Raw genomic sequence first — 144,179 nt, 5'->3', positions numbered from 1 at the left:
CAGACGCATTAGGAGTAAAGTGTGCAACAAGAGATGGCAAATTTTTGCATGTTTCTCCTATTGAAATTGACAGTGCTAACAAAAACTGTAAGTAAGAATTGAAAATACAGTGAAGATGCACAGTCAAAGTTGAGAACGAAGGACAAGAGTAAAAATTTAATTCATATTTTAAGGGTGCATACAATAGTTTTGTCTGCACTCGTAACTCCATTAGTGACTCATGTGCTCGCAACTCCAACCATTGCTTCCATGTTAGCAAGTCCACTCGCAATTCTCGCTTTTGAATTCCTTCTCTTCGGGGCTATGATGGAGATATGATATGTAGAAGTAAGAGAACATGGCAAAAATACCAGCTAGTAAAGGTTGAAGACTCTTGATGATGATCATGATGGATATTGCAAAATTTGATAATGTAGGCCTTGAAAATGGTTCTTCTTGCTTCGTGGAGAGTAATACTTCTCTCTCTCACCTTGGCAAAAGCAAGGTAAGAGCAAGAGTAGATCTTTCTCTAGTATAGAGCAGAGCGAGAGAATAAGTATGGTCTTTTTCCCTCTAGTCAACGGAGTAGAGTCCCCTCCTTCTCGATTAGCGTCTCTTCCTCATCAATGATTGCCTTCTTTTTTTCTTCCCCTTGCTAATTATCCCCATGCCCTCAATTTATAGTTTTGTAGGGGGTGCTGATCAAGGAACATTAAATCTTGCTTTCTTGTTTTTTTTTTTGGAGGGGGGGGAGGAAGTTATTATCCTTCTCAATTTGCAACACGATAGTGAGGAAGATGCTAACGTCCATGATGATGGGGATGCTGAGGTCCGCAATGATGAGGACATTGTTGATTTCGTCAACGTTCGTCAAGCTGTTATTTTATACCTTATAATTGATCTTTTTTTTCTGATGAAAAAAAGCTTACATAATTTATATGCTTTGTTTCGTTTTAAGTATTAAGATATATACTCAAAGGTATATAATTAACACATTCATTGTCCTTTTTTTGTAGGGGGAGAGGCGAACTGTGAAATGAGAATATAATTTTTCTTGGAGGTCAAAACATCACAGATTCTTAAGGACATTTTACTCTATTGTTTGGTAGCCACTTGAATAATTGATGAATATAATACCAAAAGAAATTCAAATAGGAATATAAGATAATTTCAAAGGTTTTCAACCATCTTGAAAAGTTTCTATTTGTATCCTCTTTTCTCCTTTCACCTTGCAACTCTTCCATAGTAGTAAACCTTCCATCAACACTTTCTTCCTTGACTTTCCTTTTCATAGGTAACTTTTTAATTATTATTTTATTATTAAATTTTTTTAATGTTATTTGATCTATTTTAATGCTCTCTTTGTGTTAGAGGTTTGCCTCACTTCAAAAGTATTTTAAAATATTATTTCTTATGTTATTGGTATTAAAGGTTTGTCTCATGCCAACTTTTCCAAATTTTCAATCTTATGTTTTATTTTTTAATAATTCTATTGTGCTAGAGGTCTACCCTATATTTTAAAAATGCTTTTTGTCTTCCGTTTTGTATGTGTTAGGGACTTGCAAGCCTCACACTTTAAAACATGAATATTATAATTAATCACTTGTATTGCGTTGGCGGCTTGTATTTACACTCATAGCACAAGCAAACAACTTTCTTGTATTCACTCTTGCTAGTGTTCGAGGCTTGCCCTGCTACTCCAATAGTAAGTCTAAGAAATAAAACATTCATTCTTACTTGTGCAAGAGGCTTTTCTTGCACTCTAAATTGTGTGATACTTATATTTGTGTTGTATTAGAGGCTTGCACTCACACTCACAATACAAGAAAAATATTTACATTGATTTCTTATTGTTAATGTTTGAGACTTGTACTTACACATTAATTATAGATGTTAGTAATAAAATATTTATTTATTAAAATATCTCGTCACACTATAGGATGAACTTAATTTGTTTGAGACTTATACTTATGTTGTGTTAGAGGCCAATATTCACACTCATAATACCAGTGTATACTTTTCTAGGTATTTCTGAGAGTAATAAAAATTTATTATTGTGTGCATTAACTTTTCAAAAAAAAAAATTCTATTTATTTTAACTTAATATCAAAATATAAAATTTCTTTATAGTTGTTTAGTTTTTGTTCATTAAATTTTACTTTCATTGTCTAGAAAATGGCAAGTGGTAAGATTAAGATCTCCAAGAGCCACATAAAATGCTTGAGTGAAATGGTATGTTAGTGCTTATATCAATCCAATGAGCATTAGCTTCGCGCAATCTTAGTGACAAGGGTGCATATGATTAGTTTACTATTGATTCGGTGGTATATGCATTCAAATTTATTTACGAGACTTTCTATTTAAGCATTTTGACACAAGATTTTGTATATCCAAGCTATTATATTGGAAATTACATGAATCATGGGTCCAGATTTGTAACTAGTGCATTGACTTTTATGGATGAACAAAAGAAAATCACAGTCATCAAAAGAATCACAATGCAAATGCGCACGAGTGATGAAGCCAAGCAGTGACAACACAATATAACTAGGTGCACAAGAGAGCACACTAAAGCCCTAGGGATATCACTACAAGAGAATGAATCTATAGCGATAACCTATAGCGATGATTTATATTAGAGTTACTATTAGTGTTGTTATATCTTTGTTGATGCTATATAGCAATGCTAATAGTGACCCTATACCGTGGAAAGAAAAGAGCTGAAATAGTCATAGAAATACCATGACTATTTTGATGAGAGATGTTAGCTATATATAGTTAGCTATATATAGTCTATCTATATATAGCGCCCCAGGTCCCCTCTATATATTCCTATCATGTGTGTTTAGTTGACACACTTCTGGGGTTCCACTTCCGGTGTCTCATATCTCTCTTCTCTCCTCTCTTCCTCTCGTCTCTCGTCTTCCTCGTAGTTTCCAACATGGTATCAGAGCGAGGTTCTACAACATCACAAAGCTTTCCAACATGCTCGACAATGTGCATCCCTTCCTCCAACATGAACTCGACCCTACCTGCCACACCAATGACGACATGAATGCAGAACCTGATCATCCGACGGAGGCATACTGCGAAACTTGCTTTTCGGAGATTACTAGAGAGCTTTCTCTATGCCAGTGGCTCTGCGCCACAGCGGCCGCTTGAGTGCAGAGGGCCCTTCCTGCTGCCAGTGGGCCGCATATTATGTGCTACTACGCCATCGATCCCCCGCGAGTGATAAGGAGGTTCAGGTCCCTAGAGTCTGTGAGGTTGAAGGGGAAGCCCCGTGCCGCCATCTTCATGCTCTCGTCGACCATGCACTCACTTATCCCTGCGAACTCGGGAGGCTATGCCAAGCCATGGGTCTCTGAGATGTGGCATGGGTCTCTGAGATGGCCCTGAATTGGCCATGCCTCAAGGCAATCCGCCTGCACCACATGATCATTTCGGACGAGGACCTGCTCCAGTTGGCCAAGGAACATGGTCATATGCTTCACAGTCTTGAGCTTGACAAGTGCTTGGGCTTCTCGACAATCGGCCCTGAATGCTGGTATGGATGAAAAAAAACCCTTGGGGGCTCAAGGGAAAAACTCACAGCTCTATATAGGCCTACCGTTATATTAATATTCAAAATATAAAATTACAATGTTGAACTTACAAGAGCCTATTCATAGGCATCAAAGGAGGTACATCACTCGTGAATTACAACATCAACGGAGAAGGAAGTACATCACTCCTGAATTACAACAGTCTATTCAGAGGCATCAAAAGAGCTTTATCACTCCTAAATATAAAAATGTAAAATAAGGATAAGCGACATCACTGCAAAAGATAAAATCTCCAAGAAATTCCTTCAACTGAACTGGGGATGTAAGCAGTATATCTGTCACATCAAAACTTAAAGAAAAAACGTTACAGTGACATTAGAACAACACAAGGTCTATAGAGACGGTTCGTGATGCCGCTCTATAGACAACATAACACATGTGGGGCCTGTTAGCTATATATAGTTAGCTATATATAGTCTGTCTATATATAGCGCCCCAGGTTCCCTTTATATATTCCTATCATGTGTGCTCAGTTGACACACTTTTGGGGTTCCACTTCCGGTGTCTCATATCTCTCTTCTCTCCTCTCTTCCTCTCGTCTCTCGTCTTCCTCGCAGTTTCCAACGAGAGAGAGAGAGAGAGAGAGAGAGAGAGAGAGAGAGAGAGAGAGAGAGAGAGAGAGAGAGAGAGCTCTTAAAAGAAGGCCAAGGGGAGCACCAAGGAAATTGCAAAGAGAAAGGAGAAGCAAAATATCATGTAGAAGAGCTTCAAGGTAGTAAATGTTGGTCTTCAAGCCTTGAGGTAAGCCCTTTTCCCCTTCTCTCCCTCTTTTCTATGTGCATTGTTGTTTATGTGGAGGGAGTAAGAGAGGAAGCAAGAAAGAGATGAAGGGTGAGACTTTGTTTTATATATTATTGTTTATGTGTGTTGGGGCTGGGATTCCACCATATGTTTGCTATTTTATACCTTAGTACTAGTATACATGTAGAACCAACGTATGTGAAGTGACATCAAATGTCATATGAAGTTTTTACCTGATATTCAAGCACCTTCCTAACGTTTAGGAAATTGTATCTTTTGAGATCCTACGTGATGAGGAATGGGATATTCTTCAGGACAGCGCTAGATTTTGGTCACTTATATCTGGTTCTATTACTGTGTATTTGTATCCTGAATATTTATGATGTCTATTTCAAGTTATCTAATCAGAGTGGTCATGATGACATAGATTTGTGTGATAGTTTCCAAGATAATAGTTCTACGTTGATGAATGTAATATGTACTTTGTGTTTGCATAATGTTCCTAAAGAATAAATGTATGAAATGGTTGTAAATCATGTCAGGGAGTTTTTTGTAGTAACATAGTTGTTTGACGCAGTTTGATGTTTCCTGTAGTTTTTGTTATGGTCTTGATAGTCCATAATAATGTGGAGAGGGGGAGAGAGGTGCAAAGAGAAAAAGAAGAGGGAAGAGAGGGATGGAAAGAGAGAGACTAAGGAAGAGAGATAGAAAGAGAGGGAGGGGAAGGGAGAGATGGAATGAGGGAGAGAGGAAAGATTAAGAGAGAGGGTAAAAGGAGAGAAATAGGGATGGTGAGAGATAGATAGATAGAGAGAGAGAGAGAGAGAGAGAGAGAGAGAGAGAGAGGTAAGAGAGGGAGAGTAAGAGACAAGATTAAGAGGGAGATTAAGAGATGGTAAAAGAGGAAGAGTAATAGAGGGAGACTAAGAGGGAGGGAAACAAAGGGTGATTAAGAGAGGGTAAGTGAGAGAAAGGGAGATGGAAAAAGAGAGGAAAATTAAGATGGATACTAAGAGAGGGTAAAAGAGGGAGATTAAGAGAGATATTAAGAGGGAGAAAAAGAGAAAGGAAGAGAGGAAAGGAGAAAAATAGATGGAGAGAGATAAAAAGAGGGAGAGAGAGAGAGAGAGAGAGAGAGAGAGGGGAGAATAAGAGAGGGAGAGAGAGTAAAAGGGGAAAAGATTAAGATAGAGATTAAGAAAGAAGGAAAGAGGAAGGGACAAATGGAAAGAGGGAGATTAGGAGGGAGGAAGAGAGATGATATGACCCCATGGCTGGTTGGTACTCTCCTCTCTCTTTGAGATTTTGGGGAGGGTGGTTTTAGTACTTGATGCAAGGATAAAAATGTAGTGTCTCTCTTCCATCAATTTATTGGATTCTTATTGTCTATATCGACTACATTTAGAGTCAATTTCACTCCTATGATGATTGGATTTGCTCAATCATCTGTGGTTGGCACTCTTATAGGTGCCACTTTATAGGTACATTTAATGTATAGAAATCTCTGACTTATGCTTAGGAGTGTACTCTTAGGTGGGAGAGTATGCACCTCACTAGGCTATGAGTACTTGGTGGAGACATCCACTATTGTTGTGTATATAAATGAAGAGAGGAAGAAACTCATAGCACATATGCATGAGTTTTACTAGTAGATATTTTGATACAATGTATTGGATATTTAAAAAAAATTAATAGAGGCTAGTAAGGACCATGATATAATGTCATTACATGAGTTATTATTAGGTCACTTTCCCTCCATAATAATAGCAACAGGAGCAATAGGTAATGAGAGAATGATTAGAGATGGAAGTTGTGCATCACCTTGGGAGTGGAAACCATGTGATCTATCTAGAGGATTTTGTAACTTTTTTCTTTACTATGATGTTGTTTTAAATTTCTATGTGGCTCATAGTACTAGTATCATTCTAGCAATATTGATTTATCTATTTTTTTTTGTATCATTTTATGTCACAAATTGCAATCCAAGCGGCCTTGAAACAAGATATGAAAAAAGACATGGTTTGGACTAGAAGCTCTATACGCAAGGTGGTTCTGTATGTCATGTCTCTTGTGATAGTGTAGCAAACTTTTAGAACTTAAAATGCATTTTCTAATTTGGATTGATGTTTGGTTATGTTGTAGAGTATTTTCCATGATCTATTCCATCAAGATGAGCTTTTGGATGTCAACTAGCTCTACAAGCTTGGATTCTTGGAGCACCCTTATCTTTTTTGGCATGATGCTCCATTCACACTTCTTATGAGTGATTGTAAACAACTTTGTTTTATAAAAATTATTTAAATTTATTTATGTGATTCATATTAAGTGATATTTATAGATACTTTTCTCCATTCTTGTTCTATCCTATCACTCATTGCAATGTTAGTCATGTTATCATTGTACTTTTCTGAAAATTCAATCAATTGATTACTTATTTTTGGTAATATGTTTATAATCTATGGAATGCATTTCTCAGCTCATGTGGCTAGAAGGATGATATGGTTGCTTGCATGAAAACCTATCACTCTTTTTTCTTTTTTGCCTCTCACTATTGTCATGGAATTGTATGTTTAAAATTTAAAATTCTATGGTATTCTCATTTATATTTGATTTCATGTGTCTAAGGTAGCATTAAGTCATGACTAGGGAAAACTGTCTTAGTATTTTAGGAGTTGGAAATATTGCTTATTTTATGCCATCATTAGCATCTATAGTAGAAGCAAGGGTATCAAGGTAATAAAATTGATAATCTCCAAATTAAGTAGTACAATGAAAAAGAGAGTAAAAACATGAAGAAAGAAAGATATACACTTGTGTATCCTTTCGTGTCTTTGGAATAGCATGAGTTGGGCTATTTTGGGGAGTTTTAGAGAGAGTTTTATTGTTGTATAGGGCTGAACTTTAGAAAGCTCAAGATACATTTTTTATTACCTTATTAGGGATGCCTTCTTGCCTAAAAATCTTGCTCGGAATAGGTAAGAAAATAGATAAATTTGAAGCTTTTGATATGTACTATTATAGGCATTTTATATAATGGTTTTTACTTCCACAAGAGAGCATTCTTCATAGGTCTTTGTAAGAGAAAATAGGCTTAAGTACATCCAATTGTCCACATAGCATTCCAAGTTTTTTGTTAGTGTATAAAGTATAGTTTTTCATTGTATTACTATAGCGAAGAGTTTCAGATTACATAGAATGATCAAGAAATTCTCTTGACAGAGTTATGTCTAAGCCATTATCTCAGGTATAGAATTTGCACTTTCAAAAGAGTGGTTACAATGTATAAAGTCTATCGAAGAGAAATACACATTTTATTATGGGTGCTTTTGTTTCTTCTATCTATCTTATTTGTTTCCTTTGAAAACCAATGGTTAGTGGCCTGACATAACACCTACCCTCACTCTCCCCTTGTTCCCAAAACATTTGGTGAACCTAACATGAGAATCCATGCCCACATTCAACAAGATGCAAGATGATATGAATGTAAATGATGATGTTGTCGGGAAGAGATTTTGTAAACTTCTTGAGGACCTATGGGATGTTGAAATAGGAAGAGGCCATGACTAATGCTTTGGAAAATGTCATCTCAATAGTGCATAAATTTGATGGTAGAAATATTATTAGGTTCCTTCGTCTTTGTGTAGAAACCTTGCGATGGCCAAAGTTTTGGCAAATGATATGCCATGGTGTTTTTACAAGGTTGTGGCCCAAGAACCAAGGACATGAAGTCAATGAAATCTAAGAAAATAATGGCTACACATGGGTTGCATTCAAAAAGTTCTTTGAAAGAAAAATACTATCTTGAAGATTCTAACTAGGTGACTAAAAGAACTTATCTAGATTGGATTTCCAAGTATGAAAAGGGGTAGCTTCACATTTATACAAAATTTTTCATAAAGACTATGAATAATTAAGCATTGTAGAGTAATTGACTTTGAAAATGGATAAGATTCTTCTTTTCTTGTAGGATGTGGATCGATTGCTAATTTAGATAAAATTGAAAAACCTTCTTGATGATGATACAATAATGGATTAGAGATTTATTACACTTATGTACAGAAAGTAGTGTCCGAGATTGTGACATGTGTCCAAGATAGCAAGGAGGCAAAGGACAAAATAGTTCATTGTACCATGAGCTTTGGATGTCCTTGCATGGCTAGAGACTTTCCCTAAACCACAGTCTCTTGCACCCACTTTAGCACCAACAAAGTATGAATTCATGGATGAGCTTATAAAGAATATGAGAGATCTTTAGATCAAAAATTGCTAAATTTGGAAGATCGTAGGAGAGCTACTACTTTCCAAACCTCATCTAGGAGTGAATTTGTTTGCAGATGTATGTGGTGTGACAATGCTAAGCATGATTGAATGGACTATGGTGCCTACAAATATGCTATGAGGAGTATTTTGATCTTTCGGAAGCAATGAAATTTTTGGTGAGCGTGACAATGATACCTATTACCATGAACTTTGGTAAGGGTGGCATGAAGGAGATTTTGGAGGATATGTCTACACAAACAACCTATGCGACTGTAGATGATGAAGCTTATGGATTGAGGAAAAGTTGGAATGCATGAAGATAGAGCTTTGAGCCTATGTCTTGCAAATTGCAGATAAGGGCATGGTTTCTTAGATAGAGTTATCCTTGTGTAGGTTGGACAATTAGATTGCAGATTGGATGGGATTCTCTTGTAGATACATACTACATTTATGCTTATCTAGCCAAAACTTAGAATAGAGAGGTGATTTTTGAAAAGAAAAGAAAGTGAGATGATGGGAACCTTGGAACTTTCAAGAGAACTTGCACCCTCTTGCTACCCCCATCTAGAGAAATAGCCATGATATACACTAGTCTCGGATATAAAGTCAGCAATATATTTGAAGAAATCACAAAAAGGACTTTGAATAGGAAGGTCGAGTTCACCCTAGGTGAGATCCTTGGAATTGAAAAGTGAGAGTCTCATGAAGAAATCATCGATGTCATAGAAGGGAAGAGGTAGTTTGTGTGTGAGTCCACTTAGGCCATGATTCATAGTAAAGAGGCGTCTATCAAGCAAGTTATTTAGAGAGTGACTGTAATGATGCGATTATTGATAGTGTTGCAAGCTATAAGAAGAAAGTGAGAGATGTATAGCTTTTATAGTACCCTTTTAAGGATGAACACCACTTTTTTGTGTATGATTCTTATTTATATCCTATTTTTTGGGATAGCCTTGCCTTACTCATGCATGGATGAAAACCAAAGTCATGGATGATGGATCTCCCTATGTGTGGGTCATGAGTAAATAGGGGAAGAGGGATGTACAATTCCTGATAGTGTGCAAACTATAAACAAAACAAAGACACACCATGAGATTATCATTTACCCTTGAAAGAGTCAAATTTTCATTAAGTACGATTGTTAAGTGGGGCTACAATGGTATAGTAGGGGAAAAGCTCTCGCTTCTAGGAATTAGTTCTTTTTATTGTTGATTTATTAGTATATTTGTAGAAAGTACCATGAGCTATCATAGAGTGACTGAGATGCTCATAGATGCTAGGTAATATATTTGCAAGAAAGAAAAAGAGTTGAAAATTTTATAGGATAATGAGAGCATTGCAAGATAGTATGATGGTCTTTGATGTTTAGATATAGCGTTGTAGAAATATCTACTATGTTGAAATCAAAGAAAGAAGATTCTAATCTTGTTCAAGTGCATTCCTTGGCTATCTATTATGTCATTGATGATTTTACACAACAAAAAGAGTTATGTTTTAAAGAGAGGTCTCAAGCTAGAGTTGAGAAGAAGTCTAAAATACTCAATAAGAGAATAAAACCTATTGCAGGTCCACTGCCTCTAGACAATGATGAGTAGATAAAGAGGGTTGCAAGGGAGCCAAACTTGAGGAACCTAGAGAGTATTGTACTCAAGTTTTCATGAATCACCGAAATGCTTAAAGATTGAAAATGGAAAGAATCAAAAATATTGGTTTTGAGGAGGTGATTGTAAGATATGGTAGGGCATTTTCTTTCCACCCACATGGCACCCATGGTTATCTTTAGATACCTCATATTTCTTGGAATCTTCAACTTATGGCACTTCCCAAAGCCCATCTACCAAAGCTCGTTTCTTGACTGAATGAGAAGATCGGAATGGGGATACTTGAGCCTTCTTCTACATCTTATTTAAACACATGGCTTACAATGCCCAAAAAGAACGAATCTCTAAGGTTTATTAGAATGCCTAAATACAATGCCTAACTAAACCTTATGTTGTCATTAGTATTAGAGGTCATGAGATTTCTTGTTGCATGTGTCCTCTATATGATTTCAATTCCACACTTGGATCCTATTATAGATGAGCTATATTGGTTGCTTAAGAAATGGAAAAAATCATTTACAATAGAGGACATACTAATGCTATGAGAAAGCTTAAGCAATTGTTGGGGGCTGCACCAACACTCAGGAAAGCAAACTTTGCATGGTAGACAAATAGTGATTATAGTGGTTGGTGCGCAGATCGGATGTTGTATGCTCGCGTAGTGAATGCCAGAAGGTCCCTAAGAACAAAAGAACTCTACTTTTTGCACAAAACCCAAGGTAAAAGCATGCGCGACATGAACAAGAGACCAATTGGGTGCAATCTCCCCCCATGCCTTGTGTGAGCGCTCCACAAAGCATGTATTTTATGTATTAATCATCTTCAAGCTCAAATAATAGCCCAAATTACAAAATAGCACGCTTTTGGATTTTGAGTTTGCTTTAGCACAAAATAGAAATAAAGCTAATGGGCGGGTGCCCAAAGAGTCAGGCATTCCCAATACAATGTCCAAATACAAATATCATAATCGTGCGCCCATGCGCATACAAAATAATAAATAAATATCCAATGCCTCAATAAATAGGCGCGACAAAATATAGGTGCCATGCCTAAGGTATGCACCCATCAAAATATAAGTGATAACTCGAATACACGCTATCCTCCAATGCTTTCCTTCGCCACTGCTACTATCTCTACACATCAACTGAAGCATTCACAATCGTTAGTAAAATAATACAATTAAACCAACAAAAGTGAATATCTAGCAGTCTTCAGCTACATAAATAAATCAACTGGTTAGAAATCAATCCTAACCTTAATTTATTACGAGTGCGCACTCTAAACTCATAAACGTTTATTAATTTAATATGTATTTTGTGGAATCACCCGCTATGGAATCACCCATGTACATACTAAATTAATGAAACGCCCGAAAAGAATAGGCATCCCCATCAACTTCTCGCACAAAGAATCCACTTTGTGTACAAGCCTCGGTCAACAAAGTTTACGGAATCCATCGTAAAACCTCACGGAATCCACGGTGACACGGAATCCACCGTGAAATATGCCTCTTGGCATCATACCCCCGGGGTGGGATAGCAATTGTCCTCAATTGCTATTAGCTCAATGTGGAGCTAAGAGAGTGGGGAAAGCATTTCAGTCTCTAGCTTGCATCCATTGGGCTTCCTCTACAGGATGGTTTTTAAACTTGACTAAATATCTAGAATATCTTCGGCCAATTCTAGTGGTCATAAAGTCAGTATCTAGAATAGCTTCAGGTTCTAGTATTTCAGTCTCTTCATCTAACAAAGGTGGGTTTTCATAAACAAGTGTACATGTATTTGGCCTCTAAAGGGTCATAATAAACTAATGTGAAATGTGTTGTGAATTTTCCAGTGAGGTGGTAATTCTAACTTGAATGTATTGTCATTGATTTTATGAATGATCTTAAATGGTCCACAGAATCTAGGTGCTAATTTTACAACTGGATGTTTATCTACACTTTGTAATCTACGTTTTTCTATTCTCAACCAAACATATTCTTCAACTTTGAAATTCATTGCTTGTCTTTTCTTATTGGCTTGTTTGGTATATGATTGCTGGGCTTTGGCAATCATGTCTTTAACCTCATCAAAAATAGTAGCGTGCATATTAGCAATATCATCAGTACTTTGAATTCTATTTGATAAAGATGCAATAGGTATAGACAATCTATAACTATAAATCACTTCAAACTGTGCTTTCTTTATAGATATGTGTGGTGTATTGTTATATGCAAACTGTAGTAAATGCAAATGTATGTCCCATGTCTGTGGTTTAGAAATAGTGTAAGCATGTAAAAGATCTAAAATAGTACTGTTAAGTGGCTTGTGTTTGTCCATTAGTTTCAGGATGAAATGCATATGAGAAATCAATCTTTGTTCCTAGGTTAGCAAACAAAGTAATCCAAAAGTTGTTACAAAATCTAGAATCACGATCAGAAATAATAACTTTTGGTAATCCATGATTAGTGAAAATAGTTTTCAAAAATAATTGTGCTGCCTGAGATGCTGTTAAAGTTTTCTAACATGGAATGAAATATGCTTGTTTACTAAACCTATCAACTACAGTCCAAATCATGTCATGATAAGCTTTAGTATTAGGTAAACAAGTAATAAAATCCATAGAAATCTGTTCCCATGGTCTTGATGGAATAGATAAAGGCATAAGTAATCCATACTGTTTACCATGATGTCCCTTAACTCTTTGACAAATCAGACATTGAGAAACAAAGTTAGATACATCAGTGTCCATATGTGGCCAATAAAAATCTTCAGTCAATGTACGCAAAGTAGATATGATACCTCTATGACCTTGATATGGAGGACAATGAATCTCATTCAAAACAAAAGATCTGAATGGAAATGTAACACATAATCTCTTTTCATAAAACATGAATCCATCATTATAAGACAGTGAATCAATAGGAATCCAGTTATTTCCAACTAATTTATTCCAATCAGCATGAAAAGTAATGTCCTGATGATAAGTATCTTTCATAGGAGTTAAAGAATCAAATGATATAACATAGATATTATGAATGGTGGGTCTTCTACTTAATGCATCGGCCACTACATTTTCTTTACCTGGTTGATATTGAATAATGGGATGAAAACTCTGAATGAAAGCTGCCCATTTGATATGTCGGTCAGATATTTGAGGTTGACTAAGTAAATGTCTAATACTTTGTTGATCAGTCTTAATCATAAACTCAGAACCCATTAAGTAATGTTTCCATTGTCTTAAAGCTTGTACCACAGCTAATAATTCTTTATCATATGTGGAATATTTAAGTTCGGAGGGTTTCAGTTTACAACTAGAATAGGCTACGGGATAATTATCTTGCATAAGTACGGCTCCTATTTCAGATTCGCTAGCATCAGTAACTACTAAAAAGAATGGTCTATTAAAATCAGGTAGTTGTAATACAGGAGCATGGGTTAATGCATGTTTCAATAAATCAAAGGATTTCTGTTGATTATCAGACCAATGATAAACAATACCTTTCTTTAAAAGTTTAGTCAAAGGCAAAGCAAGTAATGAAAAATTTCACACAAATTTCTTGTAAAAACTAGCAAGACCTAGAAAATAACGTAACTCATGCAAATTTTTAGGTATAGGCCAGTTCAATATTGCTTCTATCTTCTTAGGGTCAACCTTAATACCATCTGATGACACAATATGACCTAAATATTCAATTTCTGTTTGAAAGAACTCACTCTTTTCCGGATTAGCATACAATTCATTATCTTTCAACAACTTGAAAACCAAGGACAGATGTTCATAATGTTCTTTTTCATTTTTACTAAAGACCAAGATATCATCAAAGAATACAATAACACAATGCTGATATTTCAAAAATATATGATTCATCATTCTACTAAATGTAGCAGGTGCATTAGTCAATCCAAAAGGCATCACTAAAAATTCATAATGACCAAATTGTGTTCTAAATGCAGTCTTGAATATGTCAGATTTATCTAATCTCACCTGATGATAACCAGATTTAAGATCTATTTTACTAAATATAGTAGAACCTTGTAGTTTATCCATAAGATCATCGACTCTAGGAATTGGATATCTATTCTTTACAGTAATTTTATTTAGGGCACGATAATTAATGCACATATGATAAGTATTATTCTTTTTCTTTACCAACAAAACAGGTGCACCAAATGGAGAACTACTAGGTCTAATCAATCCTCTATTTAGTAATTCCTCAACTTGATTTTGAATTTCTTTTTGCTCTATCTGGTTATGCCTATATGGTGCTTTACAAGGTGGTTGTGTACCAGGAATTAAATCTATTTTGTGGTCTTCAGGACGTGAAGGAGGTAAGCCAGGTGATAGATCTTCTGCAAAACAGTCTTTAAATTGTGCAAGAAATTCTTTATGCCTAGGGTGCATATGTTTTTCTTTAGCTTGCAGTTCATTCACCCAAATTAGATAAGATTTACTTCTTTTGCGTAATGCACGTTCAGCTTGAGTATGAGAAAGCATTGGAAAAGCATTAGATGCATGCATACCATACAATGTAATATGTTTTCCTTGAAAATGAATATTAATTGAATGCGTGGAATAATCTATATCAGGATTATGCTGATGTCGCCAAGGCATACCTATAATAATATCACTGGACTGTAATGGTACAACTAGAAAATTCCTTCTTTCAGTGTATTCACCAATTTGAATTTCTAAATCATGCACCTCTTGTGTTCCATTATACCTTGTGCCTAAGAATGCTGCTTTAATACGAATGCATAGGAACAGTTTGTAATTTCAATTCTTCCACTAACTTTGCAAAAATAAAATCATGTGTACTACCATCATCATGCAAAATGATCTTTTCTTGTCCATGCACTAAACATTTCATTGTCAACAAAGAATGTGGAGTTGGCATACTTGATAAAGTATCCGAAGGAGTAGTAATGTTGTCTTCATCTTTCGTAAAGTCAGGCATTTCTTCATGTTCTTCATCTTCCATTGCTCCAAGATAGTTGATATGGACAAGTGGCTTCTTCGATTGGCAATTGGCTGCTAGATGTCCAGGTTGATGGCATTTGTAACACACTATAGGTTTGGCTTTAGATACATTGTTTGCAATGGCAGGAAGTCTAGGAATATTAGGATTTGACTGTGAAGTTGGCTTAGGGTTTTGATTGGTATTTGATGGCAAAGTAGGTGGTTTTGTCCAAGATTTACGAAAAGATGATGAAGGAAATCAACCTTGATTGAATCTTCTAAAATTTGAATTAAATTGCTTAGTTCCATAGTTACCATTTGCTTGAAATTGTTGTGGACGCTTGTCTCTTCCTCGAAGCTTGTCTTCAGTGTCATGAGCTAAAGAAATTGCATCTTCAAGAGTTGCAGGCTTGAACATATTGGCTTCAACATAGTAATTCCCAAGTAATCCAGACATATACTTGCGCTTGTGAGTCGCTTCAAGTACATCTTCAAGCATGCGTAACTAGAGTAATGCATTCCAAAAGCGTTCGGTGTACTGAGGAATAGGCTTACGATCTCTTTGCTGAAGAAGATCCCATTGTTTTATGGCTTTTTCATGGAATTGTGGAGGAAGTAAATTTTGCATAAACTTCTTCTTCAAACTCTCCCAGGTAGTGGGACAATCTATGCTCTTACAAACCACGGTCCACCAAAGAGATGCTCTATCCACTAAATGATTAGTGACACACTTGATTTTATCTTTTTCAGCATATGTTTCCTCATGAAAGTAATCATCAAACTGAGTGATGAATGCAAGAACAGTTTTTCCATCTCAAGTGCCATTGAAAGTATGGAATTTGAAATTTCTTTTACTTATCTTTGTTTCTTTGCGGATGGATTGAGCTTCGAGAGTCGCATCGATGGTACGTTGGATAAGATCTTCAGATTGTGGTTCCTCTTTGTCGGTAGTCGATCTTTGTAAATTGGCCAATTGAACTTGCAATGCTTGCCGGGCTCGTCGTTCTTCGTCCAACTGCAATCATCCATATTTTGTTCCCTCATCCTGCAAAACTTCAAAAGACCTCACACTCTCAAAATCCAATTAGCGGGATGAGCGTAGCTCAAGATCGGGTTTACAAGGCTTATATATTTGTGTGTGGCTTTCACAATCTACGTCTTTGGCAATTACGGGATTTGAAATCTTTGAAAAATCTGTGTTTTGACCTTCTGCGTGTGCTGAAATTGGTTCAGCAAGTCTGCATATGCGAATAGAACCTTCCAGGGAACAACTTTGCAGTTCGGTGCTTCTGCGCAGGAACAGTCATTATAGGAGTTTTGAACACAAGTCAGTTTTGACTTCAGGTTACTTGCCAGACTTACAGAGTAAGTAAATTTTGACTTGCAGAATCTGAACTTGTAGACTCTGTAGATTTGTGTGACTTTGACTTATAGAATTAAGCTTGAAGCTTAAACAGATCACCACGTCGAATTTTAGGGGAGGGCCCGTTTTTGCTCCACGAAAATCACGGAAAGGCCGCCCTGCTGCCGTTGATTGAAAATTTTGAAGCTTTTAAGCTTCTTTAGGCTTTATAAGATTTATATTAAGCTTTTAAGCTTATGATTTTTGAAACTTATCTCTGTGTATTGATGACTTGGAGAAGAGGATGTAGGAGTGGTCCTCCGCCGTTACAGGTCGGTCCTTCGCGATCAGAGGCTGTAAACAGAGGTTCTTGACCGCCAGGAATCCACCCATATCGACCGTTCGTGATGAGACTGACCGTAGAGCTCGATTGTTCCAGGAGCTCCGCCTTTGCAGAAGATAGGTAGCCATTGGAAGCTCTCGATCTCAGCTTCGCTCTGATACCATTGGTGCGCAGATCGGATGCTGTATGCTCGCGTAGTGAATGCCGTAAGGTCCCCAAGAACAAATGAACTCTACTTTTTGCACAAAACTCAAGGTAAAAAGCATGCACGACATGAACAAGAGACCAATTGGGTGCAATCTCCCCCCATGCCTTGTGTGAGCGCTCCGCAAAGCATGTATTTTATGTATTAATCATCTTCAAGCTCAAATAATAGCCCAAATTACAAAATAGCACGCTTTTGGATTTTGAGTTTGCTTTAGCACAAAATAGAAATAAAGCTAATGGGCGGGTGCCCAAAGAGTCAGGCATTCCCAATACAATGTCCAAATACAAATATCATAATCGTGCGCCCATGTGCATACAAAATAATAAATAAATATCCAACGCCTCAATAAATAGGCGCGACAAAATATAGGCGCCATGCCTAAGGTATGCGCCCATCAAAATATAAGTGATAACTCGAATACACACTATCCTCCAATGCTTTCCTCCGCCACTGCTACTATCTCTACACATCAACTGAAGCATTCACAATCGTTAGTAAAATAATACAATTAAACCGACAAAAGTGAATACCTAGCAGTCTTCAGCTACATAAATAAATCAACTTGTTAGAAATCAATCCTAACCTAAATTTATTACGAGTGCGCACTCTAAACTCATAAACGTTTATTAATTTAATATGTATTTTGCGAAATCACCTGCTATGGAATCACCCATGTACACACTAAATTAATGAAACGCCCAAAAAGAATAGGCGTCCCTATCAACTTCTCGCACAAAGAATCCACTTTGTGTATGAGCCCCGGTCAACAAAGTTTACGGAATCCACCGTTGCATGGAATCCACCATGAAATATGCCTCCTGGCATTAGTGGTGGATACCAACCCCATTGGGATTAGATGAGCCATGGGGCAAGATGATGCAAAAGAGACATGTATGTAGTGAGATTTGGAGCCAAAGTCTTGAATGATAGACAAATGCATTATTCGTAAATCAAAAGAGAGCTATGGGGTGTAGTGTGAGTGCCCTAAAGTGTGATAAAGAGCATTTTATTGGAACTCCTAATAGTGTAGGGAAAGATTGTTTGCCCCTGCTTGGTATCATCACTAGTTGTTCTACATGTAACATTGCTATGCTTAGATGGATAGCCAACATAAAATCTATGAACCCTAGATTTACGCATGTTACGAGAAAAGAAATCCCAATTGGGAATATACTATCAAGAGCAAGATATGAGGAGGAGGAGATCTTGCTTGGAGATGATGATGAGACTAAAATTTTAGGCATAGCTATAAACAGTGTATGTTATATATCATCAATGGAAGCTTTGAAGAACATTGTATGTAGATGAATGGCTGCAAATTGGACTATACTTGAGCATGTTGAGTAGAAGGGATGATTCAACTAATGTAGGGTTCAAGAGAATTAGACAAAAGATGTATGGATACTTTTTGAAGGATGAGCTATTATGGAAATACCCAAAGAAGAGAGCTGGGATACCATTGAGAGCAGTCTCTGATGGATGTCCTAAAAAACATGTGATGAATGACATCTATGAAAGCTTGTGGGCAGGTTATGGAGGAGTGTGGGCAACCTTTGAGAAGATAAAGGAATCCTACTAGTGGAAGGGGATGTTAGAGATGTTTGTCAGTTTGTTGAGACATCCAAAGATTATGGTGTATTCTTCAGTCACGTACAAAGATGAGTTGCATTCTACCTATCCATTGTGTATTCATTAGAAGTATGTGATTGACTTGGTGACTATGGTGATTGGCTTATGGCAACCAAGGTACATTGTTTTGTCAAGAGAAGACTTAACCAATCAAGTGAAAGGTAGAGCATTGAGGACAAAGACTAGTGGTGTTGTATGTAAGTTCCTTATTGAAGAGGTGTGTTGCAGGTATGGGTGTGTAGACAAAGTGACTCTTCTCATAAAGGTGACTAGATGTTGATGAAGTAAAGGGAGTTTTTCTCTAGGTTTGGCATCAAGTTAGCCTCGATATTAGCCTATAATCCAGAGGAAAATGGAAAGAAATAAAGAGGACATCCTCTTATAATCAAGGATTTGGCTAAGGCTTGCATTTATTAAAAACTCTTTCTTCAGCCATTATGATGTAGAATCAATAGATGCAGTTATCTATGCAGCAGCAGCAGCAGTCACATCAACAACAATTGGATCAACAATGAATGTTGCATCAAGAACAAGAGTATACACGTGGTGCAACCAAGGGGATCGAGGTTGTGGTAAGTGAATGAAAATTATTTGATGGCCGGAATGTTTTGGTCTATCTTAAAGCCTTTAAAAGCCAGATGCACTTCTTCAGAGTTCCTACCAACTAGAGCAACGATTTCCTACGGCTTGTCATACTTGCTTTGCAGGTTAGAGTGATCGATTTGTTTGTGCAAGACTAAAATTGGAATGTTTTCAAGAAGGGACTCAAAGATGAATATTTTCAAGAGGATTATGGTATTGCTACGTGGAAGATGTTTAGAGAATGGGTCTATCAGCCCAACAAAGGACTTCTTACTTCTAAGTTGTTGCAGGAGTTTGAAGAGTGATACAACCAATTGGATGCACTTGAGCAAAGAGTGCTAAACTCAGAGAAAGTGGAGTTATTCTTGCAGGCAGCTAATCCTGCACTTCAAGACAAGTTGGCAGAGCTTCTTGAAGATCATACAGAGCCAATGGGATTGAAGATGGATTGGCAAGATGTTGTTGATGTGATTTTCACATTGACAAATATGTGGAGATGGAAGGCTCACTTGCAAAACGACATACAAACACCTCTAGCGATGTCTTCTCCTTCCTTGACTTCAACTACTTCTCCTATTGTTCCTTCCACTTCTTCTCCTATTTCTCATCCTATGTCTATGCCTACTTCTATGCCCATGCCTATGTCTATTCTTGCTGTAGTTGTCAGACCATCCGCCAAACCAATTGTCGAAGACATGGTTTAGGAAATTTCAAAGAACTTGAAAGATCTTCAAATTAAGATGACCAAGAGAGAGCAACATCCGCTTAACCTAGCTCCAATTTCTGCCCCAACCTCTTCTACTCCTCTAAATTCTTCCAGAAATAACTGTGTTCACTATTGCATGTGGTGCGATAGTCTAGACCATGAGCGGAAGTGATATCAGGAGGCATATTCCACAGTGGATTCTATGAGGTTTTTTGGTGGATTACGTAAAACTATAGGCATATTCTACAGTGGATTTTGTGAGGTTTTATGATGGAATTCGTAAAACTGTATATATTTGCCGGGGCTCGTACACAAGGTGGATTCCTTGTGCAAGAAGTTGATGGAAACTTTAAATATTTAAAGTAATGGAAGTTTATGATTTTAGATTGCACTTGTATTAAATTAAAGTTAGGACAAAGTTTCAACCTATTTAATTATTTTGTAGTTGAAGACTACTAGGTATTCACTTTTGTGGGTTTTATCTTATTATTTTCTAATTGTGAATGCTTCAGTTGATGTATAGAGCAGGCAACAGTGGCATTGGGAAGCATTGGGCAATGGCGTGTATTTAGATTATCTAGAAGAAATTATCATTTTTCATGGATGCGTGTTTTATCACTTAAGACGTGGCATCAATACTTATTTAGACGTGCTTATTTATTAAAGCGCTTGATAAACATTTATTATTTTATATGCGCATAGGGGCTCGATTTAAATATTTCATTATTGGGCATTGTATTTGGGCACAACCCAACTTTTTGGATGCCCAAACACTTTATTCTTTATTTGGGCAAAAGCAAACACAAAAAGCTAAAGCATGCTAATTGTAAATTAGCCTATTTTTTAGCTTGGAGATTAATAAATTTATAAATATATGCCTTGTGGAGCGGTCACACAAGGCGTGGGGGAAGATTGTATTCAATTTGTCTTTTTCTCTCGTGTTGTGCAAACCTTTTTTATTGCTTTATGAGCTTTTGTAGAGTTCTTTGTTCTTGGGGACCTTCCGGTGTTCACTACGCATACATATAGCATCCCATTTGAACACCATATTGGGGAATATGGGAATTTCCCATAAGTTTGGGACACATGGTCAAATATTTGGATTTGACATAACTTGAACACTATAACTCCAAATTGAGCACTCTATAGCTCAATAGATTCCATTTTTCAAGCTCTTTCCAATGATAGGTCATATCGTATGGTTTTGAGAAACTTATGGGCATGTTATCCGGGTGCCACCTTTTTAGTATTCAAAAAATGAGAATTGGGAGATTCCCAAACTCACTAATATTGTGTTTTTGCGCACTAGGAAACGATTGTCAAGACTTTGAAGAGGGGAAAAGATTGAAGTGGGTGGTCTGGAAGGACAAGATGATATGTTTCGGAGATACTGAGAAACTGATTAAACCAAATTTTGGTAAAGGAGGTATGAAGAGATTATTGGAGGAATCTCTTTTGTGCTCTTCTTATGTCATGCTAGAAGTGGCAAAAGAAGCTGTTGCCTATGGTCTTCAATTGGAGCAATTGTCGAAGGACAAATCTCCTTTATAGTCCTATGCACTGCATGCAGAAAAGAAAGGTAAAGCTTCATCATCTGAACTTTCCACCATAGGAGATGCAATCAAAAAAGGGACTAGATGGAATGATCATGTCAATGTATTTTCTATTTATGCTTACATTGAGAAATCTCAAGTATTTGAACTGCTTGTTGAAGAAAATCAGAAAATAGATAATGATCAACCTGAAGGATTGAAGAGAGCAACTAGGAAGAGTGATCCAGTCCTTCATCCTTCCTCTTCAAGACCAGAGCAGTGTATGGCTAACATACAGAAGCCAAAAGTACAAGAAGATCATAAGGCCCCAAAGACAAAGGATAGGAAGCTAAAAAAGCAACCCGGACTGAAGCTGCTATCTGACATCGAGACAACCACGGACCTGAAAAATGTAGTTGAGGAACAAATTATTAATTGCAAATTTGAATTTACTCTTAGAGAAGTCTTGGGGATTTCCAAAATAGAATTTTATGATGTTATCATCCACATTATAAAAAGAAAACGACAAGTTATTGAAGAGCCAATGTAGGATATGATCCATCAAGAGGCTTTTACTATTGCCAAGGCTATTCTCTATGGGTTGCAAATTGAAGAGATGGATTCTGATGAGGAGACTATTGAGGAGTCTATAGATGGAGCTTTATGTATGCAAACCAAGAAGTCTCTTTATCCTTTACTTCAGCTTGTATAGTATAATGAGAACAAAGATGTGCCTAGATTGCTGCCTCAAAGTCATTTTTCTCGTGGTCACTAGGCTCATGTGAGTACAAAGACTGTAATCAAGCTTGGTGAGACTAAGACTCCTTGTGTTGCTCTTTTGGATCATGCCACAGAGATTAATGTCATAGTACAAGCTTTATATAAAACTTGTAGATGACCAGTTGATGTGGATCATGGTTGGCGCATGCGTGCAGCCAACAACACTGTAGGAGATTTGTATGATGCTTGTCCAAAATTGAAGATTTCTATTGGAGATGTGGTTGAGTCTTATAATTTCTTTGTGCAAAACTCTTGTTCTTATCCTATTATTTTGGGGTAGCCATTTATTGCTGAGTCTGGGATGGAGACTAAGGTTCTGGATGATGGTCCTATGCACGAATCTGAAATCTAAAGTAAGAATGGAAAGAGAGATGTCTAGTTCATGACTATTTGTATCAACCATTAAAGAAATAAGGATTCTTTGAGGCATTCCCCTCTTCCAATAGGAGAGCTAGGTACCATTGTTTTGCGAGACGATAGTGGTATGAGTCAGGGAAAACTCTCGCATCGTGGCAACAATAGTTTTTTCTCATGGGTTTATGGTGTATCCACTGAAAGTACTTTGTGTTTTCAGCATATTTCTAATATTTCTATGGCTGCCAGGTAGTATGTAAAAAGAAAAGAAAAATATTTTATGCTTGCAGGTGTTTTGCAAGAAGAAGACTGGATAGATGGTCTCTATGATGGCCTTTCATGCTCAGATACCATGGAAGAACTTTCGGTATTGCAAAATGCTAACAATCAAGAGTTGTCATATGTCTTACAGGTCCATTCTCTGGTGATGTATTGTTGAATTGTTGATTTCATGCTTCAAAAGAATTTGGGTGTTGAGGATTCTCAGCAAAAATTATTCTCTACTAATATATTTTAGCAAAAAGAGTTGGATGTTGTTGTTTATACTCATCAATTTTTTTGTTCACCAAGGTATTTTTCAACGAGGGTTGAAATTTGCAGATTGTAGCAATGAAGCCAAAGTTCAGAAAAAATATACGACAGTTGACAAGAAGATTAGACCAGTTATGCGACCACTATCTTTGGACAGAGATGAGATGGTTAGAAGAGCTGCTTTGCAACCTCCTTTACAAGATCTTGTAGATATCGGACATAAGTTTTCAATTGAGACATTAAAAGAGATGAAGATTGGGACCGAAGATTTTCTGCTTCTTCCTGAAGAGGTAAGATGTTCTCAAGAGATGTTATGCAGACACGAAAAATAATTTTCTTTCTTTCCACATGATATTGGATGCGTTGATCCTAGGGTTGTGACACTTATGGTTATTTTTACCACTCCACATGTCCCTTGGAATCTGCGGGGCCTATTCTTGTGCCAAGGGCTCACTTGCCCAAATTGATAGAGCTTTTAAATGAGCAGATGAGGATGGGGATTGTAGAGCCATCTTCGGCTCCATATTCCAAAAAATGGTTCACAATTCCTAAGAAGAATGGGACACTCAGACTCATACAGGATCTACAGCCAATAAACAAGGTCACTATTCAAAATGTTGGTGTAGGACTTATTGTTGATGAGTTTGCTAAATCTTTTGCTGGACGTGCTATCTATTCACTCGACAATATTTATTTCTGATATGATTCGTTCCAGATTGGCATTGAGAGCAGAGATATGACTATGATGAAGACACCTTTAGGCTTTGTTTGAATGCGTAGGCTTCCATAAGGAGCTACTATTTCGGTTGCCCATATAATGAATGGGATGGACAAGGTTCTACAAGATTTTATTCCTAAGCTTACTATGCCCTTCATTGATGACTTACCTATCAAGGGTTTCTTAGAGAAGGAGAGGGATGATTCTTTAGACAACCATAGATGCAAGTTCTTTGTGGCTTCACATATTAGAGATGTTGAGAGAATTATTTGCAGACTAGAGGAAATGATTTTAACCTTGTTAGGGTTTAAGTCTATTTTTGGAGCCAGAGAAGTTTTGATTGTTGGACATATGTAAGGATATTATGGTAGAAAGCCTTCCCTTGCAAAGGTTGTTGCCATAGAGAAGATTGTGGAGACTTGCTCTTCTACTTCAAAGGTTCGCAGGTTTCTTGGAGCTTCTGTGTTTTATCTTATTTGGATTCCTCGTTTTGCTAATATTGCAAATGATCTTTACTGGCTCTTGAGAAAAGGGCAACGTTTTTCTTGGGAGATAAAAGATACTAAAGCCATGCAAAAGCTAAAGAAATTATTGAGAGCTGCTTCGACTCTTCTAAAGGCACATTATGAGTGTGGGAGACCTATTGTTCTTACTGTTGATACTAGTCCTATCCGCATTGGATAGACTGTTGGCCAAGATGATGCAGATGGAAATAGGTATGCTATTCAATTTGGGAAGATAGTCCTAAACAAGTGGCAACATAGGTATTCACAGGTCATGAGAGAGCTCTTGGGAGTTGTCAGGGTTCTCAAGAATGACAGGGTGTACTCCATTGGTGCTTCTGTGGTACGAGACTAATTGCTTGCCTCTTCTAGGTATGATTACAAGTTTTCCCACTCCACATATTACCATTCTTAGGTGCATTGCGTACATAAAATCCTTGAATCCTGAGTTCAGGCACATAGCAAGTAAAGACAACCTAGCAACGGATATGCTTTCACGAGCAAGGTATGATGATATGGATTTTTCTTGCATTGATGATGATGATGATGATGGGGATGATCTTTCAGCCATGCATGCTGATCATATTTGTCATGTGTCTTCTTTGGAAAGATTTGATGAGTCTTTGTATATAGGAGAGTATTTACAGATTGGTCGTTATTTCAGTACTATCTCTGAACAAGATGGATGGTCTGATATAGACTTCAAGAAGATCAAGAGGAACACTTATGGTTTCTTCTTGCAAAGTGGGCTACTTTGGAAGCATCCACAAAATTGAGGAGGAAGGACAGCCATTGAGAGTTGTTTGTAATAGAGCTTTACAGGTGCAGATCATGAAAAAATTCCATGAAAGTTTTTGGGCTAGGCATCGAGCTGTTTGGGCAACCTATGAGAAGATCAAAGAGCACTATTGGTGGAGAAGCATGTACAAAGATATCTCAGAGTTTTTTGAGACATGCCTTGATTGTCAGTTGTTCTCTTCAATGAGGCATAGAGATGAGCTTCATCCTACCTACCCGCTATGTATTCATTACAAGTGGGTTCTTGATTTGCTTACTATGCCTGTTGGTTTATGGCAGATGCACTATATTGTTTAATGCAACATGTCCATGACAATTCTACATATTCCTTGGAAAAAGTTGATGGTATGGCCTTGTGGATTCCGATTCTAGGGAAGACAATCAAACTATTCAAGAGAAGAGATGATGTAGCCTATGTAGTCAAGGAGTTGGATGATGCGATTTATGATGGACTTGAGCCAGGAGATGAAAAAGATGAAGATGAGGACATTGCAGATGCTTTAATAGAACATGAAGATATTTCATTCACATTGCATTGACCTTCGAGCTTGGTGGTGAAGAGGATGGGTAGTTGTGGCCTATCCGGAGGATGTGTAGGTTTGGAGGAGGCAGATGTTGTGACATTGCACATCTATCACTACAAATTTGAGGGCAAAGTTTTCCACAAAGAAATTGAACACATTAGTTGGCATCATTAGACATTTATTTTCCGTTGTGTGTATCTTTTGTATTTCTATTTGCATGACGCATGAGTGCCCATAGTTAGGCAAGGCACACTTGCTCGTCAAGCACAAATCAAGTTTTCCGTTGTGTGTATCTTTTCTATTTCTATTTGCATGACGCATGAGTGCCCATAGTTAGGCAAGGCACACTTGCTCGTCAAGCACAAATCAAGTGACCTGTAAAAGGATGTGCAACATAGAATCAATGCAGATCTTGAGCAAAGAATCCACAACTTTGGACCCAACAAATATGATGAGAAGCCTTCCCAAGGGTTTTGGATGAAGCATTCCAAGATGTAACTCTTCTTTGATATGCACTACAATATCCTTGGTTGTTGGTATTCCTACTGAGGGTATTAGCCAAGTTTCAGGACTTGGAGAGAGAAAATAAGAAAATCAAAGTGTAAGTACTGCGTTTCAGTGAAAGAAAGACTGTATGGATCTATAATCTTTTAGTGGGAGATGTTGTAGTTTTGTCAGCTAGTGATCAAATCCTTGTCGATTGCAAACTTGTATCTGGGAGCTCTTTGACAAATTTTCAGTCAAGTTTGGTAAGGTGGTTGTGACTGCTATTGGCATGAGAATAGAGTGGGGAAAATTGATATCCAAGCTCAGTGAAGATGAAAATCTGGAGGCATGGTTACAAGTTCAGTTCAATGTGGTTGCAACTACCACAGGGAAAATTGGAATAGATTTTTTTCTTCTTACTTTTATAGTCCTTTTAGTACGATTTTTTATAGCAAGGTTCCAATGTAGATATGCGTATTTTTTGGAGATTATGAAATACTTTGCAATTGTAGTTATAATCCTGGTGATTGTGGTTCCGGAGGGCTCCCTCTTTTTTGGTAACTAATAGCCTTTCTTATGCCATGAAGCACATGATGAATGACAAAGCTCTTATTCGTAATCTAGTAGCTTGCGAGACCGTTGTCACAGTGCGTAGGGTTGAAGGTCACCAAAGGGGTTTGGCAAGAGAAGAATGTATGGGGGTTCAAGAGCTTTTACTCCGGGATGGTAGAGATAAGAGAAGGGTTGAAGGTTTCAAGCCAAGTTCTTGAAATTAAGAGACAACACGGTGAAGGTAGATTTAGGGAGAGGAGTAGATGGAAGAGAAGGGGTTCGAAGAGATTGAAGATGTAGAATAATACTCCCAAAAAGAATTAGAAAATATAGAAGAATACTAACAGAGATGAAGCCTGCCAATTTCTTTCAACATCAAGAGAAATTATAACTCTAATAGACAAAAACGTGTACAAAATAATACCTTCTTCTATATTGCTTATATCGTCAATCTGATGCCTCCATTAGCTCCGAAAGCGGGGTTAAATAGAAGGACTCTTGACCAAAATTCAGCCAGATCACTCCTTCATCTCCCACTTCGAAGTGCTATTTACTGCCTAAAAACAGCGATCGCATGTCGCGTGATTTTGTCAATCTCTCTTTTTACATAAAATCCTCTCAAATTGGCTGAAAGCTACATGACTTTTTTTATATCATCCTAATCTAGAGGTTTTCTATAGTTTTATGGATTTTTTACAAGAGATAATATCTAGAATATTGAAAGTTGGCTAAAAACTTGTCCAAAAAAATCTAATATTTTGAACCATGGACACTAACACTAATGCCTAAAGTTCTTTTACATAGTGTGCGCATAGCAGAACGACATCCACCCCCTCCTAACCTACACATCCTCTGGCATGTGCCAAAGTCTTATGGATTTGCAGTGTTAGAAGAACTATCTTATGCCATGTCAATGTCTTCATCTTCTGCCTCTTCTTCTTTCTCTTTGTCTTAATGCTCTTGAATTATATTCAAGTCTTCTAGCTCATATGTTGAACTTTCTCTTCATTTGAAGAGCTTGATTATTTTTCTAGCTATGGGTATCTTCATCCTTGTTTCATCCAATTCAACCAATGAATATGTGGCATTGTCACGAACGACCTTTACCACATATGGGCCAAACCAGCGCTTTACCATCTTCCTAGAAGTAGTGTATTGATTGTTTAGGATGTTGTCATAGACAAGCACCCAATCATTTTCTTGAATTGCTCTTGGCTGAAGTCGATATCGCTTATCAAATCTTCTTTTTTTCTTTAGTCTTGTTGTCTTTAGCTTCTCAATAGCTGCTTGAACATCTTCAGGCCTTCTTTCTAGCTGCCATATGCGCAAAGTTAGCGATTCTTCTCTACTGATGCCTTTCTCCCAAGGTAGAAGACTCCATGTGAGAATAAATTATTTAATTGGCATAATTGGTTGTTGTCCATGCATAAGTTTAGCTGACTGTGGGAGCTTTCGCTCAACCGCCAAGACCCACGGACCGCTTATTGTTTCAAGCGTTCCAAGTGAACTCTAATGGCTACCTCTCACATAGCCGATGCATCCTCGATCCTACGAGTGGAGTGAGCTTACCTTGCTCTGCTGATATGAGTTGCCTCCTCTCTTCCACACTTCGGTAGCTCCATGATCCTAGATGCTAGCTCAAGCATCCTCAAGCCTCCTCCTTCTCCAAGCTTCAACCGCCATAGCCGTGCGCACAAAAGAAGGAAAGAGAAGAGAGAGAAGAGAAGATGGTGAAGAGCTTCACCCCCTTGATCCCTCACTTCCACTCACTCCCTCCCTCACTCTCACAATCACTCCCTCTCTCAAGAGCACACACAAGCAAGGAGAGGAGAAGAAGAGAAGAGCTCTTGTTGGGCACACACCAAAGAATGAGCTTCCATTCAGTTTTTGAACTTTATATATAAAAACCCTAAAAATCCATGGGCACCCATCCTTTTTTACATGACCGGCCATTGTGGCAAGGTCCCTTTTTTAAATTTCCTCTTTTTGCTTCATGCCCTAGGCCTATATTCGATTATTCTTTTACAAGTGGCACAGGAGGGAGCCTGGCACTCTTTTACCAGAGTTTTTGGAGTTTTTGAGGCTCATTTTATTTAAAACTACGCTTTTCGCCCTGGCTTAGCTTTGGAGCCTGCTTGCGTGTCCTTGCTCCTTTTCCATCTTCTTTCTGATTTTTCATTCGTCCTTCCACCTTCTCGGCTTGGGGTTAACATTACCCCCTCCGAGACGGGTGCCACTCCCATGGCACTCTTCTCAACTGTTGGTGTTTTGAGAGGCACTTGGCAGAGCACTCATGTGAGGGCACGGCAGCATGTAGACTCGAGTGCTCGTGGAAGTGTGGTTGTAAGGTTGGTTGGAGAAGTAATGGATGTTGACAGGGGCCTCCGAAGTCAGTGGGTGGACACGCTAGTGGTGCTTGGAAGAATAGGGGGTGGTGCTCCACCTAAGGAGGGGGATGTATATCTTAGTGTGCAGTGCGAGTGGCTCAAGGTGACAGGTCTAATCATAGGTGAGTGGCATCCCTAGGTATGTCCTGCCCTTGATGGGCCCTAAGCGTGAAGTGGGGGAGTGGAGCCGGCCGACCGAAGCCACCAGGCACACCTAACTTGAGGACCCCTAGGTGCGGTAATTCTGCTTTATGTGGTGCTGAGTGAAAGGGCTAAGGGGTTAGGAGTGAAGCCGGCCGACCGAAGCCACCGGGAATGCCTAACTTGAGGACCCCTAGGTGCGGTGATTGTGCTTTATGTGGTATTGAGTGATTGTGGAAGTGCGCGGCTTTTTTTTTTTTTTTGCTATACTAGGAGAATGACAACCTATACCTAAGCATCCTGGTCTGATTGAGGTGGAGAAGGGGGTCGGATGGACTTGCTCAAAAATTGACGACTTTGCATGTACCCTTTGAGGTTCATGTAGATGTGGAGAGAGGTGATGGAGAGAAAGGGATGGTTGCACTTAGTAAACTGACTGTGGTTCATATCTTCCAGGAGAGCTAAGCAAAAGGAGGGAAGAAGGCTAGCTCTCATCATTAGGCGTGCCATGGCACAACTATCAATAGCATTGCGGTTAAAAAAGAGGGGAGGCAAGCCATGCTCTTGTGGTGTCGGGTCTTGCTTCAATAATATATTAAGAAGCCTAAGGTAATTACATGTAGTTATAAAGGCAAGATCTGGACAAGAGGAGAAGTCTGCGAGAAAGCGCGTCATGGAATCACTTAGGCTTCCTAAGTAAAAAAGGAGGGCATGCTCGAAGGAGGCGGTGTTGGAGTTGTAGATGATGGGGAAGTCATGCCGCCCATGGAGAGTGGCAACAAAATCCACACCTACCCTACGAGGATATGCCATGAATGTGGGGTCGTTCCTCTTGTAGGGTAGGGTGTTGCAAAACGCCATCCAGGCAAGCATGCTAATATCAAACACTCGCCTCCTCCAAAGGGGTTGGCAGTTATAGCTTTGCACAATGTGTGGTATTTCCAACACCTTGTCTTGCCAAAACTCTGCTTCCTATGTGCCCCACAGAGTGGGGGTCTTCGCTCTTTCTTCCAGCCATTTTTGGCCCAGTCGGCCGCCAGTCGCGATCACCTCCTCCATTACCTTAATTGGTAGGACCATTCTCATGCTATTAGGCATGAGGAAGCTGAAGGTGAAAGGGTCCTTTTTGTTTTCTTGCCATTCCCAAATCACCAGCTCCGCGTTGAATCCCATTGGGAGGTCATTGGGGCACGGTGGGAGGGGTGTGGACGGCCGCACGACTGGTTTGGCTCTTAACTGCCTCCTGGTTTCTTCAGCTAATTTCCTCTATCGCTCCCTGAGCGCAGTTTGTCTGTCCAAGGGCGGGTTGCGATCTATTGCTATTCCCGATCATGCGGCGAGGGGGGTTGTGGGATTATTTCTTCCTTGATTCTCCTTATGACAAATTCAATGTTAGCCTCCTCCCCCTGCTGGTCGTCTAGTTGCGCTCCTTCCTCAAAGCCGAGTGCGCCCAACTCCTGGGCGGTTAGGCCGGCCAATAGTAGGTACTCTCGTTGTTCTTCTAAGCCCAGCCTAACCTCCGCAAGTTGGGGTGGCATCTGTAGCCCCGCATGAAGGGCCCTGTGTGCGATGCTCAGTTTCTTCTGCACCACCTCCAATGACTCCCTTTCTTCTGGCCGGGTCGTGTCCAATAACGTGTTGAGGAAGGCCTGTTGTTGGGCACTAAAGGCTGTCTGGACGGCGGCTACTTTACTTTCTGACAAGTTTTTTTCTTTTCCACCAAAGTGAGGCACTACGCTAGTGCCTTCACCCGTTTCTCGTTCTGCACGGCCCATTCCTTGGCCCTTTTTTTCATTCCTTCCATGCTCTCCCCCTACTTCTGTGCTAGGGTTACGAGCTTCTGCTCTTGGTCCATGAGTTCTTTGCTCATATTCTTGTGCTCTTTCCTTCCGAGGTACAGTTGATCGGTCATAGACTTGATCTCTTTTCGCTGTTGCTCCCTCTCTTGTCTTCTCTCCTCTTCTTTGGCATTTAGTTCCTCCATCATTTTCTCAATGTTGGCAGTTTTTGCCTCCAGTTCCCCATGTTGCATTAGGAGGAGCTTATATTCCCGCTACATCTGCACCAGTTCGTGATTTTCCTCCTCAAGCTGTTGCTTGTAGCTTTCTTCCATGTCTTCCTTTGCTTTCAATTCTTGCTTGAAGTCAAAAACTTGTCGTTGTTGCATGGCTATTATGCGGGTTTTCTCCAACTACTAACCCTTTTCTTGCCACCAACTTAGCCACCGCCATTCTCTTTTCCTCCTTCGCCCTCTCCAATTGGGAGAGTAACTCGGCGACATATTTGTCATAACTAGCTGGTAGCATCATTGTTGCGTGGGTGGGGGTGGTCGAGACCTCCACACGTGGACGCTTCTGGTCCTACCTCGACTCAGCATCTGTGGCTGGCCTCTTTTGTCCCGTGGCCGTGGTTTCTGTGCTCTTCCCTTGGGCCATTTCTTTACTGATGAAGTATTACATCCATGCCACAAAATTGGAAACTTCCATGCCGGTGGGGATGCTAAGGGTGAGCAAAGTGGGTTCAGTGGAGGGTGCTATGAGGGTGGGGATAGGATGGAGGGGTGCTTTGCCTTTGCCTTCCAGGACTACAAGAGGCGGACTTCTGGTACCTACGCGCTAGAGCTAGGCTCTTCTTCCTTTAGCTGGCTCTAGGCTCGTGGATCATCAGCCCAAGGCCCGGGCAACAAGCCTAAGTCCAAGCGGTCATAGCTCAGAGCCAGCTCTTTGAAGGTGGCATCGAGCCATCTAATGCAATCAACCACATCATCCCTTGTATTTGCGGCTAGGTCTAAGGCCAATGTCAAAAATGACTTTTGCTTGTAGGAGGGTTTAAGACATGCTGGTGGTTGAGGTTTGATGGCACTAGAGCCTTTGACCGTGGATAGTTGTGGTTGCGGGTGTGCCTTAGGTAGCGGTTGGGCTTCCGGCTTAGGGCTAGGGGAGTAGCAACTACTTGTGATGGAATGCTACCTTCAAACTGGATCATTGTTGTCGGATGGACTCCAGTGGGTGATGTGTCATGCGATGGTGTATGTCGTTTGGGCCGGTAGGCTTGTTCGAGTCTCTCGGGCATATGTGTAGATGGGCTTGATGGATGTGGTCCTGGGGAGCACTTCGGCTCATGGTTTTGAGGTTTGATGGGGCTGGGGGTGATCAGGCTCGGGGGTAGTATACAAGTGGCGGTCTTGGCTCAATGGGTTTTAGGGGATATACAACTAGGTGTTTCCCTCATAGTATCCTTGGGCGTGCATGAGAGCCTTGGAGACCCACCTACGCCGGATCATGCCCTAATTTTTGTAAGTGCACCTTGGTATCCTAGGTTTGGAGCTATGGGTCCTATGAGGTCATGTGTGATGACTCCTAGGCGGCGGTTGTGGCTGTTTAGGCCTCCATTCGAAACTATGCTGTTGAGCCTTAGCTTTTGTCCTAGGCGGAGGTTGTGGCTGTTTAGGCCTCCATTGGAAACTATGCTATTGAGCCTTAGCTTTTGTCACCACGAGTAGTGGTTCTTGAGTGGTGGTGGGGTCAGCTTGGGCACTACCCTTCTACTTAGATTCGGGCTAATAGTTCTATCGGTGCTCGTGCAGACTGTTCCATCACGCCACCCTTGCTGAAAGATGTATCAATGTAGATGTTGCCTATGGCGAGGTGAACACATTGCGACTCATAATCGACATGTCAAAAAGTTTGGTTCTTGAAGGTTTGCCCTAGCAGCATCTCCGTGCCTGCGTCCTTGGTGTTTGGCACCACGTAAGAGATCATTGGTACAGTTTTAGTCTCGATAGAAACGGCGGCCCTGCACTTGCCGAGGAGTGCATAGGAGCGGTTCCCATATGGATTTAACCTAGCATTAGTGGGTTTTAGTGGTGGTTTGCCAAGTTGGGTCCAATGATTGTGAGTTAGGACATTGAAGTTCACTCCCTCGTCAATTAAGGCATTGAAGATGCAAGTCCGCTTGGTAGTGACCGTGATGTGCAAGTATACAGGTTCCACAATTTCCTCATCCGCGTCATCGATTTCAGTGATGGTGGCTACACGGATGTTGATTGGTGGTTCCAACATTGGTGGTTCATGCAAAGGATGCACGGGGGGATAGTATTTCTTGACACGCTGCCATTGAATAAGCCAATTCCTTTGCCAGCTAGAGTTTCGAGCTTGACGTTGCCCATTCGGCTAATTGCATGAACCTTGAAAGGTCCAAGACCCCACAACTTTATTTTTTCCTTATGCCCCTTGACTGAGTATAGGAGCACTAGGTCACCTTGTTCAAAGTTGCATTGCTTGAGATGCTTGTCAAACCAGTCTTGCGTCGTGCCTTCTCGCATATGAGTGCATGAGTGGCTAGAAGATGGGTCTCCAAGAGGCATTTGAGTTCTACTAGGCATTGCATCCATGCTTCCTTTCCTTCTCATCGCTCCTAAAGCGCAATTCGTAGGCTAGGCACGAAGATTTCTATGGGGAGAATTGCTTTGGTTCCGTAGGTCAGCCTAAAGGGGGTCTGTCTGACAGCCATTTTGTAAGCTGTGCGATAAGCCCACAAGGCCGCCATCAGCTTGTTATTCCAGTCACTACGTGAGGCCGAGACTACCTTGGTTAGGACATTGACAAGAATCTTATTTGTGGATTCCGCCTGGCCGTTCGCTTGAGGGTAATATGGAGAGGATTTTTGATGGATAATTAGGAAGGTGGATAGGAGATGAGTTATCACTTCATTGATGAAGTGTGTACTCTCGTCACTGACTAGTTTGATGGGGCATCCAAATCGTGAGATCACCTGTTCCCATAAGAACTTGGCAATCGTTCAAGCACCATTTTTTCGGGTTGCTCTCGCCTCTGGCCACTTTGTTAGGTAGTCTATGGCCACAATGATGTATTTGGCCTGCGAATACTATGCAACAGGTTTGATGGGTCCCATGAAGTCGATCTCCAATTTTTTGAAGGGTTGTCATGCAATGAGTGGGGTCAACTCCATCTGATCCTTGTGAATTGGGACCTTTGTTGTCTGCTGACATTCCTCACAATGCTTAACAAATTGTGCGGCATCACGAAACAACGTTGGCCACCATAGTTGAGATTGCAAGACCTTGCAGGCCGTTGTGTCTCCGCAAAAGTGTCCATCAACAATCCTGCTGTGTGCCACCAAGAGCACGTCGTGCATCTCATGTTCGCACAGGCATCTGCGCACCAATCCATCTTGGCCTAAGCGATATAGTTGGCCTGCTATCAACTGGTAGGGCTCAATTTTGAGAATAAGTCGCCTCAGTCTTGCCTTCTCTATTGGTTGTTCAGGGAGTCTGTGCTCAAGCAGTTGGACTATGTCATCCGCCTAGTATGGTGTTAAATCGGCCTTGAATAATTCCCTCCCATTGGCGAGGTTAAAGAGGTGGGCGTCTGGAAATTCATCCGCAATGCCTTCTCTAGCAGATTCCCCTGTGGGGATGCGTGACATATGATCAGCCATGTAGTGTTGTTTCCCCTTCCGTACAACCACAGAGAAGTCAAACTCCAAAAGCAGAAGGAGCCACTGAGCTATGCCTCGTGTAGCGCAAGGTTTGTTCACTAGGTATAGCAAGGATTGATGGTCTATAAAGAAGGTAAAGGGCGTAGCCAATAGATAATGCCAGAACTTCTTTACAGCAAACACCATGGCCAAGCCCTCTTTTTCAATTGTTAAGTAATTCATTTCTGTCTCCGTCAGCTATTGGCTGGCAAAGCTCACTAGATAATCTAGGTTGTGCTCGCCAGGTTGGCACAACACTACCTCCACAATGATTTTAGAAGCATCGATATGCACGTGGAAGGTTATGGTCCAATCCGGGACTCATAGAGAATTGGTGCTGTGGTTAGAGCCTTCTTCAACTCTTCATATCCGCATTGGCAGGCTTCAGTCCATTTGAAGACAATCACCGGTTTGTAAAAAGGTCTTGCTATCAATGTGTAATTCAACACAAACCGTTGATAGTATCCCATATGGCCTAAGAAGCATTGAACTCCCTTGTAGTTGGTTGGGGGTGGAAAGTCGACAATAGCCCTGACCTTCGAGAAGTCAATGGCAATGTCGTTCTTCGACACCACATGGCCGAGGATGCATCAATGTTTCACCCAAAACTGGCATTTAAAGGGGTTCAGGGAGAGAGGATATAGGCGATACCGATCAAGGACTGCTGGAGTTTGTTCAAGTGTTCCATCCAGGTCGAGTGAATGCAAAGGTCATTGACAAAGACTTCTAACTCCTTGCAAAGCATGTATTTAAATATGGTGCACATGAGACGTTGGAAGGTGGCAGGGGAATTAGTCAACCCGAAAGGCATGACTATGTACGCAAAGATGCCCCACTCGCGGTGGCAAAGGCAGTCTTATGCATGTTGGTAGGATGCACTTGCATCTAGTTGTATCTTGAGAAGCCGTCTAGGAAACTGTAGGACTCCTTGCCTGCCATTCTTTCAAGCATGTGCTCGGTGTATGGCAATGGATAGTTATCCCTTTTGGTAGCAGCGTTCACCTTTTTATAATTGAAGCACACTCTAATTTTTTAGTTTTTCTTCATCACAATGACTATGGGTGATACCCAGTCCGTGTGCTCAATTTCGTAAATGAACCCTGCTTTCATCAGCTTATCAATTTCTTCCTTGACATCATGAGCGTGCTTAGGATTCATTAGGTATGGTCACTGCTTCACAGGCGCCGCGTCTGGTGTCATGGGTATGTTATGAGTCACCACACTCGGATCTACCTCTTTAAGCTCTTCCAAGGACCATGCGAATACGTCCACATAGTCTCACAAGAGGGCGACCAGACATGCCTCCTCGTCCTCAGCCACGTCATCGGCAATGAAGACTGGTCGGGGTGTCTCCCCTTCCCAGGCTAAGTTTACCTCTTTGACCCTAGCTGGTCCCTCAATTGGTTCGCTCGTTTGCCCTTGCCGTTTGGCACCCATCAAGATCACTACCCTATCGCCTTTCTTGAATTTCATAAATCGTTTTGGAAGGTCCCGTGGTTTTTGTTGCTCATCTATTTGGGTGTCCCTGGGTTGGTTTGCCCTTTCTTTCTTCAATCGTTTGTGCCTCAGGTGGACAGGTAAGTCCAGGGTTGTGCGTCGGCAGCCTAGGTATTCTGGGTTGCTATCCGAGCTCACTTCTAACTCAGAGTCAAACTCGCCGTCTTTGCTAGAAGAGGGGGTCTCCCCTGGTGGTCGAAGTTCAGATGGTGATTCTGCTCTAAGCACTTGTGTTGCCCTTGGTTGAGCTAGGCCTGCTTGCTCAAGGTCTATGGCTGCTACGTGTTCTAACCAGGCACAGTCACAATTCATGTGCATGAGTCCTCGCTTTGTCTTGTAGGCACTCCTTTTTTGCGGCTTGGAATCTACCCGTATTTGTTCTATTTCATGTCCCTCCATGTCGTACTCTACCGAATCCACCTCACCCTCACTTTCATCCTTGAAGGGTTGGCAATCTTCGTACTCGTCGTCAGAGTCCTCTGCACTAGCCGGTTCGTCATCCCGTAGGACTTGGTACTTCTCTTGTCGCTGATCTGGGACTAAGGCCCAGTTGTACATAAGGTTCAGGTCATGCACTTTGGTCCATTGCCACTCGGATTCGCCTAACAGGTCCTGGAGAGGTGTGAGGTTTGCTGCTGAGTTTTCTGTCAGCTTGTTTGTTAAGTATTCTAGGGCCTCCCAGAGTTCTTTCTTGTTGCTTGGCACTTGGAAGGGGACGGGCTTAAGATGGGTTCCTTCCATCATGTACACTAGTGTAGTGGGTGTGTCGTCGGTCGTGCCCATCATCTTGATGGGTTGCTCATGCGCTTCTTGGTCGGAGAATGGCAGGTGGATTGTAGCAAGGTGATGCATCCAATCCCGCTCGTCTTCTAGACATGGGATATACTTGGTCAAGGGCCCATAAGACTTCTTGACTTGATTGTCGCCCTTGAGCATCGAGGAGATGGCATCCAAGTTGACTGGTGAGGTTTTCCAAGTGTCTATCTCCACCATCACAACTTCCGTCCTGTTGCCTAAGAATATCAAGTCGTTACCCCAATCTTCAATAACTCTGGCATTGCGCATCCAGGGCCGGCCTAACAGGACATCGTACTCCACCCCCTTCATGACTATTAAGTGGACTGAGAACTGGACATCTACGATTTTTACTGGCCAGTTTCTAAGTACCTCGAATGGTGTCACCCTCATGCCATTTTCTAACGTGACGTTAAATCGAGCGGTCTCAATAGGTGGGTTTCCCCAAGTTTGCAGTACCGCATGGCTTAGCACACTAACCCCAGCTCCCGTGTCTATGATCCCCTTTCTTGTTGTGTCTCCTAAGGCTAGGACTGGGAACACTGCGTGCATGTCGATGCCTTCCCAAAAAGCATTAATGTGCAAGGATTTTGGCACAAAGTGTGGCTTAGACTCGGTATTTGTGTTTCTGCATCCTGATCCCGCAGATCTGACGCTTGTTCTCGTAACTCCTCGACCCACTGCTTGAGGTTTCGCCATAGGGTGGGGTGCTTCTTAAGCGGGTCTCCTAGGCTTAACGTCACTCAGGTGGTCACTAGCATGGTGAGGAGGTTGTTGCTTTCTCATCTCTCTCCTGTGCCAAATTGTCTTCGCCATTGGCCGTGACTAATTTGTGGGCCTTCAGCATCAAGGCTTACCCTAAGGGGTGTTGTCTGAGGTGTGGTTACCCTTCCTGACTTCGGTTGAGGGGGTGAGTCTACCATGGTCATGTTGATGAGATCCTCACTCCCGTCCTCTAGGATGGGCTCAACGTCTCTTAAGTGCACTTGTGCCTCTTTTACCCTCTCCCTCACCTTCTCTATGGCCTTGAGTTGGCTCTTTGGATGCGGGTACTCCCCTACCTTGGCACTCCCCTTTTCAGCCATCTTGGGGGCTGAAGTTTTCGTCTCTATGTCCTCGACTTTCTTTCCAACATGTAGAGTTGTAGCACTCTCAGCTTTCAGTGCGATCTTAGCCTCCAGCCTCCTCTTCCTTCCCCTGCGGCTCTTTTTTCCCGTCGAGGCTGCATCAAGGTTGCTAGGCCCTGGTAGTGATATGCCGGCCTGCTTTGTCTGGGCACGGGTCATGACCCACAATTTGATGGGTGTGGCCTCCCCATCAAGGTTCTTGACACTGAACAGCCCCAATGGGACAAATGGTACTTTGGTTCAATTTGTAGAAGGTTTCCGCTTTGGGCAATCGATGAAGAGATGGGTGATTCCACACTCTACATAGCTTAGGTCAGCTTTGTCTCTGTTCTACTACTCCCTCTTGGGGCAATGCGATGATACATGGCCTAGGTGTCCACAGGTCCAACAGATGATTGGATCCTATGTTTGCCCCCCTAGGCCTCTACCTCGTCCTCTTCCTAACGCCATCACTAGTACTAGTCGATAGTCCATGAGGACGGTGTTACACTCTTTGTCGTGAGAGACATAAGGGTATAAATAAGTCTCTTTCTCATTTGGCTCTTCCACGTAATGGACTAGAGCGTCACTTGGTGGATGGGTCACATAAGGACCGGGTAGCCTAGGTATACCTGTAGGGTTTATGTCCATCCTGGGGACAGTCGACTTCATGTCATTAGGCATAGGAAGGGTCAATGGGGCTCCCCTTCCAAAAAGTGGTTGTGTTCTGTTTGCTAGGTAAGGCTGACCATATGATTGGGAGTATCGAAGTCTCCTGCGCAATCTGCAGTGCATAGCGTCATGACCAAACCTGTCGTAGTTAGCACAAGGTCTCGATCGAGGGTCTTGACACTTGGCTGGCAAATGATTTCTGCCACAATACACACATTGGATGTGTGGCCATATTGGTTGTCTCCACAGGTCTTGCAGCTTGACTATCTCCATCTTGACGTCATCCAAGTCGTGGTTTGTCTCGGTAGCCTTCCCCTTATCTTGCGATGATGGTGCGGGTCGCTCACCAGAGGTTGGTGCTCTTTCCAAAACTCGCGAGCTGGTTTCTTCTGAATTGGAGTTCTTGGAGCTCCTCAAAGTCTGGCGGTCTTCTCTTCGTCGATCGCCCTTCTCACATCCGTAATTGCAAACTTGGGCTATGCCAAGCGAAGGGCAACATGGAGTGATTGTTTAAATCTACAATGACTTGCTATGCGGAGTGAGGTTATTTCACAAAGGAGATGGCATTATCTCTATGCATGAAAAGCAACAAGCCGAGGCTCGCTGGTCCCTCTTTGTTTGTGGAGGCTTCTACTCTTCATCTCCTCCTTTCCCCATGATAACGTGCCCTTCTCCTCTTTCATCCAATCTGCAACTTCTTTGACACTTTTGAGGCATAATTATATATGTTTCTTTTATTCCAGTTTTCTTGAGAGGAATCAAATTCAGATGTAGAGCAAAGTTTTTTTTGAAGGATACTATCTGAGGCCTTTGAGGCCTCTTTGCAATCTTCGCATGTATAATTCTAAAGGTGACTAGCTATTCATGCTATCAAGATGTCCTATCTCATGTCTTGACTACAAGTGAAGGGTGGAAAAACTGGAAGAAGGTGGTAAAGGATGAGGAGTGGGACTGACTCTATGGAGTTGCAATGGACCTATCACAAATTTTTCTATCTCATATTCCAAGTTGGTGACAATGATAGCCTTATCTCTGAAGAAGGTGTTCTAAGAAATATTGTGATGGTATCAAATTTTCTTCAAGGAAAAGGCTTTCTCATTCTAAATACTTGGAATTTTCATATCATCAATATACTTCAATTTACCTCTCTTTCATGCTTAAACCATGGCAAAATTACATTCTCTTGTAAGCAAGAATCCTTTTATATCTTTGAGAAAGATTCATGAAAATTATTCTTGAATACATCGAAACAATAATTTGGTGATCTAGATTTTGTGAAAGTTGGAAATTCTTGTTTCCAGTTTCACCTTATCAGGTCCTCACCTATATTCAAACAAATGTGAATTCTAGCTTTTCTTTTATTTCAAATATTCATAATCTTTTAATCCTTTCTTGCTAACCATCCCTGCGACTGAGCAAATTTTACGAGTCCCCGCACATATTAGTCCGTGCGATAGCGAAACTCAAAGTTATCATATCTCTTTCCTTGCTTTTTATTTCCTAACGAAATTTTACAACCTCATTGTTGCTTGCCCTATCCGTAACCTTGTGAAATTTCATTTTCTCTACACAAACATAGAGTGAGTTTCACATGTTTTATGAGAGTAGAGCTTGTTCTACCCTAAGATTTTCTTCACAAAACTTTACAGGTATATTGTTCTCTTCCATGGATATTCTATGGTAAAGTTTCATCTCGTTTGGACAAAACCTGTGTAAGTTATGTGCATTCTGTGACATGTATTTTCTTTTGTTTTTGTACTCTAGGAGTCTCTTATAGTCAAGAAAAATGATCTTTTGAACACTCAACTTCTTCTTCAACATCTTGCGATTTCTTTGTAAACAGAGTTACAAGTATGTTGTCTTGTTTTTTTGTTGCTATAGTTAAATTTTATCTCCTTTGAACAAAATTTATGCAAGCTATATGCATACTCAGCTTTCCTTTGTTTATTTACTCCAAGAGTCTCCGAGGGTTGAGAACAATGATTTTTAAAAAACTCAACTTCTTCAAAATCTTTGGCCTTCTTTACAAAGAGAGCCATAGCTATATTGTCACTTTTTTTTGCTACTACATGGTTAAGTTTCAACTCATTTGGACAAAGCGTACGTAAGTTATATGCATGCTTTGACCCGAGATTTCTTTTGTTTTTGTACTCTAGGAATTTGTAAGTGAAGGAACAATGGTCTTGTTATAAGTCAACTTCTTGTTCAACATCTCTGGCCTTCTTTGTGAAAAGGATTGCAAGTACAATATTTTGTTAAATCACTCCATTTAAATTTCATTTTATTTGGAGAGAACATTTGCAAATTATACACATGCTAATAGGTAATTTTTTTATTTGGTTATTATAGATGTCTTCACGGAGGAAAAACATGAATAACATACTTGCAGTAGAGGTCTTCAATACGAAAGATAGTGGCTCTAATTGGATTTGTGATAAGTACTATAAGTTGGATTGGATTTTGATGCACCCAAATACTCGAGAGAGTTTCAAGGTCACGCATAAGGATGTTGCAGACCCTAGCAAACATCGGAAAGGTAGATTTTTAGAGTTTATAAAAGTGTTTAATGGAATAAGTACAATAACAGAAGCGTTGATCCAACATGTTTATACGGACAAACAAATCTCTGTACACGACAAGAACTACATTGCAAATTATAAACAAAATAGTAAGTTTTTAAATTTTATCATTAATTATTCTTTTGTATTAGAGTTGTTTTTAAAGATCTTTGCAATGTTCTAATTCAATCTTGTTTTTTTGACAGCTCTATATCCATGAACTTTTCATGAATGGCAGAATGTGGAATGTTTGAGCGGCAAGATACATGTTTGGCATGAAGACATAGGTTCTTTGATCTATGATAATAACTCTACAAGTCAACTTGCAACTCAAAATATATATTTTTAAAATTCATTGTATGTAGTAGAAAGCCTGAGATTGTAGCATGTGCCATTGCCGCCACTATCTACTGGTGAGTGGTTGATTGGTAGCATGGAGTTGTCAAGAGCATGTATAACCAAGATAAAATTTGACATCAATAATGCTATGGAACCCACCACAAGCTCCAAATATGTGCATCTTAGTTGGTTTATTCCATTCTCATTGTTTGCACATTTTTTTGGTTCATCTGATGTTCTAAAGAAAACAAAGATTACTTATCAATGCAAGTGTCCATCCAAGGAATGAATGAGTTAGCTATTGGGTGAGTCTTGGTAAGTCAAAAGAACACATTTTGATGAGACGATTGAGTGAAGGGTCAACCAATCTAATCTCATATTTAGGTAAATCTTTTTTATTACTTTGAATGTCTTGATTTAATTGACATAGTTCTTGCTTAGATGAATCGTTGTGTTAGCTGCATTTACTTACCATTCTTTTTGTTTTTATTACATGTATTTCATCACTAGACAAACTCTCTACATTAGCTTTCGATATTGAAGATGGCGAATTTTGCAAGGGGAGTGGATCAACTTGGAACAAGATACCCGAGATGAGACACATACACTCTCATAGATGTGCTTATCTTGTGGAATGGTCATAATACTTTTGTGGTAAACACTCCCTCTCTCTCTTTGTTTCTCTCCCTTTCTTTTCTTCTCTCTCTTTCTCTCCCTCCCTCTCTCTATTTTTCTCTCTCCCCCTACTCTATCCCTCTTTGTTTCTCTACCTCTCTATCACTCTCTTTGTTTCTCTATCTTTATGTATTTTTATATCCCCTCTCTCTTCATTTTTCCCCTTTTTTCTCTCTTCTCTCTCTCTTTCTATCCCTTCCCTTCTCTATTTCTCTCTCTCCCTCCCTCTCCCTCTTTGTTTCTCTTCTCTATGTCTCCATCCCTCTGTTCGTTTCTCTCCCTCTCTTTCCTCTCTCTCTCTCTCTCTCTCTCTCTCTCTCTCTCTCTCTCCCCCCCCCCCTCTCTCTCTCTCTCTCTCAATTCATCTCTCCACAAATAAAAGGAATGAGAAAAAGGAAGAAAATAGAAAAACAAAGAGAGGAGAGACAATGTAAAGTCTCAAAGAAGAATCCCTTTGCCTTTGTGGCTTGCCTCCCTTTTCTCCTTTGTATCCCTCTCCTCCTTCTTCGTGAATGGCGAAGAAAATGGACTTTCTCTCTCTCTCTCTCTCTCTCTCTCTCTCTCTCTCTCTCTCTCTCTCTCTCTCTCTCTCTCTCTCTCTCTCTCTCTCTCTCTCTCTCTCTTTCTCAGATAAAGCTTTGAGATATCTCCTTCTCTCTTTCTCCTTTGTATCCCTCTCCTCCTTCGTGAATGGTGAAGAAAATGGACTCTCTCTCTCTCTCTCTCTCTCTCTCTCAGATAAAGCTTTGAGAGCTCGGCTTGTTCACTATTAAAATGCCTCACTTTAGTTTTTGTTGCCTTTTTTCTCAATATGACACTGCCATGTTTGTCATTAATAGCATTGCTATTAGTGTCACTATTTGCATCACTATTAGCAAATGCGCCAATTCGTGTCAAAAATGACCATTGCTATATATTTGTGTCCTTGTAGTTTTTCAATGTGAAGATCAAGAAATTTCATGTGCATATTGTCATGGGATTTTATGTTTATAATGTGAAAAATAGAGATGTTGTGGATCATGTAGGTCTACATACTTGGTCTATAGGAGCTTTAGGAGACAGGTTACATGACATAAAGCAATGACTCTTTAAGTTCATTTTACTTGGATGTCACTTAGTTTGACAAGTCCACTTGGTTTGGGCATGGGACATGGTATATGCCTTTGTTACTTAGGTAACTTAAGTGTGCCTTATGAAACTTAGTGGTTATGTGGATGAAGAGCAGGGTCTTTAGAATGATGTTTGGCACATTTCATGGGCGTGGCATATAGGAGAGTGCCGGAACAGTTGGACCATAGGAGGAGCTTCCAAGGCATGCAACTCAAGCGCGACTCAAGGGGAATGGTCAAGATTAATTCTAGGAATGTAAAGGGTGATTTTTGCCATGCATTTGTGGGAAGAGGAAGAGAGCTATGGTGCTATCCTAAACAAGGAAAAATAGGGAATCCATGAGTAGCAAGGTCTCTTCTTGCTTCATCTTCATTCTCAAGGATTTTCTTGATGCCTAGAGCTTGGTTCTTGGTCCCGGAATCTAGTGTACCACTTGGGACATCCAAAGGTGCAACTTTTCTTGGTCTATGGGTTGTATGGGACTATTCAAAACTATCATAAACAAGGCGGTCCACATTCCACTCAATTTGGGAGAGCTTGCAAGCGATCTAAGTGAATGTATGTATTGGATACGGTCCCTGAACATCATACCAACCTTGGGCATTCATTAGAGAGGCTTATGATTGGATGTGTATGCATTTTGGATCCTTGATTGAGGGCTGTAATACACTGTATTGACAGGGTGGAAGTGCTTCTTTAGCTTTGATGATAGGAGCATTTAATATGGGTCTTGTTATTTCAACAATAAGAAAAGAGCTTACAGCCATGGAGAAGAGATGGGCAGCAAAGAGAGAGCATCATCCGTGTTATGCTTCAGTGAGAACACAAGTTTTGGAAGAGTGATATGAGGATGATTGGCTGAAAATAGGCCAATATCTTAGCCTCATGACACAAAGGCTAGGTGGTCTAAAGCTGAATTCAAAAGGATTAAAAGAAAAGCTTATGGATTTTTCTTGAAAAATGGATATTTATAGAAGCATGCAAAGAAAAAGAGAGGAGCTCTAGTACATGTATTGGGAGATAAGGCTTCTACAATAGGTGATGCAAGAGTTTCATGAAAGCTTATGGGTTGGACATAGAGGAGTTTGGGGCACATTTGCCAAGATCAAAGAGAAGTATTGGTTGCAAAACATGTATAAAGATGCGGAGCATTATGTGGAATCATGCTATGTCTGTTAGATGTATTCCATGGTAAAGCATAGAGATGGGTTGCAACCGACCTATCCATTGTCTACGCATTACAAATGGGTAGTCGATTTGGTTACCATGCCTACAAGTTTATGGAATATGAGATATCTTGTTCTTGCACAAGAAGACTTGAAAAATCAAGTGGAAGGTCAAGCCCTTAGTACAAAAACTACTCAAGCAGTTTACAAGTTCTTATTGGAAGAAGTCCTTTGTAGGTATGGTTGTGTTGGTAAAGTGGTTGTAGATAGAGGAGAATTGGATGTGGATGAGGCTCATGACTTATTTTCACGATTGGGCATCAAGCAGGCTTTAACTTTAGGCTACAATCCTGAAGCAAATGGAAAAAGTGAAAGAGGTCATCAACCCGTCATTAATGCATTAGTAAAGTCATGCAAGGGTGAGATGAAAGAGTAGCCGAGAATGTTACCCTTTACTTTATGGGCTGATAGGACCACTCATAGTGCAATTATAGGGTATATGCCTACTGAATTAATGTATGGATAATAGCCAATCATGCCGATTGAGGAGACTATCTAGTTGGAGTGTTCTACCGTGGAAGGAGGGTTTGAATAGAGAAGAGTTGTTGGTCCTACGCATTAGATAGTTAGAAAGAAGGCCTTAAGACATTGACACAACCATGAAAAAGTTGAAGACTGCAAGGATCAAGAACAAGAAGAGGTTTGACAAGCGACACAGACTTCAGCCACCACGAGCTATACACGAAGGGGACTGGTTGCAACCGACCTATCCATTGTCTACGCATTACAAATGGGTAGTCGATTTGGGTACCATGCCTACAAGTTTATGGAATATGAGATATCTTGTTCTTGCACAAGAAGACTTGAAAAATCAAGTGAAAGGTCAAGCCCTTAGTACAAAAACTACTCAAGCAGTTTGCAAGTTCTTATTGGAAGAAGTCCTTTGTAGGTATGGTTGTGTTGGTAAAGTGGTTGTAGATAGAGGAGAATTGGATGTGGATGAGGCTCATGACTTCTTTTCACGATTGGGCATTATAGGGGTTAACCAGGGGGGGAAAAAAAAAACAAAGGGATTAGTAGGGTATAGGAAGGGGGTTTAAAGAGGCCCCCCCCTTTGGAAGCTTCCAAGCTTCCAGAAGCTTTGGGGGGGGTGGTTATGGCCGTCCGTCCTAACGGCGAATTTGGAGGCGGCTCCTCCCTCCCTCAACGGTGACTCCTATCTGCTGTCCTAGCGGCCAATCAACAGCATCCTTTCCCCTTTTCTCTCACAACGTTATGATCTTCGGCAGCGGCAGTCGATTCTTCTCACGGCCCCCCCCCCAGCATTCTCCATCCTGAGGCCCCTCCCCTTCCCTTGTTTAAATAGTGGAGGGAGGGAGAATCTTCTCCTCCTGCGTGTCGACACGCATGCCCTCCCTCCCTCCACAAGCTCCACCAAGGAGCTTCAGAACTCCTTCTATTTCCCCTCCCCCTCCAGCTCATCAGTCGGCTGGAGGGATAAGGGGGGAAATAAATAATAATTAAAATTTTTTAAAAAAGCCCGATCCATTAATTCCCATGCGGACTTTTACACATTCTTCTCCATAATCAAACCCAAAAGCACTTGCATTGCAAGGTCTTGATTCATGCAACATGTCGATTTAGACTTTGAATGCTTGAGGATTGTTTTTATGAACTCCTAGTGGACGAAATTGTGCCCTTTTTCTTTGTCATAGACCTATTCTCCTAGTTGTCTCCCTTTTTTTGTGGATTCTCAAGTAATTATTCACCTACTCTTGATGATCAAAACCTTCATAAAGAAGGCAATTGTCCTTAAGCATGGATAACTACATCACTAGTAAGTATTTAACCAAAGCTTCCATTCTACAACATTTAAGAGTTTGTTTGTTTTTTGAATCCATTGAAGAAAATAGGAAAGACCAACCCTAGTGCAAATCAAAGCCTTTGCTTCTTGAAATTATCCTTTCCCTATCACATACATGCCCTACCCCCTCTTTCCTATGTGCCCCAATACTCTTTGCAAGTAAAATCACAATCTCTTGAAGAAGACAGAGTATGCCATTTCACTATAGTCCCAACCTCTTCCAAACAAGCAACAAAAATATCATCCAAACCCCTATCCTAGGACATGGAAATGTAGTAGCACTTTCCATTATGATTGTCTTATCCTCCTTAAGCTTACAAAGAGCTTACTCTCTACTTATGGATGATGGGTTGGTAGTATTTTTAAATAGCCTCCCTTATGGTAGAAATCAACACCCTACATGTAAGGTTGTACAATGCATGAGAAGCCTTGGCTTGGTCTTTTACAACACTTCTTTTGTGTTGCTTTTGAAAAAAAATTCCATCCTTTTGCCAACTTTTTTTGCAGCTAGGAAAAAAGCATCATCTACCATTTTCCAAAAGCATCCCAAATCTTCATCATTGTGGTCCATGCTAAAAAATACTTAGTTATCGGGGCATTCAAATAGACTATATCCCCTACTTGAAGCTCTCTAAAACTCTATGTGATTTTGTAAGCAGAGGACCACACTTTGTAGGCGAACTAACCAATGCATTGCATAGCATTATGATTTTCCAAATGGCGTAGCTTACACATCTTGCATTTCTACAAATGTTATGGCTGCTACTTACTTGCAAGGTAGATTGTATTAGCAATACCATTTCTTATCAACTATAGTAGCAACCTTCCCTCACTACTACAATATGTATCTCTTTTCCATTTATCACTCCTATGATGTTACAAGCTTTCAGAAGGAAAAAAGAGTTTAGTGTATTTGGGGAGAGGTTCTCCTCTAAAATGCACCCAAAACATTTTAGAGATTCATCCCAATGTCCTAGCCAACGACATCAAAGAACTCCAAGAGACTATCAAGTTGGGGAAGCTCAAGCTACTCTGTAATAATACTAGAATTAGATTTGAGCTATATGCATTGAATTCCATGAGAAGCATAGGGATTACCTTACAAATCTAATTATTGAGACTGAGAATCATTGTTGAACACCATGTTCACATCCTTGCCCACAAACGTGACCATCATCCACATCTCCATTAGGACAACCCTCTATGGAATTCAAGTGGTAACAAGACAAATTTCACAAGTAGATTTTCTCTCCATAGTGTAGCTACAATCTTCTTCTAATAAACATCTAATCTCATTGGTGACTGCGCTGAGAGTCCGAATGAGAAAAGGGGTAGGCATAGACCTAGTGTACCTTTTGAAAATAAGTGCAAGTTGATACTTTGGTGCAATGTGTAGGCCTTTAGGTACAACAATAATATTGATAAGGTATAAGATGATGTTAAGTTGCTGCGAAGTGGAACACGTGGCACATTTAGCAAATCAAATCTCAATCATAAACAAAGAATTAGTGGAAAAATCAAATAAATCAAACATCTCAGCTATTAAATACAAACAACATTATAATATATAAGAGGATTTGAATAACTCAATAGATTGAGAAAAACAAGAGAAAAGTCCATGAGTGGGCCAAACCTCCCCCATGGCAAAAGCCATGGTTTGCCATCCTTCATTATATATTATAGTATTACATGGATATTTCCATACATATAATTATAAACAAAGTACAAATATCAATTGAAATACAGAGTTTTAAGAGTCAAGAGGTATCCTGTACGTGCCAAAATCCCCAACATGACTCTTGAAGCTTTAAATTCTGATTTCGGATGAGGGAGAAATGAAAAAACTAAGTTTTTACCCTGTTCTCCTATTTTGCATGCGATCTTGTTGCTTTTATAAAGAAAGCTAGAAAAGCCTTCTAAACTTAACCACATTAAGAAAATAACAAGTATTTCATAAATAAAGCTTATTTCAATAAAATCATATCTTAAATCTCATATTCTAAAATAATTTATATTAAAAATAAATAAATTAATAGTACTAAGGACAATGATCTAATTATTACTAAAGAAGTTTAAACTTATAACTTACAAATAGAGTAATAACTTTAATAATGAAATTTATGCTTGGACTTAGGCTAATGCCCAGTGCTACCCAAAGCCATTGCTACCTGCTCTACACATCAACTGAAGCATTCACAATTGTTTATAAATAAAATAAACAAACAATAGTGAATATCTAGCATTCTTTAGCTACAAAATAAATAAATAGGTTGAAACTTTGTCCTAACCTTAATTTAATACGAGTGCACTCTAAACTTATTAATGTCCATTAATTTAAATATGTATTTTGCAAAATCACTCGTTGTGGAGTCACCCACGTGCACATTAAATTAATATGATGCCCAAAAAGGACAGGCGTCCCCGTCAACTTATCACACAAGGAATCAACCTTGTGTACGAGCCCCGACAAATAAATATAGTTTTACGGAATCCATCGCAAAACCTCTCGAGATCCACCATTGTCGAAGCGCGTAGGGTTGAAGGTCACCATAGGGGTTTGGCAAGAGAAGAATGTATTGGGGTTCAAGAGCTTAGACTCTAGAGATGGTAGAGATAAGAGAAGGGTTGAATGTTTCAAGCCAAGTTCTTGAAGATAAGTGACAGCAGGGTGAAGGTAGATTCAAGGAGAGGAGTTGACGGAAGAGAAGGGGTTCGAAGAGATTGAAGATGTAGAAGAATACTTCAAAAAAGAATTAGAAAATATAGAAGAATACTAACAGAGATGAAGCCTGTCAGTTTCTTTCAGCATTATGAGAAAATATAACTCTAATAGACAAAAACGTGTACAAAATAATACCTTCCTCTATGCTGCTCAGATCGCCAATTAGATCCTTCCAATAGCTCCGAAATGGGGATTAAATACAGGAAACCTACCCAGAATCCTGCCAGATCACTCCTTCATCTCCCACTTTTGGAGTGTTGTTCACTGCCTGATGCTAGGAGGCATATTACACTGGATTTCGTGAGGTTTTATGGTGGATTCCGTAAACTTTGTTGACCGAGGCTCATACACAAAGTGGATTCTTTGTGCGAGAAGTTGATGGGGATGCCTATCCTTTTCGGGCGTTTCATTAACTCGTAATAAATTAAGGTTATGATTGATTTCTAACTAGTTGATTTATTTATGTAGCTGAAGACTGCTAGATATTCACTTTTGTCGGTTTAATTGTATTATTTTACTAACGATTGTGAATGCTTCAGTTGATGTGTAGAGATAGCAACAGTGGTGGAGGAAAGCATTGGAGGATAGGGAGTATTCGAGTTATCATTTATATTTTGATGGGCGCATACCTTAGGCATGGCGCCTATATTTTGTCGCGCCTATTTATTGAGGCGTTGGATATTTATTTATTATTTTGTATGCGCATGGGCACACGATTATGTTATTTGTACTTGGACATTGTATTGGGTGCGCCTAACTCTTTGGGCACCACCCATTAGCTTTATTTCTATTTTGTGCTAAAGCAAACTCAAAAGCCAAAAGCATGCTATTTTGTAATTTGGGCTATTATTTGAGCTTGAAGATGATTAATACATAAAATACATGCTTTGTCGAGCGCTCACACAAGGCATGGGGGGAAATTGCACCCAATTGGTCTCTTGTTCATGTCGTGCATGCTTTTTACCTTGAGTTTTGTGCAAAAAGTAGAGTTCTTTTGTTCTTGGGGACCTTCCAGCATTCACTATGCAAGCATACGGCATCCGATCTGTGCACCACTGCCTGAAAACAGTGACCGCGCGTCGCGTGATTTTGCTAATCTCTCTTTTTGCATAAAATCCTCTCAATTTAGCTGAAAGCTACATACTTTCTTTTACATGTCATCCTAATCTAGAAGTTTTCTATAGTTTTGTAGATTTTTTACAAGAGATAATATCTTAAATATTAAAATTTTACTAAAATCTAATATTTTTTAACCATGGATACTAACACTAATGTCTAAAATGGCATTGGCTCAAAGGAAGGCACACTCTAGATTTTTTTACATGGTGTGCACGTAGCGGCATGACATCCACCCCCTCTTAATGTGCACATCCTCTGGCATGTGCCAAAGTCTTACGGATTTGCAATGTCAAAAGAAGTATCTTCTACTATGTCAATGTTTCCATCTTCTGCCTCTTCTTCTTCCTCTATGTCTTCATGCTCTTGAATTATACTCAAGTCCTCTAACTCATATGTTGAACTTTCTCTTCGTTTGAAGAGCTTAATTCTATTTCAAGCTATGGGTATCTTCATGCTTGTTCCATCCAATTCAGCCAATGAATATGTGGCATTGTCATGAACAACCTTTACCACATATGGGCCAAACCAACGCTTCACCATCTTCCTAGAAGCACTGTGTTGATTGTCTAAGCTATTGCCATAGACAAGCACCCATTCATTTTCTTGAATTGCTCTTGGCCGAAGTCGATGTCGCTTATCAAATCTTTTTTGCTCTTTAGTCTTGCTGTCTTTAACTTCTCAATATTTGCTTGAATATCTTCAAGCCTTCTTTCTAACTGCCATATGCGCAAAGTCAGCAAATCTTCTCTACTCATGCCTTCCTCCCAAGGTAGAAGACTCCATGTGAGAATAGATTTTTCAATTGGCATAATTGGTTATTGTCCATGCATAAGTTCAGCTGGCATATACAGTCACTGAACTGTGAGTAGTCCGGTCAGTCCATAATGCAAAAGATAGTATTTTAGGCCATTCTTTGATCTTTCCTCTACAAGACTTTGCTAGAGCTTTGAGAATAGGTTGATGACCTCTCTCACTCTTTCCATTGCCTTCAGGGTTGTAGGCTGATGTTAAAGCCAACTTAATACCCAATTGAGCAAAGAAGTTACGTGCCTCATCAGCATCCAACTCTTCTCTATCTGTAGTTACTTTACCCACACAACCATATCTACAAAACACTTCTTCAAGCAAAAAATGACAAACAACTTGAGTGGATTTGGTTATTAAGGCTTTGCCTTCAACTTGATTGGTTAGATCCTCTCTTGCAAGCACTAAATACCGTATATTCCATATTCCTATAGGCATGGTTACAAGATCAATAACCCATCTATAATATATAGACAAGGGATAAGTCGGTTGTAACCCATCTCAATGCTTAACCATAGAATACATTTAATACACATAACATGTTTCAAAAAAATGTGTTATGTTCCGATACATGTTTTGCCACCAATATTTTTCTTTGACTTTACTAAAGGTTCCCCATATGCCTCTACAACCAGCCCACAGGCTTTCATGAAATTCCTTCATTACCTGTTGTTGCAATCTTTTGTTACCTAAAACTCGGATAGACGCTCCTTTCTTCTACTTTGCGTGCTTCCATAGATGTCCTTCTTTAAGAAAAAAGCCATAAGATTTCCTCTTGATATGCTTGAACTCCTCATCAGTCCAAATCTCCTTCTTCTTCATTGTGCTCAAATATTGGCAATCTTCTTCATAATCTTCTTCAAGGAAATGAACTAGAACTTGAGCAGTGCAATGAGCATGCTAGCTTCTAGTTGACCATCCTATTGTTTTTAGCTTTGGACCAGTATATGCACTAGCTGAAAAGGTATTTTCAGCAGCCATGGAATGAAATTTAGCAAGTATAGATTCTTTAGCTTCATCTTCTTCCATTAGCACCTATAAAGTATTCACAATCATAGTTTAATACTGTTACAACTCCCCACAATTCCCTTTTTACTTGTGCATACCTTTTTTGACTTTCATTGAGAACTTTTGCTCCAAAACGAATTGCATACTTGTTGCCTTCAAGATCCTCTTGGCCAACAGCCCATCCTATCCCAATGGGACTTGTATCCACAGTAAGGATGATGGGTTGACCATTTGAATAATCAGCCCTTTTGAGAGTGGAGGTTGAAATTAACAGCTTTTTTAATTTACGCATAGTGAGAGTATGCTCAATACCCCAAGAGAATCTTTGGCCTTTTCTTAATAATTAATAAAGATTTTCGGCTACATGAGAAAAATGTGGTATCCATATGAGATAGAATACACATGCGCCAAGAAATCTTCTCACCTTTGAAACATTTGTGCATTTTTCTTACATTTTGCTGATGGCATCTATCTTGATTGGAGAAGGTTTGTGTCCATAGGGGCCACATAGATGACCGACCACTAGGACTTCTTCTACTCCAAAAATCGACTTAGCTACAGAAAGGGTAAGATGTACCTCTTCTAGCCTTGTCAAAATCCTATCACAATCATGAATATGGTTAACTACAAATATGACATACTGAACACGAGGAGGAACTTGAGGTGCCATTCAGATGGAATATATACACACACCACACACACAGACAATCACAATCAATGCCTGCAAAATAAGAGAATATCTATAAAAAAGAAATCGATCAGAATAAGCACACACAGAAGTGACTAACCAATTGACCACTCCAAACAATCCACATCCTAGAAAAAATTGGGCATGACCCTACACATATGCGATCGAAAGCTTCATGCTATGCAACAAACATGCATCCGAGACCCCGTATCAAGCAGAAAAGAAAACTACAGACCACACCCGTAATCATATCACACAATCAAACCATAATACCTCAATAACCTTCTCAGGACATAACCAGAACTTCTATAAGCAATGGCAACTTGAAAGATTGTACGTGCCCATACCACGAAGCATATTTATTAAAAAGAAAAAAAAGTGCAGTGAGGGGAATGATTTTAGTGAAAGGTTTGTTTTAATAAATTATTAACTATGGGTGAAATTTTATTAGGTTGTACACGTTAATAAGAAAACGACAGTTCATTTTTAAATTATTAGTTACAATTTATTAATGTGAAACTGTGATTTTAACAAATCTGGGACTTTGATACCCAGACTCAGGTCTCTAAATGCATATTCATTGATTTAACATTTAATGTGTCTGAAGGGCTCTTTGTATTCAACACGTGCATTTTTATGATAGCTGGTTCATTTTTATTTAAAATTAAGGTGCTTCTGAAGCGCATGTAGCACATGCAAAGTGAACGGCGAGTTGATTTTAATTTATTAGAGAAAGGTGTGTTTGGCACGAGCACGCGTGCCATGGTGGTGTTTGGGATTTATTTTAAGAATCAATCATGAATTTTGGGGTGGTGAAAAAAAAATAGGAAGGGAAAAAGAAAAGTACCTAGACATAGATATGTGTATATGCAATGAAATGGAGCACGCACGCCTCAATCCCAAGATGTAAGTTAGCAATCCAAAAAGGAAAAAAAACCACGAACCGAAAATGATATGACACGTCAAGGCAAGGTTAGTGGAAGTATATTTGTTTGATGTGCACGATTTGTTTGGTGTTTGTTTTTGTTGATGGTGTTGTTAGGTTATTATTTATTTATTTTTATTTTTATTTTTTAATTTGTTTGTTTACTTTTATTTTTTAATATGATTAAAATGGAATAAATAAGACATATGAATATACTGTAAAATTTGATGGTGAGATTTCAACAGTCCACCGTGAAAAAAAACTAGACCATCAAGTTTCAACAATGTTTTTGGATTTATCTAGTATTTCTCAACTTATTTTTGGAATTGAAAATGATTTTTTCATGAATTTAAGTATTGAATTTAGTATTTTTTCCTTAAAATAAAAGTTGGACCATTTGGCAAAGCATTTTTAGCGTATGAAACATTATAAAAATATCCAAATGAAATGGTGGAAATTTTTGAATTTTTTTTGAAAATATTTCTATTTTTATTAAATTTTTAATAAATTGTGTTTAATTTACAATGGATTTTGAAGGATTTTTTATATTTGTAATTTATTTGCAATTCATTTTCAGAATTTCAACCAGGAAAATAAACCAAGAAATTTTTCAATTTGGTAAAGGATTTTTCAGCTTTTAAAAAAAAAAAATGAATTTTTTATGATTTTTAAATGAATTTTTAAGATTTTAGGTGTTTTCTTGGGTTTTTAATCAGGTTTTGAAATTTAAAATAGGTACCCAGGCTGTGTGTGAACAACTACATGGAAACGGTTGAGCATGCATCACCGCACGGACAAGTCCAGACGCAGGTCCTCGCGCATGAACACTCACTGGAAAATTTCCACAGACTCGCGTACGAACCACACACACAACACGAGAGGTTCGCTCGCACAACGCCACTCGAATACGCGCACATGCAAACACGTGAGCACGTGATTATGTTGTAGTGGGGGTGGGGTAGATTTAGGAAAGGAGGGGCTAAATGTGGGGGTGGGGGGGTAGTTTGGGGGGGATAAAATGGTAGGGGGAGGGGGGGGTCCAAAAAAAATGAGTGGGGTGGGGGGGAGCCCCCGGGTTTTCAAAAAAACGGGCCGCGTGGGGGGGCCGAAAGAGGGGGGGCACAGCGGGCAAGGTGGAGAGGAGGAAGAAGGCGGCCAGGAGAGGAGGGAGAGAAGGAAGTGGGAAGGAGAGGAGGGAAGGGAGGCGTAGGGGGAAAGAGGAGGGAGAGGAGAAGGAAGGCGGAGCGGTGGGAGGAGAGGAGAAAGGCGGAGTGAGACGCCGTAGGCGGCGGGCAGTGTTAGCGACGTTGGCGGCGGGCGATAGGCAGTGACGGCGCGATGGCAGCGGTCGGGAGGAGAGGTGACAGTGGTGAGCAGGGTGGCGACGTCGACGGTGGGCGATAGGCGGCGTGCAGACGGCGTACAACCTTGTCGAGAACCAGGGCATATGCGGCCAAAACACATGCCACGGGGGAGGGGAACAGCGCTTGTCGGCGGAGGTGGGGGCAGAAAGCCGCGGGAAGGCCAAGCAATTCGGCGGCCGGGGAGGGGGGGGGCAAATAGTCAGCCCGGGGGGGGGGGGGGTAAGTAGTATGAAGAGGAGGGAGAGAAGGACCCGTGCGATGACGGTTGGGTAAGTGGTTTTTTTAAAAAAAATGTGTATTTTTTTTCTTTTCTTTCGTGATGTGCCTTTTTTTTCTTTTTTGTTTTTTTTGTGTTTTTTAAAAGGTTCTTTAAAAAAAAAGGTGTTTCTTGTTTTTTTTTGTTTGCCTTTTTTTTGTGTGGTTTGTGGGTTTCTTTTTGGATTGGTTTTATAAAAATATTTTTAAATGTTTTTTGGGTATTATTTTTTCTTTTTTTTTAAATGTTTGATTTTATTTTTTTTGTTTTTGTTTGTTTGCGTATGCGTTTTTTTTTTTGGTTATGTTTTTTTTTTTGTAGAGATTAGTGTTTTTTAAAAAAATAAAATAAATCCACTAAAAGGTAAGCTCACCCCCATTCCGCGCGCATGCGCAGGGCGGGAGTATAAAAATTTGCGTCGGCGGGATCAGACGAGGTTAGGACAGCGACACGCGAGGCACACACACCATAGGGATGTCTCGAGGCACTTGAAATTAAAAATAAGCGCGTTCATACGCGACATGAGAGACGCGGCCACACGACGAGAGAAAGAAAAATAAATGAAACCCAAATAGTACACCGCATCGAAAGTCCATAAAAAGGAAAAATGTGTCAAGAGATGAGGGAAAGATGAAGGAAAAATGTGATATGGATGTCGGGGCGAAATTAGGGTGTTCACATGGAAAAAATATAAAAAACGGCTCCAAAAATACATACAAGGATTAATATTGGAAAATTTGTTTGCCAAAACGCAGGACAGAAAGAAAAAATTAATACAAAAATAATCGAGCAACAAAACGAAGGGTAGTAAAAAGGAAAAATGTTCTAGAAAGGGGATTCATAGGACTGTCATGTCAAAACTCACTTCTGGTGGAGTTTAAAGGGGTTCATATGCAAAAAAACCAAAAAATAGAACTGAAAACATATTGAAAAATTAATAATGAAAAATCTAGCAATCAAAATAGGGTGAAGAAAAAAGGAAAAATGTGGAAAAAGGTGGTGGGACACAGGGGTAAAATGAAACAGGAATTCTGGTGAAAATAGGGTATGTTCACATGAAAAAATGTGAAAAATATGCATGAAAATGGCTCGAAAACGCACAAAAATTAAAATTGGATGAACCGTGTATCAGAAGGACAGGGAGAAAAAAGGAAAAATATCAAGGGGAAGATGAAGGTCAAGACTGTTACGTCAGATTGTTGTTCCGAAGCAATAAAGATACGTTCACATGGAAACACGTCAAAGTTACGAGAAATTCTTCAAAAATTAATAACTTTTGAACCGGTGATCGGAACAGGGGGTTGAAAAAAGAAAAAGTGTACGATTCGAAGGAAAAAATAGGGCCATAAGGGGGAATTGTAGATTCCGGTGAACGTAAGGTGCGTTCACATGGAAAACGGTCATAACAAGTAAGAAAGGAAACTAGAGAAGGAATGGCCCCAAGAGTGGGGTAAAAGTGGATAGGTGGGTGGGGAAGGGACCCCATCAGGGTAAAATCAGGTCATGGCATACATGCAGGATTAAAAAACTCGTTGATAAAGCCCGTCGAGGTAGGTGTCGTTGATGAAGGATAGTCACTCAACTCACAGGCAGTCAGATGGGATGAGAGAACAGTCACTCGCCCCATAACTTACATCAAGCGAGTAAATATTGATGGAAACCTAAATCTCACATTCGATTTAGGAATCGACAAGGGGGTGGTGCTGAGGAAGTATGTTAGGGTGCACAGTTGATAGTGCATTAGTGCATCCAATCCATCTCATATAGTGCAAGTAGGAAAGCCAGGGAGCCTTGCAGTGCAGTGTATAGAGTAGAGTTGCATGTCATGTGATGATGGAAGAGACCCATCTCGTGGGTGCATAGGAAAACGAAAACGTACCTGACTCCAAGTGTCATAAGGTCCCTCAATCCTCATCTCTCGATAATTGATGGAGGAGAACCACCAGTCACACTCACTCCACTCTTTGTCTCACACTCTGTTGATAAATACATGAGGGCAACCTATATTGAGATGGCAAGCTCAACACATGTGGACATTGATGATGGACCGCCTCGCTAGATGGGTCCGCATGACTACACTTAGCACGTTGGTGGTCATTATGATACTCACATGGCCACCAACTTATCCCTTATTATATTTAGTTTGTTACACCTACCTACAGTTGGGAAAGACATAGCGCTAGTTGATTAGTGTAGTTGGTTATGCACTGTTTGACTTAGTAGGCCACTTTCCTTTATGTTGTATCTTATCTATACTTTGTGTATATTGTATTGTGTGTGGAAGAAGAAGAAGAAACCGGCAAGAAAACGTTTTGGTCTCCATCTCTCTTCTTGTGTTCTTGAGTGAGCTTTCTCTTGTGTATACAGTGTGTATTTGGCGCCGCACCTCAAGCAAGTTCCCCCACCACGCGATTCTTGATATGGTATCAGAGTTGCACCACTGAGAGAGGTTGATTTCGAAGGCTGAAGTGAAGGAGATACCGTCTTGGAAGATTGATTGATCATAAAACTTATATCCCTTAAAAATTTTTGAATATCCAATAAAAATAACTTTCAAACCAAGAGGATCACGTTTTTTGCGAGTCTCTTTGGGTACATGAATATAACAAATACATCCAAAATTTAAAAAATATGAAACAAGAGTTTCACTTGTGCAAACAGTAATCGGTATTTTAACATAAGAAGTAGTCATAAGAAGATGATTTTGCACAAATGCTACTATTAAGACTGCTTCAATCTAAAAACATCAAGATAAGCCATAATGAATGAGCATGCATTGCATGACACTGAGGATAATCATGCTTTTATGTTCAGCAATACTATTCTCTTGATAAGAGTAGGAAACTATACATTTATGATGAATACCCAAATTATTACATTAATAATCAAAACCATTTGAAATGTAGTCACCACCATTATCACTATGAAGTTTCTTCATGCAACGATCAATATGAAGTTGTACAACTTTTTTATATTGCTTAAAAGATAATAAATCTTCTAATTTGTATGGCAAGAGAAAAACAATGGTGTATCTTGAGAAGTCATCAATCAAAGTCACGAATTACCGATATTGAGATTTCGATGGAGAAAAATCTCCACAAATATCAGTGTGAGTAAGATCAAGCAAATATCTGGAATGAGTTGTGGTGGAAATGGAAAAGGGTTTGTAAAAATGCTTTCCAAGTGCACAATATTCACAAATATCCATGTGAAGACGAGCTTTGAATTTCATACCTTGAACAAGGTGGAGGGGAGCAAGGACTACATAGTAGCATCCTTGCATGAGGAGTTTCCGGTACCAGCTGCAACAGATAGGTTTTCTACGGGCTGGATGATGGAGTGCATACGTACATATATGTCTCCTCGGGGGGTTCACTATATATATTTCTGTATATAACGTGCATTCGTGGCCTATTTATAAATATCCTAATCTGTGAGTTTTTCTTGAATATAACACAACCCTTTTCTATTCAATCTGTAAGTAACCCCTTTATATGATACACTTTTGTATGTTAAAAATGTATTAAAATTGTGTTTTAAAGACCCCTTATTTTGAGCTCACGTTATATATACATATACTCATGAGTGACACCCCCGAGTATATCACACAGATGATCAGACACACGCAAGGCACTCAAGAATGGGGCTGCAAAGCCTGAGTGGCTAGACGCAGACGACTGGCGCCGACTGAGGGAGGAGGCTACAGATTCTCTAGGACATTGGAGACAGGAGGCAGCGAGGGCACGACTAGAGGCCGGAGTGGTCCATCATCTTGGAAGTGGCGGCCACATGACATATCTGGAGGACTTTGTAAGTTTTTCTTTTGATTTACTTGATAATTTTTTTGCAATATCCTTTGTACTGACAATCATGTTTCTAACAATTGTATTTTTTTTTCTTTGCAGCACTCCATTACAAATCGCAATCTGACCAGCCTTGAGACTCAATATGCAGAGAGGCACGATCTTACTGCATTGATAGACCGATTGTATAGACGCGGTGGCCCTGTAAGTCACTCATCTTTCTTGTCTATAGTTACCATGTTTAATTAGAATGCATTATTGTATGGTGGACTGATGTGTAGTTGTTTCTTTTTTTGCAGAGTCCTTTCGATGCTCCTTTGCAGTGGGATGAGGTTTCGGATGGCGATGATCTATAGCTCGCGCTTGGATCCCTGGAGTTCACACACCCTTCTTTTTTGGTCACGTGATCTGTGTAGACATTTTCTATGTAGTAGTGATATCTTGCCATGATTGTACCGATTGCTTTCATTATGGGATCATGTATTTATTTCATGTATCAATGTTATGATTTAAGTACAATTTGTCTTTATTTACACAAGCATTGTACACATTTATGAAACTATTTTGTATGGCCCAGATAAAGCACATAGTGCTATATGTGGTAGAGTAGCTTGCTGCCCTGCCACAATTTTTTTTTCCCTATTACTGTCACTATTAGCATCGTAAATTTATTGCACGCGTCCACATCATTATTAGCGTCACAAAGCATTGCTATTTTCGTCGGTATCAGCGTGCGACGCTGATACCGACGCAAATAGTGATGCTGATAACGACGCTTTTTGTGACGAGACATGGGAAAATTTATTTATTAACATTTTCATTGCTTTTAACGTCGGTATAAGGCCTATATCTTGTAGTGGTTTTAGAAGAGTTACCTCCCATGGTGGATGAAGATGGTTGTATCATTTATAAGCCTGAAAAGGTTATTGGCAAAAGAGAAAAGTTTTTAAGGAACCGTTTGTTGTTGGAGTACCTTATTAAATGGTGAGGTTTGCCCATGGAGGAGTCTACTTGGAAACCATCATCATACCTTGATTCTTTTCCATGGCTTTTGTAGACAATAGAGTAATATCTGAATAGGACAGCTTGCTGTATTACATTTCTATCATAAAAATAACTACTCTATAGTAATCAAAAATGGATTTTTATGGCATGGCTAGATACTAGGGATTGTCTTCTACATTTCTATAGCTCATCCATGATGATTGGACATTCCTTCTTCAAGTTACGGCCATTCTTGTGCAGCAACCTATTTTGGACAGTTTCCAGCACTATATTCAAATTTCATACCTATACTTCATTGATATATGAGATATTCTTCAGCTTGGAGTTTCATCACATCATGGATTCATCACTTACAAGCTATTCTTGTAATCTTTCTTCATCAATTGTCCCAATTCTAGCTTTGAGGACAAAGCTCTTTTAGACCGGGATGGCTTGTAATAAAGCATAAATGCCTTAGTCTAGGGTAAGTATAAAAGGTGAAAGTGTAACATGTGTAGCATCTTTTTGCCATTTTACAAACATTACTTGTTTGAGGTCTCAACCTCCCCCCATCTAAGAGGGTGAATACTCTTGGCCACCATAGCTTGGGGTGCATACCTTGCTGCAGCCTCTCATCATTTGATTCTCAACCAATATTGGTAATACCATTTCTTGCCAAGCCACCTTGGCTATGGCTTCCTAGCATTTTATGTCTATTTCTTGTATTTTCAGTTTAAAAGCTTGCTGTGGAATTTAGCTTTATAACAGAAAATCACTATATGTAGCCCCAATAGTGTTGAAATGACATACTAGTCTCAATACACACACACAAAGTGTGTGGATTTGGCATTCAGTATTACAAGAAGAGACGCTTCTCATCTTCATTAGTCCTTGACCGTCAACTTAACATCATCTCACATTATAGTCAATTTTGTAAGATTTTCTTGAGATTGATCCCTAGTTTATTTCTTGATGTATTTGGAAAAAGAAAAAAAAAATATTTGCTTAGTAATTTTTTTTTGGGTGCTTCACTTTGAAACTTGTTTCGTGTGTCTAATGTAATGTTTATGTTTTGAATGTTGTGGCTTGCTTGTTTAACTCGAGAATGGTAGTGTAAGAAACTTAAAATTATACGCAGTGAAGTAGATCTAATCAGAAGATCCTCAATGAACATTTGGGTTTCGAGTTTTTCCTTGATGTTGGATATTCTCATGTTCTTGTGTGTGCTTGGTTGTCATTAGTTGTGTCATTATTTCTAAGATTTCTCTTTGTTAGATTTCTTTATGTTTCTTGGTATGTTTGGGTGTGCATTCATAAGAGACTTGAAATTACATGTTGAGTATAGGATCTATTTGCAACAACCTCTACTAGTGTATAGGTTTTGAGTTGTGTCATTACATGCTCACGTGTTCGTCTTTTTATGTCATGTATCTAAAACGAACTCAAGACCTTTTGTTCTAATTTTTGTATGCTTTTGCTATATTGTCTATGTTGTATAAGGCTATTGTGTAGTGGTTTGACATTCAATGTTTATGTGTTGGAAAAGCTGTCGTTAAATATTGTGCCTAGATGTCATACATTCTGTTGACACTCATTTATTCTCTTGTCTTAGGGTTGTGTTAAGTGTTGCCACCACCCACCACTCATTTGACAATGTAATCGCAAGTAACTAAATTGAATGAATTTTCCACATTGATTTGAAAAAATATTGACTTCTACCTTGATACTACTACGCATTCAATAGTATTATAACATTCTAGACATTATAAATAAGTAGCCTCCCCCTGATGAACCTGTATTGGTGTTGATTGAGGCACCTCCTTAGTATTGGAAATAGTCTACTTACCATTTCTTTTGAAAACTCACCTCCAATGGCCGAGTGTGCTACATTGGCTTTGATTTGGAACCAACAATATTATGCTTTTTATTTATGAGTTTAGAAGCTTTCCTTGTTTCCAATATCTATCAACTAATTTGATGACAACACAAAAGAGAGAAAAGGTATAAGCCATCAGGCCTTACTTGACTAAAGGGACAAGATAGAGCATAAAGCAAAAAAGAGAAGGGTACTCCAAGTAGCCAAACTCTAGTGATCTCAAAATCCTCCTATAGCTATTTGGCATTTGGGAGCTCATCTCAATACAATAGATCATCAAAAGGGTTTTGTAACATAATCAAAAATTAATTCAAATTTAGATAGGAAACTAGAGTTTTGCTACACTATTGAAAAATGTATGACATACTCAACCACAATGTGCATAGATCTTGTTGATGAGGCCATTCAAACCATATCTTTTTTCATATGTTGTTTCAAGCCTAGTGGGATTTTTGACTTGTGATGGAGTGCTACATGAAACAAGATAAACTAGCATTATTACAATTACATTAGTACTATGAGAAATATAGAAAATAATAAAGCCTTCATAATAAATAAAAACTTAAAAAATCCTTTAGGTAGGTTCTATGGCCGCCACTCCTAAGGTGATGTATGACTCCTCCCTCTGGCATGCTCTTGTCACCTCCCATTGTTGTTGCTACGATTGGTGGGGAGATGAAGTGGCCTCCTCATTGAGTCTCCTCGAATCCTCCTTGTCTAGACACTCTATCTTCCCTATTTTATACTTTATTGACTTCCATGCATATCTCATCACTTGTGGGATATGTATGCATGCATCTACTCCATCGTTCACCTGTGGAGAATCAATCAAAAGTAGAAGGTGGTAGAAACTCCTCATGCAAGAATGATATCACATAGTCCTTTCTATTCTCTTGCATGCTCTTCCATCTATCCAATACATTGTGCCGAAAGACCTGTTAACAACAAAACTCACGCATGTGTGCCATGACTCTGTTTCTCTTATCTTTCATGAGCACCAATATCAGTGATTGTATCCACTAAGTACACCATAGCTTGATGGGAAAGGTCTAACATAGTTCCTTTATCACGTGGGAGTATGTTGCTTAGGATAACTAGGAGATCCTATACTTCAAGTATATCTACAAGAGTGGCACTTGCCACTGTAGATGAGTGAGAAAATCTAGGTGTCACATGGGAGATAGTGCCTATGGGTGTAGCCAATATGGGCAATGGGCATCCACTTGATCGATGGGAGGGGCTCATAGCATCTATGTCTCTGGTAACCATCAAAGTCAGTCTCCCTATCATCCCAATGAGAGAGAGGAGTATCAACTATAGTGACAATTGGGTCATAAAATTTTTCTTTGTAGTTTCAACTACACAAGGATTCCAATAGAATTGCTTTCACACTTGTTAATGTGATTATGACAAGCTCATTGTGCTCAAAGGTCCTCAAGTAGATCCAATGCACTCATGTTTCCCTCTATCTATTGATTCTACAAGAGATCTATACTAGTCCAATATTTAGGTGAGGGTGCATTATATACTCATTTTTTCTATCTTTGATATTTATTATTAGTATTCTCCCAAGTGTGGAAGCATCGATTTTGAACTCTTCTAGAATGTTTCCAAGCATGTGATCTAGCCCTACTTCCTAAGATGCATGAGCAAGATATCTAGCTCTAATATTATCTTTGACCATTCTTAGCAATCAAAGTGGGTGAAATTCTCCTAAAGTCTACTCAAAGCAAGGTTTGATTGGGTCTAGGCTAGTACCTTATTTCTTTGGCCAATTATAGTTACAATTCATTGACCCAACATTAGCTCCTCATATGGTCCTTGGTCTACCATCTATATATTCATGTGAATTTTTACATGCAATTCCCAATCTTATCAATTGCATAGTTGTCACCTCACTTTACTTGCAAGTTTTGTGTGCATAATTGCCTAGATGTGTTGGGGGTTGGAATCTTAGGTATTAACCTAGTGCATCATGCTTGATCTCTAGGATTTGGTGACTTACACGACAAGGGAATTGGTGAATAGTGATGGTTATTTTTTATGAAAAACAGTGGGGATTTCACTCTAAGAAAAAAAAACAGACAGTTTGAGAGAGAGCAAGAGAGATTGTGGCTTTGGGAGGGAGATGGAGAGGAAGAGAGAAAGAGAGAGAAGGAGAGCTTCTTACCACCGCCACTACTACTACTGCCCTACGCAAAGAAGAGGGAGAAGTGTAGGAGGGAGAAAGAGGGGACATCATGGAAGAGGAGACAAAGAATCCATCCTTGGGCCTTTTTGTTAGGTAAATTGCCTCTTATTGCTTTGTTTTTGTGCTTTTTTCTTTTCTTTTGTTTGTTTTTCTTGAGTATGAGATGCATTGAGAGAGAAAGAGAGGAAAGGAGAGAGGGAGAAGAAGGAAGGAAAAGGAAGAGACAATGAGAGAGAGAAAAAAAATAAAAGATAACAAAGAAAGAGAGAAAGAGAGAGAGAGAAAGAAAGGGAGGGAGAGAGGAGAATGAGTGAGCGAAACAACAAGGGGGCGGAGAGAAAAAAAGAGAGAGGCAAAAAATAAAGAGAAAGAGAGAAAGAATGACGGGGGGAAATAAAAAGAAACGGAGAGTGAAGGGAAATGTGGATAAAAGGGTGAAGTAAAGATAGGATGGAGAGTGGAAAAAAAAAGAGAGAGCTAAAAGAGAAGGGGAGAAAAAGGGACTAAAAGAGAGGTAGAGAAATAACAAATAGAGAGCGAGAGAAAGAGAGAGAAAAACGGAAACAATGAGAGAATGAAATAATAGAAAGACAATGGCAAAGGAAGAAGAGAGGCACGAAAAGGGGTGGGGAGAGAGAGTCTTTCAATGTCTTGTTTTATGAGTTTTTTATTTTCTATCTTTGATTTTGATTTTAACAAGATGTGTCAAGTGCGAGTGGAGAGAAAACGAGAGAAAGACATAGAGAAAAGGAGGGAAATGAAAAGAGACAAGAAGTGAGAGTGGGAAGGGAAGATGGGGGAGATAAAGAAACATTTATAGAAAGAGAGGGGGAGGGAGAAGCAAAGAAGGATGAAGGGAGGCAAATAAAAAAAGAAAAAGAGAAAGAGAACCAAAATCTGTTGTAACATAGACCAGATGGAAAATAAAGATGGTCTTGATGTCCAAGATTGCAAGGCATATCTTAATTAGTGTGTCCCGTGTCCTTGCTCTCAATGCAAACTGGCAACTAGACAAAAGCATCACTTGTCTATAGAACACGTAAGAGGCTTTGGTAAGTTTGAATTGGAGATAATTGATTAGGCGATCTCAAACTTTGATCAAATGGTAAGAAAAGTTTGTATCAATCATGCCTTACATTCACAAACTAATTGAATATCATAAACAAAAACATTAGATGTGCGCAAAATTTATACAGGGAGGTGACACCTCATCCGAAGGAGAAATGCACCTATTGCAGCCAATTAGAAGAGTTTTTGGGTATGCAATGGATGAAGTGCCTAAGCCAATCCACCAGTTGGAAGGCACGACTCAATCTACACCCTCCATACCAAAGAAGATAGTCAATCTTTTGGACCTTCCTCTAATCTTGGAGCCTTAGATGGAAGCAATGATCGATGCATTGATGCCCATGGATGCTGAGTCAACTGATCCACTGAGAGAGGACATATCTATACCATTATATGATGGGTGCGGAGTATCTAACCTAAAAATGCTTTTTGCACTCCTAAGTGTGCAGGCAAAATATGGGTGGAGCAATGCGAGTGTGACCGAGTTGTTCAGATACATTCTAAGTATGCTTTATTGATCTTGTGCTTTTTCAAGGTGTTTTATGATTTTTTTTTCAAGTTGCTAAATTATCATATATTACGATCTAGAAATACGATGTGTGAGTCTCGTGACAATGTGCGGCACATTTTACAAAAGCTTTTAGCATGGACTAGAACAACATCCATGCATGACTCAACCATTATGTGCTATTTTGAGGAGACCACAAGACTATGGAGACATGTCCAAAGTGTGGTGCTCATAGGTATCGACAAGACTTCAAGGGCAAACCATCCCTTAGAAAGTTCTTAGACACTTTCCATTGTTTCGTACGTCGGGCATAGTGAGCTTGACAATGTGGCATGTGCAGAATAGATCCATAGATGGAGTCCAATGAATATCAGTAGATTCATGCACATGAAGCCACATTGACTCCACCTTTGCAAGATTTGCACGAGAGCCAAGGAATCTTCGACTTGGTCTTGCTTTGGATGGCATGAACCCATTTGGTCTCTGCTCAACTTCTTACAGTGTGTAGCATGTAGTCCTTGCTAACTGCAACATCCTGCCATAGCTTTCCTATGAAGAAAGGACCTCTGATCCTTAGCTTCCTCGTTCATGGGCACTAAAAATTCATGAATATGGATGTCTATCTTCATCCATTAGCTTATGAGCTCAAGATTTTATAGGAGGGGGTTGCCGTGGAAGATATGAGCAAGTGCAATGGTCGATGGTTCACCAATATACAAGCCATTCTCATGTGGACCATGCATGAATTTTGGGGATTCAGGGAGTTCTCAGGTAAGTAGGCTTCCATTCTTGTTATTGGTGATATCTAACATAGGTCATTCAAGTTTGTGTTGAATAAATAGGGGTGTTAGGACAGGTTTGGTTACCTCAAGTTATCATGCATATCCATTGTGTGGGCCACACTTAGACTCTCAAAGGTCACAAACCATAAAGAAGATAGTATATCAAGGATGCAACGCTTTTTTGCTGGAGGATCATGAATTGATGAAAGGTTTTCTTGGATGATGTCCAACATGAATGAATGCCCAAAACTGGTATGAGTTGAAAATGGTCCACACATAGTCACATCCAAACAGAATGTGGCGGTTCTCGATTTTCTATGAGTTCTCGTATTGGACCCACTTATAGATCCACCATTTGTTGGATCCCATACATAGTTTCAAGAATGTGAGCAACATATTACGGGACCACATCACATGAAAGAGAGACATTACAGGGGCACGAATGGATTTGAAGGAGGTAGGCAAGATGGAGGCACTTCGGACACAATCAAGCACTAATGGTTGCTTGCCACCATCTCACGCTCCTTGGGTTCTGTCCACTAAAGAAGAGCAGATTATGAAGAAAATTATCAGGTCTATCCGCACCCCGATGGATATGATGCATTCCCTCAAATCTGCTTTTTCTAAAGACGACCAACTATTAGGGCTAAAATCCTACAATTTGCATAAGATATGTCAGGTTTTGTACTAGCCTCGATTATAAGTGACCTGCATATTTTGCTATTTAGCATGTAGTCAGTGTTCATAATGCTTCCTCATTTGTCGTAGTTTATACTATTGATCGCGATCATTGATCGTGATCATTGATCATGATCATTGATCGCGATCGTGAGATACCTCACTTTAGAAATATGCGGGGTGATTTACAGGCTGTTGAATTTAGTACAATGGATCTCACAAAAGGAGATCAACATATCTTCTATTGAATCCACAAGGCAAGGAGTAGTGGAGATGGTCTGTCTCTTTGAGAAGTACCTGCCCACTAGCATGCTCACGATACAAACCCACCTCCTGGTGCATCTTGCAGATGAAGTGGAGATTGAGGAACCTATCCATACACAATGGATGTTCTTCTTGGAGTGCTTCATGAAAACCCTAAAAGGCTTTGTACCACAATGAGCGGCCAAGAGGTAGCATGGTAGAAGGTTGGCTGATGTTTGAGGCATTAGTGCATACTTCACAGTGGCTACCAATGGTGGATTGAGACAATAATATGCCATGGTTGCTAAATGATGATGATAGATTGATCGGGGTTGGAAATGGTGTAGAAAAAAGGATGGATGCTGCAATGGAGAATAAAGTGAATTATTTTTGTATGTTGCATCCTGCATCCATGGAGATGTGACTCGCTAGGTACGAGCAGGCCAAGAAAGATCAAGAATAAGAACGATCAAAATTTCAACATAGTATGCACCATCAACCAATTCAATATCTTGAGGGCATGGAGGAGATGCTATGGCTCATGTCTATGCCATGGTTACATGGATCTTTGATCTCGCAGCTTCTCACGAACGGGTGGAGGTCTCTATTGAGGAGTGGAAATTCTCGAGGGGATGTAGTCCGAAGGTGACCGCATGTTTTATAAGCTATCATATCTTGATTTTATATGTGACAACTAATCTAACTATTTCAATGCAAAGTACAAAATCTACAATGTGGTATGGTTGTGTAGGTGACACTTCCGCGTTGAGTGCATCAACAAAATACACTCCACAATGGATTTTTGGTGTCGCGGTAAAGTTTGAGCAAGAAAGCCAATGGAGAGCCATGGATCCAAACATCATTATAGATGAGATGGAGTATTTTGGGAACTTGCAAAGTGTTAGCTCAGTGGATTACTATAGCTTCTCCATGATCATATTTGACGTACAGTGGTTCAAAGTGGTATTGGAAGGAGCTGGGGCAATCGTTTGGCGAGGTCCATTTGGATTTCTAGAAATAGATTTCGAGAAAAGATAGACGGATCTACATGACATGTTTGTCTTCTTGGCCCATTATGAACATGTGCATGAACTCTTTTTTTATAATTTTTTCACAACACGAAATAGTCACAAATGTTGAATCACTTTTATATGTGATTTTGAACATGTAATTTTCTATCCAAACCCCCGACAACCTCAATGGTGGTATGTTGTGCCATCAGCTCCTTGGAGTACAAGAGTGTATGATGAAAGCAATGTTCCCTGCATAAATGAGGAGAGTATGCAAGTGGAGGGGTCAATATTGCAAAGAGTGGAGGTCAAAGAGGGGAGCATGTAGAGGAGGCAGATTTGGGTAACAATGAGGAAAAGATAGGAGGCCATTTGAGAGAATAAACTAGACTCCTCCTTTTGTGGTGACCTATCTATAGACCTTCTAGTGTACATGGAGTTGTGCTAGGAGATTGACATGGGACCATAGGCTAGGTCATACTTGCTGCATCCACCTACTCCATTCCTTGATGAATCACTTTTAAGGGTACTTTAGAAGATGTATTTAAGTAGCATCATTTTTTTAAGAGTTATATTACCATGCTTAACTTAAATCTTTATATTGATTATGCTAACATCATTTTCTACATATACAGGTTAACTTTGACAATATTTGGAGAGTAGGATGAGGTAGGATGAGTCGAGGGATGAGCAATAAGAAGTTTCAGGAGATATTGACACATATGTTTCCACATCAGATGGCCGGATTTAGAGATATGGTGTACTAGGAGTTATGTCAGATACCATCAGGCCATTTTGTAAGATCTACTTTGGCATGCTCTGATGCTTTGGTTTGTAGTAGATGAGGTCGATGCTCTAGACTGGGCCTAGACATAAGGAGTGGTTTTGGGGGGTGCTACTGAGATGTGGATGTTGTGAGTCCGCAATTTGCTCCAAATAGGGATGCTACTCCTCGCTCTCATAAAGGTTCCAGAGAGGGCGAGTCAGGTAGATGCTATGGAGACACTGATGCACTGTCTCCATCTTGTCGTTTTGGTGGAGATGTGTCACCTCCAGGATTTGTCACAGCTATGGAAACAACTACTCTAGTGACTCGTTTTTATTCCTATGTGTCCTACTTTGAGAGGTACTACCCTCTTGGATACACCGGATTTACAGGGGTCTCCTGGTTATGCCTAGGAGCACGATTGTAGGTGGGAGAGGACACACCTTAGATGTATCCCAAAGGGGTATGGATACCTCATAGATGATAGGGCATGTTCTATGATCATGAATGATGAGGGGAGGAGAGTGATGTCTCACATGAGAGAGTTGTGCCAGTAAGTTTTTCGGCACAACATCTTGGACCATTGGAAGAATATACCCGAGGGGAGGAATGACTATATAGTGGTATCCTTGCATGAGGAGTTTCCGATACCTAGCGTGGTAGAGAGGTTTTTCCCTGGGTGGATGATGGAGTGTATGCATGTATACATGTCACACCACAGACGATCAGACCCACGCAAGGTCACTACAAGATATAGGCCTTATACCGACGTTAAAAGCAACGAAAATGTAAATAACAAAATTTTCCCCCGTAGTAGCAAAAAGCGTCGTTATTAGCAATGCCATAGGACAGTTGGTATCAACATCATTATCCGCGTCGCTATTTGCATCGGTATCAGCATCGCATTTATTGTGATGTTGATACTGATGCAAATAGCAATGCTGATAACGACGCTCTGTGACACTAATAACAATGCCAATAATGACACGTGCAGGTGAATTTGCGATGCTAATAGCGATGGTAATAGGGAAAAAAAAATTTATACAATGCTCGTGTAAACAAAAACAAAGTGTACTTAAATCATAACACTGATATATGAAATAAATACATGATCGCATAATGAAAGTGACTGGTACAATCATGACAAGATATCACTACTACATAGAAAATGTCTACACAGATCAGGTGACCAAAAAAGAAGGGTGTGTGAGCTCCAGGGATCCAAGGGCAAGCTATATATCCTCGCCATCGGAAAGCTTGTCCCACCACAAAGGAGCATCGAATAGACTCTGTAAAAAAAGAAACAACTACAGATCAGTCCACCATACAATAATGCATTCTAATTAAACATGGTAACTATGGACAAGAAATATGAGTGACTTACAAGACTGCCACGTCTATACAATCGGTTGATCAATGCAGTGAGACCGTGCCTCTCTGTATATCGAGTCTCAAGGCTAGTCAGATCACGATTTGTAATGAAGTGTTGCAAAGAAAACAAAATACTAACTGTTAGAAATATGATTGTCAGTACAAAGGATATTGCAAAAAAATAAGCAAGCAAAAAAAAAGAAAAACTTACAAAGTCCTCCAGATATGTCCTGTGGCCACCACTCCCAAGATGATGGACCACTCCAGCCTCTAGTCTTGTCCTCGTAGCCTCGTGCTACTGACTCCAACGTCCTGGAGAATCTGTAGCCTCCTCCCTCAGTTGGTGCCAGTTGTCCGCGTCTAGCCACTCGGGCTTTGCAACCCCACTCTTGAGTGCCTTGCATGCGTCCGATTATCTGTGTGACATATATGCATGTATGAACTTCATCATCCAACCTATAGAAAATCTATATATTGTGGCTGGAATCGAAAACTCCTCATGGAAGGATACTACTATGTAGTCCTTGCTCCCTCCAGTATGTTTTTCCAATGATCTAAGATGTTGTGCCGAAAAACTTGTTGGCACAATTCTCTCATGCAAGCCATCACTCTCCTCCCCTCATCATTCATGATGATGGATTCTGACCTATCATTGAGAAGATATGCATATCCCTCTAGGGTATGCCTAAGATGGGTCCTCTCCCACCTACGTCTACACTCGTAGGCATATCCAAGAGACCCCTGTACATTCGGTGTACCAACCGGGGTAGTATCTATCGGTGTAGCACCCATAGGGGTGCCACCTGCAGATAGCTAAGCAAAAGCCGGAGTAATTGGAGTACACGTCCCCAAAGGTGTGACAAATCTTGGAGGTGACACAACTCCAGAACGATGAGATGGAGACACCGCGTCCGTGCCTCCACAGCAACCACCTGAGCCACGCTCCCTGGAGCCGCCACGAGAGCGAGGAGTCGCATCTGTATCCCGTGCTGATTGTGGGCTCACTGCCTCTATATCTCTATAGCATCCCTCTAACCCTGAAGCACTTCCTCCCTCTGGCCCAAGTTTAGAGTATCGACCTCGTCTGCTCGAAGTTGAATCATCTGATCGTGTTGAAGTAGATCTAATAGAGTGGCTTGACGATGTTTGAGAAAGCTCTTGGTCCGCCATGTCTTTGAATCTCGCCATCTGATCTGGAGATATGTCTGTGAAGATATCCTACAACTCCTCATCACTCATCCATTGACTCATCTTGAAAAGGTCACCTGCATAGATAAAATGATGTTAGCATAATTAATTTAAATCATACAAAGCATGGTAATATAAATCCTAAAAAAATGATCTCACTTAAAATGCATATCTTATGTACCCTTACAAGAAAATTGGTCAATGAATTGAGTAAGTGGATGCTCCAAGTATGAAGTATCCTATGGTCCCATGTCAATCTTCTGATACAACTCCGCATACACTAGAAGGTCGATAGACATATCACCACAAAAGGATGAGTCCATCTCGTTCTCAAAGAATTATTGGACTCCTGTATTTCCATCATTGTTAGACAATGCTGGCTCCTCTACATGTTCCAAGCTTTCGGTGGCCTCCACCCCTTGCAATATCGACCCCTGTATTTGCATATTGTCCTCATCTATGATCAGAACATCACTTTGATCATATACTCTCGCACTTCGGGGAGTTGAAGGTATAACATACCACCATCGAGGTTGTCGAGGGTTTGGATAGAAGATTACCTGTTCACAAACACGTACAAGAGAGATGAAACTATTGTGACATGTACAACATCATAATACAATTAACAAACAAATAAGTTCATGCACATGTTCACAATGGGCTGGCAACACAAAGGTGTCATGCAAATCCATCTTTTTTTTTTGGAATCTATTTCAAGAAATCTAGATGGACCTCATCGAACTGTTGCTCCAGCTCCTTCAAGTACCACTTTGAACCACTGCACATCTAATAGTATCATGGAGAAGCTACAGTAATCCACCGTAATAATACTTTGCAAGTTTTTAAAATACTCCATCTCATCTATAACCGTATTTGGATCTGTTGCTCATCCTCGGCTCTCCTGCTCAAACCTTGCCATGATACCACAATCCATTGTGGAGCGCATTTTGTCAATACGCTCCACGCGAAAATGTCGTCCACGTGACCACGTTGCATTATATATTTTGTACTGTACATTGAAACACTCAAATTCGTTGTCGCATATAAAATATAGATACAAGAAATCCTTAATACGTCATCACCTTTGGACTACATCCCCTCGATAATTCCCACTCCTCAATTGAGACCTCTACCCCTTCGTGAGACGTTGCGATCAAAGCTCCATGCAACCATCGTGTTGACATGAACCGCGACATCTCCTCCATGCCCTCGGGATATCGAATTGGTCGATGGCGCGTACTACATCGAAATTCAAATCGCGCTTCCTCTTGATCTTGCCTAACGATCTGGTACTTGGTAAGCCACGTCTCCATAGAGGCATGGTGCAATATACAAAAGCGATTCATCTTCTCCTCCATTGTAGTATCCATTCTTTTTTCTACCCCATTTTCAACCACCACATCTCTGGTCAGAGTCTATCATCGTCCTTCACAACGACCATAGCATTTTTTTGTCTAGATCCATCATTGGTAGCCATTATGAAATATGCACTAGCACCTCAGACACCAACCAACCTTCACCCATGCTACCTTCTCGCTGAGCTTGTTGTCGTAGAAAGCCTTTTAGTGTTTTCATGAAGCGTTCCAAGAAGAACATCCATCATGTATGGACAAGTCCAACAATGTCCACTTTATCTACAAGATGCACAAGAAGGTGGATTTGTATCATGAGCATGCTGGTAGGCAGGTACCATCTCCATTGCTCCCCGCCTCGTGGATTCAATAGAGGACATCTTAATCTCCTTCTTTGAGATCCATTGCACTAAAGTGGACAACCTGTAAATGGCCCCGCGTATTTCTAGAGTAAGGCATAAGGCATCCTGTGATCGTGATCGATAGTACAAATTACCACAAATGAAAAAGCATTATAAACAATGGCTACACTCCAAATAGCAAAATGCGCACGCCAATTACAATCCATTCGTAGTACAAATTTGTCATATCTTATGCAATTCATAGGATCTTAGCCCTGATAATTGGTCGTCTTTAGAAAATACGGACCTGAAAGAATGCATCATACCCATCAGAGTGCGGATAGACTTGACTACTTGCTTCATAATACACTCTTCTTTAGTGGACAAATCCCAAGGAGTGTGAGGTAGCTGCACACGACCATCAGCACTCGACTGCGGCCAAAGCGCCTCCATCTTTCCTACCTCCTTCAAATCCATTCATGCCCCTATAGTGTCTCTCTTTCCTGTGATTTGGTCCCATAGCAAGCTGCCTCCATTCTTGAAAATATGCATGGGATCCAACAAGTGGTTGATTTGTAAGTGGGTCCAATATGGCAACTCATAGAAAACTGAGAACTATCGCATTCCGTTTGGATGTGACTCTACGTGGACCATTTTCAGCTTGTACCAGCTTGCGGCATTCATATATGTTGGAGGTTGTCCAAGAAAACCTTCCCTGAGTTCATGACCCTCTGGCAAGAAAGCGGCATGTCCTTGATATACCATCTTCTTCATGGTTCGTGACCTTCGAAAGTCTAACTATGGCCCGCACAATGGACAATATGCATGATAACCTGAGGTAACCAAACCTTTTCGAACACCTCTATCCAGTGAATACAAACTTGAAAGAGATAAAATATAGATATTACCAACGAGAATGAAAGCATATTTACTTGAGCACTCTTCGAATCCCGGAAAGTCATGCATCGTCCACATGAGAATGGCTCAAATATTGACAGACCGTTGACCATCACGCTTGCTCATGTCTTGCACGGTGACCCCCTCCTCCCACAAAATCTTAAGCTCATCGACTAATGGACGAAGATACACGTCTATATTTTTGACTTTGTAGCGGGTGGGGACGAGTAATCTAAGGATGAGATGTCCTTTCTTCGTAGAAAGCCATGGAGGGATATTGTAGTTGACAAGAACTATAGGCCATACACTATAAGAAGTTGAGCGCAGACTGAATGGCTTCACGCCATCCATTGCAAGACCAACCCGAAGATTCCTTAGCTCTCGGGCAAAGCCTGGGAAGGTAGAGTCAATGTGGCTCCATGCACGTGAATCCACTGATATTCGTTGGACTCCATCTGTGGATCTATTCTGCGCATGCCATGTTGTCAAGCTTGCCATACCGGACGTATGAAACATGTGGTTTATGCGGAGGATAAGCGGAAAGTGTCTAAGAACTTTGTGAGGGATGGTTTGCCCTTGTAATTCCTATCAATACTTGTGAGCACCACACTTTGGACATGTCTCCATAGTCTCGTATTCTCCTTGAAATAGTATGCAATCGTTGATACATGCATGGATGCTATTGTAGTCCATACCAAGCTTTCGTAAAACATATCGTGCATCATCACGAGACTCAGACATGATATTTGCACGTAGTAATATATGATGTTTCAGTAACATGAAAAAAATCATAAAACACCTTGAAAAAGCACAGATGATTTTAATGACAATGCTGAAAAGAAATCAATGAAGCATATGTACAAGGTACTTGAACAACTCGATCACACTTGCATCGCTCCACCCGTATTTTGCTTGCACACTTAGGAGTGCAAGCAGTGTCTTCAGGTGAGATAATCAGCACCCATCATATAATGGTATGGATGCTTTCTCTTTAAGCAGATTAGAAGTCTCGACATCCATGGGAATCAATGCATTGATCATTGCCTCCATCTCAAGCTCCAAGATTGTAGGTAGGTTTGGAAGGCTATCTGTCTCCTCTGGTATTGGCGGTATAGATTGGGTAGTACCTTCCAAGTGGTGGATTGGCTCAAGAACTCTATCCATCGCACGCCCATGAACTCTTCTAATTGGCCGCAAAGGGTGCACTCCTCCTTGGGACGAGACGTCACCTCCCTGGATAGAAAATTTGCTAGCCACACCCAATCTTCTTGTATATGGTATTCAATTAGCTTGTGTGAGTACAATGCATGATTGATATTAACTTTTCTTACCATTTGCTGAAAATCCAAGATTGCCTGATTAATGATCTCAGATTGAAACTCGCCGAAACGTCATACATGTTCTATAGAAAATTGACGTTTTCGTCTAATTGCCAGCTTGCATTGAGAGCAAGGACATGGGACACACTAATTAAGATATACTTCATGATCTTGAACTACAAGACCTTCATCGTTTTCCATTTCATCTACGTTACGAAAAACAATTTGTTTTTGTTATCATTCTTTTTTTCTTTCTTAAATTGTTTGAGAAGGGATTTCTTCTCTTGTAACTCAACAAAAATTAATGTATGTAAAGTCTCCATCCATCCACCCACAGATTAACATATATATGTGAGAGTGTTTCTCGTCTCGTGGTTTTGCACCGGACCTTGCCATCACTCTCTCTTTGTTTTTTATCCATTCATTATCTCCTCTCCTTCCATCTCTCTCTTTTTTTCTTTCTTTATTACGCTGTATGTTTATTCCCTCTCTCTCGTTCCTTCTTCTTTTTTCTCTTCCTCCCCCTCTCTCATTTTCTTTAACGATCACATCTATGACTACGACGAAGACCATGACCATGACTATGACTACGACCACGACCACGACCACGACCACGACCACGACCACGACCACGACCACGACCACGACCACGACCACGACCACGACTACGACTAGGATGACCACAACCACGACTACGACCATGGCCACCACCATGACCATGATCACGACCGCGACTACCACTACCACTACCACTACTACGACTACGACCACCACATCTACTACTACCACTACCACTACCACGACTACGACCACTATAATAAACAAGAAAAGAAGAAAAAAAAAAACAACAACAACAACTACTACTACTACTACTACTACTACTATTACTACAATAAACAAGAGAAGAAGAAAAACTACAACAAAAAACAAGAAAACTAAACAATAATAAAGAAGAAAAGAAAAAAAAAACTACTACTACTACTACTACAAACAACAACAATTAATTTTCTTTTTTCTTTTCTTCTCCCTCTCTCATTTCCTCTCGCTCCCTCACCCTCTCCCTCTCTTTATCTCTTTCTCTATCAGGTTTAATGTTTTTTCTCTCTCCTCTCTCTCTCTCTCATTTCCTTTTCTCTCTTTCTCTCTCTCTCTCTCATTTCCTCTCCCTCCCTCACCCTCTCCCTCTCTTTCTCTCTTTCCCTATTATGTTTGATGTTTTTTCTCTCTCCTCTCCCTCTCTCATTTCCTTTCCCTCTCTCATTTCCTCTCCCTACCTCACCCTCTCCCTCTCTTTCTCTCTTTCCGTATTAGGTTTAATGTTTTTCTCTCTTTTTCTCTCTCCTCTCCCTCTCTCATTTCCTTTTCTCTCTTTCTCTCACTCTCTCATATACGCTCCCTCCCTCACCCTCACCCTTTCTTTCTCTCTTTCCCTATCAGGTTTAATATTTTTTCTCTCTTTTTCTCTCTCCTCTCCCTCTCTCATTGTTTTCTCTTTCTCTCATTTTTTATCTCTCTCATTTTTTTCTCTCTTTCTCTCATTTTTTCTGTCTTTCTCTCCCTCTCTCATTTCCTCTTCCTCCCTCACCCTCACCCTCTCTTTCTCTCTTTCCCTATTAGGTTTAATGTTTTTTCTCTCTTTTTCTCTTTCCTCTCGCTCTCTCATTTCCTTTTAACTCTTTCTCTCCCTCTCTCATTTCCTCTCCCTCCCTCATCCTCACCCTCTCTTTCTCTCTTTCCCTATTAGGTTTAACATTTTTTATCTATTTTTCTCTCTCCTCTCCCTTTCTCACTTCATTTTCTCTCTTCCTCTCCCTCTCTCGTTTCCTCTCCCTCCCTCACCCTCACCCTCACCCTCTCTTTCTCTCTTTCCCTATTATATTTAACATATTTTCTCTCTTTTTCTCTCTCCTCTCCTTCTCTCATTTTTAAATCTCTCCTCTCTCTCTCATTTCCTTTTGCTCTCTTCCTCTCCCTCTCTCATTTTGTCTCCCTTCCTCACCCTCACCCTCTGATCTTTCTCTCTTTTCCAATTATGTTTAATGTTTTTTCTCTCTTTTCCTCTCCCTTCCCCTCTCTTTCTCTCTCCCCCCCTCTCTCTCTCTCTCCCTCTCTTTCTCTCTTTCCCTATTATGTTTAATGTTTCCCTCTCCCTCCCTCTCCCTCTCCCGCTCTCATTTCCCTATTATGTTTAATGTCTCCCTCCCTCTCCCTCTCTTTCCCTCTTTCCCTATTATTTTTCATGTTTCCCTCTCCCTTTCTCATTTCCCTATTATGTTTAATGTCTCCCTCCATCTCCCTCTCCCTCTCCCTCTCTCATTTCCCTATTATGTTTAATGCCTTCCACCCTCTCCCTCTCCCTTTCCCTCTCTCATTTCCTCTCCCTATTATATTTTATGTCTTCCTCTCCCTCCCCCTCTCTTTCTCTCTCCCTCTTCCTCTCCCTCCCTCTCCCATTTCCTCCCTCTCCCTCTCCCTCTCCCTCTCTCATTTTCTCCCCCTCTCTCAATACACACAAATTATACCAAAAACAAATAAAAGAGAGAGAGAAAACTCCCTCTCCCTCTCTCATTTTTTCTCCCTCTCCCTCTCCCTCGGTCATTTCCTCTCTCTCTCTTTCTCTCTCATATCCTGTCCCTCTCTCAATACACACGAATTATACCTCATTTCCTCCCTCTCCCTCTCCCTCTCCCTCTCGCTCTCCCTCTCCCTCTCTTTCTCTCTCATTTCCTCTCCCTCTCTCAATACACACAAATTATACCAAAAACAAGTAAAAGAGAGAGAAAACTCCCTCTCCCTCTCTCATTTTCTCTCCCTCCCCCTCCCTCTCCCTCTCCCTCTCCCTCTTCCTCTCTCATTTTCTCTCCCTCCCTCTCCCTCTCTTTCTCTCTCATTTCCTCCCCCTTTCTCAAAATACACGAATTATACCAAAAACAAGTAAAAGAGAGAGAGAAAACAAAAAAGCAGACCAAGAATTGACAATGCACTCACCATAAAGGCTCAAAGAAGGGTTTGGTGGCTTCTCTTCGCGACGACAGCTCCTCTTTGCCCTCCATACACCTCCTCCTCTTCTTCCCGAATGGTGGCGGTGGCGGTGGTGGCATTGAGAAGCCTTCTTTCTCCCTCTTTCTTTCTTTCTCTCCCTCTCAGCAAGATGTTTGCTCTGCCTCTCGCTCTCTCTTTCGTGAATGTGCACAAAATGACGTGCGCGATGCTAATAGCGATGCAAATAGCGACAATGCTATTTCTCATCGCAAATGGCCATCGCTATATCCTCATATCCTTGTAGTGGGTACTTAAGAGTGGCATCTCAAAGCTCGAGTGGCTAGAGCCAGATGATTGGCAGAGACTCAAGGAGGAGGCTACAGATTCTCCTAGGCATTGGCAACATCAGCAGTAGCAACAGGCAGCGAGGGCACGATTGGAAGGCATGGATCATGCATCATCTGAGAGGACATTGGCAACAATAGCAGTAGTAGGAGGTAGTGAGGTCACAATTGAAAGACATGGGTTGTGCATCATCTGGGGAGTGGCGTAGCCACAAGACCTATCTGGAGGACTTTGTAATTTTTTCTTTTGTTCTTCTCACTTTCTTATTTACAATATTACTTCTACTAACAGTCATGTCTCTAACAATTGTATTCCGTTTTCTTTTTGCAGCACTCCATCACAAACCACGATCCCATCATCTTGGAGACTCGATATGCAAAGAGACATAGTCTCACTGCACTCATTGATAGACTGTACACAGGTGGCGGCCCAGTAAGTAAATCATCTTTCTTGCATGTGGTCACTATTTTTTTTAAATGTATTATGTATGGTGGACTGATGTGTAGTTGTTCAATTTGCAGAGCCCATTTGATGCTCCTTTGCATCAGGACAAGATTTTTTATGGTGAGGATCTGTAGCTTGCACTTGGATTCGTGGAGCGCACACCCTCTTCTTTTTTGGTCCTGTGATCTCTGAAGGCATCTTCCATGTACTATTCCTTCAATGTACTTATCATCCTTTGTATCTTTTGATAATTACAGATAGAATTTCATGTTAGTTTTAGCTCTCCTCTCTCTCCATCGTTCCATGTAATGTCATGATTTTTTATTAGAGGTCTTGTACTTATTCTATGCATCAGTCTTCTGAGTTCAAGTACATTTTGTGCTCAACTTGATGACCATTGCATACCCAACATGTAATTCATTTGTAGAATATTATCTATCACATGGTGATACTACCCTGACACAAAATTTTTTAATCTTTGTAACCCTTGCTATTAGTGTTGCTAATTTCTTGCATGGGTTGCTATTGGCATCGCAACTTACATCACAAAGCGTCACTATTTGTCTTGCAAAAGTGACAAAAATAATGACCATTTGTAGAGACGCTTATATGATTCTTTTACGACGATGAGGGCAATATTTTTTATGAACAATTGCGTCACTTTGAACGTCGGTATGAGGCTTGTATCTTGTAGTGATACATTTTCATTACCAAAGTTTCTATTGCACAAGTTTACCATTTAGTCATGTTCTCCTCCAATCCAAATAATATTTTTACTAATTGTGTTGGTGTAATAAAATGCGTGAAGATTATAGTATGTGGTTTTCAAGTGGAAGTGGATATGTATGTGTTGCTATCTAAAGGGGAGGAGTATTCAATTATACTAGTAGGAAGACCTTGGCTCATTGCTATGAAATCAATGCAAGATCCAAAGTCTAATACACTGGTCTTGCGACCACAATGAAGAGCTAGAAGAGAAGGACAAATGATTGTGTACAATCTTAGGGAAGGGAGACAAGAGAGTATAGAGTTGGAGGCTTTAGAAGATAATTGGATCTAAGAGGAACGCTCCTCATCCAATGAGGAGATATTTGAAGAAAAAGATAGTAGCTCATTAGAAGTTATGGTTTTGTCCTAAAGGAACCAATTGGATGGAGGAGAGTTAAGCACTTGGATGGGACCAAGTGAAGAAGAGCTAGAAAAGATGTTGGCCAAGGATCTTAGTACAAAGGAGTAGAAGGATTACATGGTAATGTTGAGAAAGCATGCCACTTTTGTGCATCTCTAAGTATGATCACATTGCAAGAGTGACCATTGTGGAGCACCACATCAACTTGAAGCCAACTGGTAATACAAAAATTGCAATGGTTGGGGGTCATACAACAAAATGCTCTCCTAGTAGAGGTAAAAAGGCTCTTAAAGGTAGGTTTTATCTATCAACTGGATTATTCTAAATGGATTTCAGTGATTATCATAACATCTAAGAAAATTTTAAAGGGGAGGATTTACCTGGACTACTAACCACTTAATGCAATGACAAATAGGGAATATAAATAAGTCTTTCTACTTAGCTATGAAACCATTTAGGTTATTATAATTATTGTCATGCTTATCATGGCATGGTTTGCTCATGGACAATGTGGATTCTTGTGCATTTTCTTTATCCTCCATTTCAATTTCTCATTCATGCTTAGTCTCCATATTTTGCATATTAAAAAAATGCTATAAACTATAGCATATATTGTAGCTTCAATATTTCTAACTACTACATTTCTCCACCTAGTGTTTGTAAGATTGTGATTGCAGCACCCACGTATCTACTATTGCAGATTGTACAATTGATGTATACTTTGAATTTGAAACTTAGATAGAAAGTGGATTTGATATATATCTGCATAATCTACTTCTATATATGTGCTCTATTAGGATAAGGCCAATGGTCAAAGGCTAGGTGAGGACCCTATATATAAGTACACACCATGCAATCATATGTAAAAGTGCATACAATGAAGAATAAGGGTATCACGGTACCCATCTATATATATGTGCATGTGTGTGTGTGTGTAAAGTAGGCTTGCACTCTATAGCGTTGACTTCACATCCCACCATTTCTTCCCTCTCAATTGATATCATAGTTTTGTTTGTGGGAGCTTGTGGCTAGAGCAAGGAGCATGAGGAGTCAAGCTTTGTCGTGAGATAGGAAAGATGTAATAATCATACTATTGAGTTCTTCATTTGAGTCAAATAGGTATTGTGGTTTGGGGAGCCATTGAGGCTCTATTTGGGGGATTTCATGGCCTAATTTAGAAATATTTGAACAAGTAATAATGGTTGGATCCAAGTCAAAAAAACTTGATTTTGGAATGCTCAAAAATAGATTTTGGTCTACATACCCAATGTTTGCAAGTATAAGGGCTTCTTGACCTCTCAAGTGCAGCTTGTACTTTGTGTAAGTAGGGGTCAAATTGTGCTTATAAGTAGGAGGCCTACTTTCTACATTAAGTAAGAGTATTGTCAAGCTCAAGGTGTGCTTGTGGAAGCAAATGGCTTGCTTCTTTTTTACACACAAAACAAGCAAGAGAAGAAATTGAAAATTTTTGCTATTGTGACTTGAGTGCGTGCGAGAAGCGAGCTTTTGGAGTGAGATTTTGAGCGAGCTTTTTTTGGCAACCTCAAGTTTTATTCCATATAGTCCACTTGGTCCTCTTTTTCCTTTGGGAATATATCAGGCAACAATGCTACTTCTCCATTGCCATCACTGCCGCCACCACCACATCTTACTCTCCCCCTCATCATTAAAGCCACAACCAATTCTCCTCTCTCACTCCTCATATCTTGGGGGCCAACCACCGACATCTCACTCCCCTTCAATAACATTACCACCACTAGCCCCACCACTACACCACCACATCTTAGTCTCCTCCTCATTAGAATCACAATTCATTCTCCTCTCTCTCTCTCTCTCTCTCTCTTATATCTTGGAGACCCACAAAATGCATCTCCCTCTCCTCCTTTCCCTCAATAACGCCCTCTCTCTCTCTCTCTCTCTATCTCTCTTTCTCTTTTTACCTCCAACTCTCTCTCTCTCTCTCTCTCTCTCTCTCTAACAACACATTAGTAGTTCTCTCTCGTTCATTGCTTTACATCACTACATTAAGCTTGTGTGATTATTTTTTATAATATTATCACAATGTTAGTGGTTGAATTACACATACACGAGCGATATCACACTTTATATACATTCACATCTCCCCTCTCCTAATTATTTGTATATATGTCATAATTACATCATGATGTATTAGTACTTATATTGTATATCACACATAAGAAAAACCAGATACACTTACACATTCCTCTCTCTCTCTCTCTCTCTCTCTCTCTCTCTCTCACTCTCTCGCTCTTTCTCTCATATGTTGGGGATCTAAGACATCCATTTCCCTCTCCTCCTTTTTGAATAAAAACCTATTTCTCTCTCTCTCTCATTGTCTTTTTCACCCCCAACTCTCTCTCTCTCTCTCTCTCTATATATATATATATATATATATATGTATATATATATATATATATATATATATACATATATATATATATATATATAACAATGAATTAGTAGTTCTCTCTCAACTTATTTACATCACTAGAATAATCTTATGTGCTTATCTTTGATAATATTATCACAATGTTAATGGTTCAATTACGCATGCATATGAGATATCACACTACATATACATTCACATCCCCCCTCTCTTCTTTGCACATATTTTATAATTACATCTTGATGTGTTAGTACTTTAGTTATGACACACGAGCAAACTATAGACACATTAACTTATACTTGCACATTTCTCTCTCTCTCTTCCTCATTTGATTAGGCTTACATATAGATTGAAGTTATGAATTTGTTTACAATAAACCCTTGCAAACAATTGCTTCAGAATCTTCATAAAATATAGCTCTATATTGTTTCATTACTTATAGCTGTTATTCCTTTCAAGAATTCTTCATTTTAAACTCCAAACTTCAATAATAAAATATTTTAATATATTGATATATTTCACATTATATTGCATGAACTTACTACAAAAACTACCAAAAAAAAATCTAAATCGACAAATGCATTTGCAAGTTAGTGAACTACTATATGCAAAGAAAATGAACATATTTTTTGCCGAACAGGGGTTGCTAACAAATCTCTCTCTCTCTCTCTCTCTCTCTCTCTCTCTCTCTCTCTCTCTCTCTCTCTCTCTCTCATGTTTGCAATATATAAACATTTGTGCAAGCACTCCAAATCGATAGAATTTGTATTATATTATTGGATTGTGACATGTGTTCCAACGAACAATTCTCTCTTTATCGATATATAGCTCTCTCTCTCTCTCTCTCTCTCATGTTTGCAATATAGAAGCATTTGTGCAGTCACTCCAAATCGATAGAATTGGTATTACATTATCGGATTGTGACATGTGTTTCAACGAACAATTCTCTCTTTATCGATATATAGCTCTCTCTCTCTCTCTCGCAATACAAAATTATTTCTGCAAGTTTCTCTAGGTTTGATAGAACTTTCTTTACATTGGATTATGACATGTATCGCAACAAATACTTCATTTTTTACTTGTAAATAGTTTTCTCTCTCTCTCTCTCTCTCTCTCTCTCTCATATTTACAATAAAAACCATTTCTGCAAGCAATCTGGATCTGGATTCATATTATGGTGATCTATTGTTTCACAAATTGACAGATAATGATAGTAAAAGATTATCATAAATTTAATCATAGCTAACCAAAGCGAGACATGTTTGTATTTTCTCAATAAAATAAGATGTCTTTACTCTAATAATTAGCAAAGTCTTTGCTTTGCTGGTCACACTATGGGCAACGTTGGAAAAGTTCTTCTCTTTCCAAATATGAGATGTAAGTTTTCTTCGGTAAGCATGGGTTAATGTATATACATATCTTTATTTGCATCCATTCCAAATACTCACTAAACATTTTTCTTTATACATGGCTCTAGCAAACTTATTAAACGTTGGTTAAAAAATAAAAACTCATTATTAAAGCTTGCACATTTTTTGATTATCTATTATGGTGGCAAGAAGGGATATTGATTGGTGAATACAAGTATAATTTGATGCTTAGTAAATATGCTTAATGAGAGAGAGAGAGAGAGAGAGAGAGAGAGAGAGAGAGAGAGAGAGCATCATCTTAGTCTCTCATTGTGCATGTCTTTGCTAAGTTGACATCATGTTGTTGAAATATTAATATTCATCGGCTATAAAATATAGTTATACTTCTTTGAACTAATCATATGTTTGTATATATGTGTGTGCACGTGCTAAGACTTCTAATATACACATATAAATACATGCACACATACATATGTCTATATATTAATGAGAGATATAGAAAAAAGTTCTTAATGAGACACACACATATACACGCATGCATGCATACACACACACATATACATAGAGAGAATAATCAAGTAGGTTTGTCTAGTGTATATTAGAGAACTAAAGACATAGCTTTAAAGATTATTGCTCATATAAACTCTAATCCACCTTAACTAAGTAATTCATCAATGTTTGCCTAGTCTTTAAAATAAAAAATATATTCTAGATACTTTGAATGTAAGGAATTTCAATGGAAGGGTTTTAAGACTCAATGGAGGAGAGGGAGGACAGAGAGATAAAAATAACTTTTGGATGAGAGAGAGACAGAGAGGAGATAAAAATAATTATTAATGAGAGACAAGAAAGATGTGTCTTTTTAAAAATCATTGATAAGAGAGAAGAGAAAGAAATGTGAAAAGTAGTTTAGATAGAGCTGTACCTTTTTCAAATTAATGTAGGAGAGACCCAAAAGTAGTATTGTAGTATTATAGGAGAGATTGCTAGAAAAATTTGAAGCTAAAGAAGGAGGCCCCAGCTCCCCCTTCTTTGGCTTCAAATTTTTCTAGCACTCTCTCATATAATATTACCTTAGACCCTCTCCTACATTAATAGCCTTGGATCTTTACACACACACACACACACACACATACACTCCCTCTCTCTCTCTCTCTCTGATGAAATTCCTCTATTTAAAAGTTTTTAGCCCAAGTACAATTAGACTAAAAAATCACATTTTGATTATAAATTTAATAGTATAAAACTTTCCAAATCTTTAATAAGGTCTTTATTATTCTAAATACACAATGCAAAAGACAATAGCCATTGTATTTTATGTTAATTATTAGTTTTCTATGTTAGGAGAATTTTTTTTCCAAAACAGAGGACTATTTTTTGTTCATAAGGTCCAAACTTTTCAATATAGTTCATTCAAAAAGTCTCAATTTACTATGTCTTGCATTAAAACATATCATAAATATACACATAATTTGATCTTCCTAGCTAATAATTATTTTTTATCTCTTATCTCTCATCAAACATTATTTTTTTTTAAAAATTTCTTCTCTCTGTCTCATATATATATATATATATATTCTCTTCTCTCTCGACTCTAGTGAGTCCTAATGACTCTAGAGAGAGAGAGAGAGAGAGAGAGAGAGAGAGAGAGAGATGCGCATACACACATGCACTACTTAATTTATTGCTTAGGTAATAATTGAAGTACTAATCATTTTTTAGTTAATTACTGAATAGAAATATAAAGAGAGGAAAGAGAGAGACAAAGATAAATGAGAGAGTGAGAGAAACAGATTATGTGACTTGCTTTGACTTTTTTTTGAGTTGAGAAGGGGGTTGCTAACAACTTGTCGAGAAGAGGATTACTTGCAACCCCTTTTTGAGATGATTTTTTTTTTCACAAGTCTTCTCCATCATTTCTTTGAGGGGACTTGTGAAATTTTTTTCCACTAAACAAGGGGTTGCCAACAACCCTTTCTCGGCGATTTTTTTTTTCACAAGTCCTATTTTCTAAAAAAATTCACTAAACATGGAGCTATCAATAACCTTTCTAGACAAAAAAGAAATCATAAGTCCCCTTAGAGAGATGGAGACAACTTCTGATTGTTTTTCACCGAGAGGCGGTTGCCAGCAACCCTTGTTTGGTGACAAAAAGTTTCATGTCCCCTTAGAGAGATGTATAGGGGAGTTGTGATTTAAAGCTCTGTGTGTGTGTGTGTGTGTGTATGAAAGGGTTGCTAGCAACCCTTGTTCGGCGAAAAAAAATTACATCCCCTTGGAGAGATGATAATAAAGTCATAATCTCTCTCTCTCTCTCTCTCTCTCTCTTTCTCAATGAGGAAACTACTACAACATTCAAGTGGACAAAGATTTGTTCTTCTAGTTCACATAGGAGATAAAGAGAATTTCAAACCAAATGATGATATTGAGTCTTAGAAGTCATGCAAGTTAGTAGCATGGAGACTTCTCTACAATCATAACTCTATATCCTTCTATAGAAGTATATTTACAATGGTATTTTGTCAATGTGTTCTCTATATGTAATACAATTATGAATGGTAGGTTCATATATATGCAATTGGAGAAGGGGATATTGCAAACTTTGCCAAGGAAATTGGTTGTGTCCCCAACATATCAGGAGAGAGAGAGAACAATTGGTTGTGGCTCTAATGAGGAGGGGGAGAGTAAGATGTGGTGGTGGTGGTGGTGGGGTGCTAGTAGCGGTGGTTGCTAGGAACCCTTTCTTGGAGAGAGAGAGAGAGAGAGAGAGAGAGAGAGAGAGAGAGAGAGAGAGAGAGAGAGAGCTTTGAATCACAACTCCCCTACATCATCTCTCTAAGGGGACATGAAATTTTTTATCGCCAGACAAAGATTGCCGGCAACCCCTTCTCGGTGAAAAAAATTCAAAAGTTGCCTCCATCTCTCTAAGGGGACTTATGAATTTTTTTTGGCTAGGAAGGTTGTTGATAGCTCCATGTTTAGTGAAAAAAAAATAGAGAGGACTTGTGAAAAAAAAATTCACCAAGAAAGAATTACTAGCAACCCCATGTTTAGTGGAAAAAAAATTCATAAGTCCCCTCAAAGAAATGATGGGGGAGACTTGTGAGAAAAAAAATCATCTCAAAAAGGGGTTGCAAGCAATCCTCTTCTCAACAAGTTGCTAGCAACCCCCTTCTCGACCCAAAAAAAGTCAAAGCAAGTCACATAGTCTCTCTCTCACACACACATACACATACACACACACACACACACACATTTTTCTTTGTCTCTCTCTCCCCTCTCTTTATATTTCTATTTAGTAATTAACTGAAAAATGATTAGTACTTCAGTTATTACCTAAGCAATAAATTAAGTAGTGCATGTGTGTATGTGCGTCTCTCTCTCTCTCTCTCTCTATGTGTGTATGTGTATGACCCTTATCTTCATTTCTTATTATCTGTATATATCTTGCAACTCTCTCTCTCTCTCTCTCTCTCTCTCTCTCTCTCTCTCTCTCTCTCTCTCTCTCTCTCTCGTCATTAGGACTCAATAGAGTCGGGAGAGAAGAGAATATATTTTTTTATTTGTTTATGAAAAAGAAGAGGAAAAGAAAGCTTTAAAATATTTTTTGATGAGAGATAAGAGATAAAAAATTAATTATTAGCTAGGAAGATCAAATTATGTGTATGTTTATGATATGCTTTAAAGTGAGACATAGTAAATTGAGACTTTTTGAATGAATTATATTGAAAATTTTGGACCTTACAAACAAAAAAAATCCTCTATTTTGGGAAAAAAATTTCTCATAACATAGAAAACTAATAATTAACATAATGTACAATGACTATTGTCTTTTGCATTGTGTATTTGGAAAAATAAAAACCTTATCAAATATTTAAAAAGTTTTACACTATTAAAACTAAAATCAAAATGTGACTTTTTAGTCATTGTACTTGGGCTAAAAACTTTTAAATAGAGGAATTTGATCTAAGTTTCAGAGAGAGAGAGAGAGAGAGAGAGAGAGAGAGAGAGAGAGAAAGTATATGTATATTTTAATAAAGGTTCAAAGTTATTAATGTATGAGAAGCCCAAAGGTAGTATTATATTATTATAGGAGAGAGTTGCTATAAATGTTTTAAGCCACACACACACACGCACAGAGAGAGAGAGAGAGAGAGAGAGAGAGAGAGAGAGAGTGTGTGTGTGTGTGTGTGTGTGTGTGTGTGTGTTGAAGATTCAAAGTTATTAATGTATAAGAAAGGCCCAAATGTAGTATTGTAAGATAAAGTTAAAATATTTTTTTGGAGCCACATACACACACACACACACGTAGAGAGAGAGAGTGTGTGTGTGTGTATTTTTTTTAAATTTATAAAGATCCAAAGCTATTAATATAGGAGAAGTTCAAAGGTAGTATTGTGATGTTATAGGAGAGAGTTGCTAGAATTTTTTAAAGACACATGAGAGAGAGAGAGAGAGATTGTGTCAGTGTATTGATAAAAATTCAAATCTATTAATATGTAAGAAAAGTACAAATATAATATTGTAATATTGAGAGAGAGAGAGAGAGAGAGAGAGAGAGAGAGAGTGTGTGTGTGTGTGTGTAGGTGTGTAAAGATCCAAGGCTATTAATGTAGGAGAGGGTCTAAGGTAGTATTATAGGAGAGAATGCTAGAAAATTTGAAGCCAAATAGCCCCCTTCTTTGGCTTTAAATTTTCTAGCACTCTCTCCTATAATACTACAATACTACTTTTGGGCCTCTCCTACATTAATTTGAAAAAGGTACCTCTCTATCTAAACTACTTTTCACATTTCTTTCTCTTATATCTTATCAATGATTTAAAAAGATACATATTTCTCATCTCTCATCAATAATATATATATATATATATATATATATATATATATATATATATATATATCATCCAAAGGTTATTTTATCTATCTCTCCTCCCTCTCTTCTCCATTGAGTTCTAGAACACTTCCATTGAAATTCCTTACACTCAAAGCATCTAGAATATATTTTTTAATTTAAAGACTAGGCAAACCATTGATGAATTACTTAGTTAAGGTGGATTTGAGTTTATATGAGCAATAATCTTTAAATCTTTAGCTTATTTCTCTAATATATACTAGACAAACCTACCTTGATTGTTCTCTCTATGTGTATGTGTGTGTGTATGCATGCATGTGTGTATGTGTGTGTGTCTCATTGAGAACTTGCACTACAAGGATTTAAGCCTATAGCGACGACGGGTACCGTCATCACTATTTGCGTCGCAAAAACGACGCAAATAGCGACCCTCCACAGGGATAAAAATTAGGCCGAAACCGAGTGTCGGTTTATTTCGCGTTTTTTCATTTTGTGTTTTGAGAGCAAGAGCGAGAGAGAGAGTGACCGTCGTGAGAGAGGGAGAGGAAGAAGGCTTGCCGAAGAGGAGCCGCCCCACAGTCGCCATATCTCATCGGGGAGTCTCCCTCTCTCCTTCTTTTGCTTGTTTAGGGTTTAAATAACTTTCTCTTTTGCTTGTTTAGGAGAGGAAATGAGAGAGAAAGAGAGGGAGAGGGAGAGGGAGGGAGAGAAAGAGAAAGAGAGAGGGAGAGAAAGAGAAAGAGAAAGAGAGGGAGAGGGAGGGAGAGTGCATTCTCTCTCTCCCTCTCCCTTTTTCTTTTGGAGAGTGTTAGAATATATTGCGAGAGGGAGAGGGAGAGGGAGAGGGAGGGAGAGTGCATTCTCTCTCTCCCTCTCCCTTTTGCTTTTGGAGAGTGTTAGAATATATTGTGAGAGGGAGAGGAAATGAGAGAGAAAGAGAGGGAGAGGGAGGGGGAGGAAATGAGAGAGGGAGAGAAAGAGAAAGAGAAAGAGAAAGAGAGGGAGAGGGAGAGGGAGAGGGAGGGAGAGTGCATTCTCTGAGGGGGAGGAAATGAGAGAGGGAGAGAAAGAGAAAGAGATGTATACTCAAATGGATAGCTTTATGGAGATGTATGTCTACTCAAATGGATAGCTTTTGTCTACTCAAGATGTAGTCCACCTGTGTGTGTATATATTGGAACAATAACATATCCATGATTATGGTAATGGTATGGAATTTGCTTTTTTTATGGGTACCATTACATCAACGACTCCTTAAGAGGGCTAAAAATTGGTCATACACTTTATAAAGTCTAATTACGAGATTTAAGATGCATGATAATCGACTTATGGATAATGGTATGCAATGCGCTTTACCATGGGCCATGTACATTGGTGACTCTTTAAAATGGCTTAAAATTGGTCATATCCTTCATAATATCCAAGTAGGGGATCTAATTGTGATATGCATAATTCCTTGTTTTTATATTAACTTTATAGGCATAAAAAATTAGCAATCATGCCAACTAGTCAATGGAAGGACTAAAAGAAAATGATCCCCTAGCTAATGGTCATTATCATACTTCATCAAAATGAACCCAAAAGTGTTGCCATAGAAGAAGAATCCCTTAAATTGAGCATAGGATATTTTCTTCAAAGGTTATGACTATGAGTATAATTGATTGAAACAAATTTTATAACTATGACACACACACACACCCCCACACAAGCACAAACATTTTTACTATTTAATATTGTCTTTGACATGGTAACCTTGTATTACGTTGTTGCATTTGATGTCTTCCAATCATTACAATAAAAGTTGATAAATTTCATGGATGGCATTAATTTTTATACATGGACCTAGGACAAAAAAACCACATTACTAAGATGCTTTTTGTTGAGATTGGTTTATTATTAGACTAAGAGATCCTCAATGATACTCATAAATTTTCTATACCATTAATGTTGATGTTGTGCTAGAAAGAATATTTGAATATATGGATAGGTGTACATAAGCATATAGAATTTACTTGACATCTTGATATCCCATAACTAGGGTGTACGCTAACACATATCGCTACTTCATGATATTACTTCACACACGTACACGTACACGCACACGCACACGCACACGCACACGCACACACACACACACATGCATGATTAATGCATATTATAATATATATGTAACATTTGAGGGATGAGTATGAATGCTCCCTATCGTATTTTTCTTTAATTGATGATCATTTTCTTTAGTTTATTTTATGGCCTCAATAGACTAAGAAAGAGACTATGATGAAGAAGTAATCCTAGGTGTCAACAAAATGAGACTAAGAAAGAACTATGATGAAACAAAGTGGAAAGTGATATTCATCAATGGCACCTAGGATTACTTATACAACTAGGATTTGTTGACAAAGTTGTATTTTGTTGACTAGGATTACTTATACTCAAAGCCCTCTAGTGCAGTTGTATAAGTAATCCTAGTAGAGCGTGGATAAGATACTCAAAGTACATAACCTAGAGACCATAGCTAGGTATATAAGGTATAATGGCCATACAAGAAGACACCTCAATAATTGACTGATCACCACTAAATCCCAAAGAAGAATCGTGTTCCATCCCCTTCAAATCTATATTCACCTTGTGAAGAATTTCATTAATCATAGCATCCTTGTCACCAATCTTTTTGTTGCAATGATGAAGTAACATATTCATCACTTTTCCTTTTACAATCTAAGGCATTGTTCAATCTTTTAGTCAAGTCATAACATCTAGTCTCCAATTCATGAACCTTATGAATTGATGTTTTTTTTTTCTACAATAATGAATAATTATCTACCGAGATAAACAAATCCTTGAGCATGGTATATGGCCGAGATATAACATCAATAAATCTCTCAACTACTATGTCCCATGCATTTTTTACATCAATCAGTAAAGCATTTCTTATATCTTGAAGTTTAGATTTCAACACCATGGATGCATCAATATCAACCAACACAATATTAGTGAGTTTGGAAATCTCCCAATTCCCATTTTTTGAGTACTAAAAAGGTGGCACCCAGATAACATGCCAATAAGTTTCTCAAAACCATATGATGTGACCTATCATTGGAAAGCGCTTGAAAAATGAAATCTATTGAGATATAGAGCACTCAATTTGGAGTTATAGTGTTCAAGCTATAAAAATTCCAAAGATTTGACCACGTGTCCCAAACTTATGGGAAATTCCCATATTTCCCAATATGGTGTTAACCTCAATGTTTTTCAAAATTTGCTTCTCAACCTCTTGCAGAGGCTAAAACCTCTCAAGCAAGAGCTTATGGTCAACTTGAAACTTGACATACATCTCCATAAAGCTATCCATTTGAGCCTCGTTTTTCCAAATTGTAATACAAGTCATTAAATTGTTTGTTGTAATGTAGACAAGACGGAAAACGAAGAAGGTCCTGTTGTTCAAGATCGCGAGGCATATCTTAATCAGCGTGTCCCATGTCCTTGCTCTCAATGCAAGTTGGCAATTAGACGAAAACACTGATTGTCTATAGAACACGCACGACGATTTGGCGAGTTTCAATCTGAGATCATTGATCAGGCGAGTGCGGATTTTCAGCAAACGGTAGTTTGAAGTTAATATCAATCAAGCATTGTACTCGCAAGCTAATTAAATACCATATACAATAAGATTGGGTCTTGCTGGCAAATTTTCTATCCAAGGAGGTGATGTCTCGTCCCAAGGGGGAGTGCACCCTTTGCAGCCAATTAGAAGAGTTTGTGGGCGTGCGATGGATGGAGTGCAGGAGCCAATCCACCACTCGCAAGGCCAATCTATACCATCAATGCTAGAGGAGATGGAATTACAGGACAATATCGACCCCTCTATTTGCATATTGTCCTCATCTATGCTCAGAACATCGCTTTGATCATATACTCTCGCACTTCGGGGAGTTGAAGGTATAACATACCACCATCGAGGTTGTCGGTGGTTTGGATAGAAGATTACATGTTCACAAACATGTACAAGAGAGATTTAACTATTGTGACATGTACCATGCCATAATACAATTAACAAACAAATGACTTCATGCATCTGTTCACAATGGGCCGACAACACAAAGGTGTCGCGTAAATCCGTCCATTTTTTTTCGGAATCTATTTCGAGAATTCCAGATGGACCTTGTCAAACTATTGCTTCAACTCCTTCAAGTACTACTTCGAACCACTGCACATCGAATAGTATCATGGAGAAGCTACGGTAATCCACCATAACAATACTTTGCAAGTTTTCAAAATACTCCATCTCATCTATAACTGTGTTTGGATCTATTGCTCATTGTTGGCTCCCTTTCTCGAACCTTGCCATGATACCACAGTTTGTTGTGGAGCGTATTTTGTCAATACGCTCCACGCGAAAATGTCCTCTGTGCGACCATGTTGCACTATATATTTTGTATTGTACATTGAAACACTCAATTAGTTGTCGCATATAAAATATAGATATGACAAACCCTAAACACGTCATCACCTTTGGACTACATCCCCTTGAGAATTCTGACTCCTCGGTTGAGATCTCCGCCCCTTCACGAGATGCTACGGTCAAAGCTCCATACAACCATCGCATTGCAATAAACCACGGCATCTCTTCTATGCCCCCGGGATATCGAGTCGGTGGATGGTGCATACTACGTCAAAATTTAGATCGCACTTCCTCTCGATCTTGCCTAGCTTGCTGGTACTTGGCGAGCCATGTCTCGATAGAGGCATGGTGCAACATACAAAAGCGATTCACTTTCTCCTCCATTGCAGCATCCATTCTTTTTTCTACCCCATTTTTAACCACCACATCTCTGGTCAGTCTATCATTGTCCTTCAACGATCATGGCATACTGTTGTCTGGATCCATCATTGGTAGCCATTGTGAAACGTGCACTAGTGCCTCAGTCACACCAACCAACCTTCAGCTATGCTACCTCTGGCCGAGCTCATTGTCGCACAAAGCCTTTCAGGGTTTTCATGAAGTGCTCCAAGAAGAACATCCATCGTGTATGGACATGTCCAACAATCTCCACTTCATCTACAAGATGCACAAGAAGGTGGATTTGTATCGTGAGCATGCTCATAGACAGGTATTTTTCAAAGAGACAGACTGTCTCCACTACTTCCTGCCCCACGTATTTTTGGACTAAGGCATCTTGCGATCGCGATTGGTAGTACAAACTGGCACAAATAAGAAAGCATTATGAATAATCACTACACTCCAAATAGCAAAATACACAAGTCACTTACAATCCATTCGTAGTACAAACCTGACATATCTTATGCCAATCATGGGATTTTAGCCCTGATAGTTGGTCATCTTTGGAAAATGCAGACATGAGAGAACGCATCATACCCATCGGAGTGCAGATAGACTTGACTATTTGCTTCACAATACACTTTTCTTTAGTGGACAAAATCCAAGGGGCGCGAGGTAGCTGCACGTGACCATCAGTACTTAACTGCAGCCAAAGCATCTCCATCTTGCCTACCTTCAAATCCATTCGTGCCCATGAACTCTTCTAATTGGCCGCAAAGGGTGCACTCCTCCTTGGAAAGAGACGTCACCTCCTTGGATAGAAATTTTTCCAGTCACACCCAATCTTTTTGTATATGGTATTCAATTAGCTTTCGAGTACAATACATGATTAATATTAAATTTTCTTATCATTTGCTGAAAATCCAAGATCGCTTTATCAATGATCTCATATTGAAACTCGCAGAAGCGTCATACGTGTTCTATAGACAATCGACATTTTCGTTTAATTGCCAGCTTACATTGAGAGCAAGGACATGGAACATGTTGATTAAGATACGCCTCACGATCTTGAACATCAAGACCTTCATCATTTTTCATTTTGTCCATGTTACGACAAATAATTTACTTTTGTTATTATTCTTTTTTTCTTTCTTAAATTGTTTGAGAAGGGATCTCTTCTCTTGTAACTTAGCAAAAATTAACGTATGTAAAGTCTCCACCCACCCACCCACAAATTAACGTATGTCAGATTGTTTCCCATCTCATGGTAATGCACCGGACCTCACCGGACCTCGTCACCACTCTCTCTTTTTTTGTTATCCATTCATTACCACTACCACTACCATTACCACTACCACTACCACTATCACTATAATAAACAAGAAAATAAGAAAAAACTACTACTACTACCACTACTACAATAACAATAAAAATAAAGAAAACTAGATAACAATAAATAATAAAACAAAAAAAACTATTACTACAACAACAACAACAAACAAGAAAACCATTACTACTACTATAACCACGACTACGACAACTATGACTACGACCATGACTTTGACTACGACTACAACCATGACCACGACAACCACTACCACTACCACTACCACTATAATAAACAAGAAAAGAAGAAACAACAACAACAACAACAACAACAACAACAACTACTACTACTACAATAAACAAGAAAAGAAGAAAAAACTACTACTACTACTACAACAAAAAACAAAAAACTAAATAACAAGAAACAAGAAAAAAAAAACTACTACTACTACTACTACAAACAAGAAAACAACAGCCTCTCCCTCCTTTTCTCTCTCTCTCCCTCTCCCTCTCCCTCTCTTTCTCTCTTTCCCTATTATATTTAATGTTTTCTCCCTCTCTCTCTTGTTATTTCTTTCCTTTTCTCTCTTCCTCTCCCTCTCTCATTTTCTCTCCCTCCCTCACCCTCTCCCTCTCTTTTTCTCTTTTCCTATTATGTTTAATGTTTTTTCTCTCTCCTCTCCCTCTCTCATTTCCTTTTCTCTCTTCCTCTCCCTCTCTCTCCCTCTCCCTCTCTTTCTCTCTTTTCCTATTATGTTTAATGTTTTTTCCCTCTCTCTCTCGTTCCTTCATTCCTTTTCTCTCTTCCTCTCCCTCTCTCATTTCTTCTCCCTCCCTCACCCTCACCCTCTCTTTTTCTCTCTTCCTCTGCAATATATCAAATGCAAATTTTTTTATTTTTATTTTCCCTCCCAACTGTCGTGCTGTAAGGGGAGGGAAATAGAATGGAGGGCTAAGCTCCTTGGTGGAGCTCGGCGCCTTCCACCACCATGCGCACTGACACGTTAGGGGAGGGAGGATCCCCCTTCCCTCCCCTATTTAAATAGAGGACGACGTTGCCAGATGGACGAGGTGGAGCTGAAGTGGGGAGATAGGACGAGACCCTGAGAAGAGGCGTCACGCTGAGGGAGCCAAGAGCGGTGATGCCACCACGAAAAGACGAGAGAGGGGATTCTGAAGACTACGCCAGAACTGCCATCCGTCGCCAACATTGGCCGCCTGGACATCGCCACCTGCCGCCTGGAAAGTGCCATCTGCCACCATTAAGTGATTCCCCTTCCCTCCACGTGGCTTTTTGAGCCCACAGAAGCTTCTCAGAAGCTTCTTCTAAGGGGGGCTCCTCTAAGCCCCCTTCTTGTAGAGCCTCTATAAAGCCCCTTCCCATTGGAACCCTCCAAAAGCCCAATTTCCTCCCTTGTGTTGCCTTTTTACACACCCTTTTTCCCCTCGTGCTATAAGCCCCTTTCACCCTTCACCTTTCTTCTTGGCTTGGAACTTAACCCCCCCCCCCCCCTCGTGATAAAAATCATTAAGCCTTTTCCTTATGTCTTAAAGTCCCTTTTTCTCCTCGCATATAACCCCCTATAAGCCCCTTTTATTTGGGCTTCAAAACTATTCACCCCCTTTTTTTCCCCCTTGTGTTGCCTTTCATCTTTCCCCCCCTTGGGTTTTAAAACCCCTAAAGTCCTTTTCACTCTCGTGTCCAAAGTTTTCCTAGGGCCTCTTCTTATGCCTTTTGGAACCACACATACACACACCCTTTTTCCCGTGTATATACCCCTATAGGGCCTTTTCTTTAGGCTTTGTAAACCCTTTCCTCCCAAAGAAACTAAGACCTTAAAGGTCTTATTACCCTTCCTCGTGGCTAGACCCTTAACTGTTCCATGCCTCTCCAAAATACCCTTAGACTTGGTTTCTCCTCGAAAAAGAGAAGAAGAGTATTGATGTGCAAGGGAGCGACGGTGGAATTCCGAAAAGGATTGTAAAGCTCCTTCCATGTTCGAAGGGCTACAACTGCGATGCCGCCTAAGAAAGTCCAAGGAGTAGCTGCGGGAGGGTCATCTCCCGGTATCCATGTGGATATCTCACCCCAAACCCAGGTTTTTCCTTCTTAATTTTATATCGGTTTTAATTCAATCGTGCAAGATGAATTGTTAGGGATAAGATATATTTTGTCCTAGTTATTTACGATGAAGGAATTTAGTTTAATTAAACATGCAAAATAAATAAAGTATAAACATAGTTTTCCTTCAAATAGCATTATGCATTGAAACGAATTATGAGCAAGATTATTTACCTACTAAAGTAGTATATTTCGGTTAAGCCTAGAAGGTATAAAACTGCATCTTGCACTATTAACCCCTATTCTTTTTATAACGAGTCATCATGGAAGGTGCGAATCATGAAAGGTTTCTTACATTGCTTAAACTCTAGAAAGTTATCATTGCTAACTGCATAACTTAGCAAGGGAAAGATTGCTTATTTGGTATGAGTTTTGTTCACAAGGAAAAAGAAAGATTAATTGAATTTACCTAACCTCAAATCAATAAAGTTTAGGATTGAAAAATCAATTGACACATAGATAAATCGTGCGGAGGTGATCTCGATATTACCTTCTAAAAGTTAAGCAAATTAAATAGAAATACCTATGCTACGAAATATTCATTGGCAATGAATTAAAATCCAAGAAACATTTATACCTTAAATACTTGCCCACATTCCCTGATTGTAGGGTCAGTAAATTGTAAACGTAAAAGAAATTAGGGTTGTCCCTGAGTTTCTTAAAAGAAAATAATAAAGCTAGAAAACCCTAGGTCAGACAAACGTCAGCTTAAAGAAACTAAAAACGGATTGTTTCATAACTCCATTATCGCATAGTACGATGTAGGACTTGCGCGGCAAGTACGAAGTCATATGTTCTTGTGATTGATTCAGAAGAAGAAAGGCTAAATTCCCGCAACAAGGATGACGGATCCTTACGCAAGTTATCTTGCAAGAGGATGTATACTTTGATATCCTTCTAAGTAAGGAAGGTTAAAAAAACTAGAAACTTAAGTATCCAATGAACTTTAGGGATTGACCAAGTTGGGTTAATAGGGTACGCCCTAACCCAGAATATAAGGGATCTTGCCAAGTTGCAAGACACCCCCGGATCGAGTGCTAGATGCATTCAAAAGGAAAGATTCCTTCCTTAGTAGTTTGCCAATAACAAATGGAAATGTTTGTGCTTGCTAGAGATTTTAGAGCACTGTTTGATTTTTAAATTACAAATTAAATGAATATCTATACTTCAAGTTGAAGGCCTGAAGGGAGAGGCAGCTTCAGTTACCCCCGATTGCCTGCCTGACCCTAACCAAGGGGGTTGTTGATCGCACTGAGAACGTGGACCGAACCTGCCGGGAGAGGTCTCTCCATTGGGCACTACTTGGAGCAGGAGAACGCTTGGGTGCCAGGGGGCTCTAGCCGTAAATCCCTCGCCTTTCGGGACCTGGACAAGAGGCTAACATGACTTGGGATTGGATCTTGAGGCCCGCATACTAGTGTACGGGCAGAAACTTGGAATAGTGATCCCTGTGGATTGCTGGATAGCCTTCGGGCGGATTGTGGATAAGCCTACGGGAAGAACTTTTGTATTTCAAAGATAAATATGATGATATGTTAATAAAGAACTTGTCTGATATTGTTTTTCTATGTCACATGATAAGATTACGTGAAGGAACCAGTGCTTAACGGATTAATTAAAGAAGCTCGTTGTTACATGTCCAACTAATGTGTTAGATAATTACATAACTAAAACAAACCGAGGAAAGTGCGGAGGTTGGGCCATGGGTCCGTCCTATGGTTGGGTGGTCCTGGTTGGCTGGGAACTTTCCTCAAATCTCGAAGAACAACGGGATGATCGTCAAAGGCACGAACAACAAAAGCGTTGACCTAGAGTTATGTCTTACCCAATTTACACTGTTTTAGGGGAATGGAATGGGACTATGCCTTATGGCAGAGAGGTTGAGCTTTGAATCCCTCTGGTTTCCCATTCTCCTTGAACCAAGTGCAGCGTGAATCTGCTTCGGACCTAGCGTTTTTGCGTAAAGTAGTTCGCTTGGGTCCGACGCTAGTTGCTGTTAGGAAATGACCAATCAGGAAAACCCTAATTCCGGTATCCTAAGTGGGAACAGCCAGAATACTTCCGTTATGTGGCAGACGTGGAAAGCCCTAGATCGCAAATCCCGTAATATTCCATGGGAGTGCCGGGTAGAGCTTTCTAGACATCCTTTCCGATGGACTGCTAAGACGTGTCCTGGATGATACTAGTGGATACGTTACATCCTCTCCCTCTCTCATTTCCTCTCCCTTCGTCACCCTCTCCCCCTCTTTCTCTCTTTCTCTATTATGTTTAATGTTTTTAATTCCCTTTCTCTCTCGTTCCTTCTTTCCTTTTCTCTCTTCCTCTCCCTCTCTTATTTCCGCTCCCTCCCTCACCCTCACCCTCTCTTTCTCTCTTTTCCTATTATGTTTAATGTTTCCCTCTTTTTCCTGATCTCCCTCGTTCTCCCTCTCCCTCTCTTTCTCTCTTTTCCTATTATGTTTAATGTTTCCCTATCATCTTGTCCGTCTCTTTTCTCTCCCTCCCTCTCCCTCTCCCTCTCCCTCTCTTTCTCTCTCATTTCCTCTCAATTTTAACAAAAACAAGTAAAAGAGAAAGAGAAAACACAAAAACAAAGCAAGAAGGAACAATACACTCACTGTAAAGGCTCGAAGATGGATTCGGCGGCTCCTCTTCGCGACTCCTCCTCCTCCTTGCCCTCCGTGCACTTCCTCCTCTTCTTTGCAAACAGCGGCGGTGACGGTGAGAAGCTTTCCTTCCCTCTCTTTCTCTCCCTCTCCCTCTCAAATGCAAGATGTTCGCTCTCCCTTTCTCTCTCTCTTTCGTGTATGCGTGCAAAATAACTCACTCGGGTTTCGGCCCACATTTTTTTCGTCTAAGCACCATCGCTATTTGCATCGTTATTAGTGTCGCATTTGCGACGCAAATAGCGACGCCACTATTTTGCGTCGAAAAGCGCCGTCGCTATACCTCCATATCCTTGTATTGTGAATGATTTTGAAAGATCCATAGAATCTAAGGGCTAACTTTACAACAAGGTGTTTCTCAACACTTTGTAATCTTCTCTTTTCAATGACTAATCAAACATAATCATCAACGGTAAACTCATAGCTAGCTTTTCTTTTCTTGTTAGCTTGTTTTGTATATGATTGTTGGGCTTTCGCAATCATGTCTTTCACTTCAACAAAAATAGTAGCATGCATATTGGCAATACCATCAGTAGCTTCAACTTTGTTTGACAATGAGGTAACAAGAGGTGTGGGCAATCTACATCCATAAATGATTTCAAAATGTGCTTTCCATGTAGCTATATGTGGTGTGTTATTGTATGTACAGTGAAGTAAATGCAAGTTTGTATCCCATGTTTGTGGTTTTGAGATTGTATATGCACGCAAAAGATCCAAAATTGTACTATTTGGAGCTTTTGTTTGCCCATTTGTTTCAGGATGAAATGCAGATGAAAAATCAATCTTTGTATTTAAATTAGCAAACAAAGTGGTCCAAACATTATTGCAAAATCTAGAATCACGATCAGAAATAATAACTTTTGGCAAACTATGGTTAGTGAAAATAATTTTCAAAAACAATTGAGCAGCTTGAGATGCAGTTAACGTTTTATTGTATGGAATGAAATATGCTTGTTTGCTAAACTGATCTACAATAGTCCAAATCATATCATCATTAGCTTGAGTGTTAGGCAAACCAGTAATAAAATCCATTGAAATATGTTCCCATGGTCATTTTGGAATTGGTAAAGGTATTAACAAACCATTTTTCTTACCATGGTGTCGCTTAACTCTTTGACAAACTAAACATTCAGATACAAAGTTAGAAACATCAGATTCCATCTGTGGCTAGTAAAAATCTTCAACCAATGTACGTAAAGTGGAAATAATACCTCTATGGCCTTGATATGGGGGACAAAGAATTTTGTGCAATACAAATGATCTAAATGGAAGAGTTACACATAACCTTTTCTCATATAAAACATAAATCCATCAGCGTAAGACAATGAATCTATTGGAATCCAGTTATTTACAACTATATTATTCCGATCAGCTTGAAAGCTAAGGTCTTGATCATAAGTATCTTTCATAGGAATAAGGGAATCAAAAGATATAATAGAGATGTTATAAATAGTTGTTCTTCTACTCAAGGCATCTACAACAACATTTTCTTTTTCGGGTTGATATTGGATAAATGGATGAAAACTTTGAATAAAAGCAGCCCATTTAATATGATGGTTAGAGATTTGTGGCTCACTAAGGAGATATTTAATACTTTGTTGGTTAGTTTTGATCATGAATTTAGATCCCATTAAATAGTGTTCCATTTTCGTAAAGCTTGTACTACTGCTAGCAATTCCTTATCATAGGTAGAATACTTGTGTTCAGATGGTTTAAGTTTGCAGCTAGAGTAGGCTATGGGATGTGATCTTTCATAACAACAACTCCCATTCCAGATCCACTAGTGTCAGTGACTATTAAGAAGAATGGTTTATTAAAGTCAAGTAGTTGCAATACAAGAGCATGTGTTAAGGCATGTTTCAGTAAATCAAAAGACTTTTGCTGATTTCCAACCCAATGATACACAATACATTTCTTTAATAATTTTGTCAAAGGTAATGCAAGCAATGAAAATTTTCTCATAAATTTTTTCTGTAAAAGCTAGCAAGACCTAAGAAAGAGTGTCAGTGACTACTAAGAAGAATGGTTTATTAAAGTCAAGTAGTTGCAATACAAGAGCATGTGTTAAGGCATGTTTCAGTAAATCAAAAGACTTTTGCTGATTTTCAACCCAATGATACACAATACATTTCTTTAATAATTTTTTCAAAGGTAATGCAAGCAATGAAAAATTTCTCACAAATTTTTTGTAAAAGCTAGCAAGACCTAAGAAAGAACGTAGTTCATGCACATTTTTAGGTATCGGCCAATTCAAAATTGCTTCTATCTTTTTAGGATCAACTTTAATACCTTCAGATGAAACAATATGTCCTGAATATTCAATGTGGGCTTAGAAAATCTCACTCTTTTTATGATTAGTATGTAATTGATTATCTTTTAATAATTTAAAAACCAAGGATAAATGTTCAAAATCCTCGTTTTCATTTTTACTGTAAATCAATATGTCATCAAAGAAAACAATGATACAATGCTGATGCTTCAAAAATATGTGATTAATCATACGACTGAATGTGGCTGCTGCATTAGTTAAACCAAAAGGCATAACAAGGAATTCATAATGCCCAAATTGAATACTAAATGCAGTTTTGAAAATATCGAATGTGTCCGGTCATACTTGATGATATCTAGATTTAAGATCTATTTTGTTAAATATTATAGCCCCTTGTAGTTTATCCATGAGGTCATCTACCCGAGGGATCGGATATCTATTTTTGACAATGATCTTATTTAGGGCATCATAATCAATGCACATCCTATAGGTGTTTTTTTAATTTTTAACTAATAGGATAGGTGCACTAAAAGGAGAACTAAAAGGCCTAATGAGTCCTCGGATTAACAATTATTCAACTTGGGCTTGAATTTCTTTCAGTTCAATTTGATTATGTCAATAAGGTACTTTACATGGTGGTTGAGAACCTGGTATTAAATCTATTTTATGATCTTCAAGACGTGTAGGTGGTAAGCTAGGTGGTAAGTCAGCAACAAAAAAATCTTTAAATTGTGAAAGAAATTGTGTGTGCCTAGGATGCATCTGATTTTCCTTAACTCAATTTCATTCACCCATATTAAGTAGAATTTTCTACCTTTTCTTAATGCACGTTTAGCCTGTGTATGACTAAGAAATGGAAAATTATCAAGGGTATGCATACCATGCAATGTGATTTGTTTTCCATTAGAATGAATCTTCATTGAATGTGTGGACTAATCTATATCGGGATTACATTGATGACGCCAAAGCATTCCTAGATAATGTCACTAGATTGCAAAGGCACACCTAAGAAATTTCTGCACTCCACCTAATCACCAATTTTAATTGTTAAATCATGCACTTCTTGTATTCCATTGTATATCTAGTACCTAAGAATGCAGCCTTGATGCGATAACGAGTCAAAACAGTATGTAAATTCAATTCCTTGACAAATAAAGTATCTGAGAGGTAGTACCTAATAAAGTATCTGAGAGGTAGTACCGATATCGTCGTCGTCTTCTATGAAATCTAGCATTTCTTCATGGTCTTCTTCTTCAGTCACTCCCAAGTAGTTGATGTGAACAATTGGCTTTTTGGATTAATAATTCACCGCTAGATGTCCAGGTTGATGGCTCTTATAGCAAACTATGGATTTGGCTTTGGAAACATTATTGGTAATAGTGGGGAGTTTAGGAATGTTGGGATTTGGCTGGAAAGATGGCTTTGGATTTGGATTTGTGTTTGATGGTAAAGTAGGGGGTCGTGTCCAAGTTTTATGGAATGAAGATGGAACAAAGGGGTTTTGATTGAATCTTTGAAAGTTAGAATTGAATTGCTTTGTACCGAAGTTACTGTTATTTCAGAATTATTGTGGTGGCTTCTCTCATCCTCCAATTTTGTCTTCAGCATCATGGGCCAAGGAAATCACATCCTCGAGAGTCGTTGGCTTGTACATGTTTACTTTCACTTACATAGAAATTACCAAGAAAACCAGACATAAATTTTGCTTATGGGTCGCCTCATGTACATCTTTGAGCATTCAAAGTTGCAATAAGGCATTCGAGAAATGCTCGGTATATTGTGAAATAGGCTTGCAAACTCTTTGTTGCAGAAGATCCCACTGTTTGATTGCTTTTTCATGGAATTGAGGTGGAAGAAAATTATGCAAAAATTTCTTTTGAAAAGTCTCCCAAGTAGTAGGACAATCAATGCTTTTATGGACAACAGTCCACCATAGCGATGCTATGTTCACTAAATGATTAGTGACACACTTGAGTTTGTCTTTTTCAACATAATCTTCTTTATGGAAATAATCATCAAATTGATTGATAAAATCGAGAACAGCCTTTCCATTGCGTAACCCATTAAAAGTATGGAATTTGAAATTTCTTTTACTGATATGGGCTTCTTTCCAGATAGATTGTGCTTCGAGTTTCGTATCGATCGTGCGTCATATAACATCTTCAGGTTACAGTCCATCTTGATCGGCAATAGATTGTTGAAGAGTGGCCAATTGAGCTTGCAAAGTTTGATGTGCTCTTCGTTCCTCTTGAAGCTATATCATAATTAGATCCAATATTTGCTTCATCATTGGTTACAGTAAATCACCTTTGGCCATAAAATCTTACATATTTTGATTGGTCATCCTGTAAAGATTCAAATAACCTCACACCCTTGAAATCTTGTTAGTGAGATGAGCGTAGCTCAAAGTCGGGTTTACAAGGCTTGCTTTCTTTTTTCTTTTAATGGATTTTTGCAATCTTTCTCCTTCGCAGATACGGAAGTTGTAGAAATCCTTCTTCAACGAATACTTTGCTTGTGAAGACTGTGTATAGCAATGTGCTTGCTAGAAATCATCTCTATCATAGCACGGATGTGAACAGAGGCTTGCAGGAAGGTTGAAAATGAATTGGAGATTGACTCAATATGAACGCTGGCTATAGAGAAGATTTAAGCTTGAATTTTTGAAACTTTAGTAATAGCTTAAAACCTTAAGCTTTAGCTTTTAGAGAAGAAAACTTTAACTAGTTATTTGATCTACATCGAGATGAGAGGATTTTGACGTCAACATCACCACTGGGGAGTGCATGCTATTGCCGCCGATGTCGAATTGTTGAAAAGCTTAAGCTTTTCTTAAGATTTTAGCTTAATCAACTTAAACTTAATAAAGCTTCTTCTTTGTTCTCTGTTATGTCCAAAAGACTTACAAAGAATCCAATAGCGTAGCAAGGGGTTCTTCACCGCCACGAACACGCTTGTACTGATGGATTATCGCGAGACTGACTGTAGATCCCATTTGTTCAAGAAGCTTCACCTTCATGCAAGATGGTATGTGATTGGAAGACCTTCATCTCAGCTTCGCTCTGATACCACATGGTGCGCAAATCGGATGCTGTATACGTACGTAGCGAGTGCTGGAATGTCCCCAAGAACAAAGAACTCTACTTTAAGCTCAAAAATAAAGAGAATAGACTTGCACAACATGAGGCAAAAAGACCAATTGGCTAGAATCTCCCCCCATGCCTTGTGTGAGCGCTCCACAAAGCATGTATTTATAAATTTATTCATCTCAAAGCTAAAAAATAGTCCAATTTTACAATTGGCATGCTTTAGCTTTGGTGTTTAATTTTTTTCAAATAAAGAATAAAGGGATTGGGAAGCCCAATAGTCCGGCAGTGCCCAAATACAATGTCTAATAATGAATATTTAAACCATGCACCCATGCGTATACAAAATAATAAATATATGTCAAGTGCTTCAATAAATAAGCACACCTAAATAAATATTAGTGCTCTATCTTTAATGATAAGATGTACGCCCATAAAAAATGATAATTTCTTTTGAGTAACTTGAATACATGCTATCACCTAGTGCTTCCCAATGCCACCGCCGCTTGTTCTACACATCAAATAAAGCATTCACAATTGTTCAAAAAATAATAAAATTAAATTTAAAAAAGTGAATACCTAGCACTCTTCAGCTACAAAATAAATAAATAGGTCAGAACTCTGTCCTAACCTTAATTTAATATGAGTGCGCACTCTAAACTTATAAACATCCATTAATTTAAATATGTATTTTTCATAATCACCCACTATGGAATCACCCACTTGCACATTAAATTAACATGACATCCAAAAAGGATAGGTGTCCCCGTCAACTTTTCGCACAAAGAATTCACTTTGTGTACTAGCCCTGACAAATAAATATAGTTTTACGGAATCCACCGTAGAATATGTCTCCAGGCATCATACCCTCGAGGTGGGATAGCAATTGTCCTCAATTGCTATTAGCTCAATGGGGAGCAAGCAGTGAAGTGTAAGCACTTAGGTCACGAGCGTGCATCCATTAGGCCTCTTCAACAGTCACTACAAGGCTACAAGAGTATAGCGACGACCATTTCCAATGCAAATAGCGACAATACTCGGGCAAAAAAAGGGCCAAAATCCGAGTGCGGCATTTTGTGCGAATGAACGAAAGAGGGAGTGAATGGCATCTTGTGTTTGAGAGGGAGAGGGAGAGAAAGAGAGAAAGAGGAAGAAGGAGAGCTTCTCACCACCACCGGCGTGGTTTGCAAAGAAGAGGAGGAAGTGTACGGAGGGAAAGAGGAGCCACCGTCGCAAAGAGGAGCTGCCGAATCCATCCTCATGCCTTTGCAGTGAGTGTATTGTTCCCTCTTGGTTTGTTTTTTTTTCTCCTTTTTTTTGCTTGTTTTTGTTAAAAAAGATGTGTACTGAGAGAGAAAGAGAGGAAATGAGAGAGGGAGAGAAAGAGAGAAAAGGAAAAAAGGAACCAGAGAGAGAGGAAAAAAACATTAAACATATTAGAGAAAGAGAGAAAGAGAGAGAGAGGGAGGGAGAGAGAAGAATGAGTGGATAAAAAACAAAGAGAGGGTAAGATCATGTTCTTTAATTTCTTCTTTTCTTGTTTGTAGTAGTAGTAATAGTAGTAGTAGTTCTTTAATTTCTTCTTTTCTTGTTTGTCGTGGTAGTAGTAGTGATGGTGGTAGTAGTAGTAGTAGTTCTTTAATTTCTTCTTTTCTTTTTTGTACTAGTAGTAGTTCTAGTAGTAGTAGTAGTAGTAGTAGTAGTAGTGGTGGTGGTAGTAGTAGTGGTAGTAGTAGTGGTAGTAGTAGTAGTAAAGAAAGAAAGAAAGTTATATTAACGTCTTCTAAAGACCAAAACTGGCCTATGAGACAAACTGTGATACAACTGATGAGGTCCAGCTATCCAAAATAAAAGTGCTGAATGAAACGCTAAAGAAAGAAAGAAAGTTATATTAACATCTTCTAAAGACCAAAACTGGCCTATGAGACAAACTGTGATACAACTGATGAGGTCCAGCTATCCAAAATAAAAGTGCTGAATGAAACGCTAAAAACTCGAAACTGAAAATACGGTGCTGTGAGTGTGATAAGTGTCGTATATATGTATGTGCGTATGTAGCTCTGGTACTCCAGATAATGGCTACAAAAGGGGAACAAATATCGGCTGTGATAGGGGAACAACTGTCGGCTGTGATAAAATGGTGCGATGTGTATATATAACAAATGCAGGGAGATATACTATCCTGGGATGTAGTAGCAGTCGTCGAAGTCGCTAATAGCAGGTGATTCCTCTTGGATGCAGGATGTGGTACATCGGCGATGGAGAAAGAGCAAACTGGAGATCTGAGATCCAATGTGTCGAGTGTCGTCGGATCTCAGTCAGCTGTCGATGTAGATCAAGAATCCTCCGGATCTCCTGTCGGTGTGGCTATGGGGTTCGAAACCCCCGGATCCTCGTGCGGCGTCGGGTACGCTGGTCCTCAGCCTGCTGTAGTGTGAGCCCGGAGGTCTGGCTGGAGGCTGGTATAGTAGCTCTCACTCTGTCTGTCTAAAAGAACTGTGTAATAGTCGTCTGGGTGGGCCCCTCTCTGACTGGGACCCGTTGTGTGCTCTGCTCTCTGATGTGCCATGCCTCTCCCAGAAAACGGCCAAATGATCTCTAATCCATATCAGTCATACATCCCTGAAGTGAGCTGCTCAATGTGTATCTAGATCTCAACTCTGAGTATGTCGGGCATCTGAGAACAAAATGCTCCTCACTCTCCACCTCTGATCTGCAAAGGGGGCATATCCTCTCCTCCCGTGGGATGCCACTAGCTCTGCCACTCTCAATCATAAGCTGATGTGATGATACCCTAAGCTGTCCAATAAAAACTCTCAATCGATGTGGCATATAGATCTACATATATCTCGGAATCTCTATGAATCCCTGCTCTGATATGCTCAAGAACTGTGTATAATAATGTGCCATCTTCGATGGCAGTGGCTGTGCAGGGTTGACCCATGTCCTCTATATATAAATATGCCATATCTCCTGTCTGATGACTCTGTTCCTCTCAGAGAGAGAGAGGGTGTAAGTGGGAGCTTGAGTATCATATAGAAGAGGTGGGAGTCTATCAATGTCCAGTCCATGTCTGTCAAACCAAGCTCTAGTCTGTGCATACCATGATGTGGTATCCCCTACTCGAGCCATCTCCTGAGATGCCATATATGCTCTATATGCGATGCGATCTCTGTCCATGTCCAAGTAAGCTTGATAATGAGAGAGAGAGAGAGAGAGAGAGAGAGAGAGAGAGAGAGAGAGAGAGAGAGAGAGAAGAGAGAGAGATAGAGAGAGAGAGAGAGAGAGAGAGAGAGAATGTGTGTGTATGCAGGCAGGTGCGCATGTGTGTGGGTGTGAGACTAAGTGATGGTATATTATCAACATTAATAATTCAACCATTATGAGAGACAACACTTTTATTAGAAATTGTAAAATCCTAAATTCAAGACAATCTGTGGATGCCATTAAATGACTAGCTCAGATATTTATTTAAAAAGGCCAAAAAGAGAGTAAAGTAAGCATTCACAAAGAGGAAATTTACATACTAATTTTTAAATCTAGGAAAAATAGGACCATAGTTGTTTAATTAGAAGTTCTCTTCAAGCAAAGAAGATAAAATGAGTTTGAAATTAGCTTTATTTAAGAATTGTAAAAAGCTTGCATTCTTTAAAAATTAGCTTTTAAAAGGTTGTTTTCTAAAAATTGTGACTCATAAATATGTACATTTGTACCTCAAAAGAGATTCCAAATGTTTCTCCCAAGGCACAATATTACCCAAAAGGTTTGCAATAGTGTGCATAGATGATGGGTTTTAGTCTTGATAGGTCCTCTTCCATAGTCTTGAAAGTTGCCAATTCAACATAGTGACTTTATTTGAAAAAAGAAGAAGCAAAAGGAGCAAGTTTAAACTTTTTTGAGGTGTTGTTTTGGAAACTAGATGCTTATGGGGGATTAAAAGTATTGAGAAACTTGTTTGATAGAGTCAATTACTTGTGATGCTTGTGAGATTTTTATGTAATACAAAACATTGTTGCGCTTAACACACAATCAATGAAACCATGATCTGATTTCATTTTAAAGAAAAGAGTCAATTGAGTTTTCACTGTGACTATCAACACATGTAGATATTATCAGATCCCTATTCACCTCAAGAGAGAAGGGAGAGTGACCTCAAGGGCTTGAAATTCGAGACATAGTCAACTCCACTTATCTTTGAGAATAGTTTCTTTCCTCTTCTTCTTAAAGGTTTCTTGCAAGGTTTCATGGTGAAAATTACTTATATTTTGCAAGATGATACCACTCCACGATCTCAAAGCCTTCATCGATTAGCTTCTTGGATCCATTAGCTTCCCATAGGCAAGGATTGAAGTGGAGGTGTGATTAATTAGATCGACACATATTGTGATGCATATAGGGTAGTATATAGTAGATCTACACAATTTATTTCATCTATGACTTCCATTTAGAGATTATTCTTGCTCATTATCTCAATGCTAATCACATAAAGGAAAAATAGAGCCCTTATTTTAACCCTTCGGCATCATTCTTCATTCTCATAAGCCTAACAAGAAAGACAACCATGAAACTTTGTATAAAGCTCTTTGATCATTAGTGATTTCTTCAAGTATTGGTCCTATATCTATTCTTCATTACTCAAGGCAGGCTATTATGCAAGGATTCAACATTTTCCCTCTCATTTGGAGCCATGTTCTTCTTCAAAGCTCAATGGATCATATCAAGATATTTCAAGGATCTTCATATATCCTGAAGATTATTGAAGAATAGCTCATAATATTTATCCAAGGAGTCCCATACAATAGCCATACCTCATGAGGCATGAAGGATGATTCAAAGCTTGGGAGCATTCTTGAAGTGTCCAAGCTACAATGACACCTGATTTGGGGATTTTATTTTCATAGATTCAATTTCTTACTTATGAGCATTGAGATGACTTGAAGAAAATTGGAGAAGGGATCTAAATCATCCTTTGATAATCTGTTGTATGGGATTTGATTGAAATCAATGCATAAGTCTACTACAAGTCTATAAGGAGATATTTCACTTATTCTTGATCTTTCCATCTTAGCCACTTGTTGAGTCTTCATTCATTTGTTGTAGAGGTTCATTAATTAAAGTGTTTAATGGATTATAGCCATTATTTTTGTGAGAATACTTGCTTCATTGAAATTAGTAACCTAATTTCCTCTTTCAAGGCTGTCTTGAGTGCAAACTTTTCTGAGAATTATTGTATTATTGAGCCATTTAATCTAATCCATAATCTTGATTGGTTATGTTTAACGATTAATGAAAATAAATCCATTGTAAGAAGAGTAAGTGTCAATGCAGTAAGTCATTGATTTCCCACAGTAATCCCTTTTTCCCCATCCATTTGATATCTTCTTTCTATTCCTATCACATCTCATGAAAGGCTAAAATACTATTTTCAATAAATGCATTTCACTTATGTTTGACTAACTTAACATTGAGCTACTATGTTGATATCTCAATGAGAAAAAAGTTAGATGTTGGATGAAGTAGTAGAACGATAGTGATGTGAGCCCCTCCTACTACTAAAGACTCTAAAGGGGTATACAACCAGACCTGGGTAGAACTTTCCATACCCCTTGGTGGTCCTGAGCCCATTTAGGGACCCTTGATTATAGATATATCCCTCACCATGTGATGCCAAGAGGCATATTCCATGGTGGATTCCGTGAGGTTTTGCGGTGGATTCCATAAAACTATATTTATTAGTCGGGGCTCATACACAAAGTGGATTCTTTGTGTGAAAAGTTGACGGGGACACCTGTCCTTTTCGAGTGTCACATTAATTTAATGTGCAAGTGGGTGATTCCATAGCAGGTGATTCCGCAAAATACATATTTAAATTAATGGACGTTTATGAGTTTAGAATGCACACTCATATTAAATTAGTGTTAGGACAGAGTTTCAACATATTTATTTATTTTGTAGCTGAAGACTGCCAGGTATTCACTTTTGTCGGTTTAATTTTATTATTTTCTAACAATTGTGAATGCTTCACTTGATGTGTAAAGCAGGCGGGCGATGGCGTTGGGAAGCATTGGGCGATAGCGTATATTCAAGTTACTTAGAAGAAATTATCATTTTTGATGGGCCCGCATCTTATCATTAAAGGTGTGGTGCTAATATTTATTTAGGTGCGCTTATTTACTGAAGCACTTGACATACATCTATTATTTTGTATGCGCATGGGCGCATGGTTTAAATATTCATTATTGGACATTGTATCTGGGCACTGCCCAATGCTTGGGCTACCCAACCACTTTATTCTTTATTTGGACAAAAGCAAACACAAAAGCTAAAGCATGCTAATTGTAAAATTGGGCTATTTTTCAGCTTTGAGATGAATAAATTTATAAATACATGCTTTGTGGAGCACTCACACAAGGCATGGGGGAGATTGTACCCAATTGGTCTTTTTGCCTCATGTTGTGCAAGTCTATGCTCTTGATTTTTGAGCTTAAAGTAGAGTTCTTTGTTCTTGCGGACCTTCCAGTGCTCGCTACATACTAATACAGCATCCGATTTGCACACCAGTGGTATTAGAGTGAAACTGAGATCAAGGGATTCCAATCACTTACCATCTCATGCGAAGGCAAAGCTCCTAGAATGAACAAGCTCTACAGTCAATCTCGTGACAATCCGTCAATACTAGCGTGTTCTTGGCAGTGAACAACCCCCTACTATGCTGTTGGCTTGCGAAGGACCAGTCTCTGCTTCGGGAGGACCAACCGGGAAGATGCTTTGTAAGTCTTTTGGACATAATAGAGAACAAAGAAGAAGCTTTATTAAGTTTAAGTGGATTAAGGTTAAAAATCTTAAGAAAAGATTAAGCTTTTCAAGAATTTGACGTCAATGACAGCAGCATGCACTCCCTGGCAGTGACGTCCACGTCAACATCCTCTCGTCCCGACGTAGATCAAATAATTAGTTAAAGCTTTCTTCTCTAAAAGCTAAAGCTTAAGGTTTTAATCTATTACTAAAGTTTCAAAAATTCAAGCTTAAATCTTCTCCATAGCTGGTGTTCACAATGAGTCAATCCCGAATTCATTTTACACCTTTTTGCAAGCCTCTATTCACACCCGTGCTATGACAGATAATTTCCAACAAGCAGATTGCTATACACAGTCTTTACGGGCAAAGTATTCGTTGAAGAAGGATTTCAAAAACTTTCGCATCCACAAAGAAGAAAGATTGCAAAAATCCTTTTTAAAAAAAAGGATCAAGCCTTGTAAACCTGACTTTGAGCTACGCTCATCCTGCTAACAAGATTTTGAGTGTGTGAGGTTGTTTGAAATTTTGCAAGATGACCAATCAAAATATGGAAGATTTTATGGAGGACGAAGGTGATTTACCGGAACAAAGATGCAGAAAAAAATTGGATCTAGTTATGATGCAGCTTCAAGAGAAATGAAAAGTACGTCAAACTTTGCAAGCTCAATTGGCCACTCTTCAACGATCTACTGCCGGTCAAGATGGATGGTAACCTGAAGATGTTATATGATGCACGAGTGATGCGACACTCGAAGCACAATCTATTCGAAAAGAAGCCAATATAAGTAAAAGAAATTTTAAATTCCGTACTTTTAATGGGTTATGCGATGGAAAGGCTGTTCTCTCTTTTATCAGTTAGTTTGATGATTATTTCCATGAAGAACAGTATGCTCAAAAAGACAAACTCAAGTGTGTCACTAATCATTTAGTGGTGGACAGAGCATCGCTATGGTGGACTGTTTCATCTCAATTCCATGAAGCAATCAAATAGTGGGATCTTCTACAACAAAGAGATCGCGAGCCTATTTCACAATATACCAAGCGTTTCTGGAATGCCTTATTGCAACTTTGAATGATCGAACATGTACCTGAGGCGACCCATAAGCACAAGTTTATGTTTGGTTTGCTTGGTAGCTTCTATGTGGAAGCAAACATGTTCAAGCCAACAACTCTCAAGGAAGCGATTTCCTTGGCCCATGATGCTGAAGAAAAAATTCAAGGACAAGAGAACTGACCACAACAATTCCCAAATAACTGTAACTTCGGTACAAAACAATTCAATTCTAACTTTTGAAGATTCAATCAAAACCGCTTTGTTCCATCTTCATTTTGTAAATCTTGGACACGAGCCCCTACTTTACCATAAAACACAAATCCAAATCCAAAGCCATCTTTCCAGCCAAATCCCAACATTCATAAACTCCCCGCTATTACCAATAATGTTTCCATAGCCAAATCCATAGTCTGCTTTAAGTGCCATCAAATTGGACATCTAGTGTTGAATTGTCAATCCAAAAAGCCAAGTGTTTACATCAACTACTTGTGAGTGACTGAAGATGAAGACCATGAAGAAATGCCAGATTTCATAGAAGACGATGACGATATTGGTACTACCTCAGATACTTTATCAGGTATGCCAAATCCCCATTCTTTATTAACGATGAAATGTCTTGTGCATGGTATAGAAAAGATTGTTTTACATGATGATGGGAGCACACATGATTTTATTTCTAAAAATTTTGTCAAAGAATTGAATTTACATACTGTTTTGACTCATTATCGCATCAAGGCTGCATTCTTAGGTACTAGATATACAATGAAACACAAGAAGCGCATGACTTAACAGTTAAAATTGGTGATTATGTGGAGCGCAGAAATTTCTTAGTTGTGCCTTTGCAATCTAGTGACATTATCTAGGAATGCCTTGGCGTCATCAATATAATCCCGAAATAGATTAGTCCACACATTCAATGAAGATTCATTCTTATGGAAAAAAAATCACATTCCATGGTATGCACACCCTTGATAATTTTCCATTGCTTAGTCATACATAGGCTAAATGTGCATTAAGAAAAGGTAGCAAATCCTACTTAATATGGGTGAATGAAATTGAAGTTAAGGAAAATCAGATGCATCCTAGGCACACACAATTTCTTTTACAATTTAAAGATTTTTTTTATGTTGACTTACCACCTAGCTTACCACCTACACGTCTTGAAGATCATAAAATAGACTTAATACCAGGTTCTCAACCACCATGTAAAGCACCTTATCCACATAATCAAATTGAACAAAAAGAAATTCAAACCTAAGTTGAAGAATTGTTAACGCGAGGACTCATTAGGCCCTGTAGTTCTCCTTTTGGTGCACCTGTCCTATTAGTTAAAAAGAAAAAAAACACCTATAGGATGTGCATTGATTATCGTGCCCTAAATAAGATCATTGTCAAAAATAGATATCCAATCCTTCAGGTAGATGACCTCATGGATAAACTACAAGGGGCTACAATATTTAACAAAATAAATCTTAAATCTAGATACCATCATGTACAACTGGACACATTCTATATTTTCAAAACTGCATTTAGTACTCAATTCTGGCGTTATGAATTCCTTGTTATGCCTTTTGGTTTAACTAATGCACCAGCCACATTCAGTCATATGATTAATTGCATATTTTTGAAGCATCAGCATTGTGTCATTGGTTTTTTTTATGACACATTGGTTTTCAGTAAAAATGAAAACAAGCATTATGAACATTTATCCTTGGTTTTCAAATGATTAAAAGAGAATCAATTATATGCTAATCCTGAAAAGAGTGAAAATTTTCAAATCCACATTGAATATTTATGACATATTGTTTCATATGAAGATATTAAGTTGATCCTAAAAAGATAGAAGCAATTTTGAATTGGCTGATACCTAAAAATGTGCATGAACTACGTTCTTTCTTAGGTCTTGCTAGCCTTTACAGAAAATTTGTGAGAAATTTTTCATTGCTTTCATTACATTTGACAAAATTATTAAAGAAAGGTATTGTGTATCATTGGTCTAAAAATCAGCAAAAGTATTTTGATTTACTGAAACATGCCTTAACACATGCTCCTGTATTGCAACTACTTGACTTTAATAGACCATGCTTCCTGGTAGTCACTGATACTATTGGATCTAGAATAGGAGCTGTCCTTATGCAAGATTCACATCCCATAGCCTACTCTAGCTGTATAATTAAACCATCTGAACTCAAATATTCTACCTATGATAAGGAATGGCTAGCAATAGTATAATCTTTACGACAATGGAAGCACTAATTAATGGAATCTGAATTCATGATCAAAATTGACCAACAAAGTATTAAATATCTCCTTAGTGTGCCAAAAATCTCTGACCGTCATATTAAATGGGCTGCTTTTATTCAAATTTTTCATCCACTTATCCAATATGAACCCGAAAAAGAAAATATTGTTGTAGATGCCTTGAGTAGAAGACCAACTATTCATAACATCTCTATGATATCTTTTGATTCCCTTATTCCAATGAAAGATACCTATGATCAAGTCCTTAGTTTTCAAGCTGATTGGAATAAAATAGCTGTAAATAACTAGATTCCAATAGATTCATTGTCTTATGCTGATAGATTTATGTTTTATGAGAAAAGGTTATGTGTAACGATTCCATTTAGATCATTTGTATTGCACAAAATTCATTGTCCCCCATATCAAGGCCATAAAGGTATTATTTTCACTTTACATACTTTGGTTGAAGATTTTTACTAGCCACAGATGGAATTTGATGTTTCTAACTTTACATCTGAATGTTTAATTTTTCAAAGAGTTAAGCGAAACCATGGTAAGAAATATGGTTTGTTAATGCCTTTATCAATTCCAGAACAACCATGGAAATATATTTGAATGGATTTTATTACTGGTTTGCCTAACATTTAAGCTAATCATGATATGATTTGGACTATTGTAGATCAGTTTAGCAAACAAGCATATTTCATTCCATGCGAGAAAACGTTAACTACATCTCAAGCTACTCAATTGTTTTTGAAAACTATTTTCACTAACCATGGTTTGCCAAAAGTTATTATTTCTGATCGTGATTCTAGATTATGCAATAATTTTTGGACTACTTTGTTTGCTAATTTAGGTACAAATATTGATTTTTCTCTTACATTTCATCTTGAAACAAATGGGCAAATAGAAGCTACAAACAATACAATTTTGGAGCTTTTTCATACATACACAAATTCAAAACCAGAAACATGGAATACACACTTGTATTTACTTCAGTTTGCGTACAATAACATCCCACATACAGCTACACGGAAAGCACCTTTTGAAATCATTTATGGATATAGATTGCCTACACATGCTACCTCATTGTCAAACAAAGTTAAAGTTGTTGATGATATTGCCACTATGCATGCTACTATTTTTGTTGAAGTCAAAAACATGATTGTGAAAGCCTAGCAATCATACACAAAACAAGCTAACAAGAAAAGAAAAGCTATGTGTTTCACAGTTGATGATTATGTTTGATTACGCATTAAAAAAGAGAAGATTACAAAGTGTTGAAAAACATCTTATTGTAAAGTTAGCTCCTAGATTTTATGGACCTTTCAAAATCATTCACAAAATCAATGACAATGCATTTAAATTAGAATTACCCCAACAATGGAAAATCCACAACACTTTGAATATTAATTTGTTACAACCTTTTAAAGGCTAATTACCTGTCCACCATGTCTATGAAAACCCTCCTTTGTTAGAAGAAGAAACTGAAATCCTTGAACCTAAAATTATTTTGGACACTGATTATATGACCACTAGAACTAACTGTAGATATTTTAGATATTTGGTAAAGTTTAAAAATCATCCTCACTACAAGATACATGCCTTATACTAACGTTCAAAGCGACGAAAATTTTCATAAAGTAATATGTCCCCATCGTCACAAAAATCTTGGTATTAGCAATGCCATAGAATAGTCGGTATCATCATCGCTATCAACGTTGCTATTTGCGATGCTGATAGCGTTGTAAATGCAACACTAATAGCAAAACTTACGATGCACATTGCGACGCTAATAGCAACGTGTGTATTAAATTTGCATCGCTAACAGTGACGGTAAGAGGGAAAAAATCAATGCACCAAGTCAATAAATGACAACCAAGAAATGACCAGCCCATAAACGGGCACAAATCAGCACCAAACAGTCATCAAGACCCTGAGCAAACACCCAAACATGTAACCAAAGCATCCGTTAGTGAGTAGGCATACCCCCTGGACAATAGGGCAAAGTATACATAACACTAGCAAGACCTGATACAAGTAGGTGTATGCTCACAAGAGTGCAAAGCCCAAGCTCAAGTCAAAAGCAACTCCAAGATATCAGTACATGGACCATGCATCATTTAAGTGTAAGAGATCCAAAAGTCTCAAGTATCTGTAAAATGCTCAAAATAGCATAAACCTCCTACTCAATGTTGGTCAAGCATACAAGATGCTCCCACTGGCACAAAAGGTGGATAAATGAGCTCAACAACTCAATCAAACCAAGTCAGAGTACCAAAGACAGATAACCAAGATAATGCCTCAATAGCATCCCAAGAGCATGACGGCTACAAAGCAACTGTAGATAGCATCCATGAGCAAGAAATACATCCCAATAAATATCTCTGACAACCAAAATAACAGCCAATACAAAATTGTGGAATAGCAAATGAGAATCCAAGCCAAGTCTTCAGAGAGCACTAAATCTCAACAGGTACATGGTACACTGTGCCAAGACAAATGCATCAAGTCGTAGGGGTCCGGTAAGCATGTACCCAAAGAGCGTATAACTGTCAAAATTGACCATTATCAAGCATAGATTAATGTCAATAAGTATAGGCTGAAATAAGCTTAATCTTCCAAAAGCATCCGGATCCAATGACAAGCTCGAATTCGTCCCTCGATGATCAATACATCATAGTATAACCCAAGACATACACCCGGAACCAATAGGCATATGTCAAAGCATGAAAGATAGCTTCAACCCAAGAGTATTCATCATGCATTTACTATTATAAACTATGTATTTCTAGCCCCACAATTAGGCCAAAATCATAGCACTACATGTAGCTTCAATCCCCCAATCAACCGAGATGCAATAGGCATCAAACCGGTTATGTAGTCATGCCCAAACAAGCATAGGCATACAAATACATGCTCTCTCAGACCTGAAATCTGTTGCAAAATATTCAGTCACAGAATTTGGTAAATCTGGCATCACCATCGCTTTCGGAGCGTGCCAAAACCCAACTTAGACTCTTACCATGCATGAATCGGGTTCCGAATGCTCGAGATATGACAAAAAGAGTGATTTTTGGGCCAGATTTTGAAATAGGCACAAAAAAAAACGTGAGCTGGCTGGGGGGTCTGCTGTCCCACATGTCAACAATGGGGCCCAAAGGGGGCACAAATGGGGGCCAAAGAACGCCTACACCAAGCCTCAGCAAGCCTTGATAGGCTGGAAGCAAGATCTAGGTGAAGAAAGCTCGAAGAGGTGTGAGCTATGGCTGCCCACAACCTGTGAAAACCTTGTTTACCTAGAGATGTGGACTGAGATAAATATCTAAACTAATGAAGAAATACCTCAATATCAATGCCTTGATGGTGCCTCAATAGGCCGGGAAGAAGCTCGGGAAGTCGGGGAGTGACGGGAGCTCAAGAGAGAGATCTATGGCTACCGGGAAGGAGACCCAATGTGAGTGGGGAGTCGATGGGAAGCTGAGAATTCCACGAGCCAAGCTGAAGAGTTGGAAGCTGAGCTCTGATACCAGTTTAAAGGTGAGAAGGATCGAAGCTTGCACTCGAAAGCTATGGCAGGAAAGCAAGAGCAAGAAAGAGAGAGATAAGAAATGGGAACTCCAACAGTCACAATGTGTGATCGGGCCTTCCTTTATTCAAACTGTCAATAAGCAATGCAAAATTAAGAATACCAAGCAAGAAAAGAGGAGTGACATCCTCTGTAAAAGTGATATCCTGCGAAGTCAAGTTCTTGAGTATGGCATGGAACTGGCTCAAGTGAGCAAACATAGTCACATTCTCCTTCATCCGCAGATCCATAAGCTGCTTCAACCAATACATCTCATTAATAATATGTTCTTCACAATATTGAATCAAGGCTTAAGGATCGAACACCTCTTCTTCAATGTGTAATCGTTTATAGCATTCCAAATCTTCAAAATCCCTCTAATCTCTCCCACAAGGTTGAAAGAATCATTGTATGGCATTGTTGTATTATTCAAAAAATTAAAAAAAGAAAAGAAAAAGAAAATTCAAATAAAAATTTACTTAGAATCAATGCATTGTACATAGGATTTCTCAAATTAGATTACCAAAGGTATATCAAGGGAAAGACATACCTAGGGATCATGGCTAATCTCTAACCTTGAGTCACTTACACATTTCCTTCTCTATATTACATCAATGTCACTAATAAAGCAAGGCGAAAAGTGCTGGAAGAGTATATAATTTTCTTCAATCTTACTAGAAATAGCTACAACTATTAAAGACCCTTATTCTCAAGTTGCCATTCAACTATGATACATCTTATGCATTATAATAATGATATCTTCAAAATCTTCTTCAAGTGCATTTTGAGTCAACAAGAACACTTTTTCCCTTCTCTTCATCAACAAAGCCACTACAAGGAATAACCATGTCTATCTTTTAACTAAGTCGGATGAGACAAAGAAGCTTGTTGGTATATTCTTTTTGTTATTCAAGAATCTCTTATGCTTGATGTATGTAGTCTTTCAACCTCACAAGCTATGTGGGAGTATGTGATAGCAAATTTTGAGAAGAAATATATTACAGAAATACTTTATCTTCATAGTTAGCTCACTGAGTTACAATACAACATTGAAACTTCTATGACAACACATATCAAATCATTCAAGAACATTATTAATCAGCTTGTTGTGGTGGTGATGCTATTCCATGAAAGCAATTGGTAAAATGGCTTATTGATACTGCAAAGGATCCTACTTATGATAATGTTGTTATCATATTATCTAACAAAGATGGGATCAATTTTGATCAAGCTCATATATCTTTGGTTGAATATTCATAACAACATGAATGACGCCACGCAAATCAAGAAAGAATTATAATCTCACAAGAGTACACATAGTTAGAACAAATTTTACAAGCTTCACTTGCTCGAGAGCATCCCTTTTCACTCTCTACACATAGGACTCTTAGTGGTGGTAACTTCTCTTGTCTCAAGTTTCCTAATAGACATTGTTCTTATTGCAATAGAAATCGTCACACTACACATGATTTCTCTGGGAAAAACAATATGATAAAGAACATGGTATAACAAATAAACAACTTCGTTTATTCAGAGATTATTCTCCTCGTGACTACTACAAAAAGAGTGATCATCCAACCCATCTATGTTGAAGAGGAGTTTTAATTCAGACCATAATAGATTATATGCTGCTATACATGACAACACTACTGAAGAAGAAAATTGTGTGAGTTATTCTATCTCTCCAAAATGGATACTCCATGTTCGTGATGGATCTCTTTTTATTATCGATTCTAGTGCTACGAAAAACATGACATATCAATCCCAATGGTTACATAATTATCATTCTATTCCTGTCAAGAAATTAGTTTATCTTGCTAATGACACAACCTGCCAAGTCAAAGTTGTTGGTGATTTATATCTCAGTACTCTTTCTTCAACAAGAATTCTGCATGGAGTTATACATGTCCTAGATCTACAAAGGAATCTTATTTCAGCTGCAAGACTTGTGGATCTTGGTCTCTTTGTCAGTTTTGACCACATTAAGTATCACATTAAGAAAGAGACTAACAAACCATAACTGTCGCTCCTCAAAAATTTGGTAGTCTTTTGAGTTATCTTTAAATGAAGATGTTGCAAATGTTGTTACAGTTCGTGACCATCTTAACAATAAAATATAGCATCATCTCTTTGTTTACTCTGATTTTTCTAAGGTTGTGGATCTTTATAGGTGTGACCTTGTTCAAGGTATGGAATTCAAAGCTCGTCCTCACATGGGTATTTGTGAATATTTTGCACTTGGAAAGCATTTTTACAAACCCTTTTCCATTTTGGCACCCCAAGAGAGTCACCAAGCAAAAAGGGTTTTCTACTACAAGAAAATCTATCTTGTAACATCAACAAACTTTTATTTCATTCTTTTGAAAACCACAACAAGAAAAAGAACAAATCTTCACACAACATCATAGTAGATATCTCCCATGGATTTGATAGAATCAATCATAATCTTTAACATCTTCATAGAATTCATCAATAGAAAAAGAAAAAAAAATAACACACCACTTTTGAATGGAAATAATCACATAGTATTCATCTTCATTGTCTTCATAGTTCTTTCTCTCAATCTCTCACTGAAGGATACATTGTTTTGATAGAATTGGCTATCTCTGAATCTCTCTCTCTCTTTCTCTATCAATAGTACATCATTTCCTCACTACAATACTCAATAGTGACTCTCAATAATCCTCTCTTGGTCATAGGATGCACCTCCCAAGAGGCATGGGGGGTATGAAAGGGCACCAGAGTCTCTTCATAGCTCACTACTGTCACTTCACTTCAGTCTTCCTTTGAGTCTTCAGCAGCTACTTCTTCCATTTGTTTTCACTCTTTTGAACTTAGATTCATCCTTTCCAAAATTTAGAAAACTTTTCCAAAGTACTCCCTCATATCACAAAACACATACAGAAGATCTACAGAATAGAATATACCAAAAAAAGAGGCTCTACAAAAGGTCTACAGAGGTTTAACAGAAGGTCAACAGAAAACATTAAAACCTCATTGCTCATACTGAAACCATCGCAAACTATCAAAAACTATTTAACAAGCTTTCAAAAGACCTCAATCTTTATTAATCATTAATCCATACTTCATACAGAAGATAATCATAACAAAACAAAAGGTATGAAAACCAATCAAAACCTTAACAGAACCTCATATTTTTTACTGAGAATCATCATGAGCTTCTAAAGCATAATGAATATCATCCAAAAAACTCTCAAAAACTTCCAAAACAACCAATCATCACTCAAAAATCCATTAAAATCAACCATTTAGGCCTAAAAAACAACAAAAATCGACCAAAAAAATCTAGTCATTTCAGCATTCAACATATCCCCACACTTAAAAAGAAAGCATCCTCGCAACCTAAGGAAAAAAAGAATATAAGTTCAGTAAAGAGCTCAATTTGATCTTTTGTCTTCGATATCACTTCATAAAATCATCCAATCATGACCCCAACAAGTAACCTATATATCTGATAATACTATAACGAAAGGAAAACACCCTTTTGGATATTATCTCCATTTGTTTAAAAATTTTGATAGTAACACAAACTCATAAAGGATATAAGAGTTTTCTTTAAATCAGCATCATCTTCTGCTAGCTTTTAATCCAATATCTTCTTTATCAATCCAGCTTCAACTTTAGCTCCATTCAACAAAGATAAACAATATACACATACCATAACTCACACCGCTTACACAAACAATATCTCAATGGCACCTCTATGGAAGGAAAAAGATAGATAGATGTATTCTAATCAAGTATCAAAGTTACAAAGGATAATGGATCAATGAAGATGATCCCTTCCAAAGGATTGATGATTTTTAAACATTTCTAAGGATAAAGATTCATCCACAAAGGTTTTTGGAGGATTTTTTAAAAATTGTAAACAATACATTCTCTCCAGTAGGATAACAAATCTGCTTGGCAAGCACATAGCATGAAAGTAAAGCACATCTAGCTGATGGGTATCCACATCTATATTGACATTCTAAGATACCTTTGGTTCTTGCTTTTGATCACCATGAGAGTGACGGTGCATAAAGGCTAGATACCATGAAAAATGGGCAATCAGTCTCACTCATGGATCCAAAGATTGAGAATGAAGCTGAGCAAAATGTAAATAGTTGTGAACGGCTTGATTTGCGGTCTTCCATTTTCCTGGAATCACAAGCCAATTATTTTGGGGTCCCGTCAAAGAATCTCTAGCACTCCAACTTCTTCTTCTCAGGATTGTTTGATCAAAACCTTCATATTCTGTAACCAACTGAGGGGGAGTTTGAATACAAGATAAAAGACACGTGAATGGAATAAGGGATAAAGGATGAAGAGAGGGATAAGCAAAATCGTAAAAAGAAGAATAAGATAAGGTAGGAGAATCCGGCAATTTAGTAGTATCAGAAAGGAAGGGAGTAAGGAAATGTGGTGGGAATGTGGATAGGAAATGAGAAGATAGGGACGAACAAGGAAGAAGGGGAGAAAATACCCGATCGATGATAAAAGGACATTGCGTAAAAATGGGAATATGGGGTGCATCTTTAGGTTAAAATAGAAGGGGTAAAATGACATGTTGGGTACTCTGGAAAAGAGACAGATAAGCACCATACCCATGAACCATTTGTTGATAGTAGGTCAAGGATGGAGCTGATAGTCCTAAGGAAAAATGCCTAGCATAGGTCTCAAAAAATAAAGGATCAAAAGGAGGTTGCTTGGAAAGATAAGATAGCAGATCCACCCTGAGTTGGTTGACATTTTGCACATGAGACAAATCATTTAACTATCTTTGATTTAAGATCACAAAATCTAGCATAGGATGCCAAGAATCCTCTAGAGAATCAGCTACTCGAGAAGAATACTTTGAAACATTTCATCAATTTTAAGCTCCAACTGGCGTACATAGAGTACTACTTGCAAGATTACATCTCCAGCATACAAGAGAGGTCTTCATCATCTGGAATCAACAAGCCGCCTTTGATGTACATATAGGATATCAACATTGAATCTGGGACTACCGAATCCTCAAATACCATCCAGACCACTTTAGACAACAGATCCATAGACCAAGGTCCACTCCAGCCATCCTCTCTAGCGAAGATAAATCCATGGTTGAAAGTTTAACAGAAAAGGCCAACTTCTGTTGTTGATAATGAACAAAGAAAGAGTGGGCGGGAGGAATAAACTCCATAAACTGCTCAAAAGTAGTCCATAAGATATCCATTCTAGATTGCAAACTCTCAACCTTGGCCTGAAATAAAGGACATAAAGTGGCATTCCATTGAGGAGCAGCCAAGTCATGCTGAGACATAGAAGTAATCACGGGGACGCTAAGACTTGGGGAAATGGATTGTGACTACACCAATTGCTCCTTTAACTATTTAATCTAGGAGGCTTGGGATTCCACTATATTGTGAGCAATCTACAAGTCTGATAGTTTCGTATCCAGAAGAGTCTTGAGCTCTTGAGCTTCTTTAGATATTTTCCCTTTCTCTTCAGAAACTTTGGTGACCTCTGACTGAGCTTCTACTAATTGATTTTTCAAAGAAGATATTTATTCTCTCTCGGTCCCAATCATTTTTGTCTGCTGCTCTATCCGCTTAAACAAATCGAAAAGAGTGTCTTTGGCAGAGGCTAATTCTGTGGTTGCCTTATTCATCTGGTCTTTGTATTGCATCAATTCTTCATAAAAAGAAGAATATAACTGTTGAGCACAAGTTATCACTAAGAGTTCAATAGAACTTTAGATGTCTTTACGAAGGAAAGGGATGGCATCCCTTGTCACTAAGTGGTTTAGCAAAGGAACTGATATATCCAAAGAACCCTCTCGATGTGCCTTGAATAAGTTGTTGCATGTGAGGTAGGCAAGGAGTTTACTTCTAGAGGTAGCAGGAATTGACACTAAAGGAATGACTAATGGAATTGTCTATGTTACACGCTTCAAGTGCTTCCACTAAATGACTAGTGGAGGAGGAGAGTCAGTATCCTTTATTGAATCTTCTAAAGGTGGAGGGTGAGGAACTGGATCAAATGGAGAAGGAGGTAAAACACCCTTCCTAAGCCTGAATATGTTAGAGAAGCATATAAATATGAACCAAAGGTTACATTGGTAACATTCCCTCTAGTCACCTTGACAAAATGCTCATCCATCTTTGTAAGAAGGTAAGTGCTCCAAATAATGGCAACCCCTCTTAAAACCATCCTAGAACCTATGAACAGCTCCTTGGACAAGTAGTGAGATGGTGTCTTGGCAGGTATGAACATGTCTTTGGAGAAATTGGCAAACTAGCTTCTAGAGAGGATTAGTGATCATGGAGAAAGACACTCTTGAAGTATTAATTACCTTAACATCGAGGACCTCTTTAGTTTGGTTCTCTAACAACTTGATGATCTCTTCATTTGAGAATAACTGTCTGGCTGTGACAAAGGGTTCCCCTTATAGGGAAGGGACAAAGCCTTCCCTAACCCTCTAGGTATCAGGAACATCGAAGTACCACGAACCAAGCCCGATTTCTTACTATATGACACAAGAAACTCATTAAAAAGGGCTCAATCATCTAGAATCAGAGGGAGAGAAACAACCACAAAAGATGCAAGGCCAGCTTTCACAATAGGCTCAAAAGTCAGTAGAGAAGAGTAATCCCCACTCATCAATGGGACATACTAAATAAGAGGAGGCATATGGGGTGCCATTTAGATAATGAACACACAACACAACTCACAAACAAAAGAGACCTACAAAACTAGCAAAAAAGATCAAAGATCATATATCAACAAAGATTTTAAACGAGACACGACCAACTATCCCCAAACAAGCCACATCTTAGAAAAAATTTGACATGACATCTACACATATGCGACCAAAAGCTTCATGCTATGCAATAGACATGCACCCTAAATCCTCGTATTAGGCATAGAAAATGAAAAATAAATTCAGACCTTATCCCTAATCATATAAGTCAATCAAATTAATAACCATAGACAACACAACCAGAACATCATTGACCATCAGTGATAAGAAAAACCATTCTAAAGACGACACATGCCCATCCCATGAAGCCTATTTATTGAAAAAGGGAAAAAAGAAAGTGCAATGAGGGGAATGATTTTCAATGAAGGGTTTGTTTTAATATATTATTAAAAATAAGTGAAACTTTATTAGGTTGTAAACCTTAATTAAAAACAATGGTTCGTTTTTAAATTGTTATTTACATTTTATTAAGGTGGAGCAGTGCTTTTAACGAATCCCAGACTTTGATACCTAAGTTCAGTCTCTAAATGCAGATTCATTAATTAAGAATTTAATGTGTCTGAAGCGCTCTTCTTTTTTAGCACGTGCATTTTTGTGACGGCTGGTTCATTGTATTTAAAATTAAGGTGCCTCTGAAGCACACATAGCGCGTGCAAAGTGAACAGCTAGTTGAGATTATTTAATTAAAAAGAAGGTGTGTTTAGCGTGGATGCGTGTGCCATGGCAGTGAGTAGGGTTCATTTTAGAAATTAATATTTGAATTTTGGGGTAGCCTAAAAAATAAACGAGAAGGAGGAAAGAATTACCTGAGAGAGTGTGTGTGTGCAAGGATGTTGAATGTGCACATATCAATTCCACAATGCAAAATGAGTCTCAAAAGAGAAAAGTCAACAATTGAAAAAGATTTGAACATGGTAAGCTCAGAAAAAACCAAACCAACACCTCACTTAAAAAATAATCAAGAAACATGTGGTATTTGGTTATATTTTTGGCAAGACAATACTAGATTTTTCCAACATTTCTTCGTTTATATTTGGCATTTAAGATGTGTTTTTTCAAGAATTTTGCCCAAAAATAGAAATTTGTCCATTTTGTAAAGCATGCTTAAGCTTTTTTAAAAAATTCAAAACTAAAGTAAAATGTGAATGGAATTTTTTGGATTTTTTTATATTTCTTTGGTTTTTATTTATTTTTTAACAAATTTTTACAATATTTAATGGATTTTAAATGAATTTGGAAGTTTTTGAGTTTTTTGCAATTTATTTGTGGAATTTCAGCTTTGAAAAAATTTTCAAAAAGTGTCTATTTGGTCAAAGTAATTTCTAGCTATTTTTATAAATTTAGGGAAATTTTAATTAATATTTGTTCGATTTTTATGTGTTTTTTAGGGTTTTCTAAACAATTTTTAATGAAAAAGAAGTACCTAGGTGCATGCGAAAAGCAGCTTTTGCACACCCACGAATGAGACCGACGCGCGTCCTCGCACATGAACACCAGCTAACAAGAACAGGCATCTACGAATGCCAAAACCGTGCATGCGAGCACAAGACGGGCTCCCACGCGCACACGCAAACGGGGGGTGTGGGATGAGTCCTGTTGGGGGGGAAAGGGTGTAGGCAGGGGGGGTTAGTAGGGTAGGGGGTCACGTGGGAATGGGAGGAGTTAGGGTAAGTGGGGTTAGGTTTCACGGGGGGGGGGGGGGGGGGGGGGGGGGCGGGAAGGGGGCGGGCGAATTAGTGGGTTTAGTGGGGGTTATGGTGCCGGTTAGGTTAGGTGAAGGGTTGGGGTTATGTTAGGTACAGGGAATGGGGTTAGGGTAGGGGAAGTGGGAAGGGGGGGTAGGTGAGGGTAAATGGGGTGTAGTTGATGGGGGGCCATTAGGATATTAGGAGTAGTGGGGGGCGGGTGTGCAGGGCTAGTGGAGAGGGGGTGGGGATAGGGATAGGCGGGATGGGGAAAGGGAGGGTGGAGAAGGGGACGGTGCAGATGGCGGCTTGAGGAGGTGGCGGGTGACGCATAGAACCGCGGCAGTGAACGGGCCGGCAAAGGCTACGTCATCAATGCACAGGCACAAGCTGGGAGGCGGGGTGGAGAGGCGACGACAACGCCAACATCGACGGCCCGGGGGGGGATGAGGCGGTGGTGTGGAGGAGGGCTGCACGGAAGGAGGGAGATGAAAGGAAGAGGGAGTGGTGGAGGAGGATGGAGGGAGGACAAAGGAGAAGGAGGGAAGGAAGAGGGGGGAGGAAAAGGAGAAGGGGAAGGGAAGGAGGAGAGGGAGGGTGAGCAAGGAGAAGAAAGGGTGGAGAAGGAAGAGGAGGGTGGCCTGAAGGGAGGGAGAGGGCGAAGGTGAGGAGGAAATGGAAGTTGGCGTGGAGGGAGAGAGATGGCGAAGGGGAGGAGGAAGGAGGGGGTGATGGAGAGGGTGGGGGAAGGGGGAAGGAATAGAGGGGGGAGGTGGCAATGGAGTTGGGGAGAGAGAGAGAGAGAGAGGGAGAGAGAGAAGGAAAGGAGAGAGAGAGCGGAGAAGGAGAGGGGGGAAACCATTGGGGGGGAGGGGTAAATTTTGTTTTTGTTGAAAAAAATTAACAAAAATAGTAGTAATTATTATAATAAAATTAAAAAATAAAATCAAGGGAGTCCCCCATCTTGTCTCACACGTAAGTGCGAGACAAAGGTAAAAACATTTGCAGTGGTGGCAACAGACGGGGATTGGGATGGTGACGGGAGAGCGTGGATGCCACCAGGATGTCGTGAAATGTGTAAAAGCAAAAACACATGCATTCACGTGCGAGGCGAGGCGTGCGAGAACTCCAAAAAACGAAGCAAAATTAATAACATGCAAACTGTGCATTGGAACATAATTTTGACAAAAGAAAAAACGTGTCAGGTGACGAGGGGAAAAGGAAGGAAAAGTACAATGGGGTATCCGAGAACAATTCAAGGCGTTCACATGGGAAAAACACAAAAATCGGGCCCAAAAACGCATACGAAAATTAATATCGAAGAATTTGATAGCTGAAATGAAACATGGCAAAAAAGGAAAAATGTACAAAAAGGCATGCCGGATAGGTCTATCATGTCAGAACAAAGGTCTGACACATATAAGACCCGTTCACATGGAAAAAACCCAAAAATCATACCCAAAAAGGGATTCGAAAATTAAGATTCAATGATTCGTGCACCCAAAAAAAGGGCAGTAAAAAGGAAAAATGTCTTGACAACAGTGTTTCATAAGATTGGCATGTTGGAAGGCGTTTTGGGGGGGTTAGGAGCGATCACATGGAAAAAACAAGAAAATTGAGCTCGAAAACACCAATAAAAATTAATAATAATAAATCCAAAGGTTGAAACGGGATGGAGGAGAAATGAGAAATGTTCAAGAAGGGTCAAGGACAAGGCTATTCAGTCAGAATTGAATTTTGAGGAGAATAGGGCAAGTTCCTGTGGAAAAATGACAAAAATACACACGAAAAAGACACAAAAACCCGCAAAAATTAATAACCGACAGACTAGGGAAAGGTGTAGGACAGGGCTGGTACATCAAATCGCTATCCTGATGCAATAAGGACCCGTTCACATGGAAATACATCCAAGTGTTCGGAAAAAGCTTCAAAAATTAATAATGCATTAATAGTAAGCCAAAACAGGGGGATGTAAAAAGGAAAAGTGTGTCATTCGAAGGAACAAACAAAGATATACATTTGGATCAGGAGTTTGGTGAACGTAGGGTGTGTTCACATAGAAAAAGGAAAAAATGATTCCATAAAAGCAACCGCCAGGGAAACAACCTCGATAACAATGGGTACAAGGGTGGGTGGGTGGGGAAGGGACCCCATTAGGACAGAACTAGTACGTAGTAAACACACATGATTGGTTAATGACATATACAAGGGGTATGCATAGGAGACGCACAGGAACCCGTCCCCGCACTTAAGACCTTACCGGTTAGAATAGATTGATCGACACAGATGTCCCTACACTTAAAACATAACATGCACTAACAAACAGAAAGGTAGGGTTAGGAACACTTGGCCCATTTCGTAGATGGTTGGATGCCTTGGAGTAAAAGATAAAGAAAAAAATAAGGTTTGGCTGGCCTACTTCTCGTGGCACCATTGTTGGGCCTGAGAGGGGTTCTTGAGCTAAAAATGCACTAGCTTCACTTAAACAGTCTCACAACGTGCTTAATTAAGAAACAAACCTTGTTTATTTAAAAAGAAATGCATCATGGTAGGAACCATGGAACAACACCAGGGAGGTAGCTTTGTTAATAAAGTTCGTCGAGTCAAGTGTTGATGACAAAGAATAGAACTCTCAGCTCACGGGTACGTAGAAGGATGATAGAACAGTTGCTCGTGCCATGATGCACATTGCTCAACAAATAAGCATGAAATCCCATAACTCACACTCGGTTTAGAATTGAACAAGGAGAAAATGATTTGGAGGGAGTATGCCAGTGTGCACAATTGATGGTGCATTCATGCGCTCTACCCGTTGTCGGCATACCGTGTGAGAAGGAAGGCAAGGGAGCCTTATCGTGCAGTGTACAGAACATCGTGACATGGCCTCTGATGGTGGCAGAGACCCATCCCGTGGGTGCATAGGAAAACGAGAACAAACCTGACATCAATGTCGTAATGTTCCTCAATCCTCACCGCTCAATAATTGATTTAGGAAACACCAGTCACACTCAACTCCCCCTCTGTCTTACGCTCTATGGATGAATACAGGAGGGCAGCCTATTTTGTACACCCATTGATGTAATCCTCACTTGCACTTGTGCAAGGGTTGTATACCGTGTGCGCATTTGATGGTACAACTATGCATCCCACCCTCTCCCGGTATATAGTGCGAGAAGGAAGGCCAGGGAGCCTTATAGTGTAGTACACAGGAATAGATAGTGCTTTATGCATGGAGAGGCCCATCCCATGCGTGCAACACTCAATTCCATATATCTCATCTCTCATTTGAAATGAAGGGAAAGGATTGGTCACTCGTCCCACCCTCTATCTCACACTCATTGATAGATACAGAGAGTAGACTATACTCACATCCCCATCTGGTTAGGATGAAAGCTCATATCACTCAATTGTTTGTCGATGAAGATTGCTAGTTGGTTGTCGAGAAGGTGCCGATGAAAAGGCATATCTAGGGAGGTAGTCAACATATGTGGTACTTGATTTTATCTATAGAGCATGTCGTCTTGGGAAAAGATAGTCTGTTGTAGAGAATTAGTCCTTCGAATGAGACGACTGATACAGCACACCAAAGAGAGGTGGCTCTAAAAAGTGACGTCTGAAAAGGTTTGGCTAGTGATTCAACTGCCTTGGGCTGCGGGGTGTTTCCACCTTTTCCACAGCCAACTTCCCATCCAAGGGTGTTTACCACCTTTTCTTTGAATGAGGTCTACTATGACAGGGATTTTCTTCCTTTTCTCCCATAGCAGAGTTATTTTTATTTTTATTTTTATTATTTTTTTTTCTCTCGATTCCCGAGGGTGTTTTTACCTTTTCTCTAAGAGTGGTTAGCATGACAGGAACCTAAGTCCTTTTCTCCCATAACCGATATATCTTTTTTTTTCTTTTTCTTTAAAAAAAATAAATGGAATGGCTGAACTGCCAAGTTTTAGAACTATCCTCACCCAAATTGTTGGTTGAAAATGAAAGAGAAGAGAACAAGGACAAGAGGTAGAGTTGAAGGGACAGAGGGATGATTCCACATCATCAGCAGGAACTGAATGGCTATCAAAAATAATATGAAGAACAAAAAGTGACATCTCAGAGGGGGAGGGACTGTCAAGTGTGATTGTCAAGATCCCCAAGGAGAGAAGGACTTCTTCAAGCAATAGCCATTAATCAGGAAGGGATCATCAAAGGCATCAACTATCTGGACTTGGACTGAGCCATTCAAATTGACGGCAAGTATATTGTAAGGGCCCATCGGCCGTTGTTGATGCTTGCCAGGAAACTTGTCAAATCCGGATTCATAAACCAGGACAAGGTCACTTTCTTTGAACTCCCTATGCTTGATGAAACTCTGATGATAGGCCTTGCCTTGTGCTTGAGTGGTTTCCGTGCACTGGACGGCTATCCATTGAATCTGATCAAAACATTCTTTGATTTCCACTCGCAAATAGGGCATAGGGAAGATGGCTTTTGTGCCATACACCAATTGGAAAGGGGTCTATCTTGTAGCAGGCTTGTAAGAGGTCTTGTATGCCTAGAGGACCTCTGTAAGTCGATCATCCCAATCGTGACGATGTGGGGAAGTCGTCCTTATTAGGATCGAGCAGAGGATACGATTGTTGACTTCGACTTGGTTATTGCTCTAGGGTAATAGGGGGTGGACTTGCGATGGCAGATCTTATACAATTCTGTCAACTCCTCCATATTCTTGTGAAGGAAGTGTGTACCTCTGTCACTTAGAAGCTCTAGGGGATTGCCAAAACAGGTGATAATGTTCTCGTACATGAAAAGGGCTACACTGTTACCATCATCCCACTTCAAAGATTTAGATTCATACCATTTGGTTACATAATCCGTTCATACCAGGATGTATCTGTTCTACTTCCATCTGATGGGCAGATCAATGGGACCTAGAAATCAAACCCCAACTTCTAGAATGGCTTTAGGGAAAAAATAGCTTGCAGTGGCATGGCACTAGATTTGATAGGCTTTTCCATTCACTCATAAACATCACATCTCTTGCAGTAGTCAGAGGCATCCTTGTGGAGGGTTGGCCACCAATGTCCTATGAGCAGAGCCTTTCTGGCTGTCACTTCTCCTGTGAAGTGTCTACCACATGGCTCGTCATGGCATGCTTTCAATACTATGTTGATTTCGTCTGCTGTAACACATATTCGCAACACTTCATCTTTGCCTTTCTTGTATACTGCACTGCCTAGCAAGATGTAGGGGGTTGATTCCAACATAAGCTTCTTCTTCTCACGGCTCGAGATGCCAGGGGAATACTATTGAGCTGCCAAGAGGTTGGCTATGTCTGCATACCAGGGAGTTATAGTCTCAACCAAGAATAAGGAAGCATCAGGGAGGTTCGGATCATCCTGTTTCTCTTCTATAGTTTGAGCGATCCGTGACAGATGATCAGCTAGGACATAGGAACGACCAAGCTTAGTGACCACTTCAAAATCAAACTCTTGGAACAAGAGAAACCATCTCATCATTTGTCCTTTGACATCTCCTTTGTTCATCAGGAAGGACAGGGCTTCACGGTCCACATAGAATTTGAAATGCATCGATAGTAGATAGTGCCAAAACTTCTCCAATGCAAGCACCATTACCAAGCACTCAACTCTGTCACTATGTAGTTCCTCTCTTTGTCTGTTACTTTCCGACTTGCATAATAGATTGGTTGATCTAATTTAGAGGGGCCCTTTTGGCATAAGACTGCACCTAGGCCTTCAGCCTGAAGGGGATGCAATGGTAGTGGAGAACGAGAAGAGAAAGATGCGGTGTCATAGATTTCGTGTAAGGGCTGCTGAACAGGGAGTTCAAGTTGCAACAAGTGAAGAGACTAACAAGAAGAAATCGAATTTTTTATGCCAAAGTTCACTATATTCCTTGTCAAGTGAGTTACATGAGGTTCATGTTCAGAAAAATCTAAAGTATCTCAAAAAGTGTTTTGCATTCAAGTGTATGATGACTGTTACATTGAACAGAATAATGGACATTATCTAATAATCCAAAAGCCCATCTTGTGGTTATTCTCTCACTTCGCTCGCATTTCTGCTCAATGGGATGCCTGCCTGTAAGCATTTCAACAAGCAGTGTCTCAAAGGTGTAGACATCACTCTTCTTTGTGAGCTGGTAAGTTTTGAGATATTCTGGATCCAGGTAACCGGCAGTCCCCTTCACTTATGTAGAGACATGGGTGGAATCAAGCTCCCAAGGCTCAAGACGAGAGAATCCGAAATCAGCAACTTTAGCTCGGTAGCTGCTAGTTAACAAGATGTTAGTGGACTTTATATCACGGTGTTTGATAGGTCTATCAGCATATTAATGCAGGTAGGTAACTACATGTGCTACATCGATAGCAATGTCCAATCTTGTAGCCAAGTCAAGAACTCTACCAAACTGACCATCGTGCATTCCTCATGAAAACAGGCCCATAAACTTTGAAGAAATCCTGTGGAGCGCAGTCTCCAGGAACTGCATCATCAAACTCATCTGTGGAGTCAAAAATCCGCCTCTTGACAGGATCAATCAGCACCTCGTAAGCCTTCTAGACAACCTTAAAGTGTTGATCTATTTCTTCTTTCTTGGCTTCTTTTGCAGAATCTGTCTCCTCCCAAGGATGAAGGCCGCCTGTTTGTCAGGGTGGAACTTTAATGCAGCCTCCCGATAACATTTTCGTATTTGATCTTCAGTGGCTAGGTAACGAAGGTGGCCCAACCTTAGCAAGGCATAATGCCACCAGAAGACTTCTTTTTCCCCTTTTTGAAGTGAAAAGAGTCCGAGGAAGCGGAGATGCTTTCCTCCTTGATTGAGGATAAGGCCTCCTCTTCCTCCTGTGCCTGAAAGGTCACGAAGCCATAGCCCTGTTGCTGCGAAACCACTTTGGCCTTGGATACATCCCCGAAATTCTCAAAGAAGCCCTTCAGCAGTTTGGAAGTAGTGGCCACGTGCAAGTTGAACTTGAGACGGCTACCACTGAAAGGCTCCTTCCTTTGTCCGTTGCTGCAGATCACCATCTAGATTGATTCGCATCTTTTTCATCCGCAAATTGCTCTGTTTTGGGATCGGATCTATTCGACTCAGCGATGAGCTCTGTGTTGCTCACTTTAAGTCCTTGCGTTTCGGTCCAAAGACGCAGGCTCTGAAGGTGGCCCTGCTGCTTCGATTCTCCTCTATAACGGGCGATTCTCGATGTATTCTTTAGTCTGAGTGTTCTCAAGCTTCACACAAAATTAGCTGTTGCTCAATCCGACACTGAATTGTTGTTCATCGTTCGTTGACAGCAACACAAACAATAGCTCCTAAAGTACGATATTCATCACTATTTGTTTCATGTCGATCAACATCCTCAGATAGCGCCATCCATCCTTCGACACTATCATTGCCATCTTGGCCTTCCTTTACGCCTCTGAGTCTTCAACTTCTGCGTGAATTCTTCTGATGATGTTTGAAGGCAGAGAGTGATTTCTTTTGATCAAACGATCCATCTCTTCATGAAAACAAAAACAAGAAATCAGTAAAAAACTCTTTCTTCTGTCGCTTTGAGTGTTATTGTCTCGCTTCCTCTGCCTCCATGACGATCTTGTCTATCTTCTCCTTTTTGTTTTCTGTTCCAAAAAAAGCTACCCCATCCGTCCCAAAACAAATTGCTTTCTTCTTGCTTTTTCCCTCCATAAAAATTTAGCAACCAGCTCCCATATTAGATTCCACGTACCCCCTTCTTAGTGGTCTTGCACCATAACTCGGACTATAGCCCTCATCTACAACTCTGCCCCTAAATCTTTCTATGAGTTGAACATCAATCTCTTTCTTCTTTTTAGACGTTCAAACACCTCTTTTAGCATGATATCTGCTATCTCCTTTTTGCTTAACATCCGAATCAATATTTGATTGGATTGCTTGTAACACAGATCCTTGAGCTCACTCTCTGTTGACAAGACATGTGGATATTGTCCTTGTGAATTTTCTTTTCAATTGGTAAATTCTGGAATTTGCTGGATTGACACGTTCTATGGGGATGCAGTCTTTGAGACAGCTTGTTCTCATGTAACCTCTATCTTCATAGCTTAAATGTCCGCTTCAACAAAGCTTCCTTTGATTCCACAATTCCCTGCACTTTTCTTAGAGATCATCATTGAAATTATCAACTTAATAATGTCCTTTGGCATCAGTTTTTCATATTTTTCTAACACACACACATGATGCATCCAAACAGAATCACACACACATACTAATGGAATATATACATTGGATGCAGATTATCGTAATACATCTCACACACAATGAATCACACGTAGAAAAATAACACAAATGCACAACAAAAAAAATGGAGGTGTATACGACTCGGATGCGCAGCAGCACGACAGCGGGAGAGAAGAGCACACACAATGTAGGTGCTGTCCAACTGAACTAACAGCCTTATTACACTATCATATTATATATGAATAAAGAATGGGTGATCACAGTGTACAGGCCCAAAGGCCTTTTACACCAACAACCTCCCACTAAAACGCCAATGTGACCGGGGAGTGAAAACAAAGAAAAGAAGAAAAAAAAAAGACAAGGTGAGGAATCATGATATCTCACCCAACGCCCAATCGAAAAGTGAGCTGTGCAAGAAGTGTCGGGAACCTTTGCAAAAGAAGAGTCAAGTATCCCCGAGTCCATGACATCTAGGAGATAAGCGATCTCGCAGCTCCATACAATGAAACAATCCAAGAATACTTCTCATGAAGTAAGCACAACTCATCAGTGCACAGCTGTAAAGCATCAGAGTCGCGCATAGCATCACCATAGCACATACAAGACAACGGAGAGTAGTCAAACTCTCCAGATTCAATCATTGAAAGAAAGCCAACATCCCAAACACTCGTCCAATCAACGGGCTCTCAAGACTACATGTGGCCTCAGTGAAGCGGAAGACTAAAATATGGCTAAGTATCGAGCCTACAAAACTACAAGAAAACGGCTCTCATGAGCTTGCAAGGGATCGAGTAACTGATCACCAACATCCTGACCCTGACTGTTATGCATAGCTATGTCATCTAGGCCAATAAGTGCCTAATTTTCAGCATAAATAGCTTATTGTAATGGCACTATAGTTGCTGTAAAATCAGCCATAAAGCATAGTGAAAGCTCATCAAGAGGCCTGAGAGGTGTTTGCATCTCATAGAAGATAGCATGACAGTTGCGTATGACATGCTAGGCATCCAAATCCCATAATTTGTAGGCCTTAAAGTCACCATCTCCATAACCAAGGAGGATACATCTACGTGACATAGGCTCATGTGGCATACGTACAGATACATGGTAGCCAAACATCCTCAAGTAATCATAGGAGGGCTGCATGCCACTCCATGCCTCATGGGGTGTAATACTATCCAAGGTCAAGCATGGTGTCCTGCTAACCAAATAGACTGCCATCATAAGGGACTCAGCCCAAAAGCCATAAGACAACCCCGCTGTGGTAAGCATAGAAGCAATCTTTGCCTGTAAGGTCAGGCACATGCCATGAGCAATCCGATAATACTGTGGGCACAAGAAATCAATGATATACTACTGAGAAGAGGTCTGAAAGCTAAGAGAGAGAGCATGACTCTCATAATCCATCTGCAAGCACCTAGGCTTGCTACCAGCAGAATCCATAAACCTGTGAAGCATAACTGTAGCATCCTCAATCTGCACCAATGGAAAAGCCCAAACACGATGGGTAGCATGATCAACAAAGGTCACAAAGTATGATGCTCCACCAAGTGACTGGGAAGGCGTAGGTCCATATACTGCACAATGGAAAAGATCTAGATGAGCCAAGGGGGCTATGCAAGGACCAAGAGTACAATCAAGCCAAGCATCAAGATCTGTTAGTGACATAGGAGGCAACAATTAATCTAAATGAGACAAGATCTCCATCTCTCTGTGGTGCATATGGCCTAGGCGATAATGCCAAAACAATACATGTGGTATCTGAATAACTGCAACCATAGAATCTCCCACATGAGAGACATGCATTGGGTAATGATAACCAACTCTAGAATCTCTTGCCAAAACCAAGCAACCACGATAGATCTTCCATGACCTATCTTGAAGAGAAATAGCATATCCTGCATTATACAATTGACTGACAGAAATCAAGCTCTTACTAAGCATGGAAACATGTAAAACATCCGTGAGTATAAGATAAGTCCCATTAGGCAAAGCTAGGTGTATATCCCCTGTGCAAGCAATAGCATAAGACTGCTCAAGGCCCAAATCAATACATCCATTAACCTCTGTAAAAGAAAAAAACCATGCTCTATGAGGGGTAACATGACAAGATGCCATAGAGTCCAAAAGCCAATTAAACGCATAGTCTTGATCACTGAGTAAGTAAGCTATAGGGAACAAGATGACAAGAGTACATGCTCAATTGCATCATCATGGGTAACTACATGTACCTCACCACTAGTAAGAGTGGTAACACCTGCTGCATCTGTTATATCTCTGACTCTCTGCTCATATCGAGTCCGTCTCTTTCTCTGCTGCTCTCTAATTTGTTTAAATAATTTTCTTTGAACACGCCCAAGCTTCCCACAATGGAAGCAAACAACATCTGAAGTAGAAGAACCTGTAGAAGAGGACAAGGAATCCAAGTCATCATGAATAGGGCTATCCATAGCATCCACAGAGCTCAAGTAGTCGAGGGCTATCCCAATGGAGGGAACCTACTCATAAAGACAATTACCTCCAATTACATTAGTGTGGTAGAAGCATGTTGCAAAGGCTCATGAAACCTCAACAGATGGGAGGATATAAAGGCATTAACCAAGGATGCAAAAACTCCCACATGAAGAAGATCCAGCCAACTGCATGACATAACCGACCACAGTACGATAAAGCATAAGACATATATCATAAGAGCATATGGTATTTAGCCATGAAATCAGCCCATAACCATAATGGCAAACATGACTCTGAAGTACATCACACCACATAGTAGCATCCATGTCAATGCAAGACTAGTAAGTGACATAAGATCCTGCAATGGTCAAGCTCCAGGAGAAGCCCAAGTATCTAAAGTACATGACAGTAAACAAAGAGCATAGCTCGGTAAGCATCAAGAGCAACTGCTCTCTAACTTGTATGGGCAAAAGTAACCTAACTAACATAGAAGCTAGGCAACATAGAAGCAACAAAGCCATAACTACTAAACCCAAGCACTGTCAAGAAGTCTAGTGATCAAGGATTAACCCAAAAATAACCAAGCATCAATGAGCAATGAAATCTCAATAACCAACTACCAAGACAATGGAGCAAGCACTGATCAAAACATGTATTTGCATCCAAGTAAATCTAAGATCCATAATCAGGGCATTAAGGGTCAAATAGCATCCAAGCTGCATAAGTGATAAGCCAACCAAATGCAAACTGCTCCACAAAATTTTCAAATGCAAGTCAATTCAAGCCCAAACATCTACCATACTACAGTCGAACCCAAAAGCATCCACATCAGACATCAATCCCATAATGGGTAGCACGGGGCATAAACCTTGTCAAGTGAAATGACAACTGCAAAGAAAATGACAGTGAACCAAGAATTGAGCTCTACTCTTTGCTCAAGAAGCATCCGAGATCATAAACATCAAAGTGGCATCATCAAAATACATCAGCATATCATCCTGAGTAGTCGAGAGGAGCACCCATAGACCATAGGCATAACCAAACTGGAGATAAAATAACCTGTCAACCAAGGTAGCATAACCCAACCAACAACGAAGTGTCCACATCCAAATCAAGGCTCAATAGCTCTAAAATAGCATATCCGGGCATGAACCATGATGATCAAGCATCAATACATCCGACAGGACACCCAAATGTCAAAAAAGAGTATTATGCATAAGCCATCCCTAATAAAACCTTGTTGCCCAAACAATGTACAATAGTAAATACCTATATAAATCAAGCTATGGAAGCTCAAACCAAGTCCCAAAGCATCTCAAAACATTGGGCAAACATCTCCAAAGCATTTAGGCATCAAATACCAAGCCTCGAGAGCATCACATAAGTTAAGAGAATGACATTTTCTTGCTATAAATCAACTCAAATCTGTTATAATAAAATTTATGATCAGGATTTTGGTAGATTTGACATCACCATTGCGTCTAGAGCATGCCAAAACCCCAAGTTAGACTCTTACCTTTCCAAAATCAGGTTCTAAATGTCTGAGATATGAAAAAAATGGGAATTTTGAGCCAGATTTTGAATCAAGCGCAAAAAATGTGAGCTGCTACTATGGGGTATGCTGGTTATGCTGAGGATAAGGAGGCAAATGGGGGCATAAAAGGTGCCCAATGAAGCCAAGGAACACCTGGAAAGAGCCTATGAGGGCCAGGGAGAGACGGGAGATGAAATCTTACCTCGGGGGAAGAAGCCATGGATGGCATTGAAGCTCTAAGCTCTAGGTCTTCAATCCAGGCTAAAGTAATACTGGGTCAAGCTCTAGGATCAAGCTCTGATACCAATTGAAGGAGATGCAATGGCAGTGGAAAAGGAGAAGAGGAAGATGCGGGAGAGAAGAGCACACACAATGTAGATGTTTCCCTATTGAACTGACAGCCTTATTGCACTATCATATTATATATGAATAAAGAATGGGCGATCAGAGTGTACATGGGCATGCCCAGAGGCCTTTTACCCCAACACAACTGATGCATCTATGTGCACATGGAACTCCTTTGTCTAGTCAAGAGGCTACACAATGGATGGTTCAAACATTGCTTCAAGGTATTAAATGCGTTGTCACAATCGGTGGTTTATGTAAACTCGGCATCTTTTCTTAGGATTTTATACAAAAGAGCTACCTTCGTCGCAAAGTGTGCAATGAACCTTCTGTAACAATCCACATGGCCAATAAATCCTGTCAATTGCTTAAGGTTAGTTGGGTCTGTCAAGGCAGCAATCCTCTCAATCTTAGCCAGGTCTGTTGCTATCCCTTGTGCAGAGACAATGTGGCCCAGAAAAACTCCTAATGAGACATTAAAGACACATTTATCAATATTAGAAAGATCCCATACTCTCGGCATCTGTCAAAACAATGCTCTAGTATCTCCAATGCTCACGGATTAGGCTATAGACATAGAAGTCATCGAGATACACCTCAATGAAATCATGCAAATGGTTTTGGAAGGCAGCCATTATTACTCGTTGGAAGGTAGTAGGAGCATTACACCGCCTAAACGACATCACTCTGTCAGCATAGGTTCCCCATTTTGTTATGAAGGTTGTTTTGAATTGGTCCTCTTCTATGATTTGGACTTGGTTGTATCCAATGAATCCATCCAAGAGGGAATACAACTCATGGCTTGCCATTATATCCAACAGTTGGTATGTGAAAGAGATTGGGGAGTGATCCTTCTTCGTCTTTGAGTTCAGCTTTCGAAAGTCCACACATATTCAAATTTTCATGTTCTTTTTGGGTATGACCACAATGGGCGAAACCCATTCACTGTTAGCCACGGGATAAATAAACTCTACTTCAAGAAGCTTCAGTAATTCAACCTTCACTCGAGCAGAATAATTGGAATTCATACGCCTCTATCTTTGCCTCACAGGTTTGGCATGTGGTTCAAGGTCAATGTGATGTTGACAGAGTGTAGGGAGAGATCCTCTGCCTCTGAGGTCTTTGTAGGGACATCAACAAGATCGTCCAATATCACAGAAACTTCTTCAATTGCACTTTCAGAACCTGCTTCTTTTTCTTCCTCATCATTTTCATCCTCTTCCTCTATAGGCTCTATCTTTGCTTCTATAGAGGCTCTGCCTCTACTTCTGTAGAGGTTCTATAGGAGAAGAGTAGGTCCTCCATCTCAGTTTCTGCTTCTCTACTTCTGACGCAGTCTCTGGCTCTACAATTGCTATGTAACAGGGAGAATAATACATCCATGCTTCTATTTTGCTATCAGAGGTGATTTCAGAAGTCAATTCGAGTTGAGGCGCGAGGTATTCTCCCATGGGGACAAAGACTTTGCTTCCCTCGGTAGTTGGCTTACAGTGCCCACTGTTACGGACTATGCCTTTATTTTTTTTGGGAAAGATCTGTTTGACAGCCTCTTCGTCTCCTGATGTACCATCTGTTACTTCATTGGAGGAGTCTGTTATGACTTCAATGAATGCGGATCCATTGCCTTTTTGTGATCCATACAATTTCAACACCACTTTCCTCTACCTAGGTATATGGTTCCTTTGAACCAGTCCATCCTTGATCTTGCTTCAAAAAGCCAAGGTCTTCCCAACAACAGAGGGTATGAGCTCCATAGGAATTTGGTTTGACCATCAAATATGATAGCCAAGAGTCTCTTCTTGCAAGGGTTGTTTTTACGTATGGAAGGATGCCCAACAGTTTTGGTCTGCCAATCTGATAAGCCATTGTGTGGGTTGAATTCCTTGTAAACCTAGATCCTTCATTGTCACATCCCTCATTATGTTTACTGATGAGCCTCCATCAATCAATGCATTTGAAATAAAGCATTCTTCTATCCATACACCAATCTCTGGGGTTCCAAGATCCAGGAAGGTGTTGGCCACATATACTTCCTTCACAGGTTTTGAGGCTCTATTGGACTTTGTTGTTGTTGGGGGAGCAATCCTTAGGCCACGTCTTCTTGTCAAGTTGCTTTTGAATCTTTTTCGGCAACTAGGAGATAGCATCAGTAATTGTGGGAATGTTAGGTTTAGTTTAAAGGTGTCTAGGCATTTGACCAAATCATACTCTTTCATAGGATCCACAAGCTTTTACAATCGACTGAGAAATAGGGCCACTCCAACTTTTATCTTCTCTTTTTCTTCTAGGAGTGGCAACATTTGCGCTTCTTCTTCTTGAGAAGATACTTCTGCATTCTCTATTTCCTAGACCTCTAGTCATGTCTCTGCAACTATCTCTGTAGCTCTCTGTGGCTCTGTAGTGCTCTGTACTACATTGTTCTAGGAGTGAATTGTTTTGTTTTTTCTGAGGAAGGTTGAACTTCACAATCTTGGTAGAAGAAACGTTCTCTTTTGGAACTAGGGATTCTCCTTTCTTTGCTTGCATTATTGCAGCCACTTCCAATTCTGCCAAATTGAAAGCAGATTCTTAGGTCTTGTGTTGGGTATAGGAAGTAGATTTCAAAGGGGCTAGACTTGGACAATCTTTTGCAGTGTGGCCTTCTCCTTTGCATCAATTGTATAAGGGCTTGTAATCCACAAATCTTCTAGGGTTTGGGCAAGTCGGTGAGATATGACCCTTTTCTCCACATCTGTAACATTCCACCTCTGATCTCTTACCACCGCCAAGCTATCGTCCTCTATAACTTTGAGAGGGAAACCTCCTTGGACCGAAATCAGGACCAAACTCTCTAGGCTTTGGTCCAATGTCTTGCATTGTCATTTTGGATTCTAGTAAGTTGAATCTTGCGTCTTCATCTTTCTTTCTTCATTTGTGCATCTCCCTTAAAGAGCAGATATCCTCTGTATGGTTCTTCCTCCAACAACATGAACAGAAAGATCCACGAATGGTTGGTTTTCGAGTACATTTAGTGGTTAAATGTCCTGCTTGATGGCACTTTTTGCACCATGTATTAGAATGCATCACATCTCTCCCACCTCCCGCAGGAGTGGATATGTTAGTGGTATTCACCTTTAGCATCTATAACTACTCCATAATCACATCCATAAGCTCTTTCTTAATACTTGTGATTGAGTTGGATAGATAGTCCTTAAGATTTTCACCTCCTGGAGTACTTCTAGTAGGGTTTTAGGAAGCTTTTGTAATTACTATATAAACAAGTTGGATTGATCTAGGAGATCATCTGTTTTGGTTCTAATTCAGAGTTCCCGTTGAGACTTGAGATTGTTGATTCCAATGGATAGGATTCCACTGTTGTTGAGTCACCATTAGAGGAGCTGTTTGAGACCACTGTTGTTGTGGTTGAACCATTATTTGAGGTATTGTCATCTGTGGCCACTCTGGATTAGGTACATTGTACTGCGACACTGTTTGCATCTGGGGATAGGGGTAGGGAACTGTCCCTAGGATTGCATTTGGTGGGTATACCATTCTTGGCATGGGAGGAGGTAAGACTCCTCTTCGTGAGGTCATTGAAAACCTTGCTTCAACTTCATCATATAGTCTTGCACCTTTCCCTAGAGCTTGCAGATTTACTGGTCTTCTCAATTTTACGAACTTGCAAACTTTTGGTTGTAGGCCTCTAAGGAACACTCATTTTCTGAAAGCCTTCATCCAAATGATAGTTGGTCCATCTCTTTTAGAATGGATTCCATTCGCGAGATATAAGCTTCTACTCTTTCTCCAAAGGACTAACTTAGGTTCATTAACTCCTCTTGCATCCGCTCTTCAAAACCTTCATGCATGAATTTAGTGAGGAAGGCCAACTTCAGGTCATCCCATGTGCCAAAAGTTCCTGCTGCTTGTCTTTCATAGCACTAAAATTCCGCGCCCTTAAAAGTGGCGGGGAATATTGCTAACCAATGCTCATGGGTT

This window comes from Lygodium microphyllum, chromosome 9 (assembly GCF_053477565.2).
Source record: "Lygodium microphyllum isolate KBCC chromosome 9, Lygodium_microphyllum_v1.1.10, whole genome shotgun sequence".
In the NCBI taxonomy this organism is placed as follows: domain Eukaryota; kingdom Viridiplantae; phylum Streptophyta; class Polypodiopsida; order Schizaeales; family Lygodiaceae; genus Lygodium; species Lygodium microphyllum.
This window is presented reverse-complemented; position numbering follows the sequence as displayed.